This window comes from Solea senegalensis, linkage group LG10 (genome assembly GCF_019176455.1).
Source record: "Solea senegalensis isolate Sse05_10M linkage group LG10, IFAPA_SoseM_1, whole genome shotgun sequence".
In the NCBI taxonomy this organism is placed as follows: Eukaryota; Metazoa; Chordata; class Actinopteri; order Pleuronectiformes; family Soleidae; genus Solea; species Solea senegalensis.
Window position 1 is genome coordinate 3,398,338 of NC_058030.1, and position 131,369 is coordinate 3,529,706.

Consider the following 131,369-nt stretch of genomic DNA (forward strand, 5'->3'; position numbering starts at 1 on the left):
AGTTGGGGGTAATTTATAATAACACGCACGCACACTGTCTCTCACACAGAGACAAAAAATAGTTGCCATAGTTTGTTTTTTTTTGCCAGATGGCTAAGATTTTGAGGGTAAAATATTAGTTGAGTTATGACAAAGTTTCTCGTGTGTGCTCATCACCTTTGGACCAGTTTACCTGCTCACTGAAATCACCGAAATCACCTACTGTGTGTGTGTGTACCTTTTCTGTCATAAACGTTGTCCTCGTGGAGACCAAAACCTGGTCCCGATGAATCAGAATCTAATTTCTGAGGCTATGCTATAAACTTTAGGGATGAGATATGAATAGGGGTTAGGTTAAGGTTAGGGATAATGCTTTGTAGGCTGTTCAAATTAATCGAAGTCAGTGCAGTGTCTCAAGAAGAGAATGTGTGTGTGTGTACTGGTGTTTATATCTTTGTGGGGTCCAAAAGGATAGGATGAGCATATTTTGACCTTGTGGGGACATTTCATCTGAACTTTAAAGGGTTTTAAGACCTAGTTTTAGGGTTAGGGTTAGAATTGGGTTAGTTCACTTAGTTAAGGTAAAGGGCAAATGAATGCTTATAACCATGAGTGTCCTCACAGCTATAGAAAGACAGTAAGAGAGAGACGGAGAGAGAGTTTTCACATTCCCATTTCCAATCTGTCTTGCATCTGTATCAGGGCATAGAGTAGCTGTCACCCGGGGGGGTGACGCTACCTCTGCTCTGTCTGTTTACTCCTTTTTCATTCAATAACCAAGTCTGATACAAGATGTCAGGTCAACTAATACTGACTAATTGCACTGAATGACGGAGGTGGCGATAAATGCCATCAGCGAGCCAAATGAGATTTAATTACTGCCATAACCAGATACAGCAGATCTGTCAATCTCTGCAGCCTGCATGGTGGATGTATGGGGGGGGGGGAATGAAGGAAGTGGAGCATGGACCTGACGGGAGAGGAAAGAAAGGAAGGAGGAGGCGATGTGAGGAGAAGGTATGAAAGAAGAAAGGGGCATTATGGTAATTTGGAAAAGTTATGGAAAGATTATTAGACACGGAGGAAACACTGAACTGTCAGTGAGTGAAACTCTGCTGCCCTCTAAAGGTTACAGCTTGTAAAATATGGTCAGACCCAAGTGTGCATTGTGTGGATATGCTCGGGTGTGCCGGACTGCGTGTGTGTGTGTGTGTGTGTGTGTAAGCATGAAGCCCTTTGAAGACAGATGGATAAGTTGGTTGGGCTCCGGGTGCCGTGTTGGTTTACCAGAGGGACGGAAAAGAAGGGGGAGGATGATGCTGATGAAAGGGAGACAACATCAAGGAAGGAATGAATGGTGTACATGCTGTACATATGCATATGAAAGTCAGATCTCAGTATCCCCCTTTCCTCACTAGGTTTGGGTGATCATACGATGATGTACAGTATACTGCAGTGGCTAAAAATAACCACACTATCACTTTCATAATAATGGTAAGAAAACAATCTTCTCTGCGGTGTGGATATGTTGGGGTCCTCGTATAAGCAGGGTCCCCACGGGTCCTTGAAAGCCTTGGAGGTTTGTGAATAAAAAAATCATGTCATGACGCCACCTACTGTTTCATGCCCTGCATTTCTTGATGTACGCACCTAGCAGAACAAACACTGAGTCGTAATAACTAGCGGTTTTGCGGACACTGTCCACTGTCCACTGTCTCCACCGTTGACGTGAGATAAATGCAAATTCACGTCCCAAGGACAATCACTTGACCAGATACAGAGCGTGGTGCAAATTAATAAAAGTGGACGCCATGGGCAAAGCAGTGCTTACAAGTTGCCCTCCCATCTTATGCTGTGTCGGCACATCCTTGAATTGGAGGGAATTGGTCCTGGGAAAGTCCTTAAAAAAGTGCTTGAATTTGATGTCATAGAATAGGGGTGGGTCGAAATATCGATTTGGTGATATATCGCCGTCCTTCCTTGTGCAATACGATAATGGATATGCCAGAGCAAATCTTGATATTTGAATTAAAAAATGAAGGTGCTCTAAAGTGCAGTCCCTGCCAGTTTCACTCGCTGGGCGTCACTACTTCATGTCTCCTCAGGGTGGCGCTGCTCAAATGAATGAGGGAAACCTGGGCGGAAGAAGAGGGAGTTTATGGAGCGATAATGGCGGAGAAAGCTCCATCCACAGTCGATAGCACTGTTCTCTATGTTGTGAATAAAAAGAGAAATCCTGCTCTTTTAACTTTTCACGTTAACGTTTTGTTATCTTCAGTTAGACAGACATCGTGACTTCTATCTATGGGATTGTCTTGCAATATTTTGATTATCACAGAATTGTTGTATCGTGATATTATTGGTATCGTGAACCATGTATCGCGTATAGTATCATATCATGAGGTACCCTGTGATTCTCACCCACATACCGTTTAATATTAATTGACCTTATATGCTCTTGCTGCAGAGCAGAGAGAGGGATGTGCATGTTCTCACAATAAAGTCGGCTGTTTTAGTCCACCCAAACCTTTTGTGGTTACCACTCATGAGTTACAGCTCCAGTGACCTCGCTGCTATGTTTGAGAGCATAGACTGTACATAAAAATGGATTTTATCTGTCAGCTGTAAAACAAGTTTTAAATCCTGGAGATTTTTAAAACCAGAACTTCACAGACGGCTGTCACTCATCCATACAGTATGTCTACTCATATGTGTCACGTTTTATTATCTGTTTTGAACATGACTTACAAAACTGACACGGTGTGATCCTGAAGAAGACTTGTAACCATAGTGATTAAGACCATTAACTCCTCAGGGAAATTTTCACCGACATTATATATCAAGAAAGTATAGGCTCCTTTTACCATCGAGTCATTTTAATTTTTTTTCAACCAGCCTGTATCGCCTCCTGGTGGCTATAAAATAAAATAAAATTAAATTAAATTAAATTAAATTAAATTAAATTAAATTAAATTAAATTAAATTAAATTAAATAAGATAAAATAAAATAAAATAAAATAAAATAAAATAAAATTAAATTAAATTAAATTAAAGAAAATGAAATGAAATGAAATAAAATAAAATAAATATATGCTCACTTTTTGATATACAGTTTATAAAAATGGACAGTAAAAAGGAAAGCAATTAAGGACAGAATAACAGAAGAGAAAGAAAGAAGGAAGGGGTGGAGGAAATAAAGAAAAAAGAAAGGAAAGGAAGATACAATGGCAGAAAGAAAGAAAGATGTGCGCTTAAGAAGTAAAGCAATAGAAAGGACTGAAAAAAGGGAGGAGAGAGAAGGGACAGAAAGACGGGGCTGGAAAGAAAAGAAAAAGGAAAGTGATAAAGGGCAGAAAGAGGGGTTGAAAGTTAACTTGAACAACTTTACTTGATTGTCCCCTGCTCCAGCATCCTTTCCTCCTCTCCTCTTTGTCTCAGTTTTGTCTCTACACTGTGATCGGTCTGCCATCAATCATTAAAGGGGAAGGGGTTTGGGAAGACAGAAAGAGGACGGAGACAAAAGAAGGAGATGTTTACAACATGAATGACGCAGACAACAATGACAAACAAACACTGAAATATGGTGGTAACGCCGACGACTCTCACTCTGTTCTTTACATTAATGTTTACTCGAAAAGATCAATATTTCAAATAAAAGTTATCGAGAGTGTCCTGAACTGAGTGATGGGGAATGTTTGACTTTGTCTGACGTCGTTGTGATAAACATCGCTATCAGTAATTCAGTTAGTGCCAAATCACGAGGTAGGGAGAAGAAAAAAACCCAACAGTTCACACAATGCGCAAACACTCGAGGCAACAGTGAAGTCATCTCTGACAGAACCACACTCAAAGATGTGCGGCCATGTGCCTCGACCGGTTGGGGTGAAAGGAAAAATGAGGGACAGAGAAAAGGGGGGAAGAGAAAGGCGGCAGATTATGCTCAGCTATTATAAGTAGTCCGATCCATTTCCATTGCATTGCGTCCGATCCAGTTCCATATTTAATTTGATTTTACTAAATTAAAATACTCCAATTTAACACAATTAAAGTTGAAATGCTAACCAAGTGTAAAATACTTAATTGTTTTAAGTTCAATTAACTAAATTAAAACTATTTTACTCAAGTTACCTGAATAATAAACATTTGAGTCACTTTTATGTTCATAATTTACTTTCTTATACTCCTTAAGTTAATTGATGTAAGGGAATGGGTTTCTTCGATCTATTGGAGTTGAACTAACGCATCAGGTTTTTACAGTGTATCGTATAGCAGCATTTTCCCATTACGAATTTTCGACTGAACGATCCCTTTGCCCTTTTCTTGACTCTGATTTCGCTTAACAATTTTGTGCTTTTGCTCCTGCTCTATCGACTGATGTTCTGTGATATGCAACCTTTCAATTTCACCCAGTTGTTTTGTCTATTCGTCCTGTCTGACTCACAACACTGTCTGCATCATTATGAGCGAGGAGGAGGTGTCTTTAGGTTGTAAAAATATACAAAAAAAAGTCTTTTTTAGGGCAATTGGGTATAAACCGGTAGACGGTATTACTTTTCAAGCCAATTTTATTTATTTCGCCAGTCCCTCTGAGCCCTACGATGTAATTTTTTAGTTGGTAATATTGTATACCATAATAAAATATGGAGAAGGAACTATATCCCTCGCTCGCCTGCAAATACTGAATTGAATGGACCACACATTGACATTTATAGCATGTGTGAAAAAGTCCTCATCATAAAAAAAAAACATCTCAAGATGAAAAAGAAAAAAAAAAAAGTGGGGTGCATATTGATTTTCCTCAAATGTCACTAGTAAGTTGGACGTTATAATAAAATGCCTCACCCTATAAAATTCCACAGGACACATTCTTCAGCCTGAGCTGGTGCCCTAAATAAACCCACATGCTTTTCACAGACGCTTTCGGGGAAAATAAATGACTCCTTACTTCTAACACCGCAGCAATTGTGCCACTGAATGGAAAAAAGTAGGTTGTGTAGAAGCCAATTCAAAGAATCAAAGAAAAAAGGGCACAAAACAGAAGCCGAAATAGGCTTTTTTTTCTTTTTCTCCTTAAACTTGTCCTTAAGATGTAAAAGAAGGTTGCACAGTGTCTCTTTTTTTTAAATGACACCCTTCACATTTATATTGATCCCTCATAAGCGGTGCACAATTTGGAGAAATGTGTTTTTCTGTATCCAAAACAATGAAGAGAAGTGTGTTTACCTGGAATCTACTATGTTTTTCATGCAGGGCTGAAGAATCACCTGCTCTGGTGAAAAGTACACGTGTCCTTAACGGCATATAGTGTCTTTACAAGAGAGATCAAAAGTGGACATAACGTTTTAGATATAAATGATCTGTTTTCATATTCAAACCATTGTCGCATGGTCACTGGATGCTGATTAAGCTTATCAGCGCCCCATGACTCTCCGTGTTTCTCAGATCGTTGATGATTTTAAGAGTTTGAGTTTGATTTATCTTGTGTCTGCCCCACACCAGAGGATTTTCAAATCTGACTTAAAAAACGTGGGAGACACAACAAACTTTGTGACCGATTGTCAATGTTTTAATCCTGAGAAATCACAGACTAGACCAGACTCGTTTTAGTTCAGGGGCCACATTTGATCTCACGTGGGCCGGACCAGTAAAATAACAGCATAATAACCTTTAAACAACAAGAACTACTGTTTTTTTCTCTTTGTTGTTCAGAACTCATTATGAACAACCTGAATTTTCCTGTGAAAAATAACAATATTATGCTTAATGTACCAGTTACACATGTGCATTACAACTTATAAGGTCGCAGCGGATTTATAAGGGACACAACATTTAGTCACAGGTATCTGGAATTGAAAAATATAGTATTTTTTAGTATAGTACATTTTCACAAATTCATCCTGCAGGACGGATTGGACCCTCTGGTGGCCCTGGACTAGATGATCCAGTCAAACAATGATTCCAGGGATTTGGGATCTCATAAAAACTTGATTTAACTTGATTTTAGTGATGATGTTTTGTGCTGAAAAAAGCAAAAAAAAAAACTGGATTAAGTCATGGTTGAGAAGACAGAATCAACTTTTAACGAAGGACGCGTCTGATGGCGTCAAGGTCACGTCTGTTGACCCCTCACTCTCCAGGATAATCTGCTCAAATCAGCCTAAAAATCGGAAGGCACCCCTGATTGTCAGAAAAGGCCAGATCGGGGCAAGTTATTCTCTAGTGCGGGGCAGGGATTGAGCAGAATTGAGTAAAAAAGCTGCAGCCGGTTGTCCCGAACAGCAGAACCTCAGTATGCAGCACGTCTCAGGATGGGAATACCCCGCAGAGAAGAGAGAGTATGTACAGCTGGCAGAGCATGAGCTGCGTCAAGGTTTGTGAGTGAGTCATTCCTCTGCAGCTCAGTTGTTTTCATGTTGTCAGGAGCATCAGCTGGTTCTGTGTGGATTAACAAACATGTTGACTTTTCCGTATTCAGGTCCTCGTCTCCAAATACCTGAAGGGGGTCTTGCAAGATCACCAGAATATTCAGGTGTCAGATGTGGGCTTTTGTTCCCGCAAAGTGGGAGGAAAAGCATCGTGTTGCTCCTTATCAACGCGCACAGTTTGCACACTCAGGGATTCCTGCCTCATGTTGAAGTCCAGTGAACGATTAAAAGGTTGTTTTTTTTTACTGTATTCTTCACAAATTCCTCCTCGTGAATGACCCTTGAGCTTTGTTGCTATGGGCGAGCTCACAGCAAAACATCTCCTCTTAACGTTGTGTCTCGTAAAAAAAAAAAAAAGAAAAAAGAAAAAAGAAAAGAAGCTGTTTATCGGGTGTTAACTTTATCTGAGAGCATCTCAGAGTACAACTCACCCAGTGTCGCGGCGTCTTTTCAGCTGTATTGATTCACAAAATTGGCCTTTTTCATCACCACAAGCACATTTTCACACACCAACTAGACATTGGCTTGTTTTTGGGCTTTTACAAAAAATAAAAAATATAATTGTTGATCAATATCTCTGGGAAAGTGCAACACTCTACATCTTTTCTTGACAAAAAGCCACACTTTTTTTTTTACCTGGGATGACACAGCATTGTGTTGCATGCATCTTACATAGTGCATGTTTTCTATTTCTGAACTGTCTTGGCATCGGCCAAATCGGAGCAGGCCATTGAGAGGACACGATGAGTGGTTCTCAAACTTTTTATGTATGTAGGTAAGTAAGTTATCGCGTTAAACGTTAAAACTCATCATCCTCCTCTTCCTCACATATATTTCCAACACTGGTGTAGTGAAATTAGATTAAGATGGAGCAAGAGATAAGGTGATTAGTTTACCTGGTAAATACAGTAGGACAGTATTTCTGATTTCCCTCCACGTACCGCCAGATGATCTCTGAATCTTCTCTCGGCCACAGCGGATCATCTGCCTCCATCTTGTCCTCATGTCCTCCTTCACAACGTCTCTGAACCTTCTGTGTGTGTGTGTGTGTGTGTGGACTTCCTCTTTTCCTCTGGCCCGGCAGCTCCATCTTCAACATCCTTTTGTCCAATATAATTGGACCGCTCTTTGAACAAGAACATAAAAATGTCATGGCCACCACTCTCAGATTTTTCCCTCTGGCTACTTTAATGTGTAAAAAATTGATTAGCTTCATTTGTAAGGCAATTTCCTCTGATCATGGGACAAGAAATGATTCGCACCAACGCCCCACACACACACACACAGGTACACTTCATCTATGGCTGTCTGAATTACCGACTTATTTTTAGATGAGACATGAATTTCCACAGCAGACAGTTTCTAATCAATTGTAATTAGGTCTTCTGCTGCCTTTTTTTGTTTAATATTGGCTCCAAGACGTGTCAGAAAACAGAGCTGTACAATATTGAACTTGGCTGTGAATCCATTATCAACATTTGCTGTGCTGGAAATGTGACAAAACTGCGATCTGATTAGATACAAAGGAAGCCTGGCACACACACACACACACACACACGTATTCATAGTTCCCACTAACCCCTTACACTCACCCACAGGTGTGTAACTGGTGGCCCGCGGGCCACATGCGGCCCATTTTGTTTAACAATGAAAATCTGGTGTTTTAATTACAGTTGTCCACGTTATAATTTACTTAATTTTAATTCTTAACATTGCTGCTAATTTATTTTGCGTCCCAATTGCTGTTATTGTGAAGTATCTGTGCCATAATTTGAAGCTCATATTAACTCACCTGCTACTGAAATGTTATTTCTATCCACTTTTTTTCTCGAGACCGGCCCCCTCTTGACCAGACTAGACGCCTATTGGCCCCCAGGACCCCTCGTCTTAACCTCTTCCATACCAGGCCTTTTTTTTCCTGTCAAAATAAATGGAGTAGGTCTTCACAATTACAGGGTCTGTATGTAAAATCTTGGTCTGAAAAGAAAGTGAAGACGTGAGATTACAGAAAAAAAACCAAATCAATTAGGGTGAAAATCACCTTTGAATCGTATGATAGTAGCTCATTTAATCGAAGAATTAGTAGAGTAATATCTGATGAGTAAATGTATAAAAGTGGATGGTAAAAAAGTGAACCAGAGCAGTTTTACAGACGTTTTAACTCTTAATCTAAACACAGTTCTAACCCTAACCTTACAACTTATGTCTTGACAGATTGTGAGGACCAGCCAAAATGTCCTCACTCCCTATTATTTAAACGTAATCATAACCAAATAATTAACCTAACTACAGTTCAAATCTTAGCTCTAAACTTCCTCAGAAATCAGGTTCTGGTCTCCACGAGGACTACTGACCACCTTAAAATGTACAAAACACAAAAGTCCATTGTGGAAACTGCCAGTGCAGCCACATAAGCTCAAATATTGCATTTCAAATTCACTGCATTTTTTTTATCCCCGATGTTTTAAAGCATCATCGTGTTTTTGCTGCTAAGGACTCGTCATGTAATTGAATTTTCAGACAGCGGTCGTTTGAGCAGCAGTTTTCAAATTACCTCTATTTAACACTGGGAACGTGGACATGATTAGCACTCTTATCATCAGCACCTATGAAAAAAAATAATAATTAAAAGCCTTCCCATCAGTTATTTGTATTAATTGACTCATGCGCTGAAAAGTCTCCCCGGTGGAGGTTTGTATCATTTCATTTAGCAGTGGCGGACGTCTATAAATCAAATTTCAGTGTCGTTAACCGTTTGCCATGTGAGCAATTTGTCTTCTCGGTCCCGGTGGAAATACCAAACCGACTTGCTTTGGAGAAAAGTGTTGCTGTGTGACATAATAAATTAGGATTTTTATAATTAAAAACTACTGGACTTTAGCCTCTCGCTCGCTCTGTGGTCACTACCTTCAGTCACGTCTGGGCAAAGGTGAATCAAAACAAGTGTGTGAATATGTCAGTGCCGTTTCCATGGCAACCCACACCACAGTGCTCATCCTTCTCCATTGTGAGACATCGCTGACAGAGTCGCTCTTCGCCAGGTCCACACACACACACACACACACACACACACACAGTGCATCAGTGCACAGAGATGTATTGGGCCCCTTATTGTTTCAAATATCTCCAGAGACACTCGACGCTGTCTCTCAAGGGCATCCTTTAAACAACTGTCCTTTTTATGCTTCTTTATTCTCCCTCCCTCCTACCCCCTTCACAACTGAACACCATCAATCTAGCCTTGTACTTTTAACTTTATTTCTCACTCCATTAGTTTCTAGGACACAGAGCAGCACTGGCAGAGGAGGAGGGGGATAGAGAGAATGAAAAAAATGAAAAGAAAGGTTGGCTCCCTGGAGAGATAAAATGTAATTTCACAGTCAACTTGCTGTGATATATTATTTCACAACAATGGGGTGTGGGCTGGTATGAGCCCTGCTTGGCACCTGTACAGAGTAGTTAGAACATCAGCGATGGCTCTCCGGAGAGGTTAGTAGTGTGTGTGTGTGTGTGTGTGTGTGCAGTCAAAATTATCTGAAAACTACCACCTGATTGGAGGCTCCAACTCAGTGGATCAGCGTTAGCACAGTCAACTGTGAAGTATGAGCAGTGATAAATGACACTCGGTGGAAAGACAAGGCAGCTTTCGTTTAGTTCTTTTAGAAGAAATAAATATTTCCACAGACGTCACGCCAGCGAGTGCGTGTAAACCCAAAGAGAAAGAAAAAATAATCAAAATTCTACAACGTGTTCGCAGTGAGACACAACGCATCTAAACATCATTTTTTTCCAGTAGCTTGCACTCACTTTTTACACGATTACACACCGTTATCCACGAACATAGAAAGGCGCTGATGGATGTCTCGCGCTCCATTAGCTACAGTCCCTCTCAGCCTGGAAAACACTTACACAACATCAAACACCTTCTGCAAGGAAAAATGCATCGGGGGGCCACAAAGATGAAGCCGATACTCTCAGTGTAGAGAAGAAGGGACGAGCGCGAGTTCAGTTCAAACACAAGATGAACCAATGTCCATTTAAATGAAAGATGAATGAAATGACAACAAAGTTCAGTCAGTGCACATGTTGTGACATCTGTTGGGCGTCTCCTCGTCTTTGTTCTCCCTCACAGTTTGCTGTTCTTCTGAAACTGCGACACAAGTCCGACGATCTGCTCCGACGCCACCACAACCTTATTTTGCAGGTACAGGGAGCTGTTTTTAGACGTCTCGTTCAGGAAGTAGCGGTAGTTCACCATGAGGCCGCACGAGTTCGCCACGCCCCGCGGGCTGGTGTCGGCGAGCCAGTTCAGCCGCCACATGGTGGCGCCGTTCTGAAGGTGGAAGTTGGCCACCGGGTTGAGAGCGTAGCCCCGTCTTTTCTCCCCGTAGAGGTACCAGGCACAGAGGCGCATCAGGATGGGCTCCAGGACACGGGTCAGCCTCTCTGAGCGCAGCCACTCGCTGGTGCCGATCAGCTTGCGGAGGGCGTCCGCGGACGGGGTTCCCGAGGACGAGACGGTGACCTGCTCCACCTCCTTCCACTCCTGCTCGGAGAGGAGGTCGGAGCCCCGGCTTTCCTTTCTGTACTGGCTGAGGAGACCCAGGAGCCAGGAGGAAAAGCCTGGGATGGGTGACAGACTGGAGAACTGGGCCATGTGAGGGAACTCGCTCTGGAAGACATGAGAGGACAGAAGAGTATGACACTATGTATAGACCCTCTGGAGAGCTACGTCACAGAAATGTGCAGTTTGGGGTCAGAAAACACACTCGTACCATGAACATGTACAACAGACCGACACATCAGATGCCTACTTGTAGCGTATTTGGCTGTGAAAATAAAACCAGCAATGGCGTCAAGTTCTTCAGAATCCCTATCAAGATCTCATCCCTTTCAAAAAAAATAAATAGACATCGTCTGTGGCTCCAAGCATTAAAAAGAGAAGACTGTGGTGATGCTACTGCAGAGTAGTGCTCACTTCATTTCATGTAAGTTATCATTTGTCAGCGTTTTCTGTTAGATTACGATGAAAAAGCCTGAATTTCACAGAAATGTGTGTCAGTGCACATATGTATACGAAACCTATGTTGCCTAAAGTTATGTTGTTATGTCGTAGCTAGCTTGTAGTTAGCTGCCGGCCGGCTAGCGCGTCGACAAGTAAACATGGTGGGCTAAAAACAGTTCCTTGTAAGACTTTCTCGCGTGTACGGGCTAGGTTTAGCTTTACGGTAAGAGTGAATATCTGGCCACTTGCTAATATCATCTCCCCAATCTTTTATGGAAGCTAGGTCAGACAGACTGTTGCCGTCGGCTAGTACTCATTTATTTAGCTATTGTTCGCGGTCCTTAAACGGGCAACAAAAGAACATATTCAGAATTATTTGGTGGAGGCTTGGAATGTTTGTATACAATGAAAGGGTCTACACAGCGGCAGCCCAGGGGCAAGAAGTGTTTATTTTATTTTTTTTAGCAATAGAATTCACTTCTGACACTTTTCCAGAGCAAATCTTTGTGTTTTTATTCAAACTCCAAACTCTTGTTCTTGACATAAAATTGTGTGCAGCGTGTGAATGACACTGGCTGACACCACCGCTTTTTAAAGTGCCACAGTACGATAGGCTTAATGCATATTGTGGTAAAAACCGATTTGACCATGGTCTGAATCTAATGTACATGTGTACAATATTTGCTATGCACTACGTGTTAGTGTGTTTAAAGCAACTGAAGAGTATTTTTATGCAAAATGTGAACCAGAATTGGAGGACGAGTACGAAACTGGCACTCTGAGGTCATAAACTCCACAACAAAATTGCACACCAGTGCCGCGTCATGCATGCAATCACGCCGCTATTGCCACCAGACAATAACTATGATGAACCTTTTTTTTTTTTTTTTTTAATTGCCAGTGACTGTCATTAAAGCAGCTCATGTGTGACGGCGCACAATGTTCATCCACAATGGACTCTTTCAAAAAGGTGTTTGAGGGGTGAATCTATAAAATGATAAGAAACATGTGTTTTCTAAGGGATTACAATACTGTGAACATTCTATTATATGTATCTTTTTGGAAGCACAACGTGAGGTCAGTCCAAAACGGTTTCACTCTCCTTTAATTAAAAGGTGTTATAAGATTAGAAGAAAAAAACAAAAGAAGGACTTTGAGTTAAGCCGCTTTGAGACAAGAATAAAAAACAAAATGTTAGACGGAGAAAACGAGACGTGAGGCAGCAGAGATTTGATGCCCATTAGAATTCAGAGGGAACCTCTTTTTGCAACAGCAGAATTAAAAGGAGATTAGAGGCACAAAGCTCACCATTTAAAAATTTAACCACTACTTTCTTTTTCTTTTTTTGTGCTCAGGCTGTTGCTTGACCCTTTACTCCCTCAGACAGGTACAGCACTACAAATCACCTCCGCTGTCTCATGATCCTGTCCCGGTGATGGAGATGGACGATACAGTCTCTCCTTCCCTCTTATTCTGTCCTTCCTCTTCCCTCATCCTCTCCTCGTGTCGGTTTTGTCTAGGCCACCCATAAAACACAAGACACTCCCTCTTTCTCTCTCTCTCTCTCTCTCTCTCACACACACACACACACTCTCTCTCTGCCTGTCTGTGTTTGTGCTCCTGTGTCTGGTTGATAAGTGATGGAGTGATGTGCTGGGCAGAAGAATGAAAGGCTGCAGATGAAAGTGAAAGTGTCAGACATCCCCTGGAGGGACATGTTGCCGTCTATCTGCCTCCCTCTGCGACGTTGTTTTTCCTTTTCTTCCTTCTTCATTTCACCCCAGGTCGTCTCTTACGCCGCATGTCCTGCTCGCTCTCCCTTTGCGTTTCCCTCTCATCTTGTCATCATCACTTCAACCTCTGCTTTTAACTACTATTGTTTGCATGTTGACAGTGGACGGAATTCACAGAGAAAAGGCGGCGAAACAAGGACAGATGAGAAAGACAAGAATGAGAACAAGCGGAAAAAAGGGGGAGTGGTGCCAAAACTGTGCTCCTGGGTCTAATCGACAAAGACAAGCAAGACGTCCTCCCCTCACCTTAAATCACAACTATGACCTTTTCTTTTCCACTCCATCATCTATCCATCATCATAGTGGGCCCTCTGTGGCTGCGCAGCTCCTCTCCTCACCTTAATGTCAGGAAGACAGGGCCTCTGCAGGAAACAAGTCTGGTTGTGGTTTTTGTGTAGCCTCTAGGGCAGAGACTTGCACTTACACTGCCGGGGTTAGGGGTTAGATTCCCACTAGGATCATAAAATTGCAGGGAGCTCTGGATGAAATGTACACACACACACACACGCACAGACACACACACACGCACAGACACACACACACAGGCTACCCTTTCATTTTTCTTGAGAACAGCTCTTCCCTTCAAAGTGAGACTTGGAAATGGTGGTGGTTAAGTGAAACGACCACGACCTGTGACACTGCAGCGACAACACGGAATGTTCTTTTATTATTTTTGTGGACACCATGAACTTCAATTGAGATATATTTGGTACATATACATATATAAATATATATATGTATATACATAAATATATGTATACATAAACATATACATATACATACATATATATATATACATACATATACATATATACATACATATATACATATACACACACATATATATATATACACACATATATATATACATATATAAACATATATATATACATATATAAACATATATATATGTGTGTGTATATATATATATGTACTTTACTGCTAGCAAACTAATTTAGTATCATATTGTGTTTAAACACATTATATTAGGTGGGGGGCATTGAGGGCCGCATATGGCACGCGGGCCGCCAATTTGACACCACAGATCTGCAGTATGTATTCTTTTTTTTTTTTAAAAATCACTCTTTAACAGATTTCTTTGGCACTTCGACTCACCGGTGTCATTACTTCGTGACTAATGTGGACGGACGTTAACTCTCTGAAGACAAAGTTGACAGGAGGACAGTGGTGCACAGCGGTGAAAAGAATGTAACCTTTCAAAGGAGAACTTTGTTGACTTCATTTCACAGATATTGTGACGTGTCACCATATGGTCATGCCGAATTATCATATTCAAGTGAATAAATCACATATTGAATATTAAACACTGCGAATATGACACGGTTACATATCTAATGCCTGCCTGAAAACCTCGTCTCAGTGTCACTGATTTGTACTTCTGCGCTTTTGTAGGGCTGTGTAAGAAAAGTAAAACAATAAAACACCTATTTTCTTACTGGACTGTCAGCAGCACGGTGCGATAACCTGCTTTCACAGCCTCAAAATGAAGCAGAAAGCACACTCATTGATCCGCGTGTTGCCATGCAAACACGGATAAAGTGTTTGCACAGCACTGAAGTGCCATTGTACGAATAAAGCATCTTAAAGCTTTGATATGCGATTTGTCCCCCCCCCCTTTTTGTAGGATACAGTATGAAGAGCGGGTCCCCATCTGTTGGGTAGAGTGGCTTTTGATTTTTTCTCATTCACTGATCCAATTGTTTAACAAGTGGTAGCTGAAGTGGTCTGACATGAAGGGCTCCTGCTCTCGTTGACAGGGATGGATGAAATTTCATTATTGCCTTGCTGCTGCTCTTTTTGTGCGCGCATGCATTCACGTGTGTGTATAAGTGAGCGGTGAAACGAGTGGGAGGTTTATATTTCAGTAAATTAAAATAAAATAAATGACAACAAAGACAATGATAAATTTCAGGGTGCGTTCATCGCCAACATTTTAGCAAGAAAATATCTAAAATTTCAATATTTAACGACAGCACTGATGGAATCTGGCGATCATGAGCCGAATCGCAACCCGTTCCCACAGTGTCAGATGGAGTCTGCGCTCCGTTCATGCAGGAAGTACTGAACTTATCTTTTGTTGATGTTCAATACACTGAAAACAACTGCAGCAGCACCACACAGCCGTGCTATGGCGACGCATGCCCGCGCTGAGCAAGTACGATGAAGTAATGGCTAAATGTCGAGTAGTGCTGGAACTGTATGACGGAAAAAAGCGCCGAATTTCAAAATGTGCCAAATCAACACCGTCTATTAACAAAAAAAGTTCAAGTCCTCATCGTCAAAATCCAAGTCCAAATGTAGTCAAAGTCCGAGTCAAGTCGAATCACGACTCCTGAAAGTCAGGACTCCAGTTCTGGAGTGAAGCATTTTATTCCTGGAGTGCAGACACTGTGCAAAACAGCACCGTCTGATACGACACCACGAGGAAGGAGGTTAGCGGTGCTTTGCAGGAGCTTCCAGCTGTATCAGTACATGTGTCACGATAAGACACTATTATCTAGCCATAATGGGACAGGGCGGTTTAAAAGCTTCACTGATAAAACTGGATACTTTACGGTTATTGTGTTAAGATAACAGATGTTTACATAGCCTCTTCTTCCTCTTGAGAGGTCTTAGATTTTATTTGGATGCAGTTAAACGAGCAATCGTTGTTGGGGTTTTTTCCATAAACAAAATGCTAGTTCCCTTAAAGATCAGTGAGAAGAAGATAAAAACGAGTGGTTCGTTCTCAGAAAAGCTTGACAAAAAGCATTGATTGTGTGATTTCATTGTTTGGTTGTTACAAGCATTAACTGGCAATTTCATTTGAAGAGGACTGAGGGATTTAGTGTATTACAGGACAGGTTTATTAGATCCGTTTTGAGTTCTGGAGCCAAAGCAAAGACTTCTGCACCTTTCTCTAGTAAATACGTCAAAGATTTTAAATGAAACATCTGTCAGAGTACCTATTCGGAAGAAAATGCACATTTATATTTCCATCCACTGCTGGTAAACGAATATTTGGAGTTTTAGTGTTATATTATTGCACATTCTGACTTTCTCCCACACCCACCTGAAGCTCTCGCACGACCCTTTTGATGAGGTAGTTGCCCAGCTCGACACCCTGTAGACCAGCCTGGGTGGAGGAGATGGAGTAGAAGATGGCCGCATTTATCTTATTAACGTCCTCCTCCGAGTCCAGAGTTGAGAACTCGCGGACGATACTCTACAAATAGAAAAAAAGCAAGAGCAAATTCTGCATTATTCTAACATTCTCAGTGACCTTGCAGGCAATCCTTTAAATAAATTAAAATTTCGACAGTACTTTCTCACCTGTATGTTATCCGAAATGTCCTCGGTGAGGGCCACATGCAGAACAACCAGAGGCTCTCCCGGCATGGCGGCGTGGGTGAAGGCATAACAGCGGCGGTACGGCCCCACTCTGCGCTTCAGGTCAGTCCAGTTCCTCACAGGGTGCACCGCCTCGTACCTAACGGAGAGCTCACGGTTACTCTTTCAGTTGACAGTTTACTGAGCCTCCACTTTGAGGGATCTGTTCATAATTATGATTTAACCCTTAGATGCGCATTCAAAAAAGTTACATTAACAAGCCTAGAGCACCAAAAAGTATTCATAAAAAAATGTAAAAATTGTATAATCCTTTATTATTATTATTATTATTATTATTATTATTATTATTGTTATTATTAGTTGTATTTATGGTATAAAAAAACCCACAATTAATTATTTATTTTCAATAAACGTCATGCAAACTGGATTATTGTTGGTTTGATTATTGCAGCCTGGCATATTATCAGAAACATTCGTTTATATGCATTAGTATTTTTATCAATGTATCATGAAATATACCAAAATGTGCTCGTAAAAAAAAAAACGAGGCGATAAAAATATTGTATAAATAATTATTATCCGACATTATATATCATCAGTCATCATCATACATATCAAACATTAATGTTTTAAGTTTTCAAGTACGTAAAATAATACGTTTTTAACCCTCAGAAAACACGACAACCTTCTCAACCCGTGTCAAAGTAAAAGCACTTTCAGTACCAGCTCCCTGGTTCCACTCAGCAGAGCTTTTTTTGTGTGAAACAGCTGGATACTGAATACACAAATGTATTATTATTCATTAAAAAATACATATTTTATTAAACATAGCAGCAAGTTTGAAGCCGAGTGGAAAAATAGAGCAACACTGTCATCATGCACTGCACAAGCATCCACTGTCATTTCTAATGCCGTGTAATTTGCCTGTAACCAAACATTACAATTAACTGAAAGAGGGAGTGAAACAAGGAGCGAAACTCCCGACTGCACGGACGCACTTACTGGCTGATCTTCTGCAGGATCTCACACGGAGACTGCCAGGTGATTCTCTCCAGGCGCAGCAGACCGACAGAGAACCACTCGGAGAGCAAGCTCTTCAGTGTGCCGTTCAGGTCCTTAGAGAGGAGAGAGATAAGAGTTTAGAGTTTCCATCCATTTCCAAATGACAATCAAAACAGTGACCGCATTATATACGACTGTCATGATTTACAGACTGGGGATTTATTGCCTTATCTTTTATACAGTGGGAGCTATAGTGTACATTATACTGGTATGCAGGTTTATCTCATATGCACATGATAGACATGAAAAGGATTATCAGTTATAATAGGTTTCCAGCCCTCTGGGGAACATCCTTTTACAATCGAAAAAGTAGCAAAATGAAGACCATTTTCTCGTTCTTTTATATCCAAAAGACATAAAACACCATAAAAGTATTCTCTAAAGCACTGGGTAAACACACAGTCCTCACACAGCCTCTTTAATTGAGAGACCTCACACGCTTTATCTTATTACCTGACAGGAAGTTGCCTAAGTTTGCCTAAATGGGTTATTAAAAATTCCATGGTCCATATTTTACACACTTTGCTGGGTCTCCGGTCGCCTGGGAGTCAGAATGTTTTCACACTACGAGTGGTGATTTGTTAGAGCTTGCAATGGGTGTAGGGAAGGCACTTCAATAAATAACTTGCCATCTCAAAGCAGGTCTGTCCTCCCGCAAAGGTCAGACTTCATTTGAAGCAAATCTCTCACAAACACACAAACGCACACACACACATACTCGAACGCATAAATACTGCTTATATTGGCTGTTCTATAGGATGATTTCACTTCAAGCTGGCTTTAATGCCCATTTAGCAGTTATAATAATACCTTATACAAACAAGCTCAAAAACAGATATGGTATGAAAGCCCCCGAGGAGAGGTCGAGAAACTCTCCATCAGAGCTTATATTAGTCAGCTGAGAGGTCTCACGACTCCACAGTTTCCTGTGGAGTGAGAAGCGAATCAAGAGTATGTAAAGAAAACTCGTGTGATGATAAATACACATACATATACACACACATATATATATATATATATATACACACACATTTTCATATATATACATAAACATATAGTCGTAGGTATATATACATAAACATATATACATACATATATGTATGTAGGTATATATACACATACATATACATATATACATATACACACACATATATATACATATACATATATACACATATATACACACATATACATACATATATACATATACATACATACATACATACATACATACATACATACATATATACATATACATACATACATACATACATACACATATATATATACATACATATATACATATACATATATATATACATATATATAAATATAAATATATACACATGTATTTGTGTTGCTCAAACTTCACAGGCCACCAAAGGTTAAATAATCTCTGATGGTGGATAATTCCAGCCTGGCATTTCTGCAGAAAATGCAGCACTTCAACCGCCTGCGCGAGTGCAGCCTCTCGCCGTGGGCAGCCAATTCTGATCCGCACAAAAAGGCGGCCACACAGAGATGTGTACTCCATTGACCTGGCAGAAGATGGAAGTCTTTAGAAACGGAGGGCTGTATGAGTATTTGAAACCTCGGGTAAGGCGAGAGAAGGTGGAAAATCCTGCACTCTATTAGGGAGGAAAATAAAGCTTTTGACTGTGTGAGCTGTGTCAATGCACCAACGCAGCCTCCGCTACAAGGACCCTCTCTGCCTTGGGCTGTGGTTATAATGTGATTCTACAAAGCGATAAGACACTGCATTGCTAGAATGGAAGAGTGTGAGTGTCCACAGCCAAATGTTCAACCCCCTGCCAAAATGTGTGCGGGTCAGGCTCAGACGGCGCCAGAACCTTTACACTAGTCGGCTGCCTGCCACTTGTCAGACAACCTGACAGTCGGTGTCTGTGGAGGGTGAAAATAGCCTCGCTGATGCGCTGTGTGGAAAAAAAAAAGCCCAACTCCAATGACATCTCCCATTTGTTTATAGATCTTTCACCTACTTGGTGTGTGGACAGATGAAGAATGAATGAAGGGCCTGTAGGTATACAATGCGAGGACAAAGGTTCCAAATCAATTACCCAGCCAAGAGAGACTAATCTAGAGTAGAATTTGAAGTGTTGCTTGCAAAATCCACAGTCTAATCATTTCTTTTCTTAAGTTTTTTTTTTTTTATACACATAAAATTGACACACCCGCGTAATAATAGCCTCATACGTGACATTTTGCTCTCAATCAATTCGAGCATTAACAACAGCCAGAGCACGCTGTGTGCACAACTGGAACCAATGCATTCAAAGAGTACAAGTGAGTACAGAGTCTGAAGGTAGCCTTAGACCTTTTTAAGCATCAAAAGCTGTCAGTGGGTCCCTGTTTTTTGCTATTACATACATTTAGAACACGTCTCAGCAGGAAATCTAATAGATTTCGAGCAGGAGTGGAGCATTTAAAATATATAAGGCAATAGCCCTTAACAACTGATGACGTGACATCAAGGGCACACAGGCTTTCAACTGTAAAACAGCACCTGCATCTGTTCCCTTGCATTTTTTATCTAAACAATGTAGGGTTGCAATTACGTTTTCCAAAAGTGGAAATCATGATGTTCTAAAATGTCTTGTTTTGTCCCACAAGCCAGAATTGTTCAGTTTTCAATGACTTCTTTGTTACATAGAACAAAGAAACCAGGAAATACTGCAGCCCTAAAACGATGTCAAAGTCAGCACGGCTCATACTGCTGCCCCTGCGACTGAGTCGCCTACCAAGTCTGACAGACGTGTGATTAACAGACAGATATTTCTTGCATTTCTGCACTGGTGTGTTTTTTTTGTTGACAGAGAAGTGTACATTTTATTTAGTGTCCGTGAGAAGTGGACACGGGTGTTTTAGAGAAGGCCACCATGAAGCAGCACAGTGTTTTTTTTCTTTCAATACAAAAATAGAAACTTTGTTGACTCTGAATTTCTATAACGTCTATTATTATAGGTGTTGTAAGAGCTGCCACTGGCCTTTGGCATAGAGAGAAATACACCAGCACAAAATCTTTTTATATAAACCAGTGGTCGATTTCTAACCGTTGCCGTTTCATGGCCAGCGGGAGTCCACCAGAAGTTTACAGCCATCATTCAAAGCCATACCATCATGAAGTTGCCAATTCAAGAGGTCAGTACTGCTAAAGTATCAAACAAATGACCTCTACTAGTCCACTGACCTATTAAAAAATATGGATAACTAAATAATGCAGTTTGAATAACGATACCTCACTGATAAGAATGTGCGCTTATATTTTGCTCAATCACACCAATTAGACCAGGGCTACCATCATTATTCCACTAACAGAACCATAGCAACAGGTTATGACTTAAAAGGAGCAGTAATACATTTATTAAACTTGGACCCTTTTTCATTCCTGCAAATGTAACCCAGTAACATCATATTAATACCAAATGAATCACAAGCATAAGAGATCACATTATTTGGATTGTTCTTTTGTCACTCAACTACGGCAGAAGGAAATGATTACACTCGTACAGATACAGAGCATTTATACAATCCTTTAGTTTAGTGTGAGCATGTTTTAATATGAATAATGCTTCTGAGAAAAGAAAAACAGGCCATCGTTGTGACGGGAGTGGGTGTATTCTTAAACATGCACAACCCATGACAGAAAAAAAAAAATAAAGAAATAAAAAACTCCAATTCAATGTCAAAGGCTGCATGGGAATTTCTACATTTCAGAGTTGAACTGAACTGATCACTGTAATTACACCTGACTGAACATGAATAACTAAACAATGAGGTAAGTGAGACTAAAGAGGTGGCTTTTCTGAAAAATAGGTTGCTGAAAAAAAAAAACCTAAATTGGGGTAAAGAGCATGAGAGCCACATGTGTGAGAATGTCATTTTTTTTCCCTTCACGTTCTCCTTTTCAAGTCATTTTCACTTTGTCTTCATAAGAGTCATTCAAAAATATTCATAACGTGCCTGATTTGCACTCTTTCAACCTTCTTTCTCTAACAATTCTTGCTGCTGCAGCAGCAGAGAGGCTCTTGATTCTTAATATACAGACTGAGACGTTGTCAAAAGGTCTCTTTAAACTCAAGCCACAGTTGAAGGCAGCAGCACAGTACAGTAAGTTGATCAGTTTGGCAAAGATGTGCAGAAAAAAATGCAGGATATATTGGAAAATCTTCCAGTCATTTCCGTCTGTTCCGTTTGTTTTCTAAACCACTATTATGAGGAAAGGGAAAAAAAACCCGACATATCAAGATTCAGTTCAGTTCAGAGCATAAACTGGAGCAAAGGTCACTGGCACACAAGCTGTGGTGAAATGTGAACCATGTGAGGGGGGCATAATAAGGGTGAAGTTCATGGCTCTGGATCTGCGTAGGTGGCTGCCGTATGCCTAATGTTAATTAATGCTGGTCAGAAATACCACACACAACAAGATGATTGCATGTGCAACAATACTCCCGACTACTAATCCTATTCTGAGTTCATATTATTATGTTTACATGAATTACGAATAAGTATTCTGCCTGAGTTTGGACTTTTGATGTGAACATTATTTGTATACTGTTTGTATACCTCACTGAGGGAGCATTTGTGTGTATACAGAGTATGCAGGTGTATGCAGGGGCGGGCAGGTGTGACAAGAGTCCGTTTATCCCGTCAAAGTGATTATAACCGGGCTTTTAGAGGAGTAAAATTCACTTCTGGAACTGTAGCCTTCCCATAAAACTTGTGGGAATGACAACATGAGATCTCAACCCTGCTCAGGGTTCCAACACCTTGGTTGACATTAACCGAGTGCATGAAACAGTAGGTGGCGTCATAATGAATAAGGGAGACGTAAATATCAACTTCTTTCTTGCACACAATTCAAGCCCTTTCAATGACCCATGTCTATTTTCAAAAACTTTTTTTTTTTCAAATTCACAAACTTTCAAGGATTTCAAGAACCCTGACTGCTATACTGACAAACACAGAGAGAGTTGTGTGGAGACAATGGGCTTTATCAATGCTGTGTTAACTAATTTAGCAACTTTTAAGTGCTTAAAGGTTACATATTACAGTTTTAATTTGGGTTCAAGTCATCAGAGATTGTTATTTAAACGACAGGCTACTGTTTTAATCGAGTTAATAGTCACATACCACAGCCTCACTCACACCTACAGCCCCCAAACGCTAAAAACGCGCACTGGTTTGACTCAAGCGAGCACCCGTAGAGAATGTAAACAAACGCATTACCTTGATGTGTGGGCTCTCGCTGCCTTTAGAAGAGATTATTTCAAGCACATCGGCGCGGAGGTCTACCAGAAACTTCACTCCGCCCTCGACCTTGCTTATGTGATTGAGCAGCTGTTTATAACGGGGAGTCAAGCTGTAGCGAAGCCTGTCTTCAACTTGCAAAATGGTCGCCAGGTCCCGCAGCTGAGTGTCCAGCAGCTTCACGGCGAGCTCCGTGGCGCTTTTGTGGTCAACTCCGAAGTCCTTGGAGAGCTTTGACAGGAAGTTGTGTTTGTCTTCTTTGTCGAGACTTGTGTAGAAGCGCATGAAGTCTAAGCTGTTTGATTCGGGGGGAGGCGGGTATTTCTCTCTAGTTTCGTATGTAGGTAACGGTGCGACGACCCTCGTCAGTATCTCCTCCATGCCTGTGACACCGCTGCGATTTGGGGAAGAGAACCAGCGCCAAACACTGTTGTCTGAGGCCCCCGGAGCCGCTTTGAGGACAGCCCGGTGTCGCCAGCACCTCACACTACTGCGGAAGGCCCACATTACAGGAAGGGATATCATCGCTGGGGGAGGTCAGCTGTCTGTTTGGAACCTGCTACCAGTGAACATACAGGAAGGAACACTCTTCGGGTGTCTTAAAGAGACAGTAACATATATTTAAATATGTCTTGTAGGCTATTAAAGGTAGTGGATCTTAAGTTGTGTCTTCTCAGCCCATATCTATCATTATAAGCTTTTAAATAGAATCAAAATTGCAGTTTTCTAGTGCCGCACGTAGCAGACACTGTGCAGTAGGGCTAAATCTAATCATAATTATCATAATCCATTCATTCATTGTATTTTTTTCTGATTTCTCAAGTAGTTTCATGTAAAATATGCAGAGAATGAGTCCTCAAATGTTGTTTTTTACTCCACAAACCAGACATTCAGTTGTCACAGCTGAGCAAAGAAAACTAAACACATTAACATCAAAGGAGAGCTGTTTTACACCCTCAAATTTATAAATCAATTTTCAACATTTTAATCAAATGTGATGAATCTAGCAATTAATTAATGATCAATAAATTGATTGCACCCCCATTGTATTGTTTATCCATTCATGAAAAACCCTGTTATTATAGCTGCTTTTGTGGACGAATTTGCGAACACCTAGTATACTGTGTAATATCTTTGTTTTTATTTTTTTTATTTAGTTATTCATGTGTTTTATAAGAATATTTTGAAGAATTATTCAAATGTGAAGTGAAGAAAGATTGGAAAAACATGCTGGAGTTGGAATTGTCTTTTTAATGTCACGGTAACATAATATATTTTCATCCGTGTTATTATGCACTCAAAACATCAGGACATATTTTTTTTATTAAACTTTATTTTATTGAGATTACTTTAAATGGTAGAGTGCGAGAGGTCTGTGAAATCACTACCTGCATCCTCCAGCAATTCTACTGAATTTCATTTTCAAAGTTCCTTCCAATCAAGATACTTTTTCATAATTTCTGGAGTGGTTATGGACTAAACAAAGATGATCATCATATTTTAGACACTTCGTGAAAGCCGTCGAGTCTGTAACTTGCACTCCCTCTGGCTTATTATGCCTACGCTAAATATCCCTTTCTCTTTTGTAGATAAAGAATTGTACAAGGGACAAGTGATGTGTTTTTTGGCTACTCCATGTTTATATAAGCTGAACTGCACCTGATACCCTACTGGTGGAGCTTCAAGTTATGTGGATGTACATTAGCTCAATGTTTTCGCAAAGCTATTGCGAAATGTTCACTGGAACTACATGGAATTTTATTAGCCTTTATGTCTTATTCCTACCTTTGGGGATACAGCAGGCTCTGGTGAGGGATCTTTCAACAGTTAGTGGAGCTCCCTGGATACATATACTAAATATGCTTTAATGCTTCTGCATAAAACACCTTTCCAGCAAGTCAAAGTGTCAATGGAATTCTCCATCCACAGTAAAACCATCAAGCAAGATTTGCTCTGCTAGACTGACAAATTAATCAATACCTGGAAACCTCCATATTTTTTACACAACTGTACTAGATACAATGATATTTTGAAAATCTTTTGAATAAACACATTTCTTTCTTTGCTTTATGTAATTGATGTTGGCAAAAACTTTGAGCAATTGCTTATTATTATGGGGCTATTTATCTTCTTGCCCATGAAGGTAGGGCTGATGCACCCAAGTCTATCCTCAGTAAAAGGTGGGCTCATGAGATTCAAATACACTAGATTTCTTTGTAAAAATATCAGAAAGGGAGAAAAAAAGGCACTACAAATATCTATAAAATAGTTTTGTAGCAATGTTTGTCACCTTTTAAAGTGCAGGAAAGGCTTAGGTATGTTATTGATATCCCAATAAACTGTGGTTTCTTAAGGTGTCACTGAAAATAGAATTGTAACATTTGTATTGACAATGTGATTTCCTTATTTTTTACCTGACGCAAGAAGCAGCTGGCCACCCACATATTTTTATATGACCTCATCTGGCCTCCATCCAAACCATAACTTATGACTCAAGAGTGTTCCTTTCAAGTTGTCCTAGGTGTAAGCAGATAAACAGTGCACCAAAACTAAAAATTCCCGCGACACTCGAACACAACACAAAACAAGACAGGTCACAGAATCGAGCGCCCAACCTGACAACCTGAACTTCCTCAGCCAATCACAGTTCGCGTTGAAACGACGCCGGTTCAGGTCAACGCTAGCAAAAGAAATCGCACAAGAACCCGCCTCGTCCATCACCGACGCCTAAAAGGGTTGTTGGTTTTTTTACTCGAAAAACTAACCAACATTTGCTGACATATAACGTGGTGAGCTATTCGATCGATAATCTTAGAAGTGTTAAAGTCCATGCGTATTTCCTTTTCTAGATACATCAAAGCGGAATGTGACACTTTTAGCAAACTAGCTAACGTTTGTAATCTGCCGGTACAACCTGACGCTAACGCTTTTAGCATTTGTGGACCGTTTTTTTGTTACTTTAAACGTGTTTGTTACTGACCGTTTGAAATACACTGTGTTCTGTGAAGGTCCATCTGAGAGATGGGACGAGAGAATGACTCTAAAGGCGACAGGAAGGCTAAGCATAAACCAACGAAACTGAAGAAGCTAAGTGGCCCTGAAAGCGCCGGTGCCGGTGGAGATACAGCCAAGAGCAGGTGTGTGTACTCGCTGGGACATTTTGTCTAGTATAAATACCGCACGTGTCGGGACCAGTAGTCCTTATGGCAGCCAAAGCCTTCTCATAATGTGGTTGAACCTCATTACGTTTAACTGGTTAGGTTTAAGGTTAGGGATGAAGTGTTCAAATTAGTGAAATCCATCCATCCATTTGTTGTGACAGGCACATTTAGGCTAGCAATCAATCATTATTTTATCAACAGCATTTAGCCAGTTACCAGCTTGAGCAGCTCTAATAATATATGCACGAGTCCTGGCTGACCACATTGACATGCAGCATATGTTCACCCTCAAAGCTGCTTTTGTCCACAGAGATTTTCTTTTTATGTTATAGAGACTTAGAGGCAAATCGATTAATTTGTTGATCATTTACTTGATTAATGGAGTACCTGTCCTGTCCATGAAATGTCTGAAAATGTTCATCAGATGTTGTCAAATGTCCTTGTTTTGTCCACAAATCAAAATGATTCTGTTTTTATGATTTCTTTGCAACATGGAGCAAAGAAACCAGAAGGTATTCACATTTAAGAAGATGAAAAATCAAAAAAACACCCCTCTGAAACCGAACAATCGATTAGCAAAATAGTTGACAATTAATTTAGTAATCAATTAATAATCGATTCGTTGAATAATCATTGCAGTCCTAAACCAGATAATGTAAATTTGTGTCTGATGTTTGGTCAATAGTGTTTTTCCCCTCCATCTGATTAAATACAAAATTCTATAAAATCGTCTGTCCCCCTCATCAGGATTTTGTGTCTTATTGGCATCTGTGTGCTAGTTAAAGGTCAGTTGCAGTAAAGGGTTACTGAGAGAATGCTACGCTAGGTGAGAGCTGTCTCGCAGCCCCGTGGCATCAAGTGCTTTCATTACACTGAGTACAGTGGGTACTCCATCTTCATATGAATAAATTAATTTACCTTGATATCTGATGCCTTTATTGCCAGGCATATGTGAGGAGACAAATGAATGCAGAGTGATCTGTCACTGGCTTGTGTAATTGATGAGAGCACAGAGATGAATAGACACCTGTAAGCGCGACTGGCAGCAGAGCAGGCTGCTTTCTGTGACAACTAGCCCTGTTATTTCTTGGCACGCCGACTGAATTACTGATTAAGGATCAACTCATCATCCTTGGCGGCCACACTCATTTTCAATTAATTTTCCTTAGCATGAAAGTGCCTCATACCTTGTCTGTCATATTGCTGTAGTCAGATGTTTGAAATTTTGATTTCTGAAACAGGAGAAGAAGTTGGGGAGTATTGCAAGTCTTGATTTAATGATGCCACACGTCCTGAAGGCTGCAAAGGTCATATTGAAAAGAAACATGTTCAAAGCTGTTGGGAGATCCTCAGGGATGCTGCTTGCCTGATTGGTGGCATTTTACAACCTTATCTGACTAGAATATACTAAGCAGGCAGAGAACCTGCTCACAGTTAAAATCTGCACTTGAAGAGTACAGCTCAGTCTGTCTCCTAGGGGCCCTTTCATTCAAGTCACAGTAACGGGGAAAATTGGTTTCTTCTCTCAGTTATGCCAATTTCCCTAACCCCTCTTGTGTTAAATACTGCATCACTAAAAACGACTCTCCTCTTTCACTTTTATCCCTGTTCCATCTTGATGTCCTGATGAGCAGCACAAAGCCCACAAAATCTACTGAGAAAACTGACAATGGAAAGTCTAAGAAGGTAAACTGCATTTATTTCTCTTTATGTATTTAAAAAGTTAGATGTGGCTACAGCTTTGACATGAGGTTATATTTAACTCAATGGAAATTCAGTGTCGTCTTCGCCAAAGGGAGGGTTTCTGACGTAGGTGAGAGTATCTGTAACTTGCCCTCTCTGGAAGGCTAAGAATGCCTCCCCTTTTACCCACTGACCCCAGCTCATACAGCTTCTGTCCCACTAGGTTACCCACATGCTTTTTGATTTCCACAACACTGGCTGAAAATATTTACATGCATGCCAATATCCAGGTTGTAAGTCATTATTTTAGGGCTGTGTTTTGATTACACGGTTGAAGTGGTTACACATTTTGTCTGATAAGATGAGTTTGTTTAATAAACTTTGTACCGCCTCCTCCCTCTTCACATCGTGGTGCTTTGTTTAGGGCTGCAGATAATGCTTTTCAAATTAAGAACTAATCTACCAGTGATTGATTTTTTTTCTTTTGTTTAAGTTAATTAACTTCAATGCGTTTGTCTATAAAATTTCAGAAAATAGTGAAACATTTCCATGGTGGTACCGTAACATTGCCTGATTTGTGTGAGCAGCACTTGGGGAAGATAATGGAGTGGTATAAAACAGTAAATCCTGTGAAATACAGTCACTGATAGGGCTGGGTCAAAATATAGATTTGGTGATGGATATCGTCGTCCTTCCTCGTGCAATACAATAGTCAAAGCTACGTTAAGTGATGCTCCATCCAAGTTCAATGCATGGACTTTATCCACTTTGTTCTATTCTCTATGTTGTGAATAAATAGAGAAATCCTGCACTTTTAACTTTTCACTGACGTTTTGTTTTCTTCAGTGAGACAGATATCGTGATGTGTCGCTGTATGATTGTCTTGCAATATAATGATTGTCACAGAATTGTTGTATTGTGATATTATTGGAGTCCTAGAAGATGTTATTTGTAGACTCCCTGCATGCATTCATTTGTGTTACAAAGTGTTATAGACCAGCTGTGTGAACGTGTTTACAGTGCATTTATGGTGTACTCAAATGTATTGCATGTCCTTCCCACAGGTCAAAAAATCTAAGCCAGAGACCCCGAATTCTACCGACAGTGCCAGGTAGGGATCGATTCTTCATGCTAATACAGTGTATCTTATAAAAGACCACCAAAATAATAAGCAGACAAGCTACTATCAAATTATCAGACTTATTTCCTCTTCCCTCCTGGGGTGATGAAATAAATCCTTGTGTTTTTGAATTTCATGTGCTCTGGACACCAGCCGTTACCATTTCATACCTCATTTTCAGCCTTTTTCACAGAAAATTAATTTTACTCTGCCCTGAAGACAAATTATATGTGGCCTTTCAGGAAAGTTATAAATGAGAATGCACCGTTTGAGTCGTTGGATGCTCAACAGGGTGTTTGTGCTGTGCAGAAATGTGTCTCACAAAGTGGAGTTGTTAAAGTATCATTGCAGCTCATGCAGATTTAGCTCAGCCCGAAATGACGAGTGACATTTCATATGAGAGATCGTGTCGAAAAACTGCTTTGCCAAATTGCCTTCATGATTTTTCACTCTGGTGGTAAGTGTGCTAGTTGAGTGGGTTTCATAGAGAGGGAGGAAAGTTAAGGAAGAAACATAAGGCTATTAGAACCACAGACTGTAAATGTCAATGGACGCAGTGACCCACACTCCTCTGTATAGCTTTTTATGGATTTTGCTCAGTGGTGCAGTCGGCCTGTACCAAAAATCATGACCATTTCTACACATGTTTTTTTTCTCCTTTTCTCTTGAACTGAACAGTCTTTGCACTCAAGGCACATACTTGGCGTTGAAAGGTAAACATGGACGTCGGACAGTGGTTTCTCCTCTGCATTCATTTTATTGTATATGCATTCAAAAAGTCAAGTCGTTTGCCTACTGCAAAGGTTAAAGCACATTGGCATGTAGGTAATTACCGTAGGAATTAATGCGATTGTGAATCACTGTGACACCTGCAGGCAGGCTGTTGAGTTTCTGTGAAGTTTTCACTTCACATTTAAAGCCCATTCATCTGTGATGGGAGCTAACAAATAGAAATTTCAACAAAGGTAAGTTCTTGCTGCCGGTATGCAGTATGCAGGCAGTTTATTTTTTTTCTTCTACAGACCCTATGCTTTAGTCAATTCAGTTTTCAATAAAATCATGGGCGCTAAGCTTTTATATTATCAAGTTTTAAGAAATTTTGTGGTTGAGTGTAGTCCATTTAACACTTATGAAAGGACTTTTGTGCAGGGTACGATAATCATGTACTTGTGAGCTGTTCAGGGTCTCTGTTAGCTTTAACTAAAAGAAATAAGGCACTTCAAATATTTCAGTGTATATTTTATATTTATAGTGAAATAACCAACTCATGGAAAGCTTAAATACTTAAATAGATTAATCTTTGTGATGTCTCATAGCATACCAACAATAATCATTTGTCTGCTTTCAAAAATTGCATCTATTTCAGTCATAATGTCTGTCAAAATAAACACTTTATAACCTTTTGTCTTTATATCATCCATCCATTTTCCACCACTTGATCCTCATTAGAGCTGCAACTATTGATTATTTTCATAATCGATTAATCTGTCAATTATTGTTTGGTCCATAAAATATCAGAAAACCTTAAAAAATGTTGATCGGTGTTTGTCAGACGTGGAAATGATGATGTTCTCAAATGTCTTGTTTTGTCCACAAACCAAAATGAATAACTTTTAGTGATTTCTTTGTTATCCAGAGCAAACAAATGAAGAAAACACTCACATTTAAGAAGCTTAAACAATCGGAAATTGTGTGAAATGGGTAATGTCCCTGTTCTTTTCAGGTGCGACAGTGAGCCAGCGTGCTACAATATCATGACCCTGAAACCTTAATGTCGGCCAACCACAAGTTGAGAGACGTCTGTTTCTCACACTGTGGGATCCGGCGAACCAATTTTACAATTAAGTCCGACAGTACTTTACATTTCCCTCAGTTTCCCTTTACTAAACGTAATATAATTCATTTTATTTATTAGCAGCGGTGACACTGGCCGTTTCCCTACCCACCGATTCCTCACTCGGCAGGGAAATTCAAGCTCACAGTTGTGTAATTTATTTTTCGTTTCTAATTGCTTTAATTATGGCATTATCATTACTGTTTCCGTAATTACCATCATTATGTGTGATCTCTTGTGGTCAGTGAGTCATCATGTGATTATGGATTTTTTTTTTTCCCCTTTATGCTGTTTGACAGGTTAATTTTGTCACAACTCTGGAGCCAGTTCTGAGGTCGGCCACAGTAAAAGGTTCTTTCTTGTCATTAGCTTGTTAGGAGTGGGGTGAAATAACAAAGGTATAAAAAATGGAATTGAATTAAAAAACACAAACGAAACCTTCCTTTTTACACTAGATTTAAGGGGCACAGTTAATTGAACAAATGCCTCATCCAGCGTGAGTTCACTGAGTGAGACAACAAATCAGACTGACTTCAGCTTTTGGAAAAAAAAGAAAAAGACCATTAGCTGCCACTGCTACAATGGGATCATTGATTAAACGTCATATTGTGGACACTTGCATGTTGTTTTTGTGCTTAGCAATCTGGTGAAACAGGAGTCAGATGATGAGGACTTCACTGTGAAGAAGAAAGGGTTGAAAAGGAAAAGAATTAAAGACGAGCCCACGGATGATGTGTCACTTTCCATTGCTACAACCACGTATGTATAACAAAGTTGTTTTGCCATCCTAATACATGTAAATTATATTTATGTTTAATATATTCATGTTTCCCGTATTGGGTGAGATATTAGTATTATTTCTGACTCTGTGCACCTTCAGCCCTAAGAAGAAACCTAAGCAAGACAAACGTGAGGGAGACACTTCGAAAAAGAAGCCAAAGACGAAAACGGAGAAGGTGAATCAGGGGTAATTTGTCTCAATCTCATGGTGGTAACATCAGTACCTAACATTCTTCTTGGCACAGGTGGTGAAGGAGGAGGAAGGAGATCACCTGGTCTCAAAAAAACCGAGGAAGACGAAGGAGGAGGCAAAACTGCTGAAGATCAAAAAGAAGGAAGAGGAGGAGCAGAGTCGCTGGAGATGGTATTGGAAAGCAATGTTTTCTTCTTTGTGTGGACACTCATTGACATGCATTCCTTCGCCTTAATTCCATTTCAGCCAGAGTCCAGATGTGAGGACAGGCTGTAATCTCTTCACTTCCTCTAAAGTAGCTTGTTTCACTTTTAAGATTGATTCAAATTTTTTTCAATCCTGCTGTTTTCCGTCAGGTGGGAGGAAGAAAAGTATGACGATGGGGTGAAATGGAAGTTCCTGGAACACAAAGGGCCCTACTTTCCACCCGAGTACCTGCCACTACCCGACAACGTAAACTTTTACTACAACGGTCAGTTGAACATGGATTTTTGAGTGTATGAGAAAGAGAGAGAGGTTGATTTGTCGTTTATCTTGTGTTATTTGTGGAAAATAAGGTCTGTAGGGGAGTTGTGAAGAAAGTACACAATTTCCTTAAATGATGTCACTGAGATCAGCGTCATTTGTGTCTGATTTAAGTTAACAACACAATGAGGGTGCAGAGTTGGACTATGAAATATGGGTAATGTAGGCTCCATGGAAGATGAATTTGTGCGGGACAAAAATGGTAAAAGGGAATCTATGGGCCTTTCTTGAGTACAGTGATGAGTATGTGGAGATTTAAATTTTTTTTTATTGTTGAATTGGGTTCAGTTTGTTTTCTGTACTTGGGGATGTCCCGATCCGATATTGATATCTGATCGATATCTTGTGATCACGTGGGCTCTGCGTGTTGGATGCATGTAGAGCTCACATGATCACAACAACACCGTGTGTGCTACTGATATTTCAGAGGTTAAACATTTTTCTTTAATCTCCGAAATCAGAGGCTACGAAGCCGCACAGCGAGCGAGCGCTAGCCGTTAGCACCACGCTAGCTCATCCTGAGGCGAGCTGCTAAAACATTCCATAAACCAGCGCCACCTGTCAACTTTCAACAGCCTCCATTTGTTGATTATACCCCAAAAACCAGCCATGCCAAGAGCTTTCTGTGTTTTAATGTGTCCTGAAGCTCCACACACAGAGCTAAGTACGTCTGCGGGGCCGGGCTCCGGCTTTACCTGCGGGAGGAGTCACTCACCCTGTGTGGGTTGGGCTAATCCAAAATAGTGAAAACAAGGGGGGTGTTCTCTGAAGACATGCTGTTATCTGTGAAACACGGGTGCTTTGAAAACACCCCTCCTGATGAAATTAACCATAGACTATATGAAATTAACATGGCGAAAAAATCAACTATTCTTATGTTGTAAGTTAAAATTTATGTAACCCATTGGTTAATAATAAATGGGTCAGTTTGTCCTCATACCTACTGTTGCTGACTATTGTTGTCTGTTTAAGTAATATCACTTGATCAAGCCTAGTCTAACATTCCACACTACAAAATAAGTAATTAAAGTACGTATGATTCGTGCTGATATCGGATTGTTATTGGCCAACACTTAAAACTGTAATATCGGTATCGCATCGGAAGTGAAAACATTGTATCGGGACATCCCTAGCTGACATTCCCTTTAGTAAGCCGTTCACACACACACGCATGAACTGACGAGTACTTTTGGAACGACATAACACGCTCTTTAAGATGCTTTAATGGGATTTCTACAAGGGGTCATCTAAAATATAAGCTTTAAAAAATCTTTAATGTGATTTTTACATGTTGCATGCTATTTTTTAGGTGCGTTTTATTTATTTTAATATGCATTACATTTCTTTCAACTGAGTACTAGTATGATAATTCCTTTACAGCAAAATAGTTTTAAACAACTTAGAAGAGTAGCCTAGTTTGTAATGGAACACCACATTTTTAGGTGAGCAAACATACAGGAACAGATACACTTGGATGAATAATACTTAATATTTAGTGGCAATTTTTTTTAAAGCTGTTCATCGTGCTGGCTCTTTCGATCTTTTATATCGTGACTTAAAGTGTTTCCACTCTGCTGACATTGCCCACAGCCTTGCTTTGCCTGTGGGAAAGATTATGCTACTTGCGATCTCTTCCCATAGTTTGCCAGGTTATTCTCCACTTGGCTGCTTTGCTTACAACTATGGGGACATGTAAATTAAGTGAAACCCGCAAATCATAATAAAGCACAAGAAATGGACATTAGGGATGTGACGGAAAATTAAAGAAGAAAAATAAACTTGCTGAATCCTCCTGACAAATAATAATAAAAAAAAGCTGGAATTCTCTAAGCACAAGTTCTACGGAAAACGAGGATGGACAGAAAGAGGAAAAAAAAAAATTCTTTAAAGTAAATATTACTCAGCCCAAACTTAGTTGTTCACACACACAAGACACGCACAGCAGGATCTTTAGGACACCAAAGGTGTACTGGGTCAAACACTGATTGATGACTGTAATTGTTTTGGCTATGTTTAGCAGTCTAGTCACAACAGTGTCCTATGGGAAGTTGGTTTGATCTGCTAATTCCTGTGCGTGCTTGTGCTTTTTTTGTAGCTCGCTCTCGGCAGCAGGGCAGAATGTAGATCTTTGTCCTTGTCTCGAAAACCTGCCTCTATAAATATATAGATTAGGCTGACATGGCTCTCGCAGAGCTGAAGTGTGTGTTATCGCATGCTCGAGTCTCATCAAACTAAACTTTTGAGACTGGTGCCATTTTCTTTCTCCCCCTCATTTGTCATAATTTATAATCCTGAAATTAAAAATACTTGCCGTGATGTATGTCTGTTTTTGTTAATATAGGTGAGAAGGTGAAGCTGAGCCTGGCAACTGAGGAGGTGGCCCTGTTCTTTGCCCAGATGTTGGACCATGAGTACACCACCAAAAAGGTCTTCCGGGAGAACTTCTTTATCGACTGGAGGAAGGTAAAGCTCTTACATAAACATAACATTTTTCAGATTTCAGATTTTGTTTCTAAATGTGGACCCTCAGCAGCAGGGAATAACACTTAGGTTGTTATGGGAAGTTTAAACACAATTTTTGTTAGTGCTAGACTGATTAATTGGGTTGATATTTGCCATTTTTAGTGATTGACATTTGCAGATTATGATTTATTAATTGGCCAATTATTACAAATTATGTATTTTTTGTTCCCAGAAACAGTGACCTAAGTCACTAAAACTTTAACAAGTTTAGTTTATACTAGGGCGTAAACTATTACTCAATTAATCGATTAAATTAATCGTCAGTTATTTTGATAATTGATTATTCGATTTTAAGTTTTCTGATTATCCTGTGAATGTGAATTTTCTGGTTTCTTTGCTCCATATAACAAATACATCTTGAAAACTTTTGAGAACATCATCATTTCCGGGTTTGAAAAACAACTGATCAATATTTTTCAACCTTTTTTTTTTAAATGTTATGGACCAAACAATTACTCGTTTAATTGAGACTAATCGACAGATTCATTGATTTATGAAAATGATTAGTTAGTTAACTTGCAGCCCTAGTTTATGCATTATTTTTATGGAAAATACTATATATTTTATACTGCAGGGCAGGGCAGTGCAGACAAAATATTTTTATTTGTTGTTTTAAAACCGTTACAGTTTATCAGGAAAAAAAACAAAAGTCGCTAAATAAGTGGGCCAAAAAAATCGCCCATGCTCTGTGCATCAACCCAAAAAAAACAACAAACCTGAATCATTCGACCTCTAATTTCAGTTCATCGTGTATTTAGAGAATACACGGGAAACAATACTGCATTTACTGTTTGCTTTCCTCTTTCTCTAATAAGTCCTCAACATTGTCAGTACTTGCAAATGTCAGATGCAGAAACATTTCCCTGATAACATCCAATTATAGTATTAGTTGTCTGTAGTTACAGCTTTGTGTTGTAATATGTGTGTGTGTGTGTGTGTGTGTGTATGAGAGACAGGGTGTCGGTGTGTCCTCTGCATAGAGAAAACACAAGTGCCAAGCCCCAAGGCATATCATGCAGAATTAATTTTGCGCTGCTTAGTGCTCAATGCACTTGAAAATACGATTTGTGTGAAGGCATTGATATGCTAATCCATACAAGTAGCTCCCCCTGCATATGAACAAATCCAATTAAAGTGTTTTATTATAGGCGGAAAAAAACTCTCCTCGCTCCACTGCCCCGCAGTGCCCGCCCACTGTCGGGTGTCAGTCATGCTTAGACACGCAGACTGACTGCGTGTCCACGCTGTCAGAGTGTTTCTGCAGAGGAGTGTCTGTCTGTGTGTGTGCATTTGTGTCTGTTGACTTGATGAGTGCTTCTCATCAAAAAATCTTTAGAAATGAGATTAATTTCTGGTCAATCTTGAATGGATATGTTCAGGTTCAGTGCTGTTTTGTTTGTAGTAGCTTCCCCATTGACGTCTTCTTTGTTTTTATGTCTGTTAAAAGTTATTAGGGCTGTAACTAAGGATTATTTTCATAAACTATTAATCTGTCGATTATTTGTTTGGCTCATAAATGTCAGGACATTGTGAATAAAGTTGTCCTCAAATGTGTTGTTTGGTCCACAAACCTGAAATGATTCATTTTTAACGATTTCTTTGTTATATTCAGTGAAGAAACCGGAAAACATTCACATTTAAGAAGCTGAAAAATCAGAAAGCTTGGAATAATTGTTGCAGCCCTAATTAGGGCTGTCCCCTTGATCGAGTTGCCCCCGCTCAATAAAAGCTTTTTCTGTCAGTGTGACCTTAAAAAATATGCACCCACAATGGGATTTATCTGACCAAGTTGGTCCCGAGTTCCTGTCACAGTGCCTGTTTGTGTGTGTGTGGGTGTGACAGCAGCATGAAGACATTAAAGGCTCACATGTCGTCAGGAAAATTCTGCCTTGAATCACAAAGTCACCACTGTGTCGCTTTGTATTGCTGCCCTGTTTGTGACCTCTTCATGGGTTTGACCTACTGTGCAGTAACTTTTATCTTCTTTTTTTTTTACCTCTATTGCTGGCGTCTTTGTTGTAACTGCAACATCAACACTTTGTGTAGCTCCCTTGGTCGTGGCTTTCTCCGGAGGAAATGGTCTTTTCTCTAGCCTTTCAGAACAACATCTTTTTGGTCTGCTCTGCCTCCATAAAGACGAGCAGTTAAATGAAAGGTCACTGATCTCTTCTAATCGTCCTTGTCTTATTTTGCTTTTATGATGCATTATTGTTATGAAGAGTTATTTGTACAGACAAAGGTTCTGCACACTGTGTTAATGGCTCTCGGTAAATTTAGTAGTTTACCGTCATGTGGTGACCTTTCTTCCTGAAGTGACCTGGTTCGTCATTATTGTGCATACTTTCTGTTTTCACCAGTTAAATGGATCCAACTAAATGGCAATCACTATCAATACTTTCTGAAGGAATTTATGATGATTTCAATTAGGGCTGCTCTCTAGTTTTTTTTCTTTGCAATATGTAAATCATTGAATTTGACTAATTTTGGTTTATGGACAAAACCAGACATTTGAGAATGTCATCACTTCCCGATATGGGAAATACAGATCAACCTTTTTCAACATTGTCTGAAATATAATGGACCAAACAGTGAATTGATTAGTCGAGAGCATAGTCTGGTACTGGATGAAACCACACTTCATTTTGCACTCATTTAGGAAATGACGAACGAGGAGAGGTTACTGATCCAGGATCTTGACAAATGTGACTTCACCGAGATGCATGCCATGCACAAAGCCAAGGTGGAGGCCAGGAAAAACATGACCAAGGAGGAAAAGCTGGTAGGACTATTTTTCCTCTCCATAAATCTGTGTGGTGTTGCTTTCATACCCCGCCTGTTTGCAGGAGATTATTTAAGTTTTGAAGAACTGGTTTCCCCGTTTCTTTACTTAATATCTGAAGGTTATAAAAGAAGCCAATCAGAAGATAACGGACGAGTATGGCTACTGTATGCTGGACCGCCACAAGGAGCGCATTGGCAATTTTAAGATTGAGCCTCCGGGGCTGTTCAGGGGTCGAGGCGAGCACCCTAAACAGGGCATGCTGAAGAAAAGGATTCAGCCAGAGGACGTCATCATTAACTGCAGCAGGTGAGAATGGGAGTGTGTGTGTGTGTGTGTGGGGGGGAAAAAATTGACTGACTTTGAGGGTAAAAAGGCAAAGTGTTTAAAAATTGAATTTACACAGAAATCACTTCTATCTTCTAAAAAAGTAAATTGCCATCCTGGTGTGCTGAGTGAATGTATCTGGCTTTTTTTTTTTTATTCCCTCACACAGATGGAAATTACACTTGTAAAATCCATTTCTAGTTAAAGCTTGTTTGCCACAGCTGGTTTTCTTTTTTCTTTTTTTTCCTCACCCTGACAGAGAGTCCTGTATCCCAGTGCCACCTGCTGGTCACCGGTGGAAAGAGGTTCGACACGATAACAGCGTGACGTGGCTGGCCAGCTGGACTGAGAACATCCAGGGCGCCATTAAATACATCATGCTCAGTGCCAACTCAAAACTCAAGGTAGCCGATTAGTCTGCTCCACACGGGAGAAATGGTCCTACACTCAAGTGGATGCAGGCACATTAGTCACTTATTTGCTAAAGTTTTTTTAGATGATAAATCCCGAGCACCTGAATGCACCATCAGTCAAATGGTGCTGTAGTACTAGTATTCCTTGTATATACCAACTTTCAATGTACAATTCCATAATGGTGTTGTTTGAGAGAAAATGGCCACCTCTGCGAGCTAAAAGTGCTAAATTAGTCTTGTCCGCCACCGCCTTCTTCTTGGTCTTTTCTTGCATTCCCTTTTCTCTCTCCTCCTCTTCGGTTTTTCCGTCTTTCACTTGTAAAGGTTAAGTTATTCCACTTAGTCTCCATGACAATATGCACCAGACAATATGTGTTTGCTGATTGTGAGTTCAATTGTGTCTGTATCAATCTGTAAAAAAGCAGCAAGAGAATTTTCTCATTTCAGTTCTCTTGCTTTTATTTTCCATTTTCCTTTGTGTGATGCAGAACAGGCAGCGCTCACATCATGATTACAGTATTGAAAAAAAACCGATTTGATTTGACACTTTTCAAGGAAAATGACTCGCATGCTGTTGTTTTGTCTCTTCAGGTCTTTGTCTCAGGTTTATATCTCATCTCTCTCACTTCTCTTTCCCTGCTCACTCTTGCTTCCTCCTCCTCCTCTCAACCTGTCAATGCAGGGAGAAAAGGACTGGGAGAAATACGAGGTCGCTCGGAAACTGAAGACACTTGTGGACAACATCCGCTACCAGTACCTTCAGGACCTTAAGTCTAAGCTGATGAAAACACGCCAGAGAGCCGTGGCGCTCTATTTCATCGACAAGGTCTGATTGTGATTGTGAAGTAAAGATGAACAATGAGGAGTCAGCCAAAGAAATCATTAAAACTGATTCATTTTAGTTAGTAGACAAAGGTAGACATCATTTTTAAATGTGTGGGAAACACCGATCAACATTTTCTGATATTTTATCAACAGATAAATCGAATATGAAAATTTTTTTTTTCAGTCGCAGCCCTCTGACACATTCTGGAAAAATCAATATGCATCTCTCAATTGCCTATTTTGTTTTCTCTCATGGCTAGGTGGAAGATCTGTTACGAGAAGGGAATTGATTATATGTAGCCGTTTTCTTCCTGTGACTGAAAGCTAATCTCACTCTACATTGAGAGAATTGATAGATTGAGTGTGTAATTGCTTTTGGCTCACGTCAATGACCATCTCAATTCTGATTTAGCTCTAACCTTCTTGTGCGGTCCTTTTAATTCTACTTAATGTGGGTGTTTGTTTATAGATTTAACAGTCGTCTGATTGGCACGTGTTTGTTCCGTGACTGCGAGGGATGATGATGATGATGATGGTGAAAGTGCTCCATGTCTATGTGTGGATTTGTTGCGTATTTTATCTTCTTTTGCTTCTTCTCATCCAACTAAGCTGGCGCTGAGAGCTGGTAATGAGAAGGAGGAGGGAGAGTCGGCAGACACAGTGGGCTGTTGCTCGCTACGCGTTGAGCACATCACCCTGCATGAGCAACTGGATGGAAAGGATAATGTGGTGGAGTTCGACTTCCTGGGTAAAGACTCCATTCGCTACTACAACAAGGTCCCCGTCATTAAGCAGGTAAAGGACTAAAGATGTGTGGTTGGATGTGAAAACTTTGTTTTGTTCATACAAGCTAAATCAATTCTCCACCGGAGACGACGTCAGCGAAATACACCATCGCAAAAACCAACAGATTTTATTATAATAATCTAGATGTTGCCCTTTGGGTTTTGGCACAAGTCTCTGGAGAGAAGGTCACTTGTGTGCAAACTGACATTTAGAGTCTGAACAAAGAACTGAGAAGTGTCCTTGGGCCTAAGTTGTAGATTGAATTATTGTGGTGTTTTAATTTGTGCTAGACCTGCTTAGCGGCTTCCATTTGAAACGCTGTCATTGAGGGAAGTTTCCAGCCTAAGTAGGAATGTCTGTAATCCCCATGTCAAGTATCTGATCAGAGCCATTCTTGACATTTTAAACTGATTGAAGATCAACAACGGTCATCCCGATCTTTTATCCCAGTGATATTTATTTCATATTACCTGCCTTTGATATATCTGGTCATATTTTAATATGATGCCTAGTTTTGATCTGGCCCGTTTGTCCCTGTCCTTTCTGTCCCGAGTGCTGTGCTAAAGACACTCACACAGGTTTGCACAGCTATTCTTCCTCTTCTTCTTAGCACACTGCGTTGCCAATCCGTTAATGCTGAACCTAAAACTTGCCACTATTCAAATCTTAGCCAGCTTTTGGTCTCCTTAAGGACTGTTGGTCCTGATAATCAAGGTCAGGGTTTATGCCAGCAAATGGACCTAAAGCAATCACAAATACAAGTAAACACACACATCCATACACACTTGTGGCTGAAAATAAGTGTGTAAACGGCAGTATCAAACCACCCGTTCAACAGACATGCAGAGAAGTGGTACTTTTGCTGGTTTAGAACCTGGCGACACCTCCGCAGCCCCGCCCTCTCTCTCTGCACCTGTAGCCCCACAACAAGCAGATCCACACAGAACTGATGACAGCAGCCACGCTGCTTGTGTGAGACCTGTTTCAGGTGGGTGTCGTGTGAGTGGGCTGCCTTTTGTAAAGGAGGTTTTATTGAAAAAAAATAAAAATAAATAAAGCACATTATAAGCTGTGTTATCAGATTCAGATACTCAACAGCAAAAAGATCATATCCGGATTGGAGGCTGCTCAGTACATCCTGATTCCTTAGTGAGATAACCTGGAGCTGGTTATTGCAGGGTAAAAAATAAACTGGTCAAGCTTCTACTTCACCATCAGTTCTTTCTGATACTAGAGGATTTTTTTTTTTTACCCTTTAAGCTGGCTGACAATTTTCCGTCGTGTGTGGGCATTGTTGTGCAAATGAGGAATATTTTTTTAAGTTGCGACAGTTATGTTCGGACTTGGTTACATGGAAGTATGTATGTAATGTCCTCCAAAGTGACCTACAGGAGTGCGTTTGTGTGAGCGCGGTCGGGCACCAATATAAATTTTCCAGCCCCTCTGGCGTGTCAGCTCATGCTATCTTTGGTTGCATAGACACGTTAGCACCTGACACCTGAGGTGTTTTGTTTCTTGGCAGAACACACAATTATTCTAATGCATGCTTTTCGAAAGCAACACATTAGTTAGTATTAATTAGCCACTTGCATATTTTAGCATCATAAATTCCCAGGGAATCAGTGAAGATTGCTGCTAAATGTCATTTGGTTGGCATAAGTGAACAAAGATGGAAGGAGGAAAATCCGATACTTGGGTTTATATACAGCATTTGGCATGTAATAATAAGCCATACATCCATATGTTCCTTACTCTTCATTTCTCATTATTTCTGTGAATCTGTTATTACTTGAAACTACACAACTTCATCAAATGGTCCCCGAGTGTGGACACCTGCAGCTGCAGAGACATATTGTGCTGCTGAATTTACGTTTATGTTTTTATACCCTGAATTATTATTTCTACTCGCAACAAACAACAAGCACACTCCAACCAATGGGGCAGGATCACGTGTGGTGTCTCTGCTCCTGTGGCGTTTGTGACACATGTTGATTATTTTTATCCAAAGCACTCGCACTTTATCTTTTCATAAGTTTATTTGCCAAGCGGGGAGCAAAGTACCACACAAACCAGTCTGTGAAATACATCTTGTATTTATAAGTGACACATCTGTTGCTATTAATTGGTGTCTTGAATATTTAACTAGTTTATCTGGTGAGCGGTGGATCTGTGGAACCCACAGAGTTGCTGGAAATGCCAGGTGTAATTGTGCCAGTTTTGCGCCGCGCTCCCAAAACACACATTCACACTTCATTAATTATGTGTAATTTGAATTATGCGTCTGCACATGGTAATGTTACCGTTAATTATATTTTATATTTGAATTGTAAGTTAGTTAAGTGTTGCTGCTACATTTTGCCTTTACTGTTAAATGTATTGATGATAAGTTCACCTGTAACTTTGTTAGAACTTGGTTTCCAATATTTTTAATGACGTCTGTACCCTCAGGTTGGCTTGAGACAAATAAAAGTTTATTTTTATGGTTAACTGAAAAAGTCATTTGATTACATCTGTCTGTATGTTTTCAGGTTTTTAAGAATCTTAAAATGTTTATGCAAAACAAAGATCCTGGGGATGAGCTCTTCGACCGTCTCAATGTGAGTAACTGCCTTTTTAAGTATTTAACATGATCTCTAGACACGGCGTGTGTTGAACCAAAAATGTTCCACCTTATGCTGAAGATTTTGGATTAAAACAAAATCTATGATAACTGTTAAAAAGGTAAGCCAAGGTGATTTTTTTTTTAAATTTTGTTTGGGTTTGTGTAGAAGGTGCAAGAAAGTGAACTGTGTCATATGTCAAGGTGACGACTAAAAGCAAAATATGCGTTTTCTGTGGACATAAGGCTATGGTATGGGATGAGCAGGTGCTAAATTATAGGTATAGATTGCATGAGGATGAACCATTGGTGTGGAGAGATGAAAGGCATAAAGTAAGGGAAGGGGAGGCGAGTAGTAGAAGGAGAAGAATATTGCCGGCAAGGAGACTGAAAGCAGTAAAGGAGTATCAAAAGAGAGGAGGGATGGACTCTGGCAGATAAAAATGAAACAGCTCGAGTGAAAATTGAGAGTGAACATGCAGTGCAGATGAGTTTCCACACACAAAGAAAGTCTGCAGTTCTTTCAACCTCTTCCTGTACCTGAAGGCAACGGGGCCGCACAGAATGCAGAATATTGTGTTCAGGAGACTTGGGGCTTCCGCTTAGACTGTTTTTCATTATAGAACAACAGCCACTGCACTTTTTTTGTCTCTTTACATAAATAAATAAATGAGTAAATAAATATAGTATGTGCCGGATCAGTGTGCAGGTTTGTTTTTGTGGAAACCAGGCTACAGGAGTTTGTGACCTCCATTTTAGTTTTGTCATTGTCTCGCGAAGCACTCCATCCTACCTTCGAGAGAGGGTCGAAGGTAGGGACATATGCAGCAGATTAATGGTCACGTCTGAACAGAGGGGTTCAAAGAAACGGAGGGAGAAAAGACGTATTGATGGAAACAAGGGACGGAGGAAGGAAGGGCCTGAGAGACAGTTTATAAATACTGACATGGAGGAAAGTGAAGAGTAGCGACAGGACAGAAGTGAGAGGGTGAGATGAAGAGAAGGCGCAATTGAAGGAAGGAGTGGAGCGATGCCTCTGCTCTCTGCCCTCCGGTGTGTCAGGAAATGTCAGGGTGTGTTGGAGGTGGAATGGTAATGGCTGCTGTGGGCAGGCCTGATTGACATCCGGAAAGGCCAGGCCACAGAGAGTGAGCGGAGGGGTGTGTGTGTGTGGAAGAGTAGACGTAGTGGTATGAAAATGACAGCTGGTCCAGGTGAGGGGACGCTAGGAGGGAGAAGGTGGACAATCATGGGGAAATGGTGGGTGGTGGAAAGACGGAGGGTGGGAGGGAGACTGCAAATGGCCAGGAGTGACAACCAGACGAGTTCTGCGATAGAGTCGAAAGATGTGGAAATATGGAGAATAATGGAGAATGAGTGGTGGGATCTGGCATTTCAGAGTGAGACTGAAGGGAGAAAAAAAGAAAAGGTAAAAGAAAACATGAGAGAAGGAAGGGAAGTGACTCCTAAGCCTATTAAATGAACTGTTTCTCACATGTCTCATTGAATATAAACAGCTGTTGATTGACACCATTAGATCAGTGGCATAAAAAATACAGACCACAGAGGAAAGCAGTAAAGACGAAGAGATAACCGAGGTGGTTACAGTGTATTTGGTGCCGTTTAGAGCTGAGCACAGTGTGGAATTTAACACTGATGCTCGTTAAAAAATTAATATGATCTGCCATTGTCTTTTAATGCAGTGTTGCATTTTAAATAGTCTGAGTCGACGGCTTGGTTTGAGTCTTTTCTCTCTTCACAGTGCATTTCAAACATCACATTTAATGTTTAATTTCATTATGGATTCATTTGTGGATTAATTGATCATTTCCAAATGACAATGTCGCCCAAACACTCAAACCAATTATTTGATTTTGGAAAGCGGTGATGCATTTAGTCTGCAAAAGAAAAATTGCATTTCAGATCATGACTCATGATACTGTGTTTAATAATAGTAATAATCATATCAGAATCACTGCTACGTTTCATGATATACAAACCGTGGTAGCACTCGGGGCTCTTGCCCCTCAAACCCGTCATAGTGTCTCACTTTGCTGTGTGAACACACACACACACACACACCATCCCAATCACTGGGTGAAGTGGATGGGTTGTGTCGCTGGTCTCATCAACCACATGAGTTATCAAATTATCACATTTTCAGATCCAGCGCTGACATCAGAGAGGTGTGAGATGACAGCATTTCGGATGCAAATTGCTTAAACGACGAGCACTTAAATTAAGCATACTGACACCTTTAATCACAAGTAAAAAAAACGTGATGGGTCTCTAATTGCCATTAAATGGGGTGGGGTTTGGTGACAAGAAGGAAATGTAATCAATTCAAGATTTACTTGGATTTTGCTCAACAGTGGTTTTGGCCAAGCTAAACAGGGATGATGCAGATTGTAGTGAAAGACAGAGTTGATGTTGGTGTGCTCCTTCTCTCAGTTTTAGATGAAGAGGAATTAAAGGAGGTGTATGTATCATTTAAATATGAGCAAATGTCCTTTAAACACAAAAAATTGTCGCCTTTCCTCATGCAATACGATAATCGATACAAAGAGAGAATTTACAGCGGTATAATAGTGGAGAAAGTCACTATTTAGCCAAGACTTTATGCACTTTTTTCTCTATGTTGTGAATAAATAGAGAAACACTCCTTCTGGTGCTGTAGGTGTATAAAAACAAATGCTCCCTGACTCCCTGAGGTCTGATAGTTTTGCTTGACAGAGCCCATTTTCAGGTGGTGGCACCATACAAATCATGTTGCGTCGTTTTGTGTTCACAAAGACCAAACGACAAACAAGTTTTGCACTGCAGGCGTGAATAAATCACAGCATAATCATGCAAAACGTTCAGCAGCAGTGATTACACTCGCGAACACACAGAGGCTGTCTGTTCTGAGCTGAAAATGCACAATGCGTTAGGCAGACTCGCCTGGAAGCCTCATCTCCTGACTCCAAGTCCTTAGATCCTCAGACAGTTTACACACTCTACACTGACAGGTTTATGAGAAACCTCAGAGGGATTTAAATAAACACGTCTTAGTCAAATAATTAAATCACTAACTCCAGCATGAGCTGCTTTACTTTGGCACGTCTTGCCCTCATGAAATGACTGGTAGCTGTGGTAGGTTTGTTAATGGTACAGTTTGTAGCTGTGTGCAATAATGAGACACTGAAATAAAGCCTTAGGAGGTGACATGGTTAACACACACACACACAAACATTTGTGCACACACACACACTCAGGGAGTTGGTGTGTGAGAGGTATCGCACCTGCCCCTCTGACTTGCATTCACGTCCTCATTAGGATTTCAGAGTTGGGTTGCTCATTAGCAAGGGCACAACACGAAAGACAAGGTGTGTGCGCACTTACGCGCTCGCCAACACGTGTGCACGCCAACGTACGTACATGAAAACCCGCCCCCGTCCCGCTTCTAATGGCTTCCTGCAGCCCACCCTCACACGACTTCACACGACTCGCCGATTCAAACAATCTGTGGCCCCAGACGAACGCATCGTGACCTCGCACTGATTAAAAACCAGCCACATCATTATTGTAATCACCATTCAAATTATTTCTTCTTCTGCATGACGTGTGTATGCCGAAATCTGCTTCTTGGATCCACACGTGTTTCTGGATGTGAGCAGTATTTGCTCACCACCGTGTGTGTGTGTGCGCCCTTACCACTTTCAACTCCTCTGTCATTTCTTTGGTGTTCGGCTTAAGCCGCACACATTTGACAGAAGCTAATAACTGCCAAAACTATCTGGTATGGCAGCTCTGACTTGTTATAAAACATAGAAATGTCAGGGGTCAAATAGGTCTGTGATCTTTTTTAATCTTCCCACTCTAATGGATGATGATAATGAAGGCTGTGATGGTATATCATGTCTTTTTAGTTTTAAGGGCATGCAGTGCAGCGGATGCTTTCAACTGCCACCATTGTCCAAGGCCACAGTGCCACCTAGTGGTGGACAACATGTGTTGAAATTTGCTGCCTTGATCGGTTGCTTGTGCTGTGAACGCCAGTGAACATGTGTTTTCTCTTCCCGTTTCTGTTTCATTGCAGACATCAATTCTGAACAAGCATCTGAGTTCTCTGATGCCGGGTCTGTCGGCAAAGGTCTTCAGGACGTACAACGCCTCCATCACGCTGCAGCAGCAGCTCACCGAGCTCACCAACAGTAATCTACACTTTCACTTTACTGTAAAGCAGTTTAAATTTACATACAGTGGATGAATCAGTGACACACTGAGGCTTATAAATCACCGGTTCATATTTAGCTGCTGAACAGGAATTCCCAGCTAATTGCTGTAGCCCTTTATTTATCTTTGTTTCATAGAAAGTCCTCCCTGATAAATTACACTGCCATATTTTTTGACTTTTTCTTCTTCTAAAAAAAAGAAAAATCATCTTCTGTGATTGAAGATACCCTGACGTCAGTCAGCTTTTTCCAGCCGTGGCAGGAGTTTGTTATCACTGTAGCCAGTGTGGTGTGTCTCTGCTTCAGTCTTATCAGGGTCCAATAGTCTTCCTCTGCCACAGTTCCTCATTCAGAGATTGAAGTGTCACACTCACTTGTCATTTCTGGATTGCCACTGAGAGCCTAGTCTGACTTGGCGTGCGTGTGTGTGTGCGTGTCTGTCTCTCTCTGTCTGTCTGTCTGTCTGTGTTTGTCTGTCGGAAATCTGTTGGAGATCGGTCTGTGGGAGATCTGTCTGTCTGTCTGTCGGAGATCTGCATAGATGAAATGACAGTAGTAACCTGTAATTGTGTGTGTGTGTCAGGAAATGATATATTTATGAATAAAGTATCCACCTATACATTAATACAAGAAAAATAACATGAAAATCAGGTAAAATAGTATAAAGTAAAAGTATAAGTTAGGGGGCGGTAGGGACACATATAAATATTTATGTGTTGAAATTGATATTGATAATCATGTGAAAATGTCAGTTTCATTTAAAATTTTAGAATTCCTTATGAAAAACAAATATTTATATCAATTATGTTTTTACATAGAATGTACATCTTTTAATTTAGATGTACATTCAATCGTATATATTGTAATTTAATTACTGCCCTGCCCTAACACAAGGTGTAACAATAATAGTCACTCAAAAATCATTGAAATCTTTAAAAAAATAAAAAAGGGGGGGGTGGACAAAACCTGAGCGTTAGGGTCAGTGGGGGTGGTCATGGTTAGGTTAATGTAAGCCTATGTAAAGTCTGCAAATATGGTCTTTTACTGTGTGTTTTTTCAGGGCTGAGGTTTGTGATGCAGAGGTTGGATGTGGTTTTCCATCGTTCTGCTCAGATGTATGTTCTCTGTGGAAGCCTTCTGCTTAAACACATTTTTTGTGCTGTCTCTTGCTAAAGAGTCCGACAATGAGGCAGAGAAGCTGTTGTCCTACAACAGGGCGAACAGAGCAGTTGCTATTCTCTGTAACCACCAGCGGGCGCCACCAAAGACCTTTGATCAGTCAATGGCCAATCTGCAGGTCAAGGTAAGACCACTCTGACTTATTTTATTGGACACAGTGGTTGGTAACATTTGTCTCAATGCATTAGCAGGATTCTTTTTGTTTTTTTATTCAATTATTTTTCAATTGTTATGTGTCACTGTGACAAAAGAACGATCCGGGCAAAATGTAAAGAGAATGAATTTGTGAAACCGTAAAGCTGGCAGCAACTCGTCTTTTAGAAATATGGCTGTACTCTGTTTTGCTCCACACAGATCGATGCCAGGAAGGAAAAGCTGGCCCTCGCTAAGACGGAGCTGAAACAGGCCAAGACGGAGGCCAAGACCAAAGGCAACCCGGACCCGAAGCTGCAGGCGTGAGTGTTGCACAGACAAAAAACAAACAAACAAACATTAAAACCCTTTTGAAGTGATTTACAACAGTCTTAAAAATAAAAGCACTTCTTTGTAGAATAAAATCTTAATTTACATACACCCTTAAGAGAAAGACATCTTAATAAAAACTTTACTGTGTCAGGGGGTAATAAGTGGTAGTTTAGTTATGGGAAATACACAATCTACTGTGTTTTTAATGTTCCATGTCTTTGCGTAAACTACAGTCCTGATGAAGAAGTTTTAAGTTAGTATTCACTCTCAAGACATTATTAAGTATTGAGAAATGCTTTTAATACAATGTCTAAGCTGTGAGTCTGTTTCAGCCAGTGCACATCACAACTCTCTGACCCTCTGGCTGTTTCTTTTTTACATCTAGTTATTTACATAAGCAACAAACTACCAATCAAAAAAATCAATGACCGATCCATTAATAATAAAAAGAATCGGTAATAGCATCTGAATGAAGCTTCTTTTTAGCTCACCCAGATTGTGAAAAATACTCCCGTTTTAAAGACTCTGGAGTTTTCTTTCTGCCAGAGTTGACTGTGTGTGTGTGTGTGACTCCTGCCTTTGTGAATGTTTACTGACAGGCTGGTGATGCGGAAGAAGGCGGCAGTGACGCGTTGTGAGGAGCAGCTGCTGAAGATGGAGGTCCAGGCGACTGACAGAGAAGAGAACAAACAGATCGCACTGGGTACCTCAAAGCTCAACTACTTGGACCCACGCATCAGCGTGGCCTGGTGAGTGACATCAGCAAGGTTTTCATTCAAACACCTCGTTTTAACCACATTTTTTTAAAAGGTACGGTAAAAGAAAAAGTGCATTTTGTTAAAATGGAATAAGGAAGGTTTGATTTGCTCGTCCAATCAAACCTTCTCTTGTCCAGTGCATCCTCCGTGTCTGCTATTTTTCGAGTGTTTTGCGAAATGGAAGCGAGGGACATTTTTAGTGACATGATTTCTAAACATCCACTTTAATTCACTGAATGTTTGCATAGCACTTATTCACATTTTATTTTGTCAATTAAAACTCTCTTCCCCACCCCCCTTGAAATCTCCCTTTACAAAAGCGTTCACAATCGCCAGCATTTGGCAGTGCAGTCGCTAAATACACCAGATTTTAGACATTCCCCCGCTGTATGTTGGCGATAAACGCATGTTTTCAAAATTTTTTAAGTCTTTAACTGATCGAGAGTTTGGCATTGTTCGGTTTGATTCTCGGACGTCGCACTCATGACTCTTCCAGTCCTATCCACCGGCTCTACTCGCCTTGCCACGGCACGGTTTAAGTAACGTTTCCACTAGCCTAGTACCTTATACCAGGTACTATTTTTAGTACGTGCTCCTGCGAGTTTCCAAAAACGTGCTGAGTAGGTTCTATGCGATGATTGATCAGACTGCTGGCCACTGACTGGCCAGAGTGCCATCCCACAAAGAAATCAAGCCGAACTGTGGATCAGTTAAAACTACTTAACAATCCTAAAAATGTGGGTTAATCTCCAACAATTAACGGAAAAATGTCTAAAATCTCAATAATAAACACACTGCCGCTGTGTTTCAGTCCAGTGACTGTCAGAGTCTGTGCTCCGGTCATGGAGGAAGTACTGAACAAATTTTAACTGTTTCTAATTATTTGATTCAGTTACACTGAAAACAACTGCTTCACAAGTCACTTGTCACTCATTTGTGTGTGTATGAAGTCACCGCAGTTTCACGCAGCCATGCAGTTGTGACTCCGCCCACGTTGGGTAGGTACTTTTTATGTAGTGGAGATGCGACCTAAACCGTGCTGTGGCGAGGCGAGTCGAGCCGGCGGAAATACGCTATTAGTGTCAGCTCTGCTTGCTTGGAACAAATGCCAGTGCCAGAAAAGGTACTAAGAAAGTACCAGCTACTATCACGAATGGAAAAGCTAAAGAAAAACGACTCATCGAGCCGTGCCACAACTGTATAGTGGCTTACCAAACTTGGATAGTGCAAGGACACACAGGTTCAGGTTGAGTGGAGATGAAAGAGGCTTCATTCTCTTTGTCACAATTATAGCTACTTAGTCTATATTAAACTGTGGCCTGTATTGTTAAGCACCATGACTTAAACAGTCGGGTAAATTGGAAATTTTCGAATTTTCCTGTGCTAGCTCATTACATATGAGGAAAAACTGTTTCATTCGTCCTGAGGACGCAAAATAGATATCCATATTGAATGTAAAGTATAATCAGAAACAAACTTATGTGTTTCCAGCTCATTGGACACAAATTCCTGACTTTTGTCATTCAAATTCTTTGAGTTCTTTGTGTATGTTGTTAGAAGACAAGATTTTGTGAAACACAAGAAGTGTTACTGTTGTGTTTAATGTTTTATTTTACAGTGCATATTGTATACTTGACAGTGTTTTTTTTTTTTTTCCATTTGCTGTAGGTGTAAGAACACGGAGGTACCTGTAGAAAAAATATACAATAAAACCCAAAGGGACAAGTTTGCCTGGGCCATCGACATGACAGACGCAGACTTTGAGTTCTAACTGTCCAATCTTCTTCAAAACATGTCTCATTAACTTTATATTACATTTAGCACTTAACTGTTTTCCTTTTTTCTTTTTTTTTTTTACACTTGCTGATGTATTCTGAGAGTGACATCATGTCTTATCTTTGAGACATGTTTTGTTTACTACGGTTTATTTCTCTTTGTTAGTGTTCACACTTCCCTCTGATGATCACCGATTGTCAGTGGGTTTTCTTTGTGCACTTGTGTTTTCATTACTGCGAATAAAGATTCCAATTATGCAGTGGGTGTGATTGGGTCTAAATTTAACACTTGGGCGGAGAGAGTTGTAATTTCATGTAAATGGAATGTGAGTTAAGAATGCTTTGACCAATTTACAGGACAAATTCCCTACTGCTCACCTTAAAGTGTAACACTAAAAGTGTAATTTCAATACATTCTGAACACTAGACAAAGGAAACCATGCAACATGTTCTAGATACTTTGCATCATAAAATTCAAATAACTTGGGAAAAAAAAAAAAGCACCTCAGAATTAATTCTATATTTCAGAAGGTTGACTTAGCACCTGGCCAAATATGCAACATAAGACAGACAGCATAGTATTAAATAGTTTAATAGATGAAAATCAAAGGTGGTATGCATCCACATTGGTCACAAGTTAACAGTGCTACTTGTTAAACGCACTGTTAAACCTTCATGGTGCCCCTTATGTTGGTAAGGATGGAGGTTCTTACTGGCTTGTTAACCTGCTGCAGGTTGTACTTCTCAGCACAAGCTTGGGTAAAAGCTGTCACCACACAGGACTGAATTAACTATGCTTTATGATGACAGCCAGCCCCCAAAGACCTCCGATGTTACAGTAAATCCATGAAGTTGCATTCCAGCACACGAGCATCTTCTGGAAGGCGCATCACACTACTCTAGCTCACAAACACTGTTCAGCTTTCCAAGTCATTAAACAACTATTACCATTTATCACAATATTCAATATATAAAAAAAGCATTTCACAGAACGACACGCCAAATCAATAGAAGTCACTTTCAGAACGAAAAAATGTCTGCTGCTCCTGATTTTAGGACCGACTTCACACCTCGTTACCTGCGGGACAGATGAAACAAATTATTCACTCTGTGGTAAGCAGGCGCCAAAGAGGAATTTAACGACATTCATTTTTGTCACATTTACAGGAAACCACACAAAACGAAACTCACGTTAAAGCGTGAGAGGAGAGATGGAGACTTTTTTTCCCCCTCACCTTCATTATGAGCCTTGACCCTCTTTAGGCTTTTCTGGTGTTGCCTCAATCTCTTCAACACCAGCCTGGGTCATCAGGTCAGCAATGTTCTTCTCCAAATCATCAATGCGTGTGCTCATTTCGTCGAGTGCAGGGGAGGTTAAGGTACATAATTAAAAAGGGACAAACTCACAAGGCACTTTTAAACGAGCTACAATTATCTGTCAGTCAGTAATCTGGAAAGAAATGTCACAGGAAGCTCATGCTGGGTGAAACGAAAATTAAACACCCTTGATTATGGAATGATTGAAAAAAAAGAAAACGGTAAACATTGCATTTATGTAAAAGTGAGTGCTGGCATTTTAAATGGCAGGATATTTCTTCCAATGATCTGGTCTGACATGGTCTGGAACTTGTCCTGCATCTGCTGCAGCAGCGTCTGGACCTGAAACACAAACAGCAAATATTTATTTTATTAATTTCACGCAAACAAATACAAGAAAAATAACAGTGAGGGTGCAGTAGAAACCTTTAGGGACTTATTGGGTCCAATATTTATTGTTCAAGTCTTTTTTAGACAAAGTTGTGGTTAAGTGCGAGACCATTGTAGCACTGCCAGTGAGCTGCACGGTATTAATAATAGTGACTCTTTGCCTGTGAATGATAATGAATATTTTTTTTAAAGAAAAACGGGACAAGTTAACATAAGTCTCCTGTTTCCTTGACAACTATGCCAAAGCTCAGCAACCATGCGAGATAAATATTTAATTCATAGTGAGAAGCATGTTTGCATGTCTTCCCGTTGCGTAATGCAGCTTTATCAGAATGGTACATGTAAGTTGTAGATGTAGAGTTATCAAATGTATTCCTTTATTTATATATAAATTTTTTAAGCAATTTCCTTAATATGAGGTGCACACATTCAAAAGGCTGTGATTATTCTATCAAATATGTATTGGAAGTGTGTCTTTTCAAAACAATATGAGGTGGTACCATCATGAAAGAACAAGTCAGAAACCTTTAATGTGCACAAGTTTGCGTTTACATTAATTTTATTATGAAAGGGCTGCAATGATTTCTAATGTTTACAAAGTGAGTTCTCATATAAAAAAATACAAACGATAACTGCTCTGAAACAGCTGATGTATATGGTAAAATGTATACTGTAGAAAGATAGATATATAGATAGATAAAAATAGATAGGGAAATCAATGCCTCTGGAACCCATCACCATGACAACACTTCGAAACAGTATCAGTAAGACATCAACGGGTCCATGTAAAGTTAAGAGATTTATGTGTAAAACTGCACATTAGTCAGTAAAACTGAAACCAATAATAGTGAAATGACATTTAGTGCACTGGTCTCTATTATAAACAAACAGCAGCTTAGCCTGTTTTATGTAATATTACGCTGCTAACTCAGTTGTGAATTAGTTGGTGATGTCATTCTGAACTGGCTGACCGTCGCTTACGTAACACAGTCAAACTAAGCCAAAGTCGCTGCGCTGTCGCTTCGTTTAATTCATTTTAATGCAGCGAGTAGGGGAATATATTTACTTACACCGCCGAACCAACCCCACAAACCGCCTCGTTACACTCTTGGCTAACACTTAGCTCGCTAACTAGCCCATGATAGCTAACTGATGCCCTGAAGCTACTGTGGCTAACGCGGGCTTGCTAACACCGCGATCGTGACTCACCACGTTGGTGAGGTCCTGCACCGACTTGGGGTCCGTCTCGGCCATGTTGTGGTGTGAATGGTTATCGGTGCCTTTAACGGCGATGAGATTGTTTTGCTAGCAGGCACGGTGGCTGTTCCAAACAGATAGCAGTCAGTCCGTTGCACCACCCACTGTACAGTCAGCTGTTCCTCATGCAAAGGTCTCGCGAGAGCTGATTCGCGGTTCGTGTGTGTGGGAAGTGTAGTGGTGAATGGGGCAGTACTTTGTAGTTTTCATTCACCCCCCCCTCGTTGCTTCAGGGCAAAATGAGCCTGAAACGCGTCACTGCTGACAAAGAAACGACCAACGTGTTTAATGCTGATGGTAAGTTTGCAACTAATGCTAATGTAAGTGAGGTACATGTAAGTGTGTGTGTGTGTGTGGACACAGCAAGGTATGGGGAATCAATTTCCTTGTGGCTGCAAAAAGTAAACAGGACCGCCACCACGAGGGGGCACCAGGGGGCGCCACCACCTTAGCTGCCCCCTCTGTTTACACATCTTTATATGTACAAAACTTTTGAGAACAACACAGTTATTTTTATGAGAAGCATGTGAATATAGAACCTTGTGGGAGAAGTGGGAGAAATGTGTGTTTTGTGAGCTTGTGTGCAGAGCCAGCCCAAGGCATAAGCAAACTAACCACCAGGGGGCAACCTAGAGCATACTTTTGTGACTGAAGGAGGTGCTGTTTCAAGTCATTTGACTTTCATTGTAGTGTTATTTCTTTTTTCTTTTGCATTTATTGTTGTTGCACTTTGCACCTTGTAATATTTTTTTTTTAATCAAAGGTATTGCCATGGTGACAATACATGTGTTGTTTTATTTTGTTACTTTTGTATTAGGCTGACACTCACCATACATTCACTTTTCGATTTTGAATACATATCTATTTGCTGTTGTTTTGACAGAAATTGCGATTGCGATATGAATCGTGATATGAGAGGGGATATTTTTTTCTATTTTCATTTGAATAACATATTTTAAATGGTTAGTTGGGGATATTTGGGTATCTATGTTTTTTCAGTCTATATGATGTGTATGGGCTAGGACACTATTTAATCTAAAATGGTAATTTGACACACATTTTGGCTTTAAGAAATATTGCACCCTCTGTGATATTCATAACATTTCGATTCATTATTCAGCTTTACCTCTTAATATTGTGCCCTTTTAAATACAAAGTGAAAATCAACACAATACCATTCATCTGATGTTGTTATCATTTTTAAGATAAAAGCCAATATAAGGGTAAGAACATGGCAGGCAAACGTAGAGATGATGCTTGAACACAGCTACAACTGGAGCAGAACTCCCCCAGAAGCATCAAGGCATTTTTACTGCTTTATTATTGATAAAGAGCCCCCCCGATATCAAAGTTTGGTTAGGGCCCCGGGAAGGCTTGGGCCGGCCCTGTTCGTAAGGACGGTGGTCTCCGTGGATCAAATTACCTCATTTCTGAGGCTCTGGTTAAAGTCAGTGCAGTGTCCTCACAAGAATAGCTGTGTAAACATGAACGAGTGTGTGTGTCTCCTCCTCCTTCTCCAGTGTGGAGAGGAGGAGTAATGATTTCAAAAGTGTGAGCTTGTCCGTGTCAGGGCTCCCAGTGTGTTTTTGACTCGCGTGGGCTGTGCGTGGGTCCCTGTTGAAGTGAAAGGACGTGAATGAAAGCGACTGGTGAGTGAAAGCTTGACGTTGCTAACGGTTACATTTTGAATTCTACCTCTCAAACAGCCACACGCTACAAATCCTTATCAGTGCGTTATCATGGCAACACATTTAGATTTTTTTTCAGGTTATTTTAGAAATGTTTTTTTTTTGTTTTTTTTATGTCGTAAAGGTCATTTGAACGTGTAAACATGTTTTAACGTGGTTAACGTCACGTTTCCTAACTCGCTACTGTGCAGTAGTCGCTGCTGTGTCAGACCAAAAGTGATGCCTTAAAGTTCAGGCATGTTGGCCCAACCCCATGCAGCTATGCTTTGCTTACATAACACAGCCTGTTCTGTTACTCACTACATACAGTGTGCGATGATGTTCACTCACTCACTCACTCACTCATTCACTCATTCACATTCTGCCTGCTGTAGTCTCCAGACTGCCTGGACCCTTAAAACCCTGAGAAAAGTATAAGGAAATTGTATTCCAATACAAAAGGTATAATATCACTATTAACAATAAAATCAAATAAAATCAATGCTTGATGGTAACGAACGCTTAAAACAATCAAAACAATAAAAATAAGGAGTGATGTGGTCAACGGCTGCTCCATTGTTAATCTTTTAAATAACAACACACGCAAACTAGTTAGTTGGGACGGGAATCACCAGAGACACCACAATACGATATTATCACAATATTGCCAAATACTGAGTATTTGCGAAATTGCATATTGCGATATACGTGCACAACAGATAGTGAGCAGAGAGTGATCCACAAAAAGTTAAATGTTGATCTGTAACATCTGTAAAAAAACAATGATATGCTGAAATTAATCGATGATTGGTGTCTCAGAAGCAATATTATCACGCAAAATACTACGATGTTTCACTGGATCTATCCCCCCCGTAGTAACTAAATGTATAACTAAATTGGAATAATTGTGTAATTAACAAATACTTCCGTGAGCAACTGTTGTTCTAGGTTATGTTAGGTCAAGAGGGAGAATTTTCTTTGGTCCCCACGCAAAAAACCCACAACATTAAAGCTCCAGTGTGTAACTTCTCTCAGGTGAGCCTTTCTGACAGGGGCCGACGAGGTCCATATTTCAATATGTATGTGAGTACCTCCCTGCTCTTTCAGAGAACCGGGGTTACCGGTCACATTTGAGGGGTTTGTGAATAATTCCTTAACCTAAAGTTCGCTGCCACAGAAAATGTTGATCGGTGTCACCTATAAATGATCATGTTGTCAAATGTCCTGTTAAAATATGATTTATTTGTTTTTGAGATCTTGTTTTATTACTTGAGAAAACTAAACTCTAACCGATTACCAAAAAGTTGACGCTTAATTTAGTAATCGATTCATAATCGAATAATTGTCCTTACACCCCCAGGTTAACCCTGCATAGTTTTATGGAAGTCCATAGTCCGACCGTTGTCTGTCAACATACAGTATATTTTATTCTATTCTAAAGTATCTCTCTATTTTACTCATGTTTCAGAGAAGTTTGGGATAATTCCTTGTCCACTGGGATTGCTGTAGACACATGGTGGCCTCCAGAGTGCAAGCCCGTCAACTAAAATACAAATAAAAGTTTATTCTAAGGCTACAAAAAACCCTAAAAAACTTCATTAATTTTCTGCCAGTGAATTAACCCTCTTAGAAATGTAAACACTGGACCTTTATGTGTGCTTTTACAGTGCTAAAATCTGATCCTGTGTCTCGAGTGCTGTGCTAAGCTTTACTGACTGACTTGTTGTCAGCTGACTGGCTGCCAAACACTTTATGGGAACCAACGGGTTTATGTTTACATTATGCCAGGACCCTGTGTGTTAATGAAAAAAAGCACTGCCAAGTTATGCAGTGATTATTACACAGCTCCACGAGGATCACGCCATGTCAACCTCCACTTCCTCTCGCTGTGGGCAGGTTATGATCTTGTTGACACATGAATTAAACCACTCATATGGCATTTCTGAAGAGCTGTGAACGCGGAGCGAGCCATTAACCCCGCATAATTAGTAATTCAAGTTATCACCCCTCAAAATGACCTGCTAATCATAAAAAAAACAGTAATGTAGGAAATAGTTTGCTCCACTGCCTGAATCAGGAGTAATGTGGACAGAACAGGAAAGTCCAGTTTTCTTTTGTTCCAGTAAAATGAAGTCCCTCCATGTGTGCGTGCTGTTTTCATTTCCTTGTTGAATCGGTGTTTTATTGATTCTCTACTTTTTTTACTTTTACTTTTAATACAATTAAAAGTAAAAACAGGCTTTCAAAGCTGGTTGAAGTGGCAAGTAAGGCAGGATAGTTTCTTTTTACAAAAAACAACAAATATTTAGTTGCAGGATCGCACCCTGGACAGGTCGTCAGTCTGTTACACAGTCAAAACAACCATTCACTCTATTGACCAATAATGGTCAATTTAGAGTGTCCAGTTAACCGTTGCATGCTTTTCGGACTGTGCAAGGAAGAACCTGAAGTGCACACTCCATGCAACAAACTCAACACAGAAAGTCTCTCAATCAAGCATTTATTTACTTATTTAATATTGTTTTCAAGTGTCTTTTTCAGTGTGGTAGGAGAACTTTTGTTGTCTTTTACTTTCATGAGTCTTGATGCCTGTTGTTTGCAGATCAGATTTCCATTTTGGATATGAGAAAGAGCAGCTTGGTAACTCTGTGTAGACTCGCCAAAAATATGTGTAACAGTCTGATAGTAGTCAGTCAGTAGGAGGAGGAGACAAAGAGTTTGAGTTTTCACTTGTTATCTCGACAAAAGTGGCAGCTCATGCTGACTCCTCCCATTCAGCAGTGCCTTCGCTGGCTGGAGGCCTTTGTCACGGCAGGTCACGCGGCAGGAAAATCACAAGGTGTAAATCATCAAATGAATGACTGCTGAGCTGTTTCAGGTTCAGGCTGGTTCACTGCCACACTGGATTACTGTCCTTTCACCGTCTCTCTATGGGATTTGTCACATCTGTGACTTCAGGCTTGAGAACAGTACCTTTTACTTTGGTACCCAAGGGACGGGTGCCAAAAAATGGAACTTTTGGGGCTGTACTGTACCAAACCGTTCCACTCGATCCCCATCGTTCATTGGTTTGCTCTCTGATGCCAGCTTCTTACACGTGAATACAAGGTCATTTATCCTGTAACTTTTTTATCTCCAGGGTCTGAGCTGTAGACGCCGTCTGAGCTTCCCTCAGCGCGATGGATGCAGAGGTGGTCCTACAGGAGGAGGACATGGAGGGCTCGTGGACGCTGTTGTCCTGGCTGGCGTCCTGCGTCATGGTGTTTGGAGGAGTTCTGCCCTACGTGCCACAGTACCAGGAGATCACCAGGAGCAGCAACAGCGAGGGCTTCTCCACCAGAGTGTGTCTGGTGCTGCTCATAGCCAACATTCTGCGCATCTTCTTCTGGTGAGGAGGACAAGGGGGTCCACCTTGTTCTTTTGAGAATACAATACACTTTGATTTTGGGTTTGATTCTGGAACCTTTGGTTCGGGAATATGAACGTCGATAGCTACTTGTTAATGTGGAAGTAAGGACATATGTTTATTAAGTTGTCACCACTCAACCTACTTGTGATAAGGGTAAAAAAAAAAAAACAATTATATATATATGTATAATAATTGTATATATATATAGATATATACATACATACATATATATATATATATATATATATATATATATATAGATAAAAACCTGCTATTTACATCTTCTATTTTTGACTTATATACCCTAAAATAAAAAGAAAATGTATCTCATACACACTGGAAACAGTTCATATCTTTAAATTCTCGCAATAGAATGTATTGCGTTTTGATGGTGACATGCAGTAATCCTCAATCTTGTGATTAACTCCCAAATTAAATCACAATTGCAATATCTGTCAGCACCGTTCTCATTAGATATTTTCCTTGAAATCGTTTGGCCCTATGTCAGAAGATAATTGTCAGATTAGCCCCAGTCCATTCGTCCATTTTTCAGTGCTGCAGTTTCTGCCAGTAAGTTTATTAGAAAGTACATAGTGTTACAGCATATACAGTATGACATCCCCGCATATCAATTGCTTTGTTTGCAAATGACATTAATTAGTTGTTTTTGTCTCGACTGCATTGTTTCCCCCTCCTTCTATGAAAACATGTCTGGTGTTGTGGTCGTGTCTGTACAGGATAGGGAAGCAGTTTGAGCTGACGCTGCTGCTGCAGAGTGTGGTGATGATCCTCACCATGTTTGCCATGCTTCACCTGTGCTGCGCCGTCCAGAACACCAACCGAGTGAGCACCAAGCAGCACAGACTCACAGGTAAACATGGCTCGGTGCCAAAAGCGCTTTGACTGACAGCAGCCATTACAGGACGACACAATAAGTACAGACACGACACCCGCTGTCACTTACACGTGTGTACATCAATCATGTCAAGGTGGCAATAACGTATCCAGCATGCCACACCTCTGTGTCAGTCAGCAGTTTCTGAACACAGCGCTTCAACTCCCCGGTCTTGACAAAAGAGGGCGCCATTGGAAAAGAGCTAAATGGCAAAGCTGCTGTGAAACAGGATTCTTTTATCTCATTTTCATTTACCCTTTTCTATACTTAATTGCTGCTTTTGTCCCATGCATCAAACTATATGCTGCTAACAGTAAACCCCAAAGGTGAAATTAGTGGTATTTTAGACATTGTATGAAATATAGTGCCCCTACATGAAAGTTGTGAAGCGAAGCAGAAATGTCCAGTAGATGTATTAGTTGTGTACTGTCACATGAGATTAGTCTATTCTGAGCACCACTGACTCTTGATGTGTGTGTGTACATGTTTTAATCAGTCTGTAAGGACAGCTTTTGGTTTAAAACCGTCACTGTGAGGACATTTTAGCTCGACCTCACAATGTTAAAGAGCTTTTATGATGGTTGTGACTTTGGTTTTTGGGTTAGGGTTAGAATTACATTGCATTTGGACCACACACACCTCATTGACACCCAAAATTTGGTCCTAATGAGGGAGGCAGAACCTAATTTCCTCTAAAGGAAGTGTTATGTTTTGAATTATGAGTAACATTAGGGATAATGCTTTGTTTAGACTGTGCCGATGAACTGAGGTCAATGCAGTGTCCTAAGAAGAGCTGCACAAAGCTGTGTGACCTTTGTGAGGACATTTTGACCTTGTTGGGACATTTTTGTCTGGGCTTTTAGGGATTAGGGTTAGAATTCGATTTAGGTCAGGGTTAGATTAAGTTTTATGGTTAGGCACTTAGTTGTGATGGTTATGGTTAGGGTACGGGGCTAGGAAATGTATTATTTCCATGATGTGTCCTCACTAAGATATAAAAACAAGTGTGTAAGGAGAGAACAGAAGAGGCGTCAGTGCTGGGTAAAGGAGAATTGGAGAGGAGATGAAGGAAGCTAAGATTAAGTAGACCAATTCACTGTGAATTGTGTGTGTGTGTATCTACAGTATATCTTCTGTCTCATCCAAGATTATATTTTTAGCGTCACTCTTTATAGGGCGCCGTCCTTTATGTGTAATTGTGTGCGTGCGTGTGTTTTTACAGACTCGGGAGTTGATTGCTTTCACAAATGGGCTGACAGAAATTCAATCTGAGCACAGCTTTTTATTAGATAACGGCCCATGTCGTGAAATTGAATGATGGAATCTTGTAACACTCTGATCATGCAGAGCAGAATGCGTCATTAAAGGCATAAATTACGGTAACTGTTTGATGTTTGAAGGATGGAAATATTTCATTATGGCCCGAGGGGGAACTTAATGCCGGGCTATTTATTTTTGCTGCCAGTATTTTTTTATAGAGAAAGTAAAGAGATTGCGTGTGTGTATGTGGAGAAATGTTCATTGTTATCTCGGGTGCCTGCGTTTCTCCTGTCTCAGCAAAAAGAGTTGGTTGTTAAAGCCCATGCTCGAACATTTTCATTGACTATTTGTGCAGTCGTTACAAAAGAACGGTAAACAATACATCTGCCTGTAAGACGGTAAGACAGGGACGGATGATTGATTTAATGGGATCGAGTTTCCATGCACAAGTTTTACCGTTAACACCATTACAAACTCAAGAGTGACCACCCTCTCCCATGAAGGGCAACTCTGGGATCCTGTTTCACAGGACATGGGTATGAAGGGAGATGGTGATGTTAGGACGAGAATAGCTCAAAAGCTCATGCGTCTCAACTGTCCGCTCCTCTTTCTGTCCCTCCATGGCCATGTCTTTCCAACAGCTCATGGTCATCTCTGTGCAAAATAGTTCCCTCACCCCAAGATGCATGACCTCCAAATGTTGTTCTTCTTGAGAAACTATCACGCCAAGACCTTTGACTCCTTATCTTCAGTTTACTTTATTCTTCCTTCACTTTCTTCTTCCTTCCCACGTCTTACATTTGCATCATCTGACACTGCCAAACGTCTGCGTGCGTCTTAAAGACGTACACGATCCTCCTGACACCTCTCTGCCTCTTACTGACCTCATATTCCACTTCTTAAAGACACATAAAAACAAAAACCACAAGCAGAAACATAAAACTGTCACTTGTCTGTGCAGTGATCGCTGATTCTCACTTTCCTTTACACTACCACATCATCTTACCAAATAGTTAGTAAGATGACGTGGTAGTTAGCATTGGTTCAGCAGACACTTTCACACTTGCACAGCAAGTCCAGCAAGAATCCGGTCCCCAAACCAAGATATGAACTGCAGCAGCACATTTGCTTCAAATGTAAATAGGTTTGGATTGTGAAAGTCTGGTTCCCAGCAGGAAGTTGTCTCCTTGTGAACATATTACCATCATCTAGCTCTTTAAACATTGTACCCAAATGTTTAAATGCAAAGAACAGGAAAGGAAACAAAGAACATGCAGTGGTCTCCAGAAGAGATGAGATGTTTGGTGGTGATTTAGGCCCCAGTTCCCATTTCTCCAGATCTCCAAAGTGGGAGTAAGGTATTGTTTTTGGTGGTTCTGTGCTTCCACACGTGCCAATGTGAGCAATTAGAATTTGTGGTAGACACACACACTGCTCAAGAATTTTGACCCTGACGTGATTTGAACACGCAACCTTCTGATCTGGAGTCAGACGCACTACCGTTGCGCCACAGAGTCTGTTAGACTAAAAAACATATCAGAAAGGTTAGGTCTAAACCCAGAATATTTAACTTTAACAGCAGACAGAGGCGGACAGATGCTTGTTGTGTGAATGGGGTAAAGTCTTCCATCTCTGATTGCCTTGTTTTTTTACTGTTTATCACCCAAGTTCATTCAGTGTCTTTCTGATGAAGGTGTCTGAGCTTTGTCTGTAAATTTCAACTGGCTTTGCAGAGCTGCATTGATCCTGAATATTAAAATACTCACAGAATTATAATCAGGACATTTTTCTGAATGGGGTGTTTTTGGTCCCACATTGATCCATCAGTAGTACAGAAATAATGGATGATTTAACTCCCAGGTTTGGACCAAGTTTAAAAAGTTTATGTAGCTTTATACACGGCACACATAGTTAAACCGTGTTATAAAATAAATAACCTCAAGTCTGCGGTAACAATAACAAAATGAAATGCAGGGTTTTATGTTTTCAAGGCTTTTAATTTAAAATGTGCTGAGAATGAAAGAAAATAACTGTAAGAAATTAATTAAATCACACCTTCATTATTGTGTTTTGGTGTGTGTGAATGATTTTTCCTCTGCGTGTGTGTGTGTGTGTTGGCATTTTATTTTTTTTTTTGCAGCCTTAAAGCAGTGATGTTGCTTTAAGTGCAGAATGAAATATCAGCAAAACAGAAGCCTTGTTTCCTTCTTCATCAGCACTTTACAGTTTTATCCTCCACACAAACAAACAGACGTGAAAACTTTTAATATGTGGCTGTAAAATAATACCGTATGTTCAAAATGAATAGGTCAAATGTTTATTCTCTTCATCTCCACAGTGAGATGACTTTGCAGTGACTTCCATCAGTTGCCCCTGCAGGTTAACTCATCACATATCCGTATGATACAGAGATCAGGAGGCTGATGAGAGAGTGTGAGGGGAGAGAATATGTTCAAAGGCAAATGTGGCCTCAGGCTCCAGTGTCAGACTTGGTGCAATTAAAGTGTGGAGTAACTTTGAACAAGTGAAACTGTGAAATCCAAGGGCTGCCAAAATGAGTCTTATGCTGGTAATATGAATAGTTTATTTTCCCAAAAAATGATTAATTCAGGAGGTGAAGTCTTTTCAACTTGGACATTTGTCTTAATTAAGGTTCAGTAAAAAGTTGGAAAACATCCTCCTCTGCTGGTCATAGCAGGTAAAGCACATTTAATTAATAATATTATTATCTCACTGAACTATCTCACCTATGAAGGTATTATATTTGCAGTTTTTTTTTATTCTTTCCATTTCTTTCTCATCAAATTGCAGCGCCAACCGACCACATATTGTGCGTCACCAGAGCCACATTTCCTTATTTAAGCATGCGGTTTGTGTGAGATCAACGAGTGTCTACCAGACCATAAACTGAGGAAGAGATGGAACTCTTGATAGCTGGCTTTGACCCTGTGCTCAACCTTAAAACCCTTATCGCTCAAGTGGTGAATGCAATTTCAATTTGCTCCAGATAACCCCTTCAGGAGAGGTTAGACCAAGCAGATATTGGAAGCGTGATAGGAATTCATTTTATTATTTTTAAAAAATGCCAGCCCAGGCTGTGTCTAATTCATTGTCTGTGATGCTTAAACTTTCCTTTCATTTGCTCCCCCGAGAATAACTGAGCTCATTCGCTGTGATCCAACAACTTAATGTCCCATAAAGTCACAGCATAACTGTCGTTTACAGCCACACTTCTGTCCCACTCTGAGAATAGGTAACTATCTTGGGTTCAGGCTGTCTTTTTAAAAATATTGCCAATTTCCTCTTTCTGCTCTATTTTTGGCAGAGATGCACCATTTCCGTCACAACATTATGACTATTATTCATCTTCTGGCTGTTACCGTATGATCTGTACCCTAATTTAACAGCTTTGGAGTCATTGTGATGGTTAAATGTCTTTTTTGTGAGGAGATTGTAGTTTCTGTCTCCACTCTACTCCACCCATATTCTCCGGTCTCACAAGAAACTTATATTTTATTATAATTTTCATATTTTTATATTTTTATTATTTATTTCATAAGTCAGATCATTTAAAGGCGACATAGACCAGAAGCTCCAATTAGCGCTGCTGCGTCATTACCTTGTTTATGAAACCCTAAAGTTTCAGAACAAATGGTTCAGCCACTGCTGAGAAAATAGGGTTTTATTGTTTTCCTGGGCTCTGCAAAGCGTAACGGCACTTCCATTTGCTGATGATGTCATCAGAAAACCTCACCAGTCCTCTCACCACTGTAGCTCCTCCTGGTGCGGGCACGTCCAGTTGCGTACATTCAACCGCAGAAGAAGAAGAACTACTCTCGTTGTAGCTGTTGACATGCAGAGCATCCACCGTGCCAGAGGGGGAGCTGTGTATCTGAGAGCTGATGTGCTAATTACGTCACTTCCATGTACCTGGCCAATCACAACACAGTCTGCGTTCTGGGGCTGTGATTTTGGTCTGAAACAGCGCGGCTGACTAGGGCGTCAGTGAGGAGATATTTTGATCAGCTCGTTTGCAGCGACTAGGAGGTTTATACCCATGAAAACAGGTTAATATATGTAAGTAGACCTCCATAACTAACATATATGTGCGATACGAGCATTCGTTGTCACCTTTAAATGATCCATTTTAGTAAAAAAAACATGTTATGACTGAAGGCTATGGTGTTGCTTTTATTTCTTCCCTCACATTCATGACGTCACAATGTACACTTGGGTAATGCAGCTGGGGGAAAAACACCACAACACAACCACTGCCAATGAGAATGGTGTTAATCTCATTTTTTAGCAGCTTAACCCAGGTTTAAGAATCCCAGGTGTACTTGCTAACTTGCGTGTGAAAGAGGCAAAGAACAGCGATTCTTCTCAGGACCGTGCAACCCGACCACAATTCAAATCTTCTGCCTTAAACTTAGCCACTTTCTCAGAAATGAGGTGCTGCCTCATTAGGACCAGGTTTTTGGTACTGACAAGGTCAGTGTTTATGCCAGAGAAGGTCCTAATGATGTAGCAAATACAAATATTTTCACACACACACACACACTCTACTGCAAGCATGACGGGGCAATCGAGCCAATTACATTTACATATCGCACACCACACAGAAAAGTGCTCTGTTTGCTTTTGTCGAGTGTGTTTAATTAAACCCCAGATAATAGTGAAGTTTAATTAGCAAGTCAAATGTAGTCAGGAAGGTGAGAGGTAAACGAGCACATCGGATGATTAAGGCAGAATATTTAAAAAAAATTAGGTAAAAAGATACCTTCCAGGGACTGTTTGTGAGATTATTTTGTTTTATTATTTGCTTTTAAATTATCAAAGAGGACCTGAGGTGAGAAAACATTTTCCTAAACCAAAGATAAGTTTTTCTAATTATCTTTTTGGAGTTTTTTTCCCCCCCCCCAGTTTTTGTTTTTGGTTGAAGTGTCAGAGGCGTTTGAGGTTAAGGAATTCTGCGGATTGAGGGACGGGATGTGATGTAACTGGATTATAGCTGATAGGGTGCAGTACATCCACTTTATTTCCTAGTGTCAGAGCCTCATGTCGTGTCTTAGAGCGATGTCCTGGTAACCGTGCATCTGATTTGTTCTTAATTAGCACCACCTTGTCCAGGAAAGGTCACATCAAACAGGGTGAAAACCCTGTGGTTTCAAAAGGAAAATTTAATATTGAACAAATTTCTCCGACTCCCTCTCTCTGGGGGTCTGCCCTCATAACCTGTGGTTATTTATGGATGTGGGTTAGTGATTCATGAACGTTTTTATGACCCTGTGCCATTGGTTGGTGTCAGTTAAGAGTGTGTGTGTGTGTGTGTGTGTGGTGTTAGACAACAGAAGACTTACAAACCATTTTCATCATATTGCCCAACTACTAGTGAATCTGCCTTTGTGAGGACATTTTGCCTGCTCCTTACAACTTGAGGGTCAGGTATTTAGTTGTGATGGTTAAGTTTAAGGTAAGGGGCTCAGGAATGTGTCATTTATATGAGTGTCCTCATAGAAACTGCTGCACAAGAATGTCTATGTGTATATGCACCCATCTGTTTTGTATGTGAGTGTGTGTGTGTGTGTGGGAGTTGTGTTGATTATGGTGCCCATATACACTATTAGATAGCCAGATGCCTTCTCATTGACAATTAAGTCAGTACCTCCGAGTCACTGTTATATTCATAGAGCAGCCTCAGCTATTTAATAGTCTGTCTATATAATATGGAAAGAAAATATTATAATGACATATTTTCCATACTTTCCTACTTAGCTGATTCTGACATTTAACCCCAAATGTGTAAATGAATGGTCTGTATTTATGCAGCACATTTCCTCGTCCAGATGACTACTCAAAGCTGCTTTACAATACAGTTTTCCCATTCACTCACACTTTCATACAGTGCATCTGTGTGCAGCACACAGTGGTTAGCACTCTTGCCTTTGCAGCAAGAAGACCCGGGTTTGAGACCCAGTCGGAACAAAGTCCTTTCTCCCCCGTGTGTGTGTGTGGGTGCATTTTCTCCAGGGTTCTCCGTTTTCCGTAGGTGTGAGAGTGAATGATTATGGTTATTTGTCTAAATGTGGCCGTCGCCCCAAATAATGTTGCAATTGAACTTAAGTTCTGAATATGACTAAGGATTAAAGCCAGTTTAATATATGTATGTATGTATATATATATATATATATATATATATATATATATATATATATATATATATATATATATATATATATGTATGTATATATATATATATATACATATATATGTGTATATATATATATACATATGTATATATATGTATACATGTATGTATATATATGTATATATATGTATATATATGTACAATGGATTTATTACAAGATCGAGCATTACCATAAGAGATATCTTCAAAAAACTCTTTACTTTAATTCAGGGATGGGAACTCAAAGATATTAATTGATTCTAAAGAAATGTTAAACTCGCTTAGGAGAACGATAAAAAAAAAATCAGTGGATGGTTGAATGACTGATGACTGAATTAACTTTTAATATTTAAATCATTACTAAAAGTATTTGCACCATGAAGCTCAAGGTTTATGGCTTGAAGAAATCAGCCGATGTGAGATGCATTAACTATACCACAGTTTACAGTTCACAGTTGACTTGACAATTTCTTTTCTTGAGTAGCTGCTGGTACATTCAGTAAACAAACTGTGGCCTAATCAGCTGCATTGTGGCCAGGCTGCCATGATTATTAAAGCTAGAAAACCAAGGACAAAACGATACAGTAATTCCCACAGTGTGCTGTCTTTAATGAGTACATTTTAATTATATGCCGGGTCCTTGAAGGGCAGCCTCGGGCAGGTGCGAGACGAGACCGCGCACACAGATATAAGTTCGCAGGTTAACCGCCCCATTGTCAAAGACTCTTTTTAATCATCTATTTGCATTGTATCCCGAGAATCATGTCCCATCTAATCATCTCCTGCTTACCCGCTGTGAGGAGGGCAGACAAACGAGGAGATAAATGGTGCTCGAACAAATATTACATGACACGCGATACCGTCAAAGGCATTCGTCTAATCCCTGATAGTTTTCATTGACAGAACCTGTATTCAGATGAACGACAAAGGCAGAATTATCATCATCGACAACAAGAAACGCTCTCACTCGAATCGTTAAGAGAACGCTCTTCCTGTTTCTCACATAAATTCATAAATAGCTGTGGACGAGACAACTTCACTCTGTGTTGAAGCAGTTTGAACTGTGATTATGGACTTTTAAATGTGATTTGAAAACTTCATATCGTGGAGGGCAGCGTCACACCTCCTAGTGTACAACCTCCTGAAAATGATTGGAAGAAGAATTACATGATTGTTAACTGGTACATTTTTCTTATTTCTGTGGATAATTACCCAAACACATTAGGTGCTTGTTGTCAGTTCATTCGTCTAATTAAATTCACGAGTCACTTAAGAGTTTAAGATACTCGCACTTGCCAAGAAACGCCAAGTTTTCCAACTCTAAACTTTTCTGGGATGATGCATTTTAGGGAACAACAGGAACTTAGAGTCATGTGTTTTCTCTGTGTGACAGTGTGTGTGTGTGTGTGTGTGTGTGAGGTGGAGGATATAGCAGGGTGTTTTTTTCACTGTCCTTAATTGGAGAGGTGATGCCATGCCCTGAGCACTGTGCCATCCACCAGACTAGACCTGCACAGACATCCACAGACTTGTCTCCAATGTGTCACAATGTGCTTCCAGAGAATATCACTGCCTGAAGAACTGCCCTTAACCACACACACACACACACACACACACACCATGACCATAGTAAACTGGCAAGAGAAATACCTATGTCACTGAAAAACTAGGACACCCAATGATGAGAGCTTGTTTGGCCGTGCATGTGTCGATTTCATGACTTTTCTCAGACTCTCTTGCTGTCTTACTCCAAATCGAATAGTTCCATCGTGTCGTCCTACAAGCAGCTCAGTCAATGATTAACAGAACAACCAAAACCAAAACAAACCCCGTTGAATGACAGGAAATGAATACCCACAAAGACATGCTGTGTAAACTGATTGGGCACCGTTTTCAAACAGGAAAACCCTTTGTGTAACATAAAAATCACACACACACACACATCCAATAAAAACAAATACAATAACAGTGGATCAATCACGAAATCTCATGACAGTACAAATAAGGAAAGGATGCCTGTGACCTGATACAGTTGTTGTGTATCTGCTGCTGGTCTCCCTCTCTCTCTTCTGTCTCTCCCTCATCTCCCTCTTGTCCTTTCTGCCCCCCCATTTTCTGTCCCCCACCTCTCCACTGTCCCCCATTTTTCCTTTCACCCCAACCGGTCGAGGCAGATGACTGCACATCTCTGAGTCTGCTTCTGTCAGAGATTTCTTCCTGTTAAGCGGGAGTTTTATTCTCTCCACTGATGCCTAGTGCTTGCTCATTGTGTGAACTGTTGGGGTTCTCTGCTCTCCTTGATGTTGTCTATGTACAGTGCCTTGAGATAATGTATGTTATGATTTGGCGCTATACAAATAAAATTGAATTGAATTGAACTGTGAGTGAAAGGTCACCGGCAATAAAAATCCTTTGAAAGGGAGCTCCTGAGCCTGACCGTTCAGTAAAATAACTGAAGAAACAAAAGCTGTTTACAGATATGCACTGAAAGTCTAGACATCTTGGAGGTCCTCCACTAGCATAATCTCTGGATTATGTCTGAGTGAGCTTGTGTGAGAACACAGCAGGAGGATCTCCTGATAATCCATCGCGAATAAAGTGTCCTGCTTCCTAAATGCCCACGCCAGGCTCCACCATCTCACCTGGATACTCCAGATATTCTCATGCTATATCTCCCACTGCACTGGGAATATGTGACTGCCAAACTTTAAAGACTATCCTGACCCAATTTCTCAGCGAATGAAAGTTTAAAATTATATTATTTACAGTTCAGAGTGAAGCCTTGGATACGCACCAGTCTCCCACGACACTTAAACCAGCTGGCGTTTTCCATGCTGTGCCCAATCGGTGTCCTTGTAAACTCATCCCACTGCCTCTCAAAGTGTGTTCACTGCAACCCACTTGTTCAAATGTAGGTGGACTAAGTAAGATAAACAACTTTCTAATCATCACTGTAAATTAATTATTCATTCATTCATAGTCTACCACTTTATCGTCCATGTGAGGGTTGCGGTTGACTGGAGCCACTCCCGGCTGACACAGGGTGAAAGGAGGGTCACACCCTGGACAGGTCGCTAGTCCATCACAGAGATGAATGATCATTCAATCTCACATCCACACCTACAGAGCGTCCAATTAACCGTTGCGTGTTTTTTTGACTGTGGTAGAAAAATGGAGAACCCACACACACGGGGAGAACATGCAAACTTAGTCTGAACGAAAGGCAAACTGCTCTGCTGTGTTGCCTCTGAATCATTAATTCCAAATTTAGTTTGACAGCCCTAAGTGCTTCCATATTGTTCATGTTGGAGGTTTGCACACCCCACTGTCATCATGTTTGACCAAATACAACCAGTCTGCCAAGGATAATGGTTAGGATAGAGGGATTCCATGTACAGAATTGGTAATAATACAGTATAGTGAACCTTTAAATGTACTACAAAGCCAGCCTGAGTCGTCAAGGTTACCATTTTATTCGTGCCTCACGAGAAATGTACTGATGTAAAGCACGACCCATTTCCTGAACATAATAAACGCTTTGAAAGTGAAGCGGTAGGCACAGTCAACCAAAGGTTAATGTCACAGTGGAGAACATTGCAGGAATATTTCAAGACAAAAAAAAAAACATTTCTCAGTAGTTTTTCTCTCTCTCATAAGCAGTGTTGCTCTTTCTTTCTTTCCCTCAGCTTCCTCTCTGTCATTTTCACACTTGAACCATCTCCTTTTTTTTTTATTAAATCTCCCTTGTCTCTGCACAGCCCTGTACACCCCCTCCTGTGTCGAAAGAACCGTCTAAACGGTTGAAGCCAACAAGTTAACACTGATGCAACCTCACAGCAACACCGTGTTTGCTCGTGCTCGGATCTGATCTGTGTCACATTTATAACCGCACAACACTGAGTTTTTTATCCGTCCTCTCCCGTCGTTGTTGTTTGTTATGAATAACGAAAAATCACATTAACTAGTCAAACAAATATTCATGGCCATCCATATTATTATTATTATTATTATTCAATAAATAAATGACTTTCTTTTTCAAGATTCAAATTATCGGCCAAATATATTTTAAAATAAGCCCAGCGTGAGCAGCGTTGGCAGTCATGGTGTGACCCGCAGTGTGGTTGTCATTTTCATGTTTTCTCTTTAGAGATGCTGCAGTGCCAGCTCACGCAAATAGACACCAGCGGGGCGAGAGAATGTGAAAGTGAGAAAGTGAGATTTTAACATTTCAATTTTGTATATTTTTTTTTTTTTTTTATTATTATTATTATTATTATTATTTATGTCTGGTGTTCTCTGCTGCCTGCCACAGATGGTAAAATATTGAGTCTGGCTAACTCCTCCCTTTCATGACCACTCACTCCAGTACTACAGGTGTGTAATGAATAATAAATAATCTACAGGTTCAAGCAGTTATGTTAGGGTTTTATCCACACATGCACGCACACACACACACACACACCCATGATTGCACACAGGGAGAAGAGGACAAAAGCACAGCCAACTGTGTAGCGTGGAAGGTCAATGGACATTATAACTAAATAATGACTTTTAATGAGTTGAAGCTGAGCTAATTACTCTGGACTGAGTTATGAGGTAATTGTTCCCCGAGGCACCTTTTTCTTTGTTCTCCTCTGTGTGCACGTGTGTGTGTGTGTACTTGTATTTGTTACCTCTTTATGACTTTTTCTTGGCGGCATCAACACTGACCTTGTCAGGACCAGTAGTCCTCATGGAGATCAAAACCTGCTCCTACTGAGGCAGAACCTTATTTCTGAGTAAGATAGAGTCAGATTCAATTGTGGTTACGTTAAGGTTAGGGTTAAGCATTAACTGGTTATAGTTAACGTGAGGGATAACCATGTGGTTACGCTGCCCACATGAATTATTTAAAAAAAACACACACGCAAACGTTACTCTGTTATCAAAATAGTTAATCGATTAACTGTTGAGGCACAAATGTGTATAGATATTGTGTTTGTTGCTGACGGAAACAATTATAATACATATGTATGGATCCGTCCTCGCCCATCAGCTCCAGTTATTGGATCATGTTGTGTATTTTCCCGTGCATTGCTCAAGCAGAAAATTAAGCCGCCGCAGCTTCTGTGAAATTAGCTGTTTTGTGCCGAAGTGCATTTTTCCTGCTTTGAGCATTAAAATATCAGATGCTGCATCTCACCATGCCCTCGCATGCATTATATAGATTCATCTTTAGATTAATGTAATGCACTTCTCTATGCATTTGTAATTTACAGTGTAAAGTCACATTGTCATGTACTCTATGATACATGCGAGGATGTGAGATGATGTAAGAGTCTGAATGTCGCGTTTTAAGTGGCTCTTGCATTCTTCTCGAATCCATACCATTTTGAAATGTCAGCTCCAGCAGCCGTTGTTATTTAAATGATGCTTCTAATAGATTGGAATATAGGCGTGTGCGGTGCAGTAGATCAAAGTTACAGCTCAGATATTTCAGGTTTCATCCTTTAAGTCTAAATTGAAAACATCTTATCTGATCTGGTGTTGAAGACAACACAGACGACCACCTCTGGTATCAAGGTCACAGTTGTGATTGGGAACGCTTGAGACGCACACATTGTCATTCGGCGGCTAATAACGAACTCGACGCCCCCGTCTGACTTTGTTTTCCCGTCACATTATCTTTGATTTACACCTGCTTATTTCTATAGGAAGTAAAAACCCTCCCATTGATAGTGCGTCTGCCCCGGCGGACCCTCATAAATAGTTTGGATCCTCCCTCCTGTGTTGCTGTGTTCTTATCTGGACCTCCCGACTCATCCATCTGGTTCACAGCCGATCATTATCAGACCAGATCACCTTCACACGCAGCCAGGCTTTACTTTGACTCTGTGTATATGTGTGTGTGTGTGTGTGTGTGTAGGAAACAGAGAGACAAAGAATAATGCTGTCCACTCGTCTTTGTTTATATTATGCTGTGTTAACTCCCACATCGCCATCATCTGTGTCTATCTAGTGTAGTTTATTTGATCACCTCCTTCTCTCTCTGTCTCTCTGTCTCTCAGCATGAATGAGGGAAAAGGTGTAGAGCCTCCTCAGTCCCACTCTCCTTCCTCAGCACCAAGGTCACTGCTGCTCAGCCTCTTGGCTTCGCCCCCCCTGCCAGTTCTGATATTTTCGACACCAAATGTAACTGCAACACCAGCACGTCAGCGTTTCACAGCCCCCCTTTGGTATCATCCGATGTGATGATGATGTTACCTTCTCGCACAGGCTTGTAGATTCAACGAATTTAATCAGAGCTAAACAGAACAAACAGTTATGCACATATATATGTTTAATCAAACCACAACACCGGTGTCAACAAGACGTGTGGTTTTCTTGTGGGTTACATTCGTATGAAGTATTTCTGATTTTAGGTGAGCCAGGAATCTCAATCCCTTACAGTATCAGAATCAGAACACTGTTCCCGGGTTTCATTTCTCCTTCATATTATACTTTTTAGAAATTACAGTTCCAGAATGTGTGAATTTATCTATCATTACTTGTGGGCAAAAAAAAAAATCAGGATTAATTTCCTCGGAGTCTCTGTGGTGTAAATTAGCTTTTGTGGATAATGTTGAACAGCAAGGGCTCATGTCAGCGAGATTCATAGTTATCATCTTCAAAAGCACAGCCCAGGTCCTGCTTCCATTTGTTTTTTGTGGTTCCGTCTCTCTGGAAACTCTGCAAACTTCTTTTATGTCTATAATATATTCAGGACAGAACTTCTTATATCTATTTCATCCTTACATCTTTAAGGATTTCATTATCGGCCTGTGTTATTATGGTTAAATCTGGGTGAAACACCATTAGAGCTGAAAACCAGCACTTTAATCTTTCCCATTTACCAAGTTGGGGCAGAGCCAGAACAAGAGGTATAATACTGTATACTTAGGGACTGTCAGGCTAAAGGAATGTTGTTTCTTTTTATATCAGTTGGTGAAACATAAACTTTTGGTTTACTTCAAGCAATCAGCGAAAACTTCTCTCAGGTCATAGTTTCTCACATTTTATTGAATCAGTAGCAGCTGGTCTTGTAGACGTAATTGGTATCGTTATCGATCAATATGGGAAAATATACCGCGCTAAACTGATGTTTTTCTCACCGTCATCTATATGCTTGGATGTTTTGCTATCAAACACATATCCGTAAACCCCAGTTCACTGCAGTCAGACAGAGATGATTGCCTCTGCTGTTTGAAAGTACAAGTCTGCGTAGGACAATATAAAATTGAGGGCAAGAATAATTTTACCTCATTTGAATCTCCGGAGTTTAAAGTGGTTTGAAACTAGGGATGTCTCAATACAACTTTTTCACTTCCGATTTTTACGATACTGATATTGCAGCCTTGAGTATTGGCCGATACCAACATCGATTCGATGCAATATCAGCACGAATCATACATACTTTAATTACTTATTTTGTAGTGTGGAATGTCAGAATAGGATTGATCAAGTGATATTACTTAAACAGAGAACAATAGTCAGCAACAGTGGGTATGAGAAAAACTCAACCATTTATTATTAACCAATGGGTTACATACATATTAACCTTCAACATAAGAATATTCCATTTTTTGTCATGTTAATTTCATACAGTCTATGGATTTCATTAGGAGGAAAGGTCCAAGCGCTAATGGGGGTGTTTTCAGAGCACCCGTACTTCACAGTTAACAGCATGTCTTCAGAGAACACCCCCCCTTGTTTTCACTTTTTTGGATTAGCCCAACCCACACAGGGTGAGTGACTCGTCATGCAGGTAAACCCGGAGCCCGGGGACCGGCCCTGCAGACGTACTTAGCTCTGTGTGTGGAGCTTCAGGACACATTTAAAACATAAAAAGCTCTTGGCATGGCTGGTTTTGGGGTATAATTAACAAACGGAGGCTGTTGGAAGTCGACAGGCGCTGGTTTATTAAATAATGTTGTTTTAGCGGCTCGCCTCAGGATGAGCTAGCATGGTGCTTTCGGCTAGCTCGCGCTCGCTGTGCGGCTTCATAGCCTCTGACTTCAGAGGTTAAAGAAAAATATTTAACCTCTAAAATATCAGTAGCACACACTCGCTGTTGTGATCGTGTGGGCTCTACATGCATCCAACACGCAAATCGTGATCATAACAGGCGCTGCTAGATATAAGTGCTGGAGTGGAATGGACTGCTTGTATCGGAGTGCTTGTATCGGAGATTTTAGAGGCAGTCCGACATAATCTGATACTCGTTTTTTTTATATCTCTATACAAACCACCTGCAGACACAGTGTAGTTCCTGTGAACTTCAAGAGATTTGAGATATTAACAGATTTAGCTTGCAAGTGAAGGAGCACAGGCTCACACAGCTGCTGTCATAACAACTGAAGTCTCACATTTTCTCCGCTCGTTGCATAGATGCAGAATGAGGTGTTGGTGTTGAAATAAAAAGCAAGAGAGGAGTCCGTGTTAAAAGCTTCGGGGTTCACGGTGGTTCAGTGGTGAAAGGAGTCGTCTTTCAACTGGAGGCCCGTGGGCTCTGCTAGGGGCGAGACACTTACCCCCACATTGTCCCTGATTGTCCCTGTACAGGCAGCGTGTGCAGGGGTGTGAAAGATGTGTGGTAGAAAATGATATAGCTGCAAGAATGTGTGAGTGGATAAAAACTGTAGTGTAAAGCAGTTTTACACTAATCATCACGGCTAGAAAAGAACGTTGAGAAAGGAGTGGCCTTCGTTTGTCCTTTATGCTTCTGGTAAATGGAAAGTGACAATGGTCCCAAGACCTGGTGCACAGTAACACACACACACAGCACACTCTTCTCTCATGTTCACACTCTGAATGACAGTTAGTTTCACAAAGAGGACTCGTTTTAACGGTGTTATGTCAAGTTCTGCTGAGGATCATGAATGCTTCCACTAATGATGGCCTGTCTGACAATGATGGACAGATTTAAGTGGGGGGGGGATTGAGTAAGGCAATGTGCACAGCTCTAAAGTGAAGCAGTGTTGTGGTAAATGTTAATAATACGAAGTGTGAAACTGTTTTTGTGGTAAGAACATTTTGGCTCCCCTGGGACACCACACTCCATTGCATAATGTGGTTTTAATTAAGTACTTTTGGTTTGGGCAAATTAGTCTAAGGGACCTAGGACAGCCTTGAAGTGTGTGTTGTAGCATTAAATCAATTGGTTTTCATAGTCTTTGAAGACTTTGGTTTGTACTTAAGGCAAGGACCTTTCTGTACAGAGGCCACAATGTTGGCAACATAGATTGAGCCACACAAACCTGAAGCATAAACCGACAACAGTGTTGGAGAGTTAGTGGAGAGAGCTGTGAAAGAGTGTTTACATCCTTTCTGGTATGTGAAGGTCACCATAGATTGTTGATGTTATTGGGAAAGGAAGAGGTAGGAGGAGGAGGAGGAGTCCTCAGTTTGTGTCATTATGCAGTTTCGTCATGATCATTAATTCTCGATGGACCTTTAATTAGAATACGGGAGATAAAAAAGTGAACATAAATTTTGCAGGCATATATATATTAAAGTTGAGTTCAAATATTTAATTGAGCATGAGTGGAACTGGTGCGATAAAATCTAGGGCTGAACAATTTTGGGATTATATTGAACTGTAATTTTACTCATTTGTGGTGTGATTTGTGATATCATTCTCAAAAATCAAACCTGAAATTTGATGGAGCATTACCATATGACACCAAGGTTAAAAACTTAATCCAACATGTTTGTATGACATTTTTATATACAACAAGAAATTGCAGCCTTTGCCTTTTGCTAATTGCATCTTATGTGTGGAGTTTGCATGAGGTTAATTAAATTGTCCATAGTTGTGAGTCTGACAATAAATAGTTTTGTCTCTATGTGTTGGCCCTGTGATGGTCTGGCTACCAGTCACCACGGTGTGACCCTCCCTTCCACCCTGAGTGAGTGCACACCTGTTCGACATCATGATTCCCTGTTTGCAATGAGATTGAATGAATCTCTTTTGTTGTCTGAACAATTAGTCGGCCTTTGTTTCTTTTGCTGTTATTTCTGTGTTGACCAGTGACTTATGTGAGTGAAGTGGACAGAGCTGCGCCTCAGAGCAGCAGTGAGTGTCAAAAGTGTGGATTGGATGTTTGACAGTGAGTCAGAATTGTTTGTGGAGCTCAAGCTGAAACAAATGCTGTTAGGTGTTGGAGTCGTGTACCGACTGGGCTGTCTGATGTGTTCTGTCAGGATGCACACAAATAAGCTCAGTTGGGGGGATGGGGGGGGTGTCCGTCTTTCTGAAGCTGTCTTCACCATACCTGTTCACAAAAAAGGTTTTAGGCGACTTTTTTCCTCTTAATCATCCTTCATGTTGATGAAAGGTTGAGCCCAGTTCAGGAAAATGAGGGCCATGTACCATACAAAAACGAGTGTAGGTGAATTTGCATAGGTTTTTATTTTATATTCACTTTTTGTCCGCATGGAAACGGCATTTGGGAAGCCCTAAAATGGCGCCCCTTGAGTTTTCATGTAGACAAACCAATACAAAACAATGACGTCAAAGTCCCACCTTTGTCTTACACTGGCATTCACTGTCGCCACCTTCGTTGCTTGGAGATTTTTTGATCTGTTCGCTTTATTTTCTTTATCTCCTTCTGTTCTCCTGGCTTTGTTCGTTCTGTCTCTGCCTCTTCTATGTTTTGTTATGCAGCAGCGCTATAGCACCACGTACAGGCCTGGCATATGTACTACAGCGTTTCGAGTCGTTTTGGTGTGGATGACAAAAATGTCCTGAAATTATGCCATGTTTACAAAGAACTCGAAAATGAAATAGATTAGATTAGTTACATTTGTCTGGTTGTGCCGATACGGCATGAGTTTACAGTGTATTCCAGCACAAATTATTATCATCTACATTAAACAGACTCTGGAATGTGGAATCCATTGGGACATAACCGAGGTTGTGTGGTGGAAGAGTAGTTGGTGTGGGTTGTTAATGCCAACAGAGCTCATTGGTTAACCCCTCCTCCTCTCTAGATCAAGCGGCTAGAAGATGCGTGTTAGTGAGCAAGCAATCAGTGGTGGAAAAAACACCGGCATAGTTCACCAGCAAGGTCAACGCTGCATATTTCAAGATGTGCTACTGCAGAGAAAAACATTTTTCTGATAAAAGATTATTTGCTGCAGAACACAATTAAAGCACATTTTACATTGCCTCTCTCTCTTCCCGCTCTATTATTTTACTTTTTACCCCTCAAGATGTATTTTTTAATCAAGGTTAGTGGATGAATGAGTCTATCCAATAACTCCTATTTCTATTTTTACATAAAATAGAAAGCAGTTTTCCAAATGAACACAAAATCTCTTTTCCGTATCAATAAAATTAATATTTCATTTTTTTATTTTAATTAGAATTTGTTTCTGTTATGTTCCTTTGCAAAAATAAAACAGCTCCCAGCTTCATAAATATCCAGTAATTGTGCAAAGCTAACCCGCTCTAAACCATCATTCATTTAAACTTTAAATCTTGCAGCTAATAGCACATTTTTTGTAGCTGCCAAAATGGCCCTCTAATAAAAGGCACACAATAAATTCCCATTAGGCATTCAAGACAGCAACTAAGCCACAGACTGACTTCTGAATGTATGAAGTGTCTGCATGAATGGCTTTTGTAATACACAAAATATTATGCAAATGAATGTGAGTGTTGTCCCATTGAGTAGATGGGCTGTGAATTAGGAGGTGCTGGCAGGCTTTTTCTTTTGGCAGCTGCGACAAAACAGCTTATGTCGACCAGCGCAGAGTCGTTAGGGAGTAGAGAAACAACATGGCCCTCTGTTACAACTACTTTTTTTTGTTTGATAATTTATTGCATACGAAGGCTTAAAATAGAGGATACATTTGACAAATTGTGCAGTGAAGCAACTAAAACTTTATTAAACAAGCTGAAAGGATAATGCACACAGCATTGTACAGTTTATCAGAAAAGCGACATTTATATGTGTGTTTATTGTGGTTATAGGGGTGGGAATCACAGAGTACCTCACGATACACAATACATGGTCCATGATACCAATAATATCACGATACAACGATTCTGTGATAATCGTGAAAAGAGATTAAAAATGCAGGATTTCTCTATTTATGCACAACATAGAGAACAAATTGCATGCAAATTGCATAAAGTCTCATTCCCCGAATGTAAACCACGTCCGCCATCTTTGCTAACAGTTACGCGAACAGGACCAAGCGTCACTGGTGGGCACGTAATGAAGATAAAGAAGCACAATTTTTCAAAAATACTACCCCTATTCCCATAATACAATGCTAAATGCAAATCAGTGCGGTATTCATTTAACACGTTGATTTGGAACATTTTCTTTGAAGCTAAGTCAACGCTGCCTTAAACAACACAAGTGCCCACTTTATACAATGGTGAAACCGTTCTATAAACCACGACTAGATGTTTTAAAACTCACTATGCACTCTCCTCAAAAAAACCAGCTAGAAATACTAGTGCACTGGTAAATTGTGTTATTATGTCATTTTTTTTCAGCAATCGGATTAAACATGCAAATACATGTACAGTTTATAAAACTGGTCATGGCACGGCTCCTATCCCACGTCTTTGTTTGGAAATAAGTGAATGTAAATTAGATTAGAGGAGGAGTCACGAGGGAAACTGCGTTATCCGACGAGAAATCTGCTTTCACTCTGCGTTTTTATTCAATGTCTGGAATACTAGCAGTTTACATTTGCAGCCGGTTAAGATCGTGGCTCATCACATTTCACAGCACTGTCGTGGGATCAGCGGATTCTGGTAAATTGCTATTAAAAAAGACAATGAAACAGAAGAACTTGATCGTTTCAGGGCATCCAATATTTGCTGACTAAGCACAGTCTGTGAAGAATAAGCTACGAAAGTTTACAGCCAGGCAGATGTGAATTTGGACCAAAATAGCAGTACTTGTTACCTCAAGTAACACATGCCTGTATCTGAGCCATCTGCTCTCCTCACAGTGCAGATGCTGGGTTTTGTCTGAAAATGCTCCTCCTCAGACGAGCATCAAAACTGTTTTGCAGTGATAGTGAAACGCAGCAGATGGATCTGGAGGAGTGATAGATGTTTCTTTTCTAATTTCCCTTTTATCAACTCGCTTTATTTGCACTGGCTGTTTGATGTGTAGGTTTTCTGTGTCACAGACTTTGATTTTGTTGTCTCTGCAAAGTTTGGCAAGGCTGTATCCAAATAAAAAATTCATGAACATATTTTGCCGACATGATACCAAACAAAACCCAGGCAATATTATCTCTCTAAAGTTGCTCTCTCAGTTAACCCCCGTGTCCTCGTCTGCTTGGAACTGTCGGAAACATGAATCATTGAAGGCATCTTACCTAAGAGAGCAGCTTGAAAGCTATGAGCGCTAGTCATCCCCAAACTTACCTTTTTTCCTCATAGTGTTTGAGTTAGATTTTTTGGGGGGACTTGAACATGCCATCAGATAAGAAAAACAGTTCCTGTCTTCTAATTAGAGAAGTCAGTGTGATATACAGTATGTGTTCATTGACCTTGAAGGATTTTGTAAAAAAAAAAAAGGAAATTGTCCTTAAAAGAAAAATAGTCTTAGCCATGTTTTATAAGCTTTTTTATTATTCATAAAGCTGACAGGGGAGCAGGGAGCAGTAGACCATTTACATTCTGTCTACACTCAGACCTGTTAGCCTGGTGAACCAAGTTATGTGTCTGCTGCAGAAATAATCTGCTCTCTCTGTTTGGACAGTAAGGACGGTTTCAGGATGGTTCAGTGACTTTCTGTCTGTCTAAATGACTGTAGCACACGCGTCTTGTGCTTGTTAAAGCTTGTCAGGAAGTAATGACAACCTCTTCTCTGGTGTGTCTTTGCTGCCACTGCTCCGTGGAGCTGCATTAATGGACTAGAGGCAGTTTTTAAGCTTCAAATCATATCAGTTGTCAGCCATTTGTGGACCAACTAAAATAAAAAATAGTTCTTGTTTTGTTTTTTTCCCGTTACAGTAATCTAAAAAAAAAAAATCCATTATGTAAAAGTTCACAGTGCGGTCTTTTTTTGTGCTGAGTCAGCATATGTTGAGGCTCTCAAACTGTCAGTGTTTATCCTCATCTCTGCCTCAGATTCTTACTCTCACCTCTAAACTGTGCTCGCTCACTCAGCATGATGGGAAACACTGGTTTAGTCAGAATATATCTACTTGACTGACTCCTCTTGGCTGCTCTCCTTCTGTGCTGGACTGGCCCTCGCTCCCTCCGTCTCTTCATCACTCCTCTAACTTAGTTTGTGACTGCTTTTAAGGTCCAGTCTGTAAGAATTAGGGACATCATACCCCTCTCTTTCACAAATTTGTCAGGCAACTTCAGTGGCCTTTGTACACCAGAAAAGGGTATTGTCGTTCTTTGTCTGGGCAGTAAACCTATGTGAAGAGCACGCTCTGGCTGTTAAGAAACATAAAGCAAGACTTGTGTAAAAGGATTATTATAAGGCTACGAAAACCAAAATGACGGCAGATGCAGTAGTCGCAGTACTCGCAGAATCAGACCTTGGATCTCATTAGAGGTTTCAGCTTTGAATGTATCCTCAAAGTCTTCTGCAGTGTCACTCCTTGATACGTTTCCAAAAATGTCAAAATAGGTTTTCACAGTGGTTTACAGACAAAATAGAGAGAGCAAATTATGTCTCACCAAAGAAAATTACAGAGCCTGACTTTGATCAAGATCCCAAGGACAATCACTTGTCCAGATGCAGAGCTTGCTGCAAATCAATAAAAGTGGACACCATGAGTGAAGCAGCTCTTACATGTTGCCCTCCCATCTTAAGCTGTGTCAGCACACTCGGTCCTTGAGTTTGAGAAAATTGGTCATGGAAAGTCCTTGAATTTGATTTCAACCAAGGTGTGGGAACCCTACAGATCAGACTATTTCTCTTCAAGATACTCTTCGAGGGAATTTGATTACGCAGGTAAACATACAAATGTTAATGCACAGACTGACAGGCTTATCCTAGCCGTAACTTCATCCTCAGAGCTGCTTCCTTTCCTGTTTTAGTAATTGAATTGTTTGATCTTGAAAGGGTTTTTATGTAAACAAAGACTTTGTGTGAAGAAAGACGCCCCTCACCTCCTCCTGGCTCTGCAGGTCTTTGAAATGTGGCCCCACGGCTTCAACGCTCACCAGATCGAAGGATACTGTTCAGAAAAGGCCAGGCCACCTGCTCTAACCTGGGGTTACTGCAAGATGGGAGTGAGTGAGTGTATAGGACTATGTGAAATTGAAGACATTGTTTTTCTCTCTCTCTCCCTCTCTCTCTCGGCATGGTGGGTGGAAACAGACAGGAGCTGGTCAGGGAAAGGAAGCTGAGGATTATGCATGTGCCATGAGAGGAGGACAAATAAAAGAGATAGTTCTATGAATGATGCATAGCTCTCTCTCTCTCTCTTCATTATACTCTTCCAGGCAATTTGATTATGCAGGTAAACATACAAAGCTGTATAACCGAGAGATGAAATGGGGTAGAGGAGGATAGAGGGTGTGTGGCTGTATGTATGAAAACAGATTGGATTTCTCGGTAAGAAGATAAGTGTGTTTTGGAGTGTATGTGTACTGTACATACTACACAATCAAGAAATGGATCTGTGACTAGCTTAGCTCCGGCGGTTTCATACGCTGAAAAGTTGGCAGTAGATTTGAAATGCCACTCGTCTCATTGTTGCCACTGTCAGCATGTTGCATTACCTTGGACTCATTCAGAAGCAAGTGGAAGGACGTTAATGGGGAGCCTCTCTGCAGTCTCCCTCTGCCAGCCGCCAGCACGACTGCAGTGCATCGGGTTTGCTGTTTTGTTGAGGCAACAGGGCATCGGGACGGAAGAGGGACTTGTAAATATGAACCCACTTGTGCCAGGCTTTCCACTCTCCACATTGTTGGCTTCTGTCAGTGTCATGGTGAGTGAGGACACACATAAGTCATCATCGCTACCATAGCTGAGAACAGTGTTGTATCTCTGCTCCCTCCCACCTCACATGTCTGTTGACAGCCATGGGTGATGAGTCTGTTGTGGCTCTGGGTAATAAAGCCATTAATCACGTTCACGGTTTGCCATGAATATGCCACACTGCACTCGCCGCGCAATGTCTCACTCTGACGGTCCCGGGACGTCACAGCAGATGCAGCCCACTGGAGTGGAATGGGACACGTCCCAGCCTTGTGTTTGTGTGTGTGTGTGCATTCTTTACAGAACTGTTTATGCACATTACCTGAGATTAATTAATGCTTGAAGCCTTGTTCAGAGAGAGACACAGAAAATACAGAGGATGGTGACACACATCACTGAAAAAGTACACAGGGCTACATTTTTCAGGAATAGCTCTACATAAACATGCCTCTGTATACTGCCCATTAGAGGTGGGTAAAAATCTCTATTTGGTGATATATCGTCACCCTTCCTTGCACAATACTATACATTATATGATTGTCCTGATTATTACGGAATAGTTGTATCGTAATATTATTGGTGTCATGGACCATGTATCATATTATGAGGTACCCTGTAATTCCCACCCCTACTGCCTATTGCACCAAAAAATATCCACCAGACAATTTGTCCACCAAAGAAATCAGGGGTATATTGTGTAATTTTTTATGCTGATTAATAAGAAAGAATAACACATATACAGTTGATAATCAATAATACAGATAATTTGCTGCTTCTCTAAAGAGGGTTCTTCTCTGTCTCTCTGTTCTGTCCTTTGTCTTTCATCTGCATAGAGATTCAAAGTCATGCACTCACATGCAAATATAGACAAATGTACGTGCATTTTGCTCATGCAGGAGCAGCCTGTGCAGTCAAGGAAAGAAAGGCAATGGGGTGCAAGTAAAAGCCAGGTTCTTAGCAGTCTGCAGCGTTGCACTTGAATTCCAACGCTAACTCATCTGCTCTTATTTAGCCATCAATCTGCTTTAGCTGATGTCAGCCGTTTCCCGAGCTCCATGGTCATACATAAGCAATGAGAGATCGTTGATCATCTCACATTATGGTCTGTTGAGAAGATGGCTGTTGGTGATGTGACTGTTGATGGAGTAAGACGAATGCCTCTTCCCATAAAGCTTCCTTTGGCAGCTCCTGAACCAAACCCAGACCATACTGGGTCACAATTTACAATCATTAAACTTGACAGTGTACGTGGGATTGAAATGAAGGCTGAATTAAATAATTTAAAGATGGGTTTAGTCCATGGACTGTATGAATTACGCTACTTCTCACTTGATTTATAATGTCTGTAAACATTTTCCTGAAGAATTTATAGTCTCTATGACTAGTGTCAGGCCTTCTTCGTTACAGAACGACGTCCTCTTAAGCTGTGTTTAGTTAGCATCAAAGTTTCCCACTGAGTTCCCAAGATTTATGTTGAATTGGTTCTGTTTTATTGTTTTATACACTGTATTACACATTTATACAGATTTAACTGAACTATCGAGCTGAAATGGAAATTAGATTTGATTTGACTTAACTTTGTGAAATTGTTTCACTTCCAAATTGCAAGTTACATTAAGTGTAATCAATTGGCATCATAGCTTACAACACCAGTACAGAAACACCAGTATTTATTCACACGCACTGGCCACTTCCTTCATTTAAGCTAAGTTGTTGTTTTAGAGAAGGAACTACAGCTTTACTCAGTGGCGGAATTTCTCACTGAAAGTTTTTGCATGTGACTAATAGCATTATGAAAAAAATCAAAGGTAATAAACTTTTTAAATGTGAAGCCGCAGGGCCTCGCCAAAGGGCAAGTTCCTCCAAAGTAATAGAAATGTAAAAGCCGTCACGAGTAGCTCATTTATCTTTGTTCCGTTCACTTAAGCATGCACACAGTATTGATCAAGGAGTGCTGTCTTTGCAGAATCTCCATGCATCCTTCAATGAAACTCTCATCCAGGCTCTTTGCTCTTACCATCTTTTTTCCCCTGCTATACCGCCCTCATTGCTTTCAGTCTCTGTGTCTGTCACTAATGCTCTTCTCTTTCAACATGTGCACGGTAACTCATCTCAGCAACACAAATGCAGGCCTATTCCTCACGCTTGCTTTGCTTCTTACTTTCCACTCTATAGACTCCTGTGTCCACTTTCTTTCCTTTAAATTCTCCCACTTTTTCTTGGGATGAGTCAGTATGATAATCTGTATCATTTTGAATGTCTAAATCACCAGATCGGATATCTTATACAATGGATATGATCCATAAACTCTACATAAGCATAGGCTGTAAAGAAGGATGAAAACTGTGAGGTTATTATTTCCTGTGTTTCCCTTTTCACCCCCTCTAGATCTGAATATTCACTACTTCTGGAAGTGGACTGCGTTTGAGGACTACCTGCTCTTCTGTTTCGGCTTCACTGTGCTGTGTGCCGTGGTCACGCTGCTGCTGCTCGACTCGCCCGTGTTTGTGGAGACGCTGGGCTCTCTCGCGGTGATGTTCGAGGCCATGCTGGGCCTCCCGCAGCTACTGCAAAACTTCCACAACCGCTCCACCAAAGGCATGAGGTAACAAACAGAGCTCGGAACTCTCCCAGTGTCAGTGCTCATACTGACACACAGTCGCACGCTCCCACGCTGCTCTTAATGTTCTCAAGAACTACACGAGTACCCCGTAAGCCACATGCCATGTGCTCTCATTAAACGTAATGGCCAGGGTGTGCCAGTAATTTATAATATTATGAAAAATATGCTAATGAATTGCTAATAAGGTCGTTTATAATCATTGCAAGCCATATAAAAACAGCAGGTCAAAGATTGGATAAATCCAAAGGGCCAATTCTGAAGTAGTTATTGGATGGACACTGTCACGGACATCCAGGAGATCTAGAATCTAAGGCTACACTCAGCAAAATCAGACAATTAAGGAGGGAGTTGAATCTCATTCACTAAATTGCTTCTGTTGCGGAACTTCCTCTATGGGGGGGATCAATAAAGGTGCATCCTATCTTACCAGCCTCCTGCTATAATACAGAGTGGTCTCATACAAATATGATGTTTTTTGTTGTTGTTGTTGATGATCACAGGGTTAGTGTGCATGTATGTGGTTTGAGAGGGCACTCAGAGACACTTGTAGTAATGAATGTGAACCTCTGAGTCTGATTGGTTGTGCATCAGATTTAAAATCGAATTAAATCGAGCAGTGTGGCTGGTAATCTGAAAATGGCCTTAGGTTTCATTGTTAATCAGGAACTATTGGCTGCACCTGTGTTGCCCACAGCTGAGGGCAATCAGCCCTGCTGGGAGGTGATCTATGCAGCTGGTTTTTGTGTCTTTATCTTTGGTTGTGTTTTGAAAATATCCTCTGTTTTCCCCTCTACAGTGCTTCATATTTTACCTGTAATCTTGGGCCCAGTTTTTTTGTTTTTCTATCATTTTCTATCATTTAATCATTATGGAAAGTGGTGGATCCTCTATTTACTGTCAACTGTTTATACTGATGATACTGTCATCATAAGTCATTTTCAGTATATTTTACACATGCAGCCTGGTCCTTCCTGAGCATGTACTGTTGTGATATAAATTCACTAATTAAATGGCAGGAGTGTCAAGGTTTTGCACTTTCAGAGTTGTTTCTTCTGCAAAGAGCAAGACTAACTCGTACCACATTCACGTAAATCACCTTTCTTTGTCATTCTGATGCTCAGTTTGAACATCAAGCGTTCCACACATGCGTACCTGATGTCTTGACTTTTGTACATCCATGTATTCTTTGAGTATAGTGTTTTATGTGTTGGCATCGGTGGACTTCCTAATGTAATCGTGCAAGTTTCCATGGTTACCATCCTGCTTGCTGTCTCTTTTGACCAAAAACAAGAGCATGCCACCAACTGGACTGGAAAGTATTGTGTATACAACCCATGGGGACTCCAACTGGAGGTATAGATAGAGTAGGCAATAGGCATAGAGGCTGCACGGGCAACCACAGAAGTAAATTTACATTACATGTACCCTATTGGACCTCTGGGGAAGCGTGTACAGGTACAGGGAAGGTATGACCTGGCCCTTAAAGAAACTCCTTCTTCTCATAACTCTGTTGTCTCTCAAGTGTTCCTCTCCACATTGGCAGTCCCTCCTCTCTTAGCTCTTCTGTTCTAGATCTCAAGACTGCATTTGTTTTTCACGAATTCCCCAAAGAAGGTGAGAAGAGCATTGATTAATGACGGTGCTCTTCATGTAGTTTTTTTTTCCCCATAAGACAATCCTTCTTGCTGCAGGAGAGGTGACAGAGGTGTCAGGTGTCAACCCTGTTTATTTTCTCCACATTCCTGTAAGACTTTACTGTATATCTGTCCTTCTTCTTTACGTCCCACTGCATGTTTTCTCTGGATTAAACTGTCTCTCAGAAATGTCGCTGTAGCTTTTACACTGAAAGAGGAAAGCCTGTGTGTGTGTGTGTTTCGCTTCATTTCACGTGCATCCGTAAACACAAGTGCGCTGTATTTCAGTCTCCAGGTAAAGAATTGGTGTTCTTGCATTCACCAATTTTCCTCTATTATTGCACTATTTTTTCCCCACTGTTGTACATTTTACATTTTATGTTTATAATATTTTCTTGTATTGCTGCTATGTCGAAACAATTTCTATTCAAATTCTATTCTATTCTATTCTATTCTATTCAAAATGAACTGTATATCCATACTTCTCCAATGACCTTATGGTTACTTAATTACTTGTAATTACGTGCATCTATTACCTCATGGTGGCAGCGGAAACAAGCATTTGATTAGTAGGTATGTTTATTGATGTAATGAGATTTGCAAGGTTTCTTGAATGCATCAGCAACTGGTCATTTAGTTAGTGGACTGCAGAATTAATGAAAACTCATGAGATTCACTGAATGCACCTCTGAGTGCAACACGCCGTGAACACTGCATTATACTAACTAGCTCTCATGTACTGGATCTCTCATAGATCGTAGATAGCATGGCGTTGTCCATTGTCGATAGGTTGTAAAAAAAAAAAAAGTATGGCAAGATGTTTGCTTCTTTTCATATAAAGTTTCCTCGGGCTGTGAATCTACGCCTCCACTTCCTGTGAGCGCCCATTAAGCTCAGAGTGAATATTATGGCAAAGATTAAATATGCTGTAACACTACATGTCTCATGTAAATGATGAATTAGAGAAGACCATTAGTTCACTAAAGCCAGATCTATGGTGACGTCCCTGCATAGTCATTCATATGATATTATATCTGCCACCAAAACTAACGATCGCAGATATTACTGAGTACTTCACTGCACTAAATGAGAGGCAGAAAATGTTGTAAATTTAACATGAGGATTTTTCCATCTGCACTATTGATCTCAGCAGCCTAATTGGACAAATCACCCAGTAGGCTGAGAACAGCACACTCAGCACTTCTGTCTGCCTGCACGTTGACCACGTTTCAGATCTGTTGACCCTCATCACGTGTGTTTAATGATTCTCGTAGTTGTTTCGCTTAATGCTGGAACAAACTGTCTTCCATAAGTAATGACGGCACACTTTCGGCACTTCCTTCCTCTCATGTTATCCCATGTGAAACAGTTACTTGTTGTTGCCCGGTCGCATTCCCCTTGAGTCCCATTACTGAGGTGTGATAGTGATCGTATGGATCTGTTTAATCAAGGACCCGCACACCTTTTGCAGGTCACCAAAGAGAGCCTTTAAATAGACACGTGCTGTGGTAAAGTACAGGGGTTTAGAGGCACAAACACACTCGGAAACAAACACTCTTATGTGACTTGGTCACCATTGACACTTTCCATGTGCGCATGTGTGTTTTCACACTCATCGCTACTCTGGGGAAAGTGAGGAAGGGACAGGTTGGTGATGGAAAGATAGAGTCAGAGAGTGAGAGGGAGCAAGAGGAAGAACATGAAAGAAAGAGAAGTGAGCACACCTTACATTTTTACTGAAGTTAAAGTCACCAAAGTCTGAGCTCAGCTTATTGAAATGTTGGTCTAAATCTGTTCCAAGTGAACTGCGGTCCGTTTTATTTGAATTGTGAATTGGGACTGACGGTGCGATGGTTTTCATTAACACGGATACTGTATTAGATTGAGTCGGTCTATGTGTGGACTAAGGGGACGGTAAAAACACAGATAATTGTGCAACTTGCTAAATCCTCTGGTAACCATGGTAACGTGTGTGCGGGTCAGCAGAAAAAGTGGAGGAATTTTGAGCTTATAGATTGAGATCGCTTTCCCAAGAGCAAACAAAGAACAGTTATTCAACACAATTAACAGTATTATTCATATATATATATATATATGTATATATATATTTATATATGTATATATATATATATATATATATATATATATATATATATATATATATATATGTATATATATATATATATATATACGTATATATATAAAGCATTAAAATAGTGTCAAGACATCAAGCTTTGATGTCCACTGTTATGGTCTAGCTCCACCCAGACCATACCGTACTATTTTAAGCGAATGGTTCCAAAATTGGTATAGTTTGGGCCCGTTATTTTAGTACTATTCCTAATGGAAACACAAAAAGATATGAACTGAGCCATTCCACTTGGTGGAAACATGGCGTATATGATGATTTATTATTTAAAGTTAAAAAAGATACCTGACAGGGTTTGGTTGTTGATCGATGCTGACATTTGAAAGCACTGGTTATTTAACTGGCAGGTACAGTTTAGTGTTGAAGTTGTGATTTATTTATGTAAACAACTCTGTGTGGTGTTACCGTGTGTGACTGATTGCACAGCTCTCTTCATATTCGGCTGCCCGGGGAGCCGGCCCTGTTATTCTCTTTCCTCTCATTAAACTTTATCTTTTTTGCCTTCCCTCCTGTTCCTCTCTCACCTCTGCACGAGGGCTGCCAACATTTACAATGTCACAGAGAGACAGAGACACTGATGGGGACAGTCTGTTTTTGTCACACACATAAAAGTAGTGATAGAAAAGTAGCTTTCAGTGTTTTCAGTGTAAGTTATATTTTAATGAACGTGACTTTTGAAATATCCATCATATATTACTACTATTTTTTTATTGTGATATCATGATGGCATATCCTCTACTGAATAGTTGTTTTTTTCCAAAAAAGTTTGACTTTTTTTTTAACTTGACTAGCCCATCACTGGCCAAATGAGTTGCTCAAGAGCCCAAGTTCATTCGAGCGTGTGATTGCCTGCTCTACATGGTCATGGTAGGGATTTGGTAAAGATGTTTTGCTCAAAATGTAGAGTTGAGAAACTACCAGAGCCAGGGTTGATGGTAAAGCAGGACACCCACAGGCAGTTGGGCTGGTGGGGGAACATGACAGGAAGAGGAAGCAGTGTAATTGACTAAACACAGAAGCAAGGGGCGATGCACTTAAGGAGCTCAGCAGAGTTCAAGCAGACACAAGGAAGAAAAACTAGCTTGGCCTTACTGTAGAGTAGTACCACACTGAAGAACTGACCAGCCTGGGGCTTTCTACTGCTGATTTGAGTTTCTAGTGTGCAGGATAAGTGGCAGCAGGAGGGAGCCAGATGTCAAGGTCATGATGTTCCCTGCAGCTTGAGACGAAATGAGACTTCTTGAAGCCCAAAACACTCTGGCATCATGCAGTCATCCCCTGTTATTTATTTTTAAACCCACACACTGTTACATCAGTGAAAAACAGCATTTTTTTCAGACTCCTCCTGACTCCAGTACCTGGAGCACTTGTCATTAGGCCAATTCTACCTTTTCCCTCGCATGTTTCACAGTGGTAGCAGACAAACTTAGTGTTAAGTATCCAGACATCCACATCCCATTATCTGTAATGAATGCAAATCCATCAAATGATATTTCTTTGTGAGCCAGAAATTGAGAGATTTACTGTTTCACTGGAACAACGCGGGTTAGTTTGGGTCTGCAAACAAGTGTGTAAAATGAAACTTTCCCAGTTCTATGGTAAAAGAAACATGAGAATGGAGACCAGTGAAGGTTTTTCTAACATTGTTAGATGTATTTTTTAAGTGTTTTCACCCTCTTCTGATGCAACCCCGGACTTGCTTGAAGGGAAACTCACACTTGTATTTTATAAATCTCTTAGTCTTGAGTTTCTTCCAGTGCAGGTCTTCATGAGACCTTCTCTCCTAACACTTTTTGGGGACACCATACATTGTAGTAATACACAAATATAGTGATTTATTTGATGTATTGTGAAACTGCTTCCTCTTGATGTTGAGGTAGTTCATGAGTAGAAATTGGAGAGGTGGGAATTGTGATTTTTAGGAAGTAGTAGGAAGCTGAAATGTTCTGAATCCCGAGGACGTACGAAGAGCATTCAGGCCTATACTCGGACGTTATTACCAGGTCTGAACAAGGTCTAAACGACCCGTATTTGTTCTTTTTACAAGCATTTGCAAATGATGTTTCGGGTAAATGACAGACAGAGGACTGTAAGGTTATGGATGAAACAAATGTTCTGAAATAGCCATCGCCAGCAGGCTCTCTCATTTATTCTGAGTTGTTTACGTTCTCTAAAAAAAGTGTCTAAAATATCTCTAGGCAAACTCTGCATGATTCTCCTCCCCTCCCCTCTGCTTCATGTTGTGGGGTTGAATCCATCTTTTTCTGGCAGGTTGGGAACTTTTTGGTGTTTTGCCTGTGTGCAATCGATCAACATGCATAATTCATTGTTAGTGGGTTAAGAGCAGCTCGGCTTCTCTCTCGCTAGGCCCTTTGATTTCCGTCTCCCTATATGCCCCCCCCCCGCCCCCCAGGGACCGCTACAGTCCTGCTGCTAAATCACCTCACACACACACACACGCCCTCATGTGTGGGCGCACATAGGTACACACACACACAGACTCACAAAGTAACATGCACGGACAAACATCATGAAAATCTATACACGCTGGGTTGTGGTGGAGAAGAGATGGAAGAGGAGGTGACTGAAGTTCTTTGAAGCTGTAAACATCAGCCGCAGCTGCTCCAGTGTGTCTTTTTCCACAGAGCTTTGAGTTAGTAGCTTAAGTATCATCAGCCAATTACCAGGACTGTCTTACTTCCCTCTGGAGAGTCTTAGAGTCTCACATACAATTTGTGATTCCCCCACTTAAAGGGGGGAAACTGCACTGGGTCTAATCTGTGATCAGCTGCCTATTTATCTTCACAACATTAGGGGGAAATGGGATTCAGTGGACTGGACTTTTTGGCCTTTTTTGCTTATGGAAATTACAAAATGCCAAGCAACATTATCAACTCAGAGCCCGGTCAGAGTTTTAAGTTGACAGGCTTCCAGTTTAAGTCCACCTTTAAACTGTAGTAAGCTTCAAAAAACAAAGTTGGCGGCTTTTTGGTCTGCTGTAGAAACATGGAGCCGCAGGATGGCAACGGCTTATACCAGTGAGTGCAGTTTTGTCAGATGTACTCCAAATATTTTCTGTTGGATGACCAATCTGTATTGCTGTCACATCATTTACACACATAGAAATGCAGTGAAAAACAATGGCCTGCAAGAAAACGTCAGCCCGCCTATGGCCATCCATCCATCCATCCATCCATCCATCCATCCATCCATCTAATGGCTCCTTTGGCAGTAGAATAGGTAAATCACTACAGAGGAGTCTGGGACAAGAAGATAACAAAAAGCAGGATTACTGTAGGTGTAAGAGTATGGAAGGACAGCTGAGAATGAAGATGTAGAAGCAGGTTAAAGGTGGTGAGAAGTACTGTAAATAGAGATGGCGCGATGGATTGTGTGAGCAATTTGAACAAAAAGAGACACAGATTGGTGCGTAGTAGATAAACCAGTTAATGAGGTCGGAACACCAGGCAATTTGTTAAAAGATCAAACGATAAGTGAGTAGACAGACCAAATGAAGCACTTGTTCTACATTAATCGAGGCAGTTTCTCTGACAAAAGGCCTGTTAACCCTTTCATGTAACCCAGATTGAGGTTAATTTAGGGGTTAGGGTTCAATGTTATTTTGATGTCGATTGTATCTTTACAGCTATGGCTGCAGGTTTAAAAATCAATCGTGTTTGCTTTCACTATGAGGAATGACACTTGTAGTTGTTGTTGGGTGTTTTTCCGAATTAAACTATACTTCTAAATGTTTGAAAGACAGATTGAGCGCAACTTTCGATTAAAAGAAATGAATTAAACAATGATTTACAACACTCTACGCTTCGCAGTGACAAACAGCTAGCATTTGGGTGCAGAAAGTGACATTTAAAGGTTTGTCAGACAACTTTGCAAACTTTCGGGTCGTGAAATCATTCAGTTGCACAAACTACACATTTAATTCTCTCCCTCCGTCTCTGTCTCTCTAAATGTCACTGCGTCCAGTTTCCAGCAATCCTGCTCCACTTGTCCACTCTCGCCGCTTAGAGGAGCTAATGGTGCGGCCTGACAGAACTCGTTCAATACACTGCACAATTACTGACGGCGGAGTCATCACACCATGCAATCAATCCTCCCCTCTCGTGCTTTCGCCATCACTCTCCGCTGTCCCTGTCAATCTCCAACTATCAGGGTGGCATTGCTTCTCACCTCTCGAGATTTATGCTCCCCCAGTCTTCCTCCTCTAGCAGGGAACATCGTCACCCATTGCTTGTAATTTCCCTTCTCTCACCATTCCCCCCCTCCTGCCCAGAAGAGCCCAGTTCACCATTTCACCCTTTCCACTCTCATCTCTTTCCACTTAGCTCAGATGAAAGTGTCAGGTCAGTGATAGTCAATGAGGGTGAATGGAGTCAGTGTGAGTGCACAAGTGTGTGTGTGTGTGTGAATGTGAAGCAATTTATTTTGTTACGCGCTTCATTTTTGTGTCTTTCTTTGCAAATGAATCATCCAGTGTGGAACATTTAGAAGGAGTTTATTGGTAGAAATTGAAAGGGCCGAGGACCTTGCCTAAAGGCCTGAGCAGATAGAGACCACAAATTGGTACACACCGGACCTGGACTACTAAATGCTGACTGATGCAGTATATAAAAGTGATTCAAGACGTTGTTTTTCCAGTTAGTTCTTCTTTTTTGTCAATATAGGCGCTGCATTTCTAGTCTAACGATGCTGCAGTCTTACCATTAGATGTCACGCGGGATGTTTAGATCAAATTGACACAGATGCACAGACTCTAAATCAATACCATAATCACTCCTTCCCCCTGTGGACCCTCAAAGCCTCACCCAGGACCCAGTTCATTTGTTGGCTCTGTCTGTCTTTCATCACTTGTCAACCAAGTCATGAGTCTTGATTAAATCTGTCTGTGCCACATGGAGCTACGTACATGAGAGCAGAATGACAAACAGCGTGTGAAGATGTGGGAACTACGCCGTGTAAGTGCATGTGTCCAGGTTTCGTGTCCATTCCTCTGCACTGTGAGGCTACCTTTGTTCTGATGACCTGCCCTCCTTAATTACATGGACAATGACTAAGCAAAGAAATTAGCCTCAGGGGGAAAGCACAGAATTTGGAAGAGTAAGAAGGGGAAAGGACGGCTAATGAGGGGAGAAAAAAACAGGCATAAAGGGGTATCGAAGAAGAACAAAATGAGCGAGTAACGTTATGCAAGAGAGAGCAAATTACATGATGCCTGGGAAATGCAAATTCCAACATCTCTGGCTCACCAAAGAAAATTACAAAGACTGACTTGATCCCAAGGACGCTCACTTGTCCAGATGCAGAGCGTGCTGCAAATCAATGAAAGTGGACGCCATCGGCGACACGGCTCTTACAAGTTGCCCTCTCATCTTAAGCGGTGTCAGCACATTTGGTCCTTGAGTTTGAGGGAACTGGCCCTGGGAAGTCCTTGAAAAGTTCTTATGTACCCTGAGAAAGACATGAAGGATTGACGTGCCGTTCTATCTGCAGCTCTCCTCCCGGTCCTCCTTTACTGAGGCTCTAGCAGTAAGTATTACGCTTCCAGCAAAAGGTCCTGTTAAAGAGTTCACAGCGATGACAAAGCGCCGCAGAGTTCACTCGCAAGCAGTCACCCGTGAACACGAGTTTAGTCACTCGTTCATATCAGAGGCCTCGGACTGCGCACACACCGAAACCAAATGAACCGAACTGAGGGTGTAAAAGCACCGGGGTTCAGTTGGAGTGCGCTGAACGAGGCTGGTGTGATTGCACCCTGAGTTTTAATTAAAAGAAGTCTTACTTCTGTTAAGACAAAGGTCATTCTAAAACATTTATTAGAACACGGGCACCGCAAGTAGCTCACAGAAAGAGCTTGTGAGACACTTGAAAACATTCATTAAGGGATGGCCTTCAGGTAGGAGGGCAGGGAATTCATTATTTTTATAAAAGTGTTCAAACAAAATAACTTAAAAATCTTTTCAACAAAAGTTTTCTTCTTTCTTTTCACTATTTGTCCTTCTCATAATTGAACCACAAATATAAAGGGATAGTCACCGTATTTCTTTCAACAGCAGAGGACATGGTGACTAGAGATGAAACAGTATGGAAATTTAAAATGACAATAAGAGTGACTCAACATCGTAGTGTTGCGCCTTTTTTCTATTTTATTCTGTATGATGTGGATGATGCCTCCTCCTTGCATTGCTGTAAAATGCAACTTCATCATTTGACTTCATCAAGCTTCACAGTCAGTGTCACAGTCACTTTAACTGCGTGTCCCTTTTTTCCGGAGAACAGAGGAGCGGAGTAAAGGCAGTGACGGGGGCAATGAATGTAAAGATGACAGTTCTGCGGGGGGAAAACTGAGAAACTGAGGGAAGTGGTGCAGTGAAATGAAAAGATGAGGAGAAAGATGAAACAAGATATCTCAAGTTCAGTGAACAGCACCATGAGGGGCTTCAGTGGAACAAAAACCCAAGTATTTCCCCTGAGGAATGCTGGCAGCTAAGAGAGAGAGAGAGAGGCGCAGCAGTTTAATCAAACCCTGGAGTGTTTACCCTGAAAGTTTAAATTGTTAGGGTAAAGGAACACATCAGTAGGACTCGAGAATTCTCCAAAACTACAGTACAGTACAGTTCTATAGCCTGAGGTGGTTACATTGGCGCTGGGAGGACTAGAGGGGGGAAGACAGAGGAAGCTTTGGGTTGACTAAGCAGACTGGCTCTATTTCCTTTAATCTCACATTTAGGTTAGACATGTTCTACTTTAGAGGTGGAATACTAGCTCAATTTAAAATCCAATATGTAAGATAGCTATGTGCCATCATCACCCTGCCAGAGGAAAATAAGTCTGTGTGGCTAAATCTGGCACATTCACATAATGGACCCCAATGATCAAGGTAATTAATGGGTATTGTCTTTTCTTTTCTTTTTGTAATATAAAAGAGAATTGAATAAAGATAACAGTAATAGCTCAAGTAAAAGCTACAAAGTAGCTCAGTAATTTGGATCAAACTGAGGGTGGTGTATTTGTGAATGACCTGAATCAACCTCTTATGTTTAATAGTAGCGTCTCACAGCAACAACGTACAGTGAAAATGGTTATTTCTTCAACATCTCAGCCTCTACATCTTTTGCATATGCAACAATTTCTTTTCTCTTTCAAAGTAAAAGCGCTCTAGTGTTTTCTAGTCCCTGATTCCATTAATTTTGTTTTATTGTGAAATATGTGCAGCATAGTATTTAGTTGAGTACAGAGGATATTTTATAGTATTTAAATGTGTGCGAGATGCAGCAAATTAGCACTGCACTAGCTGTTGCATTCATAATGTGTTCCAGTTGTCGTTGGAAGTCAAACTTTCCTAGTTGGGCAACAACCACTCAGATTGGATTTCCATCTCAGAAAGTTGAAGTAACGTCACAAACTTTGACATAGGATTCCAAGAGGGCTGTCAAGAAGGCATTTGTGTCTTGTTTTTTTCACATGTAATCAATCACATTCAGTAAGTCGTCTATTCTTTTCAGTAGCATCAATGGTGTGTCAGCAGAGTAAACAAAACAACAAAGAACATTAAGAGAAATTGTGCAGCTGATGCATTTTCTGATAGTTAATGAGTGAACCTTTACGTGCACATGGGGACAGTATCATAACCGCTCGGAGGTTTGCTCGTGCAGCCCCTTGTTTGGCGTCTGCGACAGGCTAGGTTGTTTATTCCTGTTCCATACCACATGCGGTGCAAAGATTTGGTACACTCTCATCTATGTTGAATAACGATGTCCTCATTTCCATGTCGGGCCCTGGATTGTTTGCCGCTAATGTTGTGGTTCGGGGGCCTTAAGGGAACTCGAGGGAGAGTTCGGAGGTTTGACATGACTCTGCAAGGAGAGCGCAAGGATAGTAAAGGACAGCTGTCCCCGTAGTCATTAGGCTGCCTCTGCCCCCACGCGCACTCATCATCCATATCCATCCCAGAGAGCTCCCTCTCCGTCTCTCTGGTGGGTTTGTTGCCTCTGCTACAGCATGTTAGATGAATACTGTCCTCCGCTGCCTCTTTGTCTCTGTCTCCCTCCTGTCCTTTCTCCCCTGACCCTGACCAACCCCTACAGTATGTTTCACCGATGACTGATGGTCCTGCTCCGTCCTCAGGCCCAGTCAGCTTTAATGAAAAGAATAAACTCATATTGCATTCATGCCTATGGGACTTCACTCTCCAGAGCACAAGAATATAGAATAAAAGAGTGGGTAGAGAGTAGGCAGACGAGGAGCGAGGGCGGAAACTGTGAAGGGTAGGAGTCAAAGGCGCACGGAGGTAGATTAGTGGCGGTTACATCAGAGAATAGGAATGGAAAGAGGGGACAGAGCGTGGTAAAAGAAAGTGATGGATGAAGACACCATAGAGAGTGATAACTGCAGTACAATCAGCAGTGCGACAAGACTTTCTATTCTATATTTCATGTGATGCTTTCCATGAACTTTCTAAAGGCTCCTCAAGGACAGCCGTTGTCTTCAGGGTCTGGCCTCCTCCTCAGCCTGTGACTCTCAAAAATGGGTTTTGCTTGTATGTGTTGCTCGTACGCCAAGCACTGACAGCTTTGTTGAAAGCCTTTATTGTGTTTTAGGTGGAGGTAAATTCAGTGAAGTCTAAACTTCGGTTTTCTCACACGCTGCTGTTAGATCAAGTTCACTACATTTCTTTGGCTACTTGTGTGTGATACGTGATTAAAAATCCACCTTCCAATATCTCAAATGCACACTAACACAAGAGGGAACATTTCGGCATGTAAAACGTTGACACGTTGGTGTCAGTGTGTAACATTCAGGACGATGATTGGCAGATAATATTACCCATACATATGTTTGTATGCATGTATAACTCATTGTATTCGCTCTTTAACCTGCATATTTAGATTAGTGGCTCCAACTACAGACATAACACTAGTATCTTGGCCAGAAAGCTAACTGGAATGCTGCCCTCTTCTATTTCCTGTCCAGTGTGAAGATGGTGCTGCTGTGGACGGCGGGCGACATCTTCAAAACCACCTACTTTGTGATGAACGACAGCCCCGCCCAGTTCTGGGTTTGCGGCTCGGTGCAGATCCTGATCGACGTCGCCATCCTGCTCCAGGTGCTTTTCTACAACCGGGACACGCGGGTTAAATTTGGCTGAGCCCAGCTGTTCTCTATGGACTCTGAAGTCAGTGTAGGTGCAGTTTGTTATTTGGCCTTTAATGAACACTTTACCTCGAAAAAAGCCATGGAATAGATTTTAGGCTATTTTAGTGATTTGCCTCAGCAGATCTGTGCAGCTGTAACAACCTGTCCTACACCTGCAGCCCTGCTCTGAATCTGCTGTCTGACTGATGAGTCTCCCACCAAACACTCCTCACCTGATGGCATTGTTCTCGTTGATATATATAGTGACTGTGTATGTGTGTTCTCTGTGTGTGAGTGAGTTGGGGAGTGTGTTGCCATGCCTACATTTTTTTTTTTTTTGCTGTTGGCGTCAGAGCCAAGGCCAAAGAATGCACAACAAGGAACAGTAACTTCTGCGCACACCATCAATCTGTGTGTTATGACTCTGTGACCTGACTGACACGATGCCACACAGGCTACATTTGCACTAAATCCTTTACAGATAAGCAACCAAATAACACGTTCAATATGACAGTGTTACTGATTTATTTTTTTTTACGTTTTTAACAGCTTTACTGCAAGAAATGGCCAGAACTTGAACATTTACCAAAGAAATGAGCAAGTTTTTTTGTCTGTTATTTGTCAGCTGAGGCGATCACAGAGCCGTACATTCGTGCATCGCCTTCACCGACAGATATGACAGACGTACGTCGCAATCTGATGACACTGTGAGGACCGTGACCAGAAAAGAACACCGTTAACAAACTAACTTCATCACTTGCTTTCATTTGTTACGCATGCTACTCTCACACATGCAGAGTCAATGAAACTGACACTCTTCCTTGACATGGATTTGTTATGGGATGCATTTCAGTCATAACCACGGCACAGTTATAGTTATAGTGTCTAGACTGACCTTGAAAATAGCAATGAACAATTTTGCTTTGAGGTATGTGATTGATTGATTATTTACTACGTACCCCAGATACTGAGTGATAAAATGTCAGGTTGTATATTTTGGTCACATACCAAATATTTATGCAGTTCTTTATTCATTTCATTATTTGTTGTGGGACACGGAGATAAATAAAATATAGATACAGAATGCAGGGCTGCGCTACCAGAATGTCAAAGACTCTTCCCTTCACCCTCAGAATACTTCATACTTGTCCCTCTCCTAATGTTTTGTATATGTGGGGGCCCCCACTTTTTAACCCTTGGATGCATGACCTACCAAAATGACCCCAATATAATCAATGTGTTTTTGCTTTAAACTTAAGACCTTTCTTTAATTTTGGTTAAAGATGATGCTTTTCATTATATTTTGGTCAACAAAGAGTGATTTATACTTAGGGCAACACTTCATACCGACAGTCATAAGTTGATAAGAATCAAAGGTACCTATAGGAGATTCTTTGATGCATTGAAATGCTTTGAAAGTGGGGTAGTGATACAAAAACTGCAATTTCTTTGAATGAATGAAAAAACTAAAAATGCAAATGGCCTCATGTCACAAACAGGTTTTAAAAGGAATATCTGGAATATGAAAATCTAAAAGCTTTTAATCCCAAAGATTTTGAAGAATAACAACCCATGGGGTTATTTTTGACCCTACTTATGCATCTAAGGGTTTAAAGATGGCAAACTATCACTACCCAAACATTCTGTGACACCAAATCATATAGATTTTCTGTCAGTCCCAGCTGCAATCTAAAGTAGTGATCCTACCTGAAGCTGAGGACAGTTTGTGTAGCGCATGGACAGCCGTGTTTTTGATTTAAGTCCGCCCTCCTCCTTCTAAAATTGTCATTTACAGACACTTGCAGCTGAGTTGTGGAGGCAACAAGGTTATAAACTGTACAAACTGTACGTAGCACAGTCGTTGACTAGGATTGTCCCATTAGCCCCGACTCCTGCTTTGCTTTTGCTGTAGCTGCCGTGTGTTCCAGTTCACCTTTACTCACCTGGCTTGTAGATGAACACTTCCTCAGTGTAATAGCTTCAGTGCAAACATTGCAGCCATTTCAGAAACACCAAACTCTTATTCATCACAACATTTCCCACATGCAGAGATGTTGAGGCGTATTCAATTCCGAAACCTCAGTGCAAAAATACTAATTTAACAATGTGGCCTCTAGGAGTTTTGTTGTTGTTTGACTCGTTGTTACTCACTTGCTTCCTCCTCCTACAAGAGAGCACTGCGGGATGAAAATACAGAATCAGCTCCAGCGGCTGATCAGTAGTCAGCGCAGGTTTCTCTCCCCTCTGCCTTGGCTGATTAAGTATTAATGCTACCTGCTTATTAGGTCTTACTTTTTTTTTTTTTTATCCACCACCATTTTGTGTCCATCCCTTAATCCATAACCCTCTGTGTAGATTCACCTCAGCAAATGTCATAGTCAAAGTGCCCATTTTATGCCTTTCAGGGTTTCCTTTTTTTCTTTTGTGCTGAGCCAAAGTAAAATGATCCTTTATCTCCCTCTGAAAACACAGCTCCCTAAAGTGCCTGAGTTTCTGTTTTTTTTTCCCCCGGAATGCATCCACATCCCTGAGTAAACATGTAATATGACAACATGATGCCCTTGCAGTCACTTTGTCTGGAATTGGATATCTTATCATTGTTAGCTACAGAGGTGTGCGTGTATGTGTTCAGTTAATCTCTGGATAAGTTTGTAGAAACTGCCGCCCACAAAATGAACATTATGTCTTTGTAAATGACAACAAAGGCATAATGTTATCCAACATTGGATTACATGTTAATATTAAAGAGTGCAGGTTTTGTGGATGGATCCCAGGATCATGTATTTTTGGATCTGATTATTATATTCTGGGATTATTTCAGGAGTGGAGAATAACACTAAACCCAAAGTGTGGGCCGTGGCCCCCCTGATGGGGGCAGGCAGTGAGAGGTCATTAAAATACAAATTGAAAAAAATTTTAACTTAAAAGATTGAGTTGTATCAAGTAATCAAAGGTAATACAACGAAGCCAAATTAACCCCTCATATTTACACTGGGATCATTCATAATTGGCAGGTGATCATATTTGATGATGGAAAAGGAAAATGTGTCGATTAAAGATTAAAAGTTTCAGTGGGTCACAGGATATTCTGAAATTGTAACGCAGTATTTTTAAGTTTGGGCATAGCTGCACTAAATACTCTGTTTAAGGTTTTGATTGTTACTGAATGTAATAGTTTGCCATTTTTTGAGCGCTAACATGACACTACTCTCATGCCTGTGAAGTAAATAAGAAGCTAACGAAAGAAAATGGCACTTTTGACTCTGACCTCATAGTCATATTTAAGTTTTACTCCTTAGAAGCACTCATTGAACTGATTAGCTGGACAAAGCCATGCTTTGTGCCAAGCTAAGCTAATGCTCACTTGCTATAGCGCCACATCGACCGTACACATGAGATTACAGGGTCTTTCGTGACATTTGAAGTCTTGTTATCGGCCTCTGTGAAGCACCGTAAGACCACAAACTAAAGCCAAAGCCGACACGGCGTATGAAGGAGAAACCCCCTTCTTTCAAAAACATCACGATCGTGTGTTTAATGGAAGCTTTTCAGTCACACTGTGTCTGTAAATGCGTCTCTACTGGTGATGTAACACATGTCGGATATATTTGCTGCGAGTCCCAACTTTATATTCATAAAGCCTCTTAATGTGGGTGTCTACTGTATATGTGCTGACTGAGCCTGCGTGTACATGTATTATTCAATCCCAGTTTTGTGACATTTCATCTGTAATATTGTGAGAGGTGTGAACTTTATCTGCTCTGCCCGGCCTGGATCATTTCTGGGTTCTATATTCTTGTATCACCACAGATGTCTATCCTCCATATTGGTTTTTCCTTTCAACAGAGGCTCAGAAACATGCCATCGCTGCAGGTTTATGTTGGCCTGTTCTTCTCATGGGCAGGAGGACACATGTAGTTATCCCTCAGCCAAGTTCATGTGATGATAAACACACTTGCTGTTATCGCCACGACAACAGCAACATGACTCAGACTGTCGCTTCCACCAGGTGTGAGCATACTTTTATGTACAAACAAGAGCCTTAGGAGAATTTGTGTGAATTTAACTTACTGTATTATTGTTTTTCAACATCAAAGTCAAGAGTTGTTGCCTTTAAACAGTTTAAAATGTGCCTACGTTTACTGAACTAGTTCAGTGTAATGGCTCGTATCGCTGCAACACTGATACTTAAAAAGACCGATTAGTATCCACATGTCTTATGGAGACTGTATATATATGATTGTGAAATATTTATCATGTTATTTTCTCACACATAAAATATTTATATTCAGCACGTGTTGTGTGTTCTTATTATCAGTCAGTATAAATTTTGTATTTCTCTCTTCCTGCAGTGTGTCCGACGGTGTGCATGTGTGAGTGCAGGTAAGCGGGGAATATTTGGTTAGATATAGTAATATTAGTTTACTCCTGTCTTATATACTTTATTTTTTTTACCTTCAGCTGTTCCCATTTTTTGGGGTCAAACACAGCGGATTCTTTGTTCACATTTATTTGCATTTATTTATGCATTTTTTTTACACAAAAAAAAAAATCATTTTATTTTCCGGTCACAACATCCAGGCTTGGGATTTGTTTAGAGACACATTAGCATGTAGACTGAAGAAGCCGGGGCTAACGCATCGCCAATTCTTGTTTTGGAGAAGGAGAGAAGGACCTTGACACTGGGTTACCAAGGGATGGAAAATATCCGGTACATTTCCAGAAACTGTCCATGGGAACTTAAAATTCAGGAATTTTGGAATTATTCTAAATGGGAAACTTGTCATGGAAATTCATGGCAATTAACTGAAAGCCTACACAAATATAAACATGTTGTTTATAACATGTCATCAAAAGACATGCATTCAAAATGCAACATGATGCAGATTAATTTGTTTATCAGTGTTTAACTCTTTCATTTAGACAATTATTTCATTGAACAACAAAACCAAAAAAACATGAAATTCAACTGTATTTGCAAAAAATGTGATCGTATTAGACAAGCTTATGCTACAATGTACTATTTACCAACTATATTTAAATTCCCATCCAATTTTGATTATTCCTGTAAATTACCATGGAAAGTTTCCAATTTTCCAGATTTCTTTCACAAAAAACCCTACCTTTCCACTAAGATATCACAGAAAGTGAGAAATAAACATCTTAATACAAACCTAATACAGAACTATTTTACCTGGAATAACCATCGGCATTTCGTCAATGCGACGGAAAAAAAAGCAAAGAAAGAAACCAAAAATGTGATCTGATATGAGCACAGGCTGCCTCTTTAGTATCCAGGTGGATTTACAGAGGATTTCGACCCCTAAATCTGTCCCTGAAACCTCACATGAACCCAACTGTGAGCTCAGCCGACCTGGAATATCAGCCCTGAATCCCATACAGATAAAAAGAACGGTGTAATGCACCTGCATATAAATCCTCTCAGATGGAAAACCTTAATTCCAGGATTTTGTGACAGTTTCTGCTGCTGGACAGAGGGAGGGACGACGACAACAGTGAGTGCAGGATAATTAAGATGTGTTTTGTGCCTTTAAGGCTTTAATCCTCTGTGGGTAATGCATCCTCACACACACACACAAACACCGATACACACAAGCGTCACAAGGTTAGACCACGGAGTGTAAGCGGTGTGGAGGAGCACTGCAGTGTGGACAGTAAAATATTAAAGTGGATACACTAGATAATGGGGAGGCTCTTTATGGTTAATAGATGAGTTGGACAAGGACAAACTGTGTGCTGCACCTGTTGGTGCCCTCCCTGTACTCATCTCCTGATCTGCCTCATACATCCATTAATAATCAGCTCCCCAGAAGCCAAGCTGGAGCCTGTCTGTGTACCTGATGCTAATGTGTCATAGAGTCCGCCCGCATGTCATCACTCTGCCGTGCAGGCAACAGAGACGTACGACTTTCCCCCGTGGTATAGTTAGAGGCCTTTACCTTATTGCCCGTGATGGACTTGGCCGGCTGCCCGCCACCATGTGTCTTCCCGTCTTTCCATTCAGTCATCCATCACCGGGTCCTCCGACATGTCCGTCCGTACAGTGGCTTGTTTTAATGATAGATGAAGCAGCTAAAATGGGCGACCTGTCCTCCACACTCCGCTCTGACCCCCATCCTGCACAGCGTTTTTAAAGATAGGGCGTCGTCATGCTTTAAAAGCTGATGGTGTCAGACTTGGTGAACTGGCCAGGAATAGACAGTGAACCCTGTGTGACAGATTTTTACCCGAATTTAACATCGTGATGGTTTTTATGTCTTGTTGTGGGGGAGACTGGGAGCTGCCTTCACTCCCGCTAATGTCTGTTAGCGGAAAACCATCATAGCAACCCGGAGTCCTCAGAATCAAGAGGCCTTGTAAAGTCTCAGGTCTCACGAGAAATACTTTACAAATCAAGCAACAACAACAATCATGGGACCATGGAGATCATACTGTTTTAAAGATGGGACCATAGATTACTGATCTTAAAACCCAAGTAAAAAGTAAGGGTCATTTTCTCATAGACAGACAGATTTTTTATCTCAACTTTTGGAGTCGCCCTCTGATGGTCGATTGAGATAATGCAGGTTTCAGGGATTTCCACATTGGCTTTACTTTCTGGACCTGGAAACGTCACATATGTGGGCAGCTACTGTATATGTCGTGCTTGAAGTGGGCCGGTACTGTGACTTAGTTTCCATTTTTTTGTCCCGTTCTTGCACATTGAGAGACAAAGACTCAAACAAATGTTGCTGTAAATGTTTCATTCTGTTCACGTTTCAAACTGAACACGCACAATCTGTTGTTCGTGTACGGCAGCAGTGTTTTTCTTCATTTTAAATTGTTAAAACAGTTTTTTAACATGCAGTAAATTGTAAATAACTGCCAAAGGACATTCTCTGGTCCAGTTTTATGGTTAAAATAAGCAACAACAAAAAGAAAGTCCAGGCAGACATTTTGAGAGTTAGCTGTTAAAGGGTTAACTGTAATCACAAAAATCACTAACATCTTCTGGTATCTTTTTATTTACTAAAGATTCTTATAATTTACATGTTTAATGATAAGACGGACAGAGTCAGGGTCCTGTATGCTGTTCATCTGTCTGTGATTGTCTTGCAGGTGTGTAGCTGAGGTGTTGTTAAGCTGACAGGGAAAACCTGGTCCCAGTTACTTTCTAATCAAGACAGCAGTGTGCTGCTGCTGCTGCTGCTGCTGCTGCTGCTGCTGCTGCTGCTGCTGCTGATGATCTCCACTCTGCACCAAACCGGTGGGTCTCTGTAGTTTTATCCTTTTTAACACATACAACACAATTTATCGATCGCTGCACTTTCACACTTTCACACAACACCGACTCATTTCAGCTTGATATAGATAACTTCTATTTTTGCCTTGACCTAAGAGCCAGTCATAACAATATATTCATATGTATAGATATATATGTATATATATATATACATATATATACATATATTCAGAACCCATTAAATTGTTCACTCTTTGTTAATTTGCAGCCATTTGCTAAAAAATAAATAAGTAGATTGTGTTTAGTCAGAGCAAATGAGAATAATGAGGTAGAAGGAACTGCCCGAAGAGCTCATGTGTTGCAAATTAACAAAGAGTGAAAACTTTAAGGGGGTCTGAATACTTTCCGTACCCATTGTATATATACGTATACATACAGCTTATAAAAGTGGTATATTCCTATACAGTAGGTTTCCAAAAGTCAAAATTTTGGTGAAAAATACATCAAATTATGATCATATTTCACATAATTTCAAAATAAAAGTGTTAACATACTGAAATAAGTCATTATAACTTGATATTAAGTTTGAAAGCCTCGACCCTACAGCAATTAGACTCCAGCAAAGTTGACAAATGATAACTGATGGTGTTTTTGCACATTTTTATGTTGCAAATATTGCCATGAATATTTAATGATTATGGAGAAATAAGAAAGATTTGAAGTTATAAAGCTAGATGCGCATAGTACGTAAATATAGACTTATCATCATTATTTAAGGGCTCCAGTATGTTTGTCAGTGTTCTCCAAAACTTTATTCCCACAGTATAAGCACATAAATCACAACTAAAATGTTTGAATTGATTTTCTATCACACTGTGACATAAAAACAAAACCTCAACATTTTTGCACGTATACCGCATAATTAATGACTACTGTCTGAAATCACTTCATCCCATAAGTGCAATTGCAGCAGCACACATTAGTATAAGCTCTCTTGTATTAAGAGTAATATACTTAAATCCATCTTTGTACTTTTTGGTTTTTCTTGCAAATCTTTAATTTAAATGAGATATATGGGGGGTTTGCTTTCCTCTACTGTTAAATAACAGGATAAAGCAGTAACACACGGTGGAATCAGACTCATTTCAGTTTTGGAAATCCAATTTCAAAGTAGACAGATGGTCCTGGATAAGTAGCAGTGAAAGCCATTTCGCTCTGGGGGGAAAAAAATCTGACCGTATTTTATCACTAAGACCAACAAAAAGATTTATCTGCTCATTTTTTTTTTTAAAAACTACAACCAGCATCTGAAATTAACTTTTGACCTCTCTTTTATTAAAAAAAAACGAGGGAGCAGGGCAGATAAGGAGCTGGTAACAGAAGTAAAAAGAGTCTGTCTGTGAGTGTTCAGGGAATCCATTTACCAGATGGTGTTTAGATGCAGTCAAATTCCATACGGCCTTCCAGGTCTGAGATCGAGCACTAAAAGGGAGGAGGAGACGGCAGCAGCATAGGAGACAGGGAGATGTAGTAGGTATTAAAAGCAAAGTGGAAAACAATATAGAAAACTGTGCTGTTATAAATGGGGGGGGTTGTTAACGATGAAAGCACAGGACAAAAGTGCACAGGCTGTGAGACAAAGTGCAAGTCAAACTGTATGCTTTTGGGAAATGTAGCGTGACCAGATGGCTCCGGGCTCAGAGCGGCCTCGCGGTCCCACAGTCCGGGACAGGCAGCGTCGTTCCCGGGCATGTGCTGACAGGCCAGACGCAGCGGGACACCATCAGACCCTCGAGATGGATGACTTTGTGTTGTGTTTTGTTTTGTTTTGTTTTGTTTTGCTCGGTCACAGACTGCAGACAGAGGAGAGAGGAGGGGAAAGGACAAATGTCGTTCCACCAAATGATGGTCCGTGTGCAGACCGAGCAGATGGTCGGAAACAGTTGTGTAACTGCTGCTAAACGAGGGCAACGAGGGGAAGGTGCCAGGTTAGAGCGCGTGGGGGGGGCGTGGCTCAGAAAGACCCAGGGGTTACAGCACATGTGTGAGTAAAGTGGTTTTCCCCAGTGTGGGGATCAATAAAATCTAATCTAATCCGATCACACGACACACCAATTACCATATCCATGACATCATTGTATCGTATCTTTATTCTCACTTGTGTCAGCTGTTTTCCTCACATATACATATACTATAGTCTCAATAGAGCGGATCTTATCTTACATTTATTTGTGTATGAAGCAATTATTAGGTCAGTGTCTCTCAATCCTGGTCCTCTAAAACCAGGATTGTGAAACTAACTAACTATTAGGTAATATAATTTAAAGCGGTATCTTTGCAAGTCTGGTCACTTTTTTGCTCTACGGAGCTCCCCCTACAGTTTCAGGCTACATATTTATCCAACACCACCGTAAACATCCATCCATTGTCTCTTTACCCTCACTGTTGTAAAAACACGCCGCTAGCGCTACCCCGTCGCTAACCACCCGAGACTTTGCGCGACCTCCTGATTCTGAGGCCTCCGGGTCGACTGCCCTGATCTTGCAAGGCTGGTCTTTCCGCTGACAGACAGTAGGTGGAGTGGAGAGACAGCTTCCAATCTTCCCTCTGCATTTAACCCATCCTTATTACAACACCAGTCAGTTAGAATGAATACGCGACACTTAGATATACTCGCCGCCCACACGTTCACGTGAGGTCGATGTCCCTCCGAGACGCCTCCAGAAACCTAATTTGTTCTACGCACGTGCAAAAGTGTGGCTACTTACTATTTCCTTTATTGTTTTCAACGAAAGGGTTAAGTTACGGGTTGCCAGATTGGGTTATCCCAACCACTTCACTTGCGTGGAGCTAATAGCTAAGCTAACATCTGTATTTCGCCCATGTCTCCTGCAAACGTCAAAGCATAAGCAGACATAAGTAGTGAAGCTATTAGATGGATGAAATGTTATTTAGAGGGAAACATTTTTGCACTGTATCTATGGTTTAGTTGACGGGACAGAAATATAGTTTGGTTTTTTTTTCTTTACCCTGAAGCAGTCTCTGTGGAGGTGAAGTCAACCAGGCCTGAAACAAACAGATGGTTCACAGAGCCAGTGCAGCTCCACACAGCACGAAGAGGAGGGAACGACCCAGAAAGACGAGGATCAAACCTCTCTGATCAAGAGTCTCATCTGGGGCACCGCTCCGAACCGGGGAGTCAGAACCACAGTTGAGATCAGAGACATCCAGTCTCTGGTTTTGATACACAGAGCTATGTTTGTTAAAGGCTTTTTGATAAATGAAAGTGAAGAGACATAGGATGATTTTTGAGGATAAACACATCTCTGTTGCCCTTTTCTCCACCAACTGCTCCCCCGTGGTACACACACACACACACACACACACATGCCTCTGCTTTCACTGACAGTCGTCCATCTCCGTCTGAAGCTTCACTCACAGATGGCCGGATCACTCTTTTTACATCTTGTTTCTCACTCCCAATTTATTTTGGAATCATTAGTCTGGTTAAGGGGACTGTGTGATGTGTGTATTTATATACTGTGTATATATATATATATATTTGTTTTCAATCTGTGAATCTTTTGCCAGTTTCGCTGTCCTTAAATGGTATGAGGAGTTTGTGCAGCTTGTGTGTGCGCGGCCGTCCATCAAGACGAAAGAAGACAGAAGTCTTTTTCAGCTCCTCGTGCTGAACATTAACTCACTGCTGCGTGAGGACAATACTGATGAGACTGAAGAGACACGTTGTCTTTAAAATAGTCAGAGAGTCAAAGCACTAATTGTTCTGGTGGAGAATTCAAGTTCTCAGGGGTCATTTTCTACTGATTATCCTGTCACAGTGGGACTGGAACTATTCCAGATTTAGGGACCTAAAGGTGGCGGGGTACACCCTGTACAGGTCGCCAGTCCATCACTGGGTCTCTAAATAATATAATACCTAATCCTTGGACTGTGGTAGGAGACAGCACCAGCCAGAGAACCCACACATACGAGAAGAACATAAAAAGGTCCTACAGGTGACATAAAACTCAGATTGAAATGTAGCCTTGTTCCTGCTGATATTGCACAATTGAACAAGTAATATTTCACATTATCTATTTATTTATTTATTACTCTTATACTAGTTTCAGTGGTTCGTTTTTTTTTATTTATTCCCTATCATGGTTTCAGGTCCTGTTTAAGTGAAGCCTAGGGGAACTTTTTATCTCCGTCTTTTTTGCTTCATGTGTGTCCTTGGCTATAGACAGATAGATAGGTCTGTCTCTTCACATCCCATCATTTCAGGTATGTCACTGTGAATGACTCCAGTTTAACAGAGAGGGGAGGTCAGTCCCCACCAAGAGTAGAACATCCATCGTGTCACTGTGCCACAGCTGGTCCCCAATTTGAAAAGGAATTGGCACCATTTTGTGTTTTTTTTTGACCATATGTTCACCAGTTCAGTGTGTGTGTCTGTGTGTGTGTGTCTGTGTGTGTGTGTGTGCGCGCTTTGCTCTGCACTCTTTTCACTACTTGGCTTGTAAGGTCACACACACAGCACACGCTTATGAACACATCTACTCATTTACACGCACAACCTCGCCTCCATCACCCAAAACCACACACACACACACACACCAACTCCAGTAAAAATCCCAGTGGCATATTTAACATAAAGTCCTCTCCTATTCACTGGTGAGGTTTATTTGACGCTCTAGAGCCTGACACACACACACACACCCTCAATTCCTTCATTCCCTGAACAATTAGCTCGGGATTAGATTGAGGTCAATACCCTCGAAATCCACTGCGTTCTCAGTTTGATCAATTTCAATTCCTCCGCCTTTAAAACAAGTTCCTTTTTCCACCTCTTGCCTTTTGTTTGTTAACGGTTTAATTTAGATTCAAATGAAGCCACCTCTCGCTTGGCACTTACAGCGAACACTGGGACTGTGCTGCAGCGTCTCGCGCTGTTAACCCTCAGAAGGAAGCTAATTCTCTGCTCTCATGTGAGGTAATTACGGTGTCTTTTATGTGGAAAGAAAGTTTATGATGGAGGGGCGCCTCCGCACGTGCCAGTGAACACCATCACCTGCACATTAGTCAGGTGATGTAAGCAGAGAGGACTGATAATGATGAAGCCTCTGTGTGCAGGGTTTCACAGTGGGTAGGTTTACCTAAAATGACTGACTATTGATGGGCACTGAATCGAGGTCCATTTGCATGTTTTAGTGCGACATTAGGCTGATTATCACAGGCTCTGCGGCACATCTCAGCGCTGACGGGGGGGGATTCAGCAAAGGTCATGTGTGTGTCACGTACACACAGATAACATCAGCTTCTATATCGTGTCATTAAAGGCTCTGCCGTTCGTTACGAGCTGAAAATGAAAGCAGTTCCACGAGTTAGAAGTTAAGGTTCTCGCCGTGTAATGAGGAGAGATGCTGGACATCGGCACAGCATGGGAAATGTTATTACTGCACAGCTTATGAAAAGGCTGTATGCAAGTGTCTGTGACGGAGCTTAATGCTGTAAGGTCAGCGTGCTTGACAACAGCGAGGCTTTAAGAGGAAATGCCAGCATGCGGTGCATTTAGGCTTTAAAGGGCAAGTAAATCTACGATATAAGTTGAATTTGCACATACAGTGCTGTTTGTCACTTTAATAGGAAATAAACTCAACATGTGACGACGCTGTATAAACTAAAGGCTCACATTGCACGTTACATATCGCGGAACCCTTGGACGCTCTCGTGTGAGTAGTGTCTCACTTCACCATGGAGTGGCGATAGAAGTCTGGAGATCGCAGGGAAATAGAACGCATTCCTACCGAAGAACAAGAGAACGATGCCACAGCTCCCTCGGACCCGTCCGGGTGTCAGCCGGTTCGAGGGTCGCCAGGTCGAGGCGAGGTCGAGGTCGAGGTGTGCTTGGACACGTTGGGTGTCCAAGCAAAAATCTGGGCTGCACACTCAAAGAACACCAGTGCCTTAACTCTTTAACAGCATTATAATAGACTCTGCTAGAAATATTTCACAAGCTTAAAGCTGCAGCGTGTGACTATGAATCTACTGTCTCTTAGTGGAAAACAAGATCAGAGTCCTCAGGAGCGGGAGGTCTTACAAAGTCTTGCGGGGGAAAAACAAATTGCTTTATGGCACAACACACACAGGCTGTCAGCCAGGTACTGGCTACAAGACCAAGGCAGTGATGGCGTTATTTTAGACACTCATCATGACAGAGGCGGCGAAAAAGAAGCAGAGAAAAAAAACGTCGTTGGGGAAGCGAGGAAGAGGAAACATGTACATGAGTACATAGAAGAAGTCTTGAAAAGAAATCCACTCGATAGGAATAGTGGACTGACAGAGAGTGAGGAGGAAGAGAAGTGCTCGGACAGAAGATGCTCTTGGAAGAACTGGTAGCGCTCGGTAGGTCTGGATTGTGGAGAGTCTGGATTGTCTTGGCACCGCCAGACGAGAATCCTTTGATGGACGGAGGAGTCGAGGGGTAACATAAGCCTTTAGGAGAGCATTTAAGTAAGTGGGAGAAGACCCATGGAGCCACTTTGTAGGCCAGCATCAGTGGAGCTCAATGAACAGATGGGTGACACGTGCCATTTTAGGCTGACCATCGAAGAAACATCGAAACCAGCGAGAATTGAAAAACACAGAACCTGACCTGGTGTTCTTTTGCTGTTGCTCTTGTGAATAAACGCTCTGTTCTCTGTATTAATGTGTGTTTGCACTTCCTCAGTGTTTGATATTGTTGTACTCGACAATGTTTGGCACTTCTTCCCTTCCCGCTTGTGTTCAGCGTGCTCCGTTGAAAACAAATGCACATGGCCAGGAGAGGCGAAGGGAGGGCGGAGCATCAGCAGTGAGTTTTTATGACACTGACAGTGTGATAAAACCAGACTTGCAAAATTACACTTCAACATTAGGTCCAAAACCTGCATCTCTTTATGTTGAATTAAAACCTGTTTATTTGCATTTGGCAAATGTTGTGCAGTGCAGCAGTTTTGCTTGTGAGCCACATTTATTTTTTTTCCTGTGGGAACGTATAAATACATGCACAGATGTTGACAGTGCTCTTGAACTCTGAGCGCAGCAGACTCCCACCTACAGCCTCCGCCAAAAAAAAAAGGGAGATAGCTGATTACTGGAGGGCAAAAGGACAGCTGAGGAGGATGAGTAAGGGGAGGAGAGGAAGGTGGAAAAGATGAAATAACCTTTAAAGGACCAGAGACGAGGAATATGTTTGTATGCACTGCAGCGTTGCTCCGTCTCTCGTTATTAAACCTCAGAGTGAGCGGCGACGTATGAGAAATGTGTTGATGATAATGACCTAAATGTTTATAATATGATGATTGAAGATCAGTGTCCGTGTGTGCGGCAGCCGACAGTTTCATGCCTAATCGAACATTGCTGTTGCAGTTTCTGTTGGGGAAAATCATTTTAACACCACCGTGAGCATTGATTTACAGTCATTTAAATGGAAAGATTCGGAAAGACTCGTGAGTGTTTCCATGAGTCCGTCGACACTGTACCCAAACATCGGAGTGATGTGTGTACAGTGCAGATGCTCAGCAGGGTTGACCTTGGATGTGCTGCAGAGTGAGTGAGATTGTTGAAAAGGAGGAGGAGGAAGAAGAAGAATAATAAAAAGAAAACGTTGGAAGGTTCTTTCAATAAGCAGCTTCTCTCTGTGAGTGCTGGGGCGCAACGCGAACATTTTTCAGATATTTCATATAAAAGGTTCAAAAGGTTGCAACGTTATTAATAATGGATCAAGTCTCTGAACGTGCAAAAGGAAGCCAGCTGGGCTAGTGCCTGAAAAACAGCACTTGCAGCGTTCCGTTCTTTGTTATTAGACGAGGTACGAAGGCGTGTTAGGGCCAAACTGAAGAGAAAAAACGTTTATGTTTATGACTTTTTTTTTTTATTACAACTTTATTCTTATAGCCTTATGACTTTTTGAAATGTTACGACTTCATTCTCATAATATTACGACTTTATTCTCGAAAGATAACTTTTTTTTCTCTTCAGTTTGGCCCTAATACTCCGTCGTAACAAAGAGCCATTAAACAGAGCCTGTGTCTTTAATTTACCACTGTTTTTGTCGAATAAATGATTGTTTTTGAGCCGTCTCCTAAATCTGTACCAGTTACTGTGACCTCTTGACCTCGGTCACCCTTGGAAAAAACATGGGTTTTTCTATCTGGTCAAATAAAGGTTAATAAATAAGAAAATAAAACTCCAACAGAAGCACACCATAAGACTCAAGACTGGACTCCCCTCTGATGGGTGTGTCCAGTCTTGATTGTCTGCCCCGCCCTAATGTGTTTCACCTGTGTCTAATTAGTGTCACCTGCTTTTAGTCTCTGTGCTCCACAGTGTTTCTGCGCTCCATGTTGACGATGTTTCAGTTTTTGTGTGTTGTAGTTGTGTGTTAGTTGTGTTGTTTTTTTTTTGCTTCCTGCATTTGATTTGGGTCCTTCAGTTTTTGTGAAAAGTAACGGAATGAACCAACCAACAATGAGTGGACGCCACTGACACTACTGGTACCTCATATTTGGTGGAATTGTAATTAAAATATTGGCTTTAAGCATCAAATGTAGTCTGCAACACCAACTAAATTCATTTTTAATGCGCAAATAACTTGCTTTTCTGGAAATTGTGCAGGAACAATGTCTTTTGCTCATTAGTGGAAGGTCTTTCAATGTTTATTATAAACTTAAACCTCAAATTTAACGAAGATGTCACTGCATATTGAAAAAAAAAAAAAAACTACAGCTCTGTGATTGGAGTCGAGCTGGCACTAAATCGTATAAACTATTGGAATGACAATGTGAAGGTTGTTGTCAGAAGCAACTAGAACCTGAAGAAAGAGCCGCTTTTTCCTGTGGCTTCGAGGCCGTTAACCTGCTGCGAATCACTGGAATATTTGAAGTCATGCAGCTCATGTTTAGAAGCTCCTGCTGAGGCTGGGATGGTTTAGTATTTTGATATTATTTTAGATGTGCAAGATAAAAAAAAATGTCAAATGAAATGAACTCAGCATTTGGAATAAATTACAGTCTACGCAAGAGTGAATTGAACACTTTCCGTTTTAAATGTATCTCACAACACACGCACACACACACTCTCAGTGAGCAGTGAGTGACGGGAGCTAAATTATGACTAAATTGAGAGGCCATCAGCAAGGCCTTGTTCTCCAATGGCCGTACCATTAAGTTGATTTACAGTGCAAAAATAGAGTAAAGTGGCTTCTTATCAGGATGCTGTCAAAGAAAGAGGAGGGAGTCTCTCAAGGGAGAGAGGTGTCTTCATCATCTGTGGCTTTGCAGGGAAACGTGAGCGCTGGAAATACGCGTCGTCAGCCGCTTTTAATCGTCCACATGAGATGGGACGCGCGGGGGAGCTGGAGCCACCAATCCCAGCTGACACGGCCCGCGGAAGGCGGGGGTCACACGCTGCACAGTTCGCCAGTCCATCGCAGGGTCGACGTTACAGAGATAAACAAACCCGTTCAGTCTCACGTTCACAAGTCAATACATTGCTTTCAATTTTAATCAAGAAATACCAAAGTGTTCCAGGAAAATCCAGTAAAATCCAGGATCAAATCTGTTGGAGTGACCCAATCTGGCCTTCCAATTTTAGGCTAATTTGCGCAGATTATCCTGTAGTGTGCGGGATGAAAAAACGGCATAGTTTTAACGTCATCAGACGCATCAGCGTCAAGTCTTAAACATGTTTGATACTTGAAGTGAACAGCGATTGGGGGCGTGAGCAGAACCATAACTTGTACAAACCAAGGTTGATTGGTCTTCTCCACCATGACTTCATCCACAGTTTTTTTTTTCCTCCCCTCCGGACCAGGATTGATCAAACTGGGCTTGTCTGTGCGTTCTCAGGATTTAAACGTCAGGTTTAAACAAGTTTGTTTCAGTTAGACGTCACTGTACTAAGCTGTACTGTATATTAATAATCATTCATGTCTAATGGAGAAAACAGAAACAATTCTGTTTTGCAGCAAAAGAGAAAAACAATAGTAGGGAATGGCCAACTCTGCACTTTTTTGCTGTGAATAGCTTTTAGACAACTTTTGAGTCACCTACACACAGAAGCACATTCAGTCACTGAGTAAACTGTATAACCTCCACGCACACACACACACACACACACACACACGTGGGATGCCCGGTGTGTCTGTTCTCTGCTGGTAAACAACTCTTTGACCTTTTTCCGCTGTCATGTCCCCCGGGTGATTTACACATCTTCCCACATGGAGTCACACAGGTAGGATGAGCTTTTGTACATGAAATGATGACACTCTGTCTGTTTCTAGACGGACACACCTGTTTGAGAAAGGTGCTCTATAATAAAAGTTTACTCACTATAAGGCACACAAACAAGCACGCACACTCATCGCGTCTGTGTCCTCACTCTCACTGTCTCTGTTCCAGATACTTGGCACAAACACAGAGCGAGAGGATGAGTGAGCTGGGTGAGAGTAGACTTCTCTCCTCCCACACACACACACACACACACACACACACACCTCGTCTTCTAAAACAGGCACGTCTTCTCTCTCTCTCTCTCCCTCCTCTGCTGTATCATTGCAACCCATAATGGACCTCTTGTTCCCAGTGTGAATTATTAACTCTCGCGCTACAAGCCCAGGCAGGGCTCGTGGAGTGCAGAGCACACACACTTTCTAACACTCAGCTTTAAAGAAGGGATCTTACATTTTTTTTTTGTTTTTTACTGCGTCAGGCTGATCTGATGACACGGAGCGACCTCCTGCTCTGTTGTTGCCCGTGCATTGCTGCAACTTGGTAGTAAATAACGTCAAAGAAGGAGAACTAACAGAAATCACTACAGATTGTGAGGTGTACAAACTGCAGTGTCTCGGGGATAATCCTGTTACTATCCTGTAGCTCACATTTCATTAAGTGGCGGTGTCAGCGCGTCGACGGTGGGGTGGAGCGGGTTTGTGATCTTCTTTACTGCTCTCTGTCATGCTGTTTTAGGTTTTGATGGCAGGGAAAAACCTCCATCTCAGAGCTCAGCGTGACCCGTGTGGGCCCAGGATTAATGGAAACATCAGTGGAAAACCATTCAGGCAAAAAGGAGACGATGGAGATACGTAACACGCTGACAAACAGAGACACTGATGAGCTTAGTCTGTCATTTCCTTTTCTTTTTTCCACACAATATAAAGACGCAGTGTGTAACTATGCTACTGTATTATATACTGCATGATACTGATATCACGGCTACTCCACCTTCTGGGAGATTCATTCCTTATCTTATGTATAATTATTGTGCTTTCTTTTCTTCGTATTTCATTTTAATCTGTTCTCTTGTTACAAATAAAACTTATCTTATGTCTTGGTTTATTAAAAAGTATTAAAAGTTTTATTCAAAGTATTAAAAAAAAGATGCAGTGTGTAAAATTTAGCATGCATGTATTGGTGAAGTTGCATGTAAAGCGCACTTTGCATTACCGTAATGACGCAGTGGTTATTACGGTAATTTCCCTCACGTTGTTGCAGGAAGCCTTTGTCACCAGAGAGGAGAGAGTTGGCTTTTTTGGCCTGTTTTTCGCACATTTCGACAAAAATGCAAACACATGTTGTTTTTAATATGTATTTTAACATGCAGTGACTTGTAAATCGTCACAAAGCGTCAGATCTGTTCGTGTTTTTGTCTCGATTAGTTCACTTCTTGTGTTAGTTTAGGTTTAAAGTCATGTGACGTTTTGGTGTTGGTTTGATTCTCACTTCCTTTTTTATTTTGGTAAACGTTCATGTCTTCCTGTCATGTGGTTTCTCCATCAGCCTTGACACATCTCCCTTAATTCCCTCATGCACTTCACCTGGTGATCCTTAAGTAATCGCTCGCACCTGCCCTTGATTCCCTCTTCCTTATATATTGTCCCCGGTCTCTCTGTCATGTGCCAGTGCGTCGTTTATGCTTCCAGAGAACACGTCACAGTCCAAGTCTGTTAAGTTAACTCAAATTGTGTCTTGTTTATTCAACTTCAGGGAAGAAGTAATATTGATTTTATCTGTTCAAGAGGTCAATAAATAACCCTTGAATCTTTCATCTTGCCCTCTGTCTCGTGCATTTGGATCCAAGCAGTGTATTCACCTCCGTAACATAAATAAAAACATAAATAACACAAAAGTGCTTAGTTACAGGACACTTTCTGGCCCTATTATGGTTAAAATAAGTCCAGATAGACATTTTGAGGCTCTGGTGTTAAAGCTGAATATCCTTCACCTCAACCTTCTTCTCCTAGTGTGTTGGGAAATTGATGTAGCCTTCAGTTAACATCTTAACTTTCTCCATTGTGGGCTATTGTAAAAACAAGGTGGTACTACATGGCGGCCTGGTACCTAAAGTAATAAAAAGGCTTATTCTAGGGTAATGAAATGAAAATGACCCAACCTGTATTTTACACACTGACCTTCTCAGACCCGGTTTCTCGCGGTTGCCGCCGGCACGGCACGAAGAGAACACGCATGCACACGCAGCGCTGTGGTGAACCATGTCGCGAGCCACCGTCAGTGTGCAAACGCTGCATTTACTGTACGTCACTCAGAGAGCGGAAATCATTCGATCATGTGATTATTATGGACCCCAGTTCTTCTCAGTGAATCACTTGGAGCGTGTGATATATGACTCTTTGCCTGTTCGGTGACAGGCTTGAATAATCAGAGAGAGGGGCTCGACGTACGAGAGTCACGGACGAGAATGAAGAGTGACTCTGCTTTGTATGTACGGAGGATTTTAAGTTTGAAATATTCTCCCTCTTTTATGGAAATATAGTCACTCACATCATAAATAAATTAAAATAAATAATTACAACAACCTCCATTGTGTCGGAATGAAAGTCACAGAGCCCGAGTTTGTTCCGTCTCATAATCGTCACTATGGACATTTGAAAATGCCTGCGTGGCAGAATGAATTATTATGAAAGTGCAAAAAGTCCTGTAGATAACACGATAATTACTGTTTCTACCACAGCTCTTGTTGTTTTGTTTTGTTTTTCTGGTGTAGTAATTAATACAGCAACATGTAAATGCAGTTTGGGGCATAACAGCTGTTATGTTGATCCCCAGCGGTAATGGAACCCCTTCAGTTTGAACGATTGCTTGTGTTTTGGACAGTGCCACGACACAGTAGCTACAGTATGTTTACGTGGACACAAGTAAATGGAATAAAAGCTGAAATCGGAATAAAAACGATTGTTTGGCGCTACACGTGACGTATTTCCCTTTTGTTACTGCTGTATTTTTATTCCAAAAGAATATTACATTACATGTCATTTAGCAGACGCTTTTATCCAAAGCGACTTACAATGGAATCAAGTACAATTAGCCAGGGGTGGAATCGAACTTGCGACCATGATGTCTTTGGTACACAAGGTAGGGTCTTAACCACTGAGTCACTCCACCCCAGAATAGATGAGAAAAGAACAGACACGATAGTCACAGACGTGGAAGAGGAAGAGGAGGAAGATGAGACGGGAAGTGGACAGCGAGGGGACGAGAGGACACGTGCAGTGTTTGTTTACTACAGAAGTGGGCAACACTGCTCATGTCACAATACCACGATCCATCCATCCATTTTATTCCACTTTATCCTCCACATGAGGGTCTGGGGGGTGCTGTGCCAATCTCAGCTGACATAGGGTGATAAGTATGGTTCACCCTGGACACTCAGTCCATCACAGGCCCACAGACAAACAACCATCCACTCTCTAGTGTCAATTTAGAGTGTCCAATTTACCTAATCCCCATATTGCATGTTTTTGGGGAAAAACATGCAGAGAGGCCCTTGTTCCAACTGGGTTGTGGACTCTGGTCTTCTTGCTGTTACGGCCAAGAAAGACCAACCGTGTGGCTTGCTCACCACAATCAGATCATTTAATTTCGCCTCCAAGTAAATGATGCAATTGTAAATTCCAATCAGAACAAATCTTTTCGAAATTTTGCACATGTAAACATAGATATTGTGGTTCTGGGCCGAACTTGGTCCAGTACCACGACCTGGCTTTGGTTCATTGCCGTTTTAGTCCCTTTTGCCTGGTACAATCAAAGTCTTTAAAAGCCCCGTTGCAAGGAGACGGACATTAATCACTGTGTTTGCCTGATATAGACTGTTTCCTGTGTCTGTGACAGTAAGATCTTGAACTGTTACTCAGCGTCTCTGTCGGTGGTTGATTTCTTCTCCTGTTCCGTGTGGACACCGTGTTCCTCCTGCCTCAGGCTCAAGGTGGACGGCTCATCTCGATGAGTGACAAACGCTGAGGCAGAGTCTTCTGAGGAGGAGGAGGAGGAGGAGGAGGACTAAATATACCTCCTCCATCCTTTCAAGTGAAAAGTTGCAAAACATTGATGGGATTTAAATGTGGACTTTAGAGGTTGCAGCATCAGTGTTTCTCAATCCTGGTCCTCAAGACCACGAACATTAACAGTCAGCTCATCAACACACTCTGCAAAAGCCTGGTAATGAGCCATTCATGTGTGTGTAATTGGTGTGTTGGAGCAGGGGGAAACATCTAAAACACTGAATTATACAACATCCTCAAAAATAATGACTGGGAAAATTGAAAAATTGCCCTATAAATTAGAACAACACCGCGCATCAATTTGCTCGTGCATCTCGCATTAAGCCGCGTAACCACACAAACAACAACAGAAGAAATTACAAACGAGCCAATTACCGCGCTCTCTTACGCCGAGGTACTGTCTCTGGAAGAGTGTAAAAGTTTACGACTCTCTCCTCTTTGTTTCTGAAGTCATTGTGTTATTAGCACGTCTCGCGTGTCAATTACAGAGAACAATCGGGCTTTTCCTGCCGCTCTCGGAACAGCTGTTGCCCACCTTTTATGTCCACGCGGCACAAAACATCTCCGTAGCATTCGACGGTAAACAATGAGCGTGTGGTGAATTATATATTAGGGCGCCCTCTCATTACAGCGGCCACACAATAATCGTGATGGAGTCAGCGCTTGCAAAGAGAAAGGGAAACCTAGGGAGCGAATGAATGAAGAGAGAGTGTGATCTCACCGCTGTACATTTGTTTCTTGTACCTAAGAAACTCAGTCAGGTTTCATCTCTTTTTTCTCAGCTCAGCTCACCCTCCGCCTACCTTTGAACGCTGTTCCCGCTGTGGCTTCTATTGCAAGAAGCAGAAAGAATGAAAGCACACGTATATAGCTGCCATGCATAGTGTATGCGAAGAATTCACTGAATAACAAAGCATTCATGTTATAGAATAAAAATAAAATAATGTACATGTCGCGTATTGTATCAGGAGAGCAATTATATCAATGTACATGGATTATTTTTTGAAACTAACGACGGTATATAAGCTAAAAACTCTTCGCGAAGATAGTTTTTGTCATTTGAAATAATTCTTATCACACATAGGTATGTGAACGTGTTAGGTGTTCCCAATATGTTTGGTTTTACACGACTGTTTTAAGCTAATTGAGAAACTCTTGCAAAGTGAAAATCTGGCTACAGTAGCTTCAATGTCTTAGCTTAGCTTAGCTTAGCTTAGCTTAGCTTAGTTTAGCTTAGCAAAGGGGGGAACAGGAAACACCGAGCCTGGTATCATCTGGTGGTAGCATCAGATTCACAGAGAGCAGTTAAGATAACGTAATCAAACTTTAAGCGAGAACACGAATGAGCAGATTCCGCACAATACGTCAGGAAAGTGTAAAGTTTGAAAGCCTCGCATAAAGAAACCTGCAGGTGCAGTGACCTGTGTCGTACAGTAGCCGAGGAACATCATCAGAAGAATGAAACGCTACGACAGTTTCTAGTTATAGTCAACACCGGGATCAATTGTTATCCCGCTATCCCGTTTCCGTTTGCTCCATTAATCTGAATCAATTGGATTCAGGACCACGGATAGCAGGTATGATATATTATTGATGGTCGACTCACGAGGGACCTCGTATACACTGCGCGCACAAGCAGGCGCAGGAGCTGTTTGAATTCGTGCGAAAGCTTCCGCTGATCCGACTTCTTTCACCGAGTTTCTGTGAGAAGCCATCGGGGCCACAAATCCAGCTCAAACGAGTGGTACAGCGAAACACACGCACACTTTTGTGCTTCTTTCCTCTCGCTTCTCTTATTATTCTGCTTGCGGCGGACGCGGCTCCCCCTGCTCGCTCTGCTCCATTCCTCACGCCGCGTTCTGGGGTGGGAATTAATTAGTGTAGAGCTCGGATGGAGTCGAGGATGGAGAGGGCTGGGGACATGGAGATGGATTTGATGAGTGTGTATGAAAGTGGATGGAAGAGTGTGCGTTTCCTTTTACTGGCAAACACACACACACACACACTTCCATTTAGTCGACTCTGGAGGCCATTGTCTGTGCGTTTGTGATGGAAAATCTGAGCCCAACCCTGGGTCAGACACACACACACACTGTCCTGATCACACACTCCTTAAATGAGTCTCAAATAGCGAGTCTTTGAACCTCTTCTTCTCTCTTTATGCTTCATTTTAAAGACATTTTGTAGGGTCAATGGGGTCTTGGATGACATCTGCTGAAACACACACCCACGCACACATTTGGTGAATCATTTTTCAGTCATAAACACAGAAAGTCACATTTTGTAGATTAAGTGTTAAATGTCAACGTGGTGATTTGAATGAGTGTGTTTTTACAGGTGCAACCGACAGTTGTGTATTTTTGTTTACTCCACCGTGTGGGTTAATCTGTAACTTTGTCCTTCTGTTTGCAACTTCCTGTCTGCACTTTTTGATGGATCAATCAGACTGCTTAAGTCGTGGGTAGGTGATCGTCCAAGTATGTTCCTGTAAAGTTGTTTTGGTAAGAGTTTAACCATTGATAAAATAACAAAGACATATAATAAACGCTCTACTCTCAGATTAATCTCAGATTAAACAATTTAAACCTCTGGCCACACAGCAGAGTAATGGCAAGTACTGTTCCCTCAGAGCAAAAAAGACTCAGAATCACGACCAAGTCCAAATTAGAGCCTTTTTCTCTGGATGCTATGTTGTCCAAAAACATGCAGAGGTTAATTGAACCCTCTCTTCGTCATGTGGAGGATGAAGAGGTAGAAAATCTTAACAGATCGGGATGAATTTGTGTAAGATGGCTAAAGCTATAAGCAGGTCAAGTTTTGTTTAGATCCAGTTGATCAAAATGTACAAACTAAAATGATGAAGTTTTAGTGTCTCTGACTTGTCGTCTCTTTTTTTGCATCACTCCGTCTTTGAGTGTGTACTTGTGTAGCCACTTGTCATACTGTCTTCACTTCAGTACAGACATGTGCACGCTCACTCACGTTAATACCATGGTAAAGCACTTATTTTACACATCTACTGCAGACATAAACTCCAATGGTTTCATGACATTTTGCCTCTCTCACTGAAAGAGCAGTAAAGGAAGGCAATTTTGCATTCCCTGCTTCACTGCTTCTTGCTGCTTTATACAGTTTTTGCAGGCCGGGCCGTGCTCTTTGAAAGCACCTCCATTCTGTTAATCATACAAGTACTCAGCACCGAGCCAGTTAAGTATAGGTTTGGATAGAGTTGTACGTTTCTTTGCTCTTCCATTTCCTTAATAGCGTTCATCCCACTGCCACCTGAACCCCCGTCTGGAGGCTTTTAAGCCAAAAACTCAATGGCCCCTAATCAACAGGCGATCTGCAATTGTGCCAGTCAGTGTGCAAACTCTCAAAGACATGATTAGAGAGGCTCGCTGATGTGTTCCCAGTGTGTCACAGACTCAAAATACATTTCAAGCAGTTGGCAACAACCCCATCAGTGTACTAGAGTACAAGCAATTTGGTCACGCATGCAACCAGAACTCTTGTAAGTGTGTTCTTAGGTTGCGCCAAACATTTTCCTATATCTATGTCTTGGATTATATTCCCTTGGTTTATCTTTGAAGCGTATACTCCAATACAAAATCCCAGACAGACAAAGAAGGGGTCTTTACCTGTGCAACCAATGCAAAAGTTGAGTCTGGACCCCCGTACATGGAACTCATGCAATTGACCAGGAGACAAAAAACCAAGCGGAATTTGTCATTTAGTGACTTTTCCATGTAAACTCACGATGACTGGGAGTGAAGCTCAGGAACTAAGTAGTTCACGATGGGTGTTAATGGTCTCAATCTCTACTTTCTTTAATAGTACATGATTTTGTAAATGATGAGAAAAATAGACACATAAGAGGACACCAGTGGTATCGTCCAGTTGGCGCCTGGTTGAATCAGTCGTATGAACTGCACAGCATTCACACTTTGGAAGTCGTGCGGTGTGAACTCACAGGTGTCTGCACACGGTCTGCACCTGTGTCTGGTGATACTTAGATTATGACACTTGTAACTGAGCTACTGTGAGTGCTGATGCTGTGTCTGTGTTTTTCCGGTGACTCATTCTGTTATTTTATCATGGCTGCGTCTTTTAGATGATGTGGGAGCGTTAACGCCAAGCAGATCCTCTAATACTCTAATAATCATTTTTTATGCATCGGCAGGAGATGGACACAGTGATAAAGTGACTGCACGCCAGCTAATCCATCTTGAGTTACGACTGAAGTACAAATCTAACCAGTGCTTATGATCGGGCTCATTCAAAGCAGCCGCAGGCATATGCTCTGCTGTGATGAAGGGATTCAATGAGAACAAACTGTCCGTGCCTTAAACGTCCTCTTTGCACATTCCCAGTGCCTTCCAGTCCTTCCTGTCGTTCCCTCCCTCTGTCGTAGAGACTGATTGCCTGCGTCTCCCTTTGGCAGCGAGAGCACATGTTCCCTCACAACAACCAAATGCCTCCACTCTGCACGCGATCGAACAAACGTACGCGTTTAGAGGGGACGCTCGGACTAACAGGCGAGGGCGGCTGACTCTCACGCGACAGGCTGCTCAGATTATACAGAGTACAAACAGACACGGACATGTGCTCACAGTGGAATAACAGAATAATCTCCCTCTCTCGTTATGTGTGTGGTTTTCAGGTTAAGATAATCTGTGTGATTTGGCTGAATGTCACTGGTTTCCACTGAGTAGAGGTTTTTCAGGGTGTCCGTTTATCAGATTACTAGAACTGGGACTGAATCTAATTATCATTATAGTTTCTATGTTTTATTCTACTTTATCCTATACATGAGGGACACAGGACTGTTCTAGTTCTATCCACATACACCACCATGTTGCCCTCTATTTTTTTATTTAATTTTTACCTTTATTTTACTAGGAAAACCCGTTGAGATTAGAATATAATTTGCAAGTACGATTGAAATCTATCAACTGCAGGTGAAATAATGAGACACCTTTCACATTTACATCTAAATCTGTCTGAAACTTTCGTTTGAACATAACTTTTAAACCACAAAACTACTTTTTTTTCTTGCTAAGTGACTGAAACCAAAGGTAAAAGGGAGAACTGTGTTTCCAGCACGGTCGACACTCCATGTCTGTTGGTCTGAAAACACGATTTAATCGCTCCGCTCTGCTTGTTTGACATTTGGGGGTCGGCTTGTTCGCGTTTGAAGTAAACAAAAGCTAGAATTTTATGATGTAAGTCATTCTTTTTCTCCTCTGGCTGTTGAAAAAAATGTACACATTGATTGTTACTCATGTTCACTTTAGTTAATATTAAATCATGGCTTCTCCGTCTTCACCTAAAAATACACTCTGGCAAACACAGGCCGTCACATGCGTGGACAAGCATGAGCCGAGCGGTGAAATCATCTAAATGCAAGTCTCTTAAGAGAGTCAATACCTTTTCAATTAAGTTAATTTTGATGGTGTCCAGAGCTGATCAGCCCGCGAGATTAAATTAGACTCGCCAGCGATGTTATCACTCTATCAAGAGCTCCACTCTGATCCCAGGGTTCGATACTGTGTCTCCCGTTACCTGTAATGAGATCGAGGCGGAGAGAAGCAGAGCTGAGTGAGAACTTGAGAGCGTAAGAGGAGTCGCCGCGGATTGTGTTTCCGACGGTCAGATTGGTGTTTTCTTTGCCTTCTTACGTAAAAGAGACGTCAGGGATTGGATCGATCTCAGCAGTGCTGAGAAAATACACTTCTGACCGAAGTGATACCGAGATTCGCGACATCTGAGGACACGTGGAACCAAAGCCAGACCCTGTGAATCCACAACGCACATCCGATTCTTGTAAAACGGGCCAGATTAAACCAGATTAAACATGTAGAGTTAACCGAGATACATCACATGCAAGGTCATTACTTGGATCCCCCCAGGGCTGCGTTCTTTCTCCTCTGCTCTTCTCCCTGTACACAAACAGTTGCACCTCCAGTCACCAGTCTGTCAAGCTCCTGAAGTTCGCGGACGACACCACCCTCATCGGACTCATCTCTGATGGTGACGAGTCCGCCTACAGGTGGGAGGTTGACCAGCTGGTCACTTGGTGCAACCGAAACAACCTAGAGCTCAACGCTCTAAAGACAGTGGAGATGGTCGTGGACTTCAGGAAGAACTCAGCCTCACCTGCACCCATCAACCTCTGTGACTCCACAGTTGACACTGTGGATTCCTTTCGCTTCCTGGGAACTATCATCACCCAGGACCTCAAGTGGGAGCTGAACATCAGCTCTCTCATCAAAAAAGCCCAGCAGAGGATGTACTTCCTGCGGCAGCTGAAGAAATTCAACCTGCCAAAGACAATGATGGTGCACTTCTACTCCTCCATCATTGAGTCCATCCTCACCTCCTCCATCACCATTTGGTACGCTGCTGCCACGGCCAAGGACAAGGGCAGACTGCAGCGTGTCATTCGGTCTGCAGAGAAGGTGATCGGCTGCAATCTTCCATCTCTCCAGGACCTGTTCGCCTCCAGAACTCTGAGGCGTGCAGGAAAGATTATGGCTGATCCCTCCCACCCCGGACAGAAACTCTTTGAGTCACTCCCCTCTGGCAGGAGGCTGCGGTCCATCAGGACCAGAACCTCACGCCACAAGAACAGTTTTTTCCCGTCTGCTACTAGCCTTATCAACAAGGCCCGGAGACCCCCCCTGACACTCTGACTCCTCACACTCCTCCTCTGCCTCTACATGTCACATTATCATTACATCCTTTTTATGCGTTATATTAACGTCATTACTGTGTTCATTACTGTGAACTTTGCACTTTGCACTGTTACTCACTTCTGCCCAGTCGTACTGCTCTTTACTGCTCTTTCTGTAGTGCTCTTTTTCATCTTTAATAACATTTATATACTGTGTATATATACGTTTACTGTTCACTTTAGAAAATTTTGTATGCTTGTTATGCGCCAATGACACCAGAACAAATTCCTTGTATGTGCAAATCGTACTTGGCAATAAAGCTCTTCTGATTCTGATTCTGATCTGATACTATGTAGCAAAAGGATAGCATTGTTATTTATGCAACACACGCTGATGTGAGTATTTCAGAAACAGCTCATCTGCTTGGATTTTTTTACACACAGCCAACTCTCGAGTTTCACGAGCATGATCTGAAAAAGAGGAACTATCCATTGAGCTGCAATTCTCTGGGGGAGAAAATGTCTTTTTGATGTCAGGTCTCAGAGGACAATGACCGGACTGGTTTGAGATGATAAGAGAGGCAGCAGTAGCTCAAATAACTACTTCTTTTAATAATTTCTAGTTATTTTTGAAGGCTACACCACATGAAATCTCGGACGACAGCAGTAGAAGACTGACAGAAATTTCCAATATTTTACTTTAAGGGCTTTGCATTTAAGTAGCATTAACTACTGATCTACTTTCATGATGAAAAGACATTAACTCCTTTCATTATGATCCAAAGAGCCTGGGATATAACGGCTTACACTCCTGATTTTGATGAACGTTTCAGTATTTTCCTTGAATGAAATAATTTATTTCTTTCCATGGAGAAGGTAAAAAAAACCCCGCTCCACTACATTTTTATACCTCCACTTTTGGATGATGGCAGCTCCCATTTCCTCTTCTTCCCCATCACTCAGCCGGGCTTGTATAAAACACAGCAACAAAGCCTTTAGCCCAAAGCTGAAAAACAAATTGAAAGCTAAGTGTTTTTCTGGTGGCAGCTTAAGAGTTTTTGGAGGAGCTTTCCCTGAAGATACCTGAGAAGATGGGAGCCGTTGACGGGCTGGCTTACTTTATTTCCATTTGTTTCTTTAAGTAGTTTGGAATAATGGTACTGCACAGTTCAAATTCAAATTCTTTCGTTGAGAATCAAACGTTTAATCATTTCAAGCGTCCAGACAAAAATGCACGCAAGACCCAAATCTGCAGATGAAGAGACGAGAACGAGGATGAATTTCAGAATTAACGGCAGATACGTGTGCAGTGAGACGACTGAGACCGCTGCCAGTGTTGCCCACCTGCAGCCGGCTGCACAGGATTCCCTTTCATGCTGAAAGGGATTTTGAAGTCAGCGGGGAGCATTGTTGATAAGCTGTGAACCTGCTTTGAATAAGAATTATTTTTCCCCTGAGCAGCGTGGAGAAAAAAAAAATACAACGAGGGTTGCACAGGTCGGAATATTTCTACTTTGAGAGCACCGACTGGGATTCAGTTAATCAGACGTCACTTATCACCGCAAAGCCTAGGGTAGGTATTTATCATTCATGCTGCTATTGCTCGACAACCAACACTGGTTTTATCCAGTTTAATCCCAACAACCACCAACCAGCAACTCCCTCCTCCAGAATAAAACACTGAAGCACTTTGTTTGAACAATATTCAGTCAAATCCTGTTTATAACCCCAGTGAATATGTCATTTTTTGAGTGTTTATTTCCTCCGTTTGTTTATGCAAGGACTTGGCTTGTTAATTGTTATAGCCAACATCTAGAGGGTAATCTGAGCATGTGTTGATTAAGTTAGTCTCTGGTTTAATTAAAAGCTGGCCGGGCATAGGGAGCGTTGTGTAACACTAACGGCGCGCAGGCAAGAGTTAACAAACAAACAAGCACATTGATAATAAAGGGATTTGTTGTCCCAGTGAAATGAAAATTAATAAAATAAAAAGACTTTGATTTTGTGAGAACTGAATTCAGCAGTTTTACATTCAAAAAATCAACCCACATTTAAAATAAGTGGTTTTCAGCAAAAGAGCAGTGTTATGGACAAGGCTAAAAAAAAAAAAAGAAAAAAAAGCCATGGTTTGCAGATTTATCTATTACTGGGAATTTTAGAGAATGAGTCGCTGAGTTGTCTTTTATAACATCACGCTCTTATTGCTGCCAAGATAAATAAATCCTAATGTGATTTCTACTGTGAACAATATGTTTCAAGACAAAGTCAAATTCAATAATGAATTTTTAGTTTTCACTGTTGCTGGTTGTATTTCATCCACGCTTGAAGCACGATCATCCACTCTACTCTATGATAACTCTACCCTGTGATAAATCCTGATGAGTTAATGACCTGTCATAACCCTGTCATTGCAGTTTATGTTACCTTAGAACAGTTTAACACAGTAAATGAGATTATATTTACTTTGTGTTTCCTGCTAACACTGATCGATTTCAGCCGGTTGAAGATGAAAAGCGTTATTTTCCAAAAACCACTGTGTCTTTGAGCCGTTTGTCAAGGTCATCGGGGCTAAACTGCGTTTAAAAATGAGTCCTCGCTTGTGCAGCGTCAGCAGGATTGTGTGTGTCGTCTGTGTGTTCGCAGTTTGTTGTGCGGCACACGAACATAAAGGACTTTATTTATCCCTGTATATTTTTTTTCTTGGTCTGCATTCACACTTTTTTCCACCAAAGCAGAAACAAGCATTTTAATGCTAATTTTCATATCAGAAAAGAACATCATGGCATCACGTATGAACCCTGTCGTCAGAGACACTAATCCACTCCACTCCATACACGGATGAAAATGGACGTTTCCTCCTTTTTCAGACACCACCAGCAACCACACAATCACTCTGTGTCTACGTGTTAGCGTCTATTTCGCTCTAAACGGGAAAATTGGCCTCACGTTCCGTTGAATAAGACCTTAAACGAGTGACTGAGAGCATTAACCCTTCAGGGAAATGTTTTCTGTGGTTATAAATCAAGAGATGTATAAACTCATTTTCCCAGAGCTGAGTTCTTTTTGTAATCACCAGAGTTGCCCCTTCCTGCCCCTAATTGCTACTTCCTGGGCATCAATTTTACGTACACACTATGGCTTCCATCTTCTCACCATCATCTTCAAGAGGACGTTTTTCCCTCCATTTCTCTCCCTCTCTTATCTTAACAAATACCTTTATTCGTCCTTGTCTTCTCGCTGTGATCTTGACACTCTCCCCTTTTTGCTCTCATTATCTCTCCTTCTTACCCCCACCACCCCCCCGTCTTGCGTTTTATTCCGAGTGCTGCATCTGTCTTTTTTTTCCCACAGTCTGCTGAGAGAGCAATTAATCTGATCAAAAAGTTGGTAGCGCGCAGATCAAACATGTCTTCGGCGGGGGGAGGGTGGTCAGATGATCACAGAGATGGGGGAGACACATGGGGAATCAAAATGAGAGCAGGGAAGTCACTTTAAGAGCTTAAGGGGTCGACGGCTCGGTCGGGGACCATCAGGTGGGACGTTTAGGTGGCCGGCCGTTGCCGAGTGTGTTTAAATAGCTCGTGTCTTGCATGTTGTGCCTCACGCTGCTGCTCATCAGACCCCGGCACTCCGGTCGGATGCTGCGATCTCATCTCAGCCTCCCTCTTGCCTGTGAGGGATTAAACTCTTAATCCGCCAGACTGAAGCCTGCTATTAGTCCCGACAGGGCTGCAGCTAGCTTTGTGTTTCCTGCTGCACGCGTGCATGTGGTGCATTGCACTGTGGCGTGTGTGTGTGAGACGGTTGGTGCACAGCTGCAGGTACAGGTGTCCATGTGTGTGTGAGATTAATAATAAAGGGGAAGAAAAAAGGCCAGAAAACACAGAGGGGGAGCTGAGGGTGGTGCGACGACACATAAGCAAGTTAGCTCGTGGAGGACTAAGTGTTCCATATCTGCCACCTGTGCCCAACCACACCTGTTTTTAATCTCCCTGTCACTTTGTGTGTACCTGTGTATGTGTGTGATAAAATAGATGGAATTAAAAAAAAAGAAAATATTGCATTAGATTCACACACACACACACACACACCTGGACTGTTGTCTCCTTTTGTCAAAAGAAAAAAGCCCAACAGAGAATGTCACTGAGAACTAATAACCCAGCATGTGTAATCAGTCTCATGTTGCTTACACTATCCAGCCTGCGGCACATGCTACACTGTAGGTTAATGAATAGTAAATGGCAAGGGGTCGAATAAGCTGAACACACACACACACACAGCTATTCTATTCTTAGGACACTGCATTGACATCCATTCATTTGGACGGCCTACACAAAGTGTAATCCCTAACCGTAGTCATAACCAGTTAATCCTTAACCCTAAACTTAACCTGTTCCTTACAGAAATGAAGGTG

At 41.1% G+C, this 131,369-nt stretch overlaps 4 protein-coding genes and 1 non-coding gene across 6 annotated transcripts; 2 read left to right on the forward strand and 3 right to left on the reverse strand.

Moving 5' to 3' along the window:
• Positions 1 to 10,037: 10,037 nt before the first annotated feature.
• Positions 10,038 to 23,469, reverse strand: mlycd (malonyl-CoA decarboxylase). The gene is made up of 5 exons (XM_044035835.1): positions 22,863 to 23,469; positions 17,556 to 17,668; positions 16,536 to 16,692; positions 16,276 to 16,428; positions 10,038 to 11,076 (listed from the first exon to the last, which is right to left on the reverse strand). Exons 1-5 carry the CDS (start codon positions 23,406 to 23,408, stop codon positions 10,531 to 10,533), a joined length of 1,515 nt encoding a protein of 504 aa, XP_043891770.1. The 5' UTR covers positions 23,409 to 23,469; the 3' UTR covers positions 10,038 to 10,530.
• A 1,972-nt stretch (positions 23,470 to 25,441) lies between these two features.
• On the forward strand, positions 25,442 to 51,309 carry zgc:173742 (DNA topoisomerase I, mitochondrial). Its single transcript, XM_044035837.1, has 20 exons — positions 25,442 to 25,672; positions 25,892 to 26,020; positions 27,679 to 27,730; positions 28,792 to 28,838; positions 31,321 to 31,440; positions 31,562 to 31,637; positions 31,707 to 31,825; positions 32,011 to 32,126; positions 34,521 to 34,642; positions 37,359 to 37,481; positions 37,603 to 37,790; positions 38,068 to 38,212; positions 38,904 to 39,047; positions 39,656 to 39,841; positions 42,361 to 42,429; positions 46,510 to 46,624; positions 47,821 to 47,948; positions 48,179 to 48,279; positions 48,889 to 49,038; positions 50,716 to 51,309. The coding sequence occupies exons 2-20, from the start codon at positions 25,905 to 25,907 to the stop codon at positions 50,816 to 50,818; spliced, it is 2,220 nt and encodes a 739-aa protein (XP_043891772.1). The 5' UTR covers positions 25,442 to 25,672; positions 25,892 to 25,904; the 3' UTR covers positions 50,819 to 51,309.
• An 89-nt stretch (positions 51,310 to 51,398) lies between these two features.
• Positions 51,399 to 53,912, reverse strand: hsbp1b (heat shock factor binding protein 1b). The gene is made up of 4 exons (XM_044035836.1): positions 53,739 to 53,912; positions 52,415 to 52,481; positions 52,058 to 52,184; positions 51,399 to 51,900 (listed from the first exon to the last, which is right to left on the reverse strand). Exons 1-3 carry the CDS (start codon positions 53,781 to 53,783, stop codon positions 52,063 to 52,065), a joined length of 234 nt encoding a protein of 77 aa, XP_043891771.1. The 5' UTR covers positions 53,784 to 53,912; the 3' UTR covers positions 51,399 to 51,900; positions 52,058 to 52,062.
• A 1,422-nt stretch (positions 53,913 to 55,334) lies between these two features.
• si:dkey-246g23.2 (solute carrier family 66 member 2) lies at positions 55,335 to 103,087 on the forward strand. Of its 2 annotated transcripts, XM_044037080.1 has the most exons (6): positions 55,335 to 55,435; positions 58,593 to 58,841; positions 59,600 to 59,733; positions 85,531 to 85,747; positions 98,537 to 98,744; positions 103,051 to 103,087. In XM_044037080.1, exons 2-5 carry the CDS (start codon positions 58,633 to 58,635, stop codon positions 98,709 to 98,711), a joined length of 735 nt encoding a protein of 244 aa, XP_043893015.1. In that variant the 5' UTR covers positions 55,335 to 55,435; positions 58,593 to 58,632; the 3' UTR covers positions 98,712 to 98,744; positions 103,051 to 103,087. The 2 variants fall into 2 exon arrangements, with proteins under 2 accessions (XP_043893015.1, XP_043893014.1); XM_044037079.1 differs by lacking the exon at positions 103,051 to 103,087 and having other exon boundaries at positions 98,537 to 101,392.
• On the reverse strand, positions 62,463 to 62,534 carry trnaw-cca. The gene has a single exon. It is a non-coding gene; the product is annotated as a tRNA-Trp (tRNA).
• Positions 103,088 to 131,369: the final 28,282 nt, after the last annotated feature.

Bases quoted from the DNA above. Each gene is read 5' to 3' on its own strand.
- mlycd (XM_044035835.1), bottom strand. From the start codon at position 23,408: ATGATATCCCTTCCTGTAATGTGGGCCTTCCGCAGTAGTGTGAGGTGC. The intron at 16,429-16,535 runs GTGAGAAAGTAC...TTCTATTTGTAG, and splicing joins ACATTTCGGATAACATACAG to AGTATCGTCCGCGAGTTCTC. The intron at 11,077-16,275 runs GTGGGTGTGGGA...CATGTCTTCCAG, and splicing joins GGGTCGTGCGAGAGCTTCAG to AGCGAGTTCCCTCACATGGC.
- zgc:173742 (XM_044035837.1), top strand. From the start codon at position 25,905: ATGGGACGAGAGAATGACTCTAAAGGCGACAGGAAGGCTAAGCATAAA. The intron at 38,213-38,903 runs GTAGCCGATTAG...CTGTCAATGCAG, and splicing joins GTGCCAACTCAAAACTCAAG to GGAGAAAAGGACTGGGAGAA. The intron at 39,842-42,360 runs GTAAAGGACTAA...GTATGTTTTCAG, and splicing joins AGGTCCCCGTCATTAAGCAG to GTTTTTAAGAATCTTAAAAT.
- hsbp1b (XM_044035836.1), bottom strand. From the start codon at position 53,783: ATGGCCGAGACGGACCCCAAGTCGGTGCAGGACCTCACCAACGTG. The intron at 52,482-53,738 runs GTGAGTCACGAT...TTTGTGTTTCAG, and splicing joins TGCAGGACCTCACCAACGTG to GTCCAGACGCTGCTGCAGCA. The intron at 52,185-52,414 runs ATATCCTGCCAT...CCTCCCCTGCAC, and splicing joins AGACCAGATCATTGGAAGAA to TCGACGAAATGAGCACACGC.
- si:dkey-246g23.2 (XM_044037080.1), top strand. From the start codon at position 58,633: ATGGATGCAGAGGTGGTCCTACAGGAGGAGGACATGGAGGGCTCGTGG. The intron at 58,842-59,599 runs GTGAGGAGGACA...GTGTCTGTACAG, and splicing joins ATTCTGCGCATCTTCTTCTG to GATAGGGAAGCAGTTTGAGC. The intron at 59,734-85,530 runs GTAAACATGGCT...CACCCCCTCTAG, and splicing joins CAAGCAGCACAGACTCACAG to ATCTGAATATTCACTACTTC.